The sequence below is a fragment of the Chelonia mydas genome, chromosome 4 (genome assembly GCF_015237465.2).
Source record: "Chelonia mydas isolate rCheMyd1 chromosome 4, rCheMyd1.pri.v2, whole genome shotgun sequence".
NCBI lineage: Eukaryota > Metazoa > Chordata > Testudines > Cheloniidae > Chelonia > Chelonia mydas.
Genome location: NC_057852.1, coordinates 99,914,701 through 100,058,879, shown reverse-complemented (window position 1 = coordinate 100,058,879; position 144,179 = coordinate 99,914,701). Strand labels below are relative to the sequence as shown.

General features: G+C 40.5%; 1 long non-coding RNA gene across 3 annotated transcripts; it reads right to left on the bottom strand.

Annotated features, from left to right (window-relative positions):
- Positions 1 to 82,905: 82,905 nt before the first annotated feature.
- LOC122465367 lies at positions 82,906 to 131,038 on the bottom strand. 3 transcript variants are annotated; one of them, XR_006290160.1, is made up of 5 exons: positions 130,905 to 131,038; positions 128,504 to 129,823; positions 117,817 to 117,908; positions 95,135 to 95,290; positions 82,906 to 83,052 (listed from the first exon to the last, which is right to left on the bottom strand). It is a non-coding gene; the product is annotated as an uncharacterized LOC122465367 (long non-coding RNA). The 3 variants fall into 3 exon arrangements; XR_006290158.1 differs by having other exon boundaries at positions 128,504 to 128,592; positions 130,905 to 131,022; XR_006290159.1 differs by lacking the exon at positions 117,817 to 117,908 and having other exon boundaries at positions 128,504 to 128,592; positions 130,905 to 131,022.
- Between the last annotated feature and the right edge of the window lie 13,141 nt (positions 131,039 to 144,179).

Below are 144,179 nucleotides of genomic sequence, written 5' to 3'. Positions count from 1 at the left end.
ATGATTAACTGAAAGATAAATTCAGGATCTTAAAAACAACATATACTTATCACTAGGCCTAGACATCAATAATGTTATTAGATTTACAGTGTGTAATGATAGCATGCATCTTCTAATTAGCTTCCTACAAAGGCAGTGTGTCTAGAGATTAAAGCAAAGGACCAGGAGTCAAGACATTAGTTCTAGTCCTGGCTTGGTCATTTATTTGCTGTGTGACCCTGGTGTCACATCATCTTTCTCTGCTTCCTATTTGTAACAGGAGAATAATGATATTTATTGTTCAGAGGGAACAACTTAATCATATTTAGCTCTTTATTCACCTTACAAATTTTCCACAAATGCCATGATTTCCAGTAGTTTGCTTTTCAGAATTATTCCACAAATGTTTTATGTGTATATATATATTTCAGCTTACATATTACTTACAAACTGCTTACCCTGCATACTGCTTTGTGTATTCACAATCAGAGCTCTTGTGATTGGATGCAGAGGTCATGTTCCTATTCCCTGATTGCATTAGTATAAGCCTTTGAATCAGATTTCTGGAGAAAACCCAATTACAAATTTCTAATGCACTTTGTCTGAAATATTTGCTTAAAATTCAGTTTCCTGTCAGTAGCATTTGCTACTGTTCGTTTCAGCTAGCATGTTCTCAGGAAGGGCAGAGTTCCCCACTCTGGTGAGGACCAGAACCAAAATAGGTCTTAAATAGGGCTCAGCTGGTTCATAGGCCTTGTGCTAGACCTTTGCACATGAATTTCACCCAAAGGTCACATAAAAAGTCATAGCAGCACAGGCAGACTCACTAATCCCATTACTACTGGCTCTACGTGATGTGAGGGATTTGGAAATACCACAGCAAATGTCAGTTTTCATTTAAAAAAAAAAAAAAGCAAGCTTCTAGCCCGTTTCCTTGAAAAGATAGCTTGAAAATGTAAAAACAATACATAAGTATGTAAACCTAGTATCAGGCTTGAAGGTGAGTCAGTCATTTTGCATTAAAAAAAATAATCGTTCATTGTCCTCCCTTCTATGATTTATGATATGGTCTTAAGGGTCAGTGAACACCAGGAACGCAAGCTCCTTGACCTTTAGCAGGGTCCCATGCGAGTTCACTGCTGTTAGGTACATACTACTCAGGGAGCTGTTGACAGCCTTGATGAAAACTCCCTTCCACCCAGATGCCTGAACCCCACTCAGCTTCTCTTCTGAGGAGACAGGATTACCTCTAGCCACCTGAAGGGGCAAATCAGAAAAAGGCTACCGTGGGAGTGTGTGTCAGAGCAGGTATTATTCTAAACCTGCTCTGACACCAACTCCCATTTTGGACTTGGTTGAGCCATTTAGCTCTTTTGTCTTTCATCCCTCATCTATAAAACAAGTTTTTTTAAAATGTAAAGTAGTGCAAAGGAGTGTTTTTATGGCCAAGTAATTTTTTTTGTAAGGCATTAAAATTCACCACAATGCACAAACAGCCTTTCAACATGCCCAGATCCGAAGCTTATTTTAATAAAAGCCTCATGCAAAACATTAATATACATGGACTCTACTAGCACTACTTCTCCTGCAGCGGGAGACTAGTGGGACCTGAAAATTCCCCTCCTGTACATGCACATGTATGTCCATGTGCGCACACACAGAGTTAATGACGTTTGGCGGGTCCCAAAGAATCATTTCATTAACCTTCCCAAATTCCTCAGACGGGCCTTGTGCGTACTGCAATAATCATGGTAGACACTGTAGTTATGTAGGGATGGTGGGACTATATGCTCACATCTGTCTCTGAAATATACTGATCTTGTAAAGTGATTTGATATCCTTAGATGACAAGTACTTAAGTGAAAAATATTACTTATTAAGTAGCTACTCTAGGTTTTTAATGTGATGTCTTCTGGAATTCCTTGTTCTAAAGTAAGATCATTCCAAATCAGATTGTCCCTGCCTTCTGGTTTTTCTGATACTTCTGCTTGGTATTTTTATATAGTTCTTTCCAAAAATTGCATAAATCAGTGAACCTTCAGAGGAAGGTTCCTTCCTCTCCCCTTCCCCTGCCATTGTCCCTCATCCTTAAACCTTAGCCAGGTAAAAGAAAATATATGGAATGTATCCATTCTGAATTCATGTCTGGTTCCTCTCTTGCTTTGCTGTAGTGCTAGTCTTGAAAATTGTTGTTTAGATTTTAACATATAAAATAATAAATCATGTAATTATAACTTTCAAATTTACAAGATGTATGCTTCCCCTACTAATCTATCGCTAGGTCTTTAAATTATCTAAATTTCTATATCTGATCTCTAAACTCATATCTAATTACATGTTATACTTCCAAGAGTTTCCTATACAATATTACTGTTCTCTATATTTTACTCTATTTGACTCTAGTTATATTTTGAGCTTTCCATTCTAATGTTTGTTTCGGTCATTATTTTTTATACTATCTTCGGATACAAAGTATCCACCAAGTGCTTTCTGACAGCTAAGAGGGAGAAAGAAAAGGCTGCAGCAGTCTCTTTCATATACAGTATAACCTGTCTCATTAGTTAGCTATTGTTGTCATGGAATGCCTTATGTTGGAGAGATGGATTCTGCTTCCACTGTGGTAATCATTCTGCTTTCTTCCAACTATTCACACTTCTTTAGATTGCACCTCTCACTAGCCATTTTTCTAAAATGCATCTTGTGGGTATTTCTCCTATTCTGATCTGAGAACCCTCTTCCATGGACTGCTTAAGCCTAGAATGCCCACCCTCTCCCAATGCACCAAAGGCGCAGTCCTGTAATGGGCCAAATGTTTCTTTTAGGGTGCTGAAGATGCTCAGCAATTTGTAGGAGCTCCTCAGCAACATCTGGATTAGACCCCAAAAGACTATCCTCTCTGTGACAAATTAAAATAATGCTGAATTATATTAGAACAAGTGCTCTGCAGCATTATATTATGGTTCCTATTATGTAACTCAAAAGCTGCATTAGAATAAAAGCCATTATGGATACATAACTGGGAATGAAACTCAAAAGAATTGAAAGCCAAATCTTACAGAAAATTCTGCTTAACAATGGGAATAAGTTGAAATGAAGATTTCTGATACATTTGTTGGCTGCAAAAATCAGAGAAAGAACAGAAATTTTAGGCTCTCTGTTTAGGCTTCTGTCTATGAAATTACAAAAAAAAAAAATCATGAATCTGAATGCAAACTGAAAAAACACAAAAAACATTATATACCCCCAAGAAATGCATGAGTTCTTCACTTGTGTCCAAATACTATCTGATAAAAATAGATCAGTATTAACATCTTAAAGTTTAGTAAACTAGTTTTGTTTTTAGTTTTTATCAGATAATCTATTAGGCCAGGCTTCTTCACAGCATTAATAAAGCAGAGTTTGAGGAGTTGAAGATTAATGTTAACTGAAGCACTGAATATCTGTAGAAGTCACAAATAAAACCCTAGTTAACAATAAATAGATTGAAGCAGCTGCTTTTAAGAATATCATTGATAAACAGATCCTAGAAAGAGCTTTTCAAAATGTTAAGCATTAAGGCAGAAGCTGGACTTTATGAAAGAAGATATTGAACCCCTCAGGAAAAAAAAAGGTAGGGCCTTGCATAGAGGAAAGACTTCAGAAACATTAACAGGATGGCTGAAAACCTCAACATAAATCTCCATGCAGTTGCTTGTGGGAGAGGAAACTACAAATACAAAATTTGTAATGGTAGAACTGAAATGTTTCATAAGGAAAGCCAAGAGGAATTCATCAAGTGCGTGACATTTCTGAAAATTTGAAAAAAATGGGAGCCCAGAACCTACCCTAAAACCCATAGGTGCAGCCACTGGAGAATCCTTTTCTAAACCGCTGAAATTGCTGGCTGTTGGAATGTCCTCTTAGGGCTGTTAGCAGCCTTCAAAATTAGCTGTGTTTAGGGCAGGTCTTCACCACCCGCTGGATCGGCGGGTAGTGATCAGGGATCGATTTATCATGTCTCATCTAGACTCGATAAATCGATCCCCGAACAAGCGCGCCGTAGACTCCGGGACTCCAGCTCGAGAGAGGTGGAAGCAGAGTTGACAGGGGAGCGGCAGCGGTCGACTCGCTGCCGTCCTCACGGCCAGGTAAGTCGACCTAAGATATGCTGACTTCAGCTACACTATTTGCGTAGCTGAAGTTGCGTATCTTAGGTCGACCCCCGCCCCTCAATGTAGACCACACTGAGGACTGAACCAGCACCCAGAGAACCCCAGGATCAAAGAAGCACAAGTCACTGATTTGTGCAAGCACCTTCCAGAGTTAAACATGATATGCAGGACGATGTATACCATTTACTAACTAAAGTGTTAATTTAATCCCATTTACTTGGAATAGGACTACTCGAATGAGTAAGGGGCTACAGAATCAGATCTTTTCTTTGGCATTGTTCAAAAAGATCTGTGAAAAGGGACAAATAAAATACATTATCTAAGTAAAAGCAGACCCAAGTTTAATGTCTCCATTCATTAGCTTGAAGTATTGTATCCTGTACCCTACAGGGGAGCCCATTCATTATTAATAGAGCTTTAAACAAACATGCATTCATGACATCAGTTTGCCTTCCTTAACTACACCTCTGGGCACCCTGTGAATCATTTATGAGGTGGTGAGATGTATGACAATTGAAAAGAATGAAAATTCACTAGAAAGACTCCTAGAAGAAGAGATCTTTATCTAATATACTTTAAATTCTATTAAGGTGTAAAACAAAAAAAGACATCCAGCAGTTCCTCATTTGATGAAATAAAGTAATATATTTTCAACAAAACCAGTCAAATGTTGATAATTTGGGCTTTATTTGGCTTCACTAAGCATTTGCAAACCAGTCCCAATATTCCTTATTATCATACACACACACACACACAGATAGGCTCCAATTTCATTTGGAAGTATTCATTTCTGGTATTATTAGAACTTCAAAATTGTTCCTCTAAGTCACTGGTTGATAGACATCAACATTACACTTGACTGAACCATGAAGTCCAGTTTTAAAGTCTTACATATATGAAAGAGCCATAATATTCATAAGATATCCAGGATTCCCCCAAGATTGGACAAGTTTTAATTTTCAACCAGACTTAGTCACCTAAGATAAGTCTACACTGCAGCGGGGAGCAGGCTGGTGTTCCCCAGAAGTTGCTAAAAATAGTAGCGTGGGTGTTGCAGCACCAGTGGAAACTTGGACTAGCCACCCAAGCTCAGACCCAGGGTGTCAGGGGGGTACAAGCCACCGCCAGTGATGCACCTTTTTAGGGCGCTGACTTGATCTGAGCTAGTGCAAGTCTGCCTACCCAGGCTGGGAGGCATGCTCCCAGCTGCAGTGTAGACATACCCCCAGGGCCCAGTCCTGCAAGATTCTGAGCACTCTCAACTACTACATGAGGTACTGAATGCTCTTAACATCATAGAAAAAAAAGAAAAGGCTCAGTAGAAAAGGCTGTAGCCAGTTACTAATGGATCCTAAACTGCCATTAGGACTATAGTTATGTAGATATAATTTTAAGGCTGGATTAGAAGCGGTACTTACTTGGCTATGAAGGATACACAAAGGCGAACAAGGAACTTTCCACCCCTTCAACTTCTGGGGAACACCAGGACTCCTCCCTCCAGCTCTCTGTCCCTGGTATCAGATGTAAATGGTGTGAGGGAGGCAGCCTTGCTTTCCACCACCATTCCATGGAGCAGGCTAGCACTGCACACCTTACTAGATTGATCACATTCTTTATCCCCTAAGCAGAGCAGTTCCAGAAAGATTGTGCCTGCTTGAGGCACAATTTCTCTAATGCTCCTCCTGGGGGAGGGTGGTTCCACACTACCCCCTATGGAAGGTGGTAGCATCACTGCCACACACTGGCCCAGACATAGAGCTGTAGGTGACAGTGCTCTGAAAGGAAATTATTCCAGTTGTGCAGCCTTTTCTTGATGTTCTCAGAATTCATTAGGAAATTAAACTTTGGAACAAATGCTAACATAGGTTATCAGGAACACAGCATTATCTCTCATGAATTTAATAAAGAGCACCCAAAGTTTCAGAAAGCAGATAGCTATATCCTTCACCTTTCAATAATTCTTATCAAATCTTGAAAGAATATTAAATTCTTTTATGAAGCACTGTATATGTGTCAGCTCAAAGAGAAACATATTGCTCACAATCAAGAAGCTTTTCTTGTGAGGTGTAGTTGTTGCCACACATTATCAGTCACAAAACTAACCTAAACCTTTTAAAAAAATAGTGCCCTGTGCACATAGCAAAGAACTTGTAGATGTTATACATGGAGCTAATCACACTGAGCTTTACAAGACTGTTGTTGCCATACGTGGGCTGGGGAGAAAAATCTCAGAATAGTTCAGAGTCAAAGGACTGGAGCTAGAGGCTCTACCTTTAGGTCACTAGTTCAAATCAAGCTAAGGTTGCTGGTGACTAAAAATAAGTTTTACCATATCATAACTGTAAGTGGTTCTAGGAGTTCAGAATACGAATGTTCTCACAAAGCAGCACCACCACCACATTTGGAATTAATTGAAACCCTCACTGGTGGCCTCTGAAGCAAATGAAACAGCTACTACACATGTGGAGTTCTGGTCCAACATGCAGTCTTCCTCCTCTCAGAGTTTCTTTTCCCAAATCTTTCCCCTAATTTCAGAGGATGCTGTGGCAAAGTTCAAAACTAACTAACAGTTCCCATTCCAACCCCCAAATCACAGACAGATGGAGTTTACTTCATGTCCCTGAACTACAATCCTGGAAGAAAACCCTAGAATGAGGTAGATGTGATATTCTGTGCCCCCAAAAAGACACCCTACACCCCATATTCACCATGGTGATATAATTATATGTTTTGTACAAAGTATGCCTTGTGAGATATTCTAAAAGTCATAATCTGTTGAACATTTATATCCTGTTAGGTTGTATGTGCTATCATTGTATATGAAGTTTGGCTATGTATGCGCTACTGAAACATGTTGTGAGGTTGGGAACACCCACAAGCAGCCTTTCAGGTACAACAATAAAAAGGCCAAACAATGCTGATGGTCTATTGAGGAAATATACACACTCACAAGGATTACCCCAGGAACTATGTACAATAGAAACCTCTCAGACATAGCACTACACAACGGGAACCATTTGACCTTGGTCACAGCAGAAGAGCTTTCCAGCAAGTGGGAAGAAGATATAAAAGGGGGAAGTGACACTCCCCACACAAGAGATCACCAGAAAACACCCAAGGAACAAAGACTAAACTAGAGAAGGGGGGCCCCTAGGCAGGAAAGAGGGAAACCTGCCTGTGTGTACAAAAGCTAACCTTCTTGTACTATCTAACTGGGTGAGACACTGCTTAATTCTGGAAACACCTGAGGAACAAAGACTGAACTGGGGGAAGTGCTGTTCCCATGCAGGAAAGAAGGAAGCCTGTCTGTGTAGAAAACTTTCATGTATTGTTTATACTGTCCAATAGGGTGAGAGAAGACACTGTTTGATTCAAATCCCGTGTAGTACATTAAGCTTAGATTGTGTTTTATTTGCTAAGTAACCTACTTTTATCTGTTTGATATCACTTAAAATCTATCTATCTGTTTTATATTTTACCTACAATAGTGTGGTTTGAGTGTAGTTTGGGAAAAATCTCAGCTCAGTTAAAGATTTTGTGCATATTCCTCTCCACATTGAGGAAGGGAGAAACTGGGTAATAGGGTGGGGAGCATTTTGCTGTAGTCTCTCTATTGTTGGTTCACAAGTGGCTGGCCAGAACCACAAACACAGCTGGGTGTGGTCCCTGCCGGTGGATGTTGGTGTGAGTGCAAGCTTGGAGGGCTTTGCAGCATGCCACAACGTCAGTGTGAGAGGGAACCCTGATTGGTCAGACAGAGGGCTAAGCTGTATCCAGGTTGCACTCTGGGGGATAACTCATCACAATAGTTATGGACCCATAGGCTTCCCCTACCAGCCTTAAAAAGGCCCGTACACTCCCACAGTATAGACACAAACTATACTGTCTCAGACTAGTAACCCTAAGACTGGGTCACCCACATTCAGTAGCCACTATTGAACACATGCCATGATTTTTTATCTCCGGTATTGTATAGAGAGAAACTGAGTCTTACAACTCAATCAGTACTCCATCTTAAACCCATGGAAAAAAATCGTCATCACCAAAACATTTAGTGTGGATGTTACAATCAGTATTTGTTGTAAGAGTACCACCAGTTTTTCCCCTGACTATAACCTCTTTGGTTTTTTTTGGTAGTTTTATTTTCCATATTCCATTATGTTATATACTTTTCATTAGTTTTTCAAAATCAAGTGTTTACAAACTTTGGGCCCTAGGTTTGCCCAGGGACTTGAACTCATATCAATGGATGGAGGGTAGTATATAGCCCTTTATATTTCTCACTTTTAAAAATCATATTTCTTCAGCATAATGGATGAGCTGCAATGATTTGCAAGGAAATAATTTCACCTAGGGGTTTTAGACAGGGTGATATCATCTAACACAAGAACAGAGTTTGATTGGTTTATTATTTCACTGGAACCCTGAGGGGAAATTTCTATTTAACTCACTACTTGTCAACTCTTCTGTTGTTGTTTTTTATAATATATGGATCCAACACTGCTCCTTAAGTCTGGAACTATTTTAAAACTACTAAAACATTTATTAGTTTAATAACAGTGTAAGAAATGATTGAAATGATTAAAACGGTATAAATAATTAAAAATGGAATGTAGACACGCTTAGAGTTGATGTTTAAATTGAGGTCATTTTAACCACAATTCCTAGAATAGTCACATGATCAGACATTGAAGCATTCTAATAAAGATAACCTATCATTCTGATGCCCACTGATAGATTATGGTTTTTTGATGTCACAAAGATGGGCTATGATTTTATTTAAAAAGTCTTACTATAAAATTAAAATTTTGTGTTTTTTTCCTACATCTGACAGAACAAAAATGTGTGAAACAACTTCAGGTAGCTTTGGACAAGGAAATATTCAAAGGCTCCTGGCTAAGTAGTAATTACCTACTGTATCTATATATCATATACCTTAGGTGGGTCAAGTAGTTCTGATTACCTTCTTAACTTAATACCCTGAAAATCTGAGAGGGAATGAGATTTAATAATTTACACAGAAATGCTGCACTCCCTGTTCAGGGTTGTAACTCCCAGGTGAGAAGTTACTGTTTTATTTTTTTGCCATTATGCTGGAGGCTGAACTTCTCTCCAAGTAGCTCAGTTTAGTACTTGACCACCATTTGCAGCCTTCTGGCACATGTGTACCTCAGAATTCCTACAATTTCTTTTGAACAGGGCCCATAACTAGTAGACAGGTTTTAGAAAGGAATCCTCCTCTTCTGTCACACAGAGAGAGTGAGTAGGTCACTATGCTGAAATCTCTACATTTATTCTCATTCTTATTTAAATTACAATTAGTATCTCTGCAGCTGACTGACATGTTAGTGTTTAAACAGCTGTACGTAATTTATTATATAGTGGTTGGTGCTGCATAAACCTTAATAGATGCATGAATGCCTTTTGAAATTCTTTGATTCTTAATATCCCTAAGAGCTTTAAAGTGCTTCCTTTGTTTCCTCTGATGAATGACCTCATGTCTCTCATGCTCAAAATACCTTCAGTAAGCCTCTGCTCCTCCATGAGGCTCACTGCCTATGGTTAGCTCGTATCTCTGACCCAGTTTCTGCCATACCCACCCATGTGGCTATTACTGTAATATTCATTAAAATAGCAAAAGTTGAGGGGGTAACCTTTGTGTTCATAAAGAGACAGGACTCCATTGCAGTGAATGTAAATAGGGATTTGTTGCAGCCACTGGACAGAGACAGACATTTTTAGTTCTGTCTCTTTGGCTCCCAAATAGGCCTTCATAACCATTGGCTTTTGCCCAGAGACTTTAGCATTCTGGGCTCTTCCAGTTCCTTGGCCCATTCTCACTACTTCTGTGCTTTCTTAGCTGGCTGGCAAGGTGGACAGGATTGGTAACTGTGATGCTCTCTCTTCCCTCTCTCTCTCTGTCAGTCAATCATACCCACCTGTATCTCAATTCCTCCTCCAATCTAAGGTTCAGCAAAAATAGTCAGAGGAGAAGAGGGAAGATGGCAGGCAGAAGAAAGGTGGGAATCACATCTACCAACCCAGCCAATAACAGCTTCTCAGCACTACCTGCTGGAGCTCATCATTTTATTTTTGAACTCTTAAAGGTAAAAAAAGTGAAACTTGGTCTGCAAATCAGAAGTGACATGTGGCTCGTCAGGACCTTATCCACGACCCTCAACGTATTGGAGCTGGTCAGGAAATGTATCTGGTTTCCCCATAAAAAAAGTTCTACAAAGATAAACATTTTCAATTTTTATTGACCAAACTGAGAGTCCCATAATGCTTTGAGGTTAGGCAAAAGGGAGAAATACTGTCTGAAAAGCTATGAGACAGATATTGCAATAGCACTTTCTATATAAAAATAGAATTGTACTAAAAGATTAAAAATCAGTTCTCACAAGCAGATATAAACAAAAATGTAAATTGCTTTATTGCTGTAAGTACCAGTATGACTGAAAAAGGGGTTTGTGCATCTAATGTAAGAAAGTAGCTAATAGTATTATATTTAGAGTATTTCATATTCATGCTAAATTTTGTAACTTTAAATTTCACTGAAGTTAAATAGCTGTATTCTCCATACCTATAGAAAGCCTATAGGAACCAGTCAGAAATTAAGACGTATGTTAAGACTTGCAAAATTTGCATGGTATCCATGCTAGGACCTGTTTGACACAAGATGCTTCTCTGTCTAACAATAGATATATGGAGAGACAAGAGAAAGGTCTCTGGTAATCCATAGTTAGCCTATATAATATGCAATATAATTTTATATATAATATGAATCATAGAAGAGTAGGACTGGAAGGGACCTCAACAGGTCATCTTGTCCAGTCCCCTGCACTCAAGGCAGGGGTAAGTAATAACTAGACCATTCCTGACAGGTGTTTGTCTAACCTGTTCTTAAAACAAAAAAAAAAACCCTCCAGTGATACAGATGCCCCAACCTCCCTAGGCAATTTGTTCCAGTGTTTAGCTAACCCACAATTAAGAAGTTTTTCCTAATGTCCAAACTAAACCTCCCTTGCTGCAATTTAAGCCCATTGCTTCTTGGCTTATCCTCAGAGGTTAAAGAGAATAATTTTTCATTCTCCTCGTAACAACCTGTTATGTACTTGAAAACGCTTCTGTCCCCCCTCAGTCTTCTCTTCTCCAAACTAAACAAACTCATTTCCCCCCCGCAATCTCCCCTCATAGGTCATGTTTTCTAGCTCTTTAATCATTTTTGTTGCTGTTCTCTGGACTTTCTCCAATTTGTCCTCATCTTTCCTGAAGTATGGTGCACAGAACTGGACAATACTCCAGTTGAGGCCTAATCAACACAGAGTAGAGCAAAAGAATTACTTCTTGTGTCTTGCTTACAGCGCTCCTGTTAATACATCCCAGAATTATGTTTGCTTTTTTTTTTTTGCAAGTGTTACACAGTTGACTCATATTTAGCTTGTGATCCACTATGACCCACAATATTCCTTTCTGCAGTACTCCTTCTGGATTTAGCACTTCCGTGATTTCCACATTTTGTGATATTGTCTTTCCCCCCGGCTCCCCATACACACAGAGTAATGGGCCTACCTGGTCTTTGGTCTTCCTCTTGTTTCTAGTGTATTTGTAGAACGTTTTCATCTTACCCTTCATGTTTCTAGCTAGTTTAATCTCATTTTGTCCCTTGATCTTTCTAATTTTGTCCCTACATGATTGTGTTAATTTCAATTCATCCTTTGTAATTTGACCTAGTTTCCACTTTTTATAGGACTCTTTTGCGTTTCAGACAACAATATTTCATTACCCCTGCGTTCAATACTAAAGTGATTTGTGATTACCCAACGCCAGCCAAAACTGATCACTTTGGCAACACAGCTCTGTCACCTGGATACTTAGGCAGAGTAGGTGTGTTCATGTCAACACACAGTCTGGTCCTGAAGCCTTTCCCTCCCAGCTCATCACTAGCTGTCAGGGGAGAGCTCATTCAGACCTTGCTTACACTAATAAAAAAACACTGAAATTTTGTGACAAATTTTGAACAAAGCAATATTATTTTAAATTCTATAATTGGTTACAGAAAATATGTAGTATATTTGGGGGGAGGGGGAGTTTAATCCCCCCCAATCTTTGGAAGTTACACAGCCAAAAATTTACCTCATGTTCTGTGATTTTCATCATAATGTTGCATCAATGTCTAGTGTCAAGATATCTCACAATACAAAAAACTTTATATGAAATGTCAAGTCATCACTATGTAACAAGCTTTATTCACTGGGCAAGTGGTGCTGCCACTCTCTGGTTGAGTAGCTCATTTCTTGTATTAAAGAAACCTTTCCAAACACTTTTGTTTCTCATATTCTTCTTTCCAGTTATTCAGAACGGCAACTCCCACAAAAACTGCAAAAATCAGATATTCACAACCCCTTCTCCAACCCCACCTCTGTAAACCTTTCAAATCCTATAAATACCTTCAAAATACTCTTATACCACACCACAAACTCAAACAATTTGAATGTTTCAAAGTTCAAATTTTCCTTCAACTCTGGAGTACTAAAGATTTGTCCTTCTCCCTACCAGAAAGGGGGGGTTAAAAATCCATATATTGTCAGTAACAAGTTTACATTTAGAACTAACTGTTAGTACTATTTCAGTTTCAACCAAGTTGGGCTGCAGGCAGCTCTCCATTCAATGTTGGTTGTCAATAAAACAGAGCAGCAGTCTGCTCTATCTCTTCCTGAACTGGAAGAAACTGTCAATCAGAGTGATTTATCATGTGCATAAGCATCACAAAAAGACTGAATGATTTATGTGGCATCATACATTATACCAGTATTGACTAACAGAAGACTAGATAAGACCCTGATGCTACAGCACAAACTAATGAAACAGAATTGGCCACAAAGAGCCAAATGAAAAAGAATAATCCTGCGTCATTTTCGACTATCACAATTTGAGTTGAAGACAGAGGGAGTGGCTTTACAAGTGGGGAAATAAAATTTACTTATGGAGGAAAATAACCAAGCAATTCTCTGTTCAAACATCTATTGCACGTTCACATAGATTCAGTTCTACCCAATTATTAGTGGCTATGGGTAATAAAGTTTTAAATAATGGTTTTAGGTAATAAAGTTTCCACCATCCACCAGCATTCTGCAAAGATATAGCTTTTTCCCCCCCAAACATTTGTTCTATCTTTTTTACATAAAAAGATACACAGATGACTACAGCTGCTGGTCAGTGATGCAGTATGTTTCCATCAGAACCCTTCCCTTTATATTTATGACAGCACCGGACCTGGTGTTTACCTGCTCCACTGCCTCATGGTAGAATCACACTGGTAGGGAATCCCCTGACCAGTGTGGCTACACTTGAGAAAGGGGATCTCCACCAGGCAACAAGCTTTAGGGGACAGGTAATTCAGCCCTAAAGTGTATTAGCTTTTCATGGGATCTCAGTAGGGTCCAGGGCTCAATAGCACTCCTCAGGGCCCGGGCAGTATTTACCAGTGTGGGACCATTCACTTCCTGACACTGAGCCCCACCTCCTCCTTTCTTCCAGATTCTAATATCACAAGATCTTCCTAAGGCCCCTCTGTGAAGGTGGGGAGCAGGAAAACAGAGCTGTGGAAGTGACTAAATGTAGTCTGATTAGGGAGCCTAACTTTCAGCAGGGAATGGGATCATGGGGGACCCAAACTGTAACTCCTATGAATCACTGTGTAACCCACACACTTTCTGGGAGTGGTGTTTTGTCCTATCTAGTGGCACCGAGACAAAGAGAGAGAGAGACAGAGACAGAGCGTGCCCGCTGCCGAGTGGGGTCTGTCGGTGTTACAACTGCACTATAATTTCAGAATCAAATTATTTCAGATTTCAATTTTCCACCAATATCTAAGTTTTCCCTGGAGGAAAAAATTCAAATCCTTAGAGGCAGGTACTCTGCATGCCAGAGTCCTCCAGGAGGCCTTGTACGTCAGGGAAGAACAACACTTCCTAGAGTTCTCACTGAGTACAGCTGCTGTCTCTCACTCAAAGTACAGCCTGCATGGTGACCCTCCTTAGATTACCACTGTACCTCATTGAGCTGAATGCTCTTCCTCCCTCCTGCTGTTCCTAAAAAGGGTAGTCACATGAATAGCACCAGACAGAAAGAGTCCTGCCATTCAGAGGCAGGCAAAGATCGAAATTTTAATTAGCCCCTTTGCAGGTGATACAGTAGTGGGAAAAGCTTCTTTCTCCTTGTTAAAAGAAAAGGAGTACTTGTGGCACCTTAGACACTAACAAATTTATTTGAGCATAAGCTTTCTTGAGCTTGTGGACAATCTGTCCCTGACAGACAGTCTTCAAACATAATTAGCAGCACACTGTTATTCAAAAAGACCAGTTATTTTACAACTGACTTAAATGTTGGCAGCATTTAAAATGTTCACCTCGAAGTCCAGAACTATTAAGAACAAACTTGGTTTTGAAACAAATTTGAAGTCTTGAGCCCTTTCTTTGGGAAATATGTTGAACTGAGCTCAGTTCTAGGCAAAATTCATCAAGTTTTAACAAACACAGGGTAATTTATGGTAAAAATCATCATTTTGAAAGGACAATGGGTGATACATGATAGTTTGACTGAGTTTTGCTTTGAGGTGATGGTTTGGTTTTTTTTCCAAATTCATATTTCAAAGAAACTTGGGACATGGTAGAGTGAACTCACCTGGATCAAAGACAAACAAAACTGTTCCCACAAGCCCCTGAAGAGCTAAACAGCCAGATTTTTCACAATTGTGTCTTTTAGTAGCAGTATAAATAGTCAGAAAAGAATGGTGCAAGTGAAGAGGAGAATAAAGTTGATATGGAGAACTGTGCCCCTAAAGATAAATAGCAAAAAAAAAAAGTTATTTTATCACTGGCTAGCTGAATACCTCAGAGAGGTTTATTTGTTGGATAAAAAGGGGAAAAGAGAGGGCAAAAAGGAGCTGATAAACTGCTGCATTCAAAAGATAAATGACCACAATGGTCTGACTTCCTTACTTATAAGTTGCTGAGAGCCTTTTTTAAAAAATCTTAATGAAAAATGCTGCTTTACATTTCAGTTTTCAGCCTTGTTTTTAGAAAACCTGTATTTCCCCCTTGAACAATTAACGCTCAGATAGAAGTAAATAGATAACAAGGATTAACTTACCCAAGAAGTTTCTAAAATAAGCCACTTTTTCCTGTAAGGTGCAGTGCTATATATTGTATATTAATTTCTAACATTAAATTTGAATGCAAATTATATTCTTCATAAGGCTCCAATCTAAAAGAGATGTGTGTTTCTGTGCTTATCCTCCCCCCCCCCCCCCCCACAACATTGATTCCCAGGGTGCTGGATCAGAGATGGGGATCCTAGAAAGTGGATATACAGAATAAGAAGCCACCCTCAGAAAAGAACCTTAACTAATTAGAAGTTTAAATGACAAAGGCAAAACAAAATAGAAGTCCACATCTCAGTGCTAGCATTGTTTAGTCATTAATGTAGTAACTTCCATAACAGCACAAGGAGTGACAAGGGAGTTTTTGTTGTCCAGAGCTCCCTTCCTCTCCATTCACACTTAACACCACCAGCCTCCATTGATCATTAGGGTTCATTACAGCAGTGTTTAAACCTGTGAAGAAATATTGCTTTGTTAAAATGATCTAGGTTGACTTTGTACCTTCATTTGGGATTGTTTGACCCGTCCAATCTGATGGATCACTGGGTGCACAAAGCATATAGTAAGTGAATGAAACAGAATAGCCATAGCCATTGTAGACTCTGGTTACTTTATATATAGTAGAGATTCCTTCTCCTCCTGCAACCTTAGTGCACCCTTTCTTTGTAACCACAGGGAGGAAGGGCTACCAGGCCTGCAATGCCTACTCCTGTAACTTGGGCATCTTCATAACTGAGTGAAAACTGAGATTGCACCTCCAGAGTTGGGCAAAGGCCAAGCTAGTGACAGCAATGATAAGAATAGCATTTTTTCCGGCAAAATAGGTAGAGGGTGTATACTACTTAATGGCTATGGGGACAATTCTTCCAATCTTTCTTCAACCGTAAGGGGAGGTTATGGACTATATAATCCCCACAAAGTGGAATGTAGAAATATAAATATAAACCTAGGTCTGATACAGTGCTTTTCATCAGTGCATCTCAAAGTGCTTTACAGATGGGAAAAAGCTATGAGTGGAACCGAGTCCACTTAGAGATTGCATCTGCTACAGCCTTAGCTAAGAACCATGTGGCTTTTAGCTCATGTAGTAGAGGCTCATGCAGTAGAGGCTCATGCGCTAAGCTCCAGAGATCTCAGGTTTGATCCTGCCTGCTGATGACCAGGTTGCCTGAGTTCAGTGCTCTATCCACTAGGAAAACACATTGGAAGTTGCAGGATGGAGAAGACTACTAGGTCTGCGTTCAGAACATAACTGAATATAAGGGAAGGGCAGGGAATAGAAGGAGAGAGGACTTGTGTGCAGAAAGGAATCCAGGTGAGTTTCATCATTTTTATTAAAATTTATTGTTTTCCACCTTTTTTATATTAGCCTTCATCTCAAAATGAAACTCATTAATCTGGACAGTGTGTGATCTGGACCTGCTGATAGGATTCACTGAAATTCAGATGAACCAAACCCAATAGATTTGGGCAGCCCTCCATATGAGCATTATTCTTCGTAATACTGCAACGAGCCACTGCATAGAGACCATGCTGTACATAGCCATGCTCTTAAACAGAAACAGAAACCCCAAGCACAAACAATTCTGTGAAGTTTTTCCATATTTTAAGTGATCATACTCCATATTTACTAGTTTGCTTTTTTATAGAATACACTGCACCACAGATTGGCTATAAAGTTTAACAACTAAAAGGTCAGATTTCCTGACTGAGCATCACAAATTATGAATTGGATAGTTACAGGTTGTAACAATTGGAAGGGAGGAAGGGCTGCCAGGCCTGCAATACCTACCCCCATAATTTGGGCATACATACTTTACAGATCTATTTTGCACTTTTAAAATCAGTCACTATGATTGCTTGGTATTAATAAAGTGTTAGCAAAAGCGTATCTTTGTCTGATCCAAGCTAAGGCCCAGATCTTCAAAGGAATTTAAGCACCAAAAACAATTCAAGTTAGGGGCCTAAATAAATTTGAGGTGCTGGGCCTAAATGACCTGCATCTGCATCTGAAGTAGTGAGGTTTTTACCCACGAAAGCTTATCTTCAAATAAATCTGTTAGTCTTTAAGGTGCCACCGGACTCCTTATTGTTTTTGTGGATACAGACTAATATGGCTACCCCTGATGTTTTATTTACTGTATCATAATGGTCAGCTGATATGGGGAGCCAAATGATAAAGACCAGCATTCTAGCTTTGATAGCCCACAAGGCTTTTCATGGCATCAGCATTATACTATTTGCCTTCAGAATTATTATTGATTAGGAATGAAACTTTAACCAAAACCCCGGATCTGAAGTCCCGAGAACTTTGGTTGGCTTAAAATTCAGACAAGTATCCACATTTTGCTGCTCATGCCAAAAATACTATTATTTTAATCTGATAGCAGTATATTTTTGTAAAATAAATTGCTAGACTACTTCTCCATTAAAGTGCTTGAAATTAGCTCTAAATTAAATACAGTTAAAAAAATTTATTCCCAAGAGGGTAATCCGTGATTGGACTTGTCTATCACAGGTGGTACTGACAGAATACATTTTACCTGGATTCACAATAAATAGGATGCCTATGATCTCTGGATCAAAGGAGGTTTTGATTAAATATAGCGATTCTTGCTCCCATTCTTAACTCTTCACACCTGATTGATGGCTGGAACTGAGTTTTTCCTCCATGACATATTGGCAGATACTTGAGAGAGGGCTTACCTTTCTTGGTGCAATCAGATGGGTATATATACTATATGATGCATTGTATGATTGCAGGGATACAGAATTGTGGACCTCAGTCTTTTCCATCTTTTATATTTAATCAAAAATTAAACATAACTATTTCATTTTCTTCTGTGATTTTAAATGTGCAGCTCAAATATTTGGACTTGCGTCAGATTTGTTTTGCATGGTATATTTTTGCTTTGCAAAAAAACACTTCTGTCAAAAAACCCCCACACAATGACTAAAAAGTGCAAGTCATTTAGCAAAAAAAATGCAGTACATATGACTAATAAAATGCATTCCCAAATGTCTGTACAAAATTGTAACTGTACCTGCAGAGATAACATTTGTATTAGGACTAATATATTACTGTATGCAGCTAAATCAATATAGCATGCTGCTCAGTTGCAGTAGCAGAGTCAGTTACAGTTTATGAAACCCTTAGGAATAAACAGAGTTTTGAATAAGCAGGGGATCAATGCATGGGGTACATTATTATTAAGGTATACAATCAACCTTTGATTAAACAGGATTATCCGCTAACTAGAGGTCAGAAAACAGGAATAAACTGCGCAGCACTAATTACCAGGGTCATCAAGGTATGAAGCAGGATGAATAATACAGATCAGCCAATAAGGAAATTTAAACAAACAAACCAACCATACATCTTGGGCTTTAATGGCCACTGCACTTGATTTAGTAAAATCTTCAGCTGATCAGCACATTCTGCATGAGACTTGAATTTGTTAATTTCGCTTACTCATGTACTATGTGTTTGTGGCTTGAATTCCATTTACTGAGAACATCATGGATATGAGGAATTGCTCTCTCATCTAGCTGCTGCTGCACTCTGAGTGGAAAATGAAAATCGATATCAGTGTCGTGTCCTAGCCTCAAGAAATCATGTGAAATGACTACGCACTGTCATGTGACAAATACTACTAACCTAACTTGCCTTTTCTGAAATGCTTGGGTGTGACTGCCTAACCAAGCAAACAAAGGGACTGGGAAGTGCTGGGCAGATCTCATTCCTCTTCAGTTCAAAGATACAGAGGGCACTTAGCCCTTTGTAAAAAGCACCCAGACATTGCTAGGATCAGGCCCAAACTGGGGTTGTTGTTATATATCTATATATCCTCAGCTACAAGGTTGAGTTTGCAGGGCTAGGGAAAAAAAAAACCCACCTCAGACCACAGACATCTTTATACTAGTACACTGACTACATTATGTAGTCCTTTCTCCAAAAAGCTTACTATCTCTCTTGCAGTTTGTAGAGACCTACAATCACATGGCCTGATCTTGGTTAGGACCAGCAGGTGCTACTGTAATAAACCACCAGTCACTTTTAATAGCAAAACTGCCTTTTTAATTCAAAGTTTCCTACTATCAAAATATGACTATCGTCTTATCACCAAAAATATAGAAAGGGTCTTGATGTCTGGATTATGGTTCTTTCACTCAAGGCAAGACAAGACATCTGCTTAGTTCAAGCCATAAGACTGAGATATAGAAAAGTCAGACAGGAAATTAAAATATCAAGACCTCCTGTCTGTATTGAGAGCTGAATCCTGAGTAGGAATAGAATAGGTTATCTTAAATACGTACAGGGCTGAATCCTCATCAATCGCTGCTCCACTAGGGCTACCCTGCAAGACATTATCCTACTCCATTAAGAATAAAGTGGATTATAATGAATAACTATATTATTGCTAAGTGCCATTGCTATAATGATATATGATATGATACAAGGTATTAAAAAATGAAAAGTATGTGTTGTGTAGGACCACAGCCGGAAATACAAACAAAAAAGAGGAAAACAGAGGGAAGACAAAATGCTGCTTCTTACAAATTTATGGCCTACACACCTCTACTCAGGGAATTTTTGCCACCCCATGGCAGGACTGGTGCTTTTTTCAGCTTGGTCCAGGAAAAAACAAAACAAAACAGTGAATAACTTTTAATTTGTTTTCACTCTAGGTGAAGCAAACAGACCTTAACTTAAAGACTCTTGTAGTTAGTATAGCCTTTCTGCATAAGCGAGGCAGTCAGTTTCCCAGTCAGTTCTTGCTTTCTGGTCTGGTTCCAGGAGCTTCTTGATGTTTCCTCCTGGAACAGGTGAAGAGTTTCCTTTCCTGCTTGGGGGCCCACCCAGATTTCTTTTCATATGCCAGACCCTATGCAGATTAAGCAGCTTGTCCAGGGTGCCCATCTCAATGTGAAATATGAAGACTACATAACGAACCCTCACACCCAGTTTTATAATATCATGGGTTGATCTCACGTATTATTCTTTAGTAAATGTGGCCTGAAGTAAGGAGTGGATTTACCTGCAATAGATGCCTGGGTGTCTTTCCAAATGTTTGCCTTACCGAAGAGGGATATTTTCTGTTTACATCAATCTCAGTAGCATTGTCTTTGTAAAAAGTGTCTCTTCCAAAGAGGATACTGAAGAGGCAGCCAGCTGTGATGTTCCCTGAGCCACAGCTTTCAGGGCACTTCTGGGAATGGTGGCTGCCAAGTGATACACCCTGATTTAGAGGCAGGCTGAATGGGGGGTGGAAAATACTTGACTTACCCACAGGCTCCTGTACATTACCTTGTTTGGGAAAAATCTGTGTCACTAGTATGGTTTCCTATGCCATTTTCCACACAGAAACCAGAAGGAAAACAGATAGGTATGATCCATCTAGCACTGAATGCTATTAATGAAAGTATTGTGCCTTTAAAGGAGTGCTATCCATTATCTACTTTTTAAACTGGATGAAAAATCATGTTGCTATCATCCAATATGTGCCAAACAAAAGGCACAATAAAAATAGCATTGAAATATATGAGCTCTGTGACAGCCATATTAATCACATCTTATAACCTGACCTTTCTACTCGCAGGGACATTCAGTGAGCTGTTACAAGGGGCAGACATTTTCCAGAGTAATAAACCTCTTTAATGTCAGTCATCCACTTAACGGGGAATATCTTCTCTTGACTGAGATTTTTAACTGATGTAAAACAGATCAAATAACTATGATGTTTTTGCTGCTTCTGCTTGCCTGAGAAGTGTTCAAGCCAGTTCCAAAGAGTTTGTACTGGACTGAGAAAAAGTCACAACGAAGGATCCAAATTGGAGGCTATGAGGTCAGATTGGGTCTTCATGCACAGCCCTGAGCAAGTAGCGGTGCATAAGATGCATCACTGCAGTAGCAGCCCTGCAAGGCATTGTGCCTCAGAGAAACCCCTCTGAAGTAGAGTTCCTCCCGCCTCCCCATGTTTCCCTTTTGTTCTCTGATACTTGTAGGACTATCCTGCTGCTAGCCTGTACCTTCAGCAAATTATAAGACTCCCTGCACTAGTTTAACTGTCCTGGCCAGGGTGTTGGGGCACACAGCCCTGGTTCCATCTTTTTTTGCTAACCCATGACCACTGGCTGAGAAGAGGGAGAAAGTGAAACTTTTCTGAATTGTCTGACTGTAGTGGGGATTTACATCAATGAACAGGACATGTATGTTATTATTTGCTGTCAGTTAGTTGGAGAGTTAGATTATCTGCATAGGCTCATGCCCCAGGCAGTTCTTTGGACCCAGATTGCTCAACTGTACATAAACAGACATCATATCTTAGACTGTAGTGGTGCAGCAAAAATATTTTCTCCACATGTCTTGTATTTGTAGCTAGGACTAGCTTGCCTTAATTATATTCAGTTATAATGCAAGGAACCTACAGGCCTGTATTCTTTAAAGACATTAGCTTTAGCAGTTTTAGCATAAGTCTTGAGGCCTATGAACTTTGGCACAGATAAATGGCCCAACAGAAAACCCCAATGATGGGCTCTGTTTAAAGACTTTATAACCAAAGAGGGAGGACATGTTGGGTAAGAGCCCAGCTTGGTTGAGGGAAAGTAAAAGAAGCAATTAAAATATATATATATAAATAAATGGAAAAAAGGGAAAATAGAAAATAGTGAATATAAATTAGAAGTTATGAAGTGTAAGAAATTGATATGGAAAACTAAAGATATCCAGGAAATCCACAGCTGGCAGGACTAAGGATAAAGTTTAAATGTAACTGGGAACAAAAGAATTTATAACAATGGCATCTGACCATTAGTTGATAGAGATACAATTGTTAACAGCGTTGCAGAAAATGCAGAAGCGTTCCACAAATACATAAGTATTTGGACTGAAGCAGTAGGATGTACTCTTATCACATGAGGAAGATGAACTCTTTCAAATTAAAGAGGACGTTAAGCCACATCTGGTTGGCAGAAATATATATTTTAAAATTAGCAGAACCAGATAATTTGCACCAAAGAGTCTGAGACGAGATCTCTGCCTTGCTGACTAAATTTTTAATAAAACTGGGAATACTAAGTTCAAGAAGACTGGTAGTGTGGGTGTGCTTGTGCCAAAATTCAAAAAGAGCAAGTGGGCTGACCGGGGTAATTCTAGGCTAGTTGGCCTGGCATCAATCCTGGGCAAAATAATGGAAAAGCTGATTTGGGATTCAACTGAAAGAATTAAAGAGTAAAAATATCATTGGTGCCAAATATGGTTTATGGGAAACAGATTTTGTAGTCTCATCAAAAAAAATATCAGATTTCAGAAGTTTGGTTGACAGAGGAAACTGAATGGATGTAATATACCTAGAGTTTGGTGAAGCATTTAATTTAGTACCACAAAACATTTGGATTAAAATGTTAGCACTACACAATATCAAAGTACATATTAAATGGATTAAGATTTGGGTAACCGACATCTCCAAAGAGTGGTGGTCAATGGAGAACCATCATTAACTGGGGGTGTTTCTAGTGGGGTTCCGCAGGGATCAATACTAGGCCCAATGCTATTCAGTAATAAATTGCTGGCGATCCCTTGGAGTTAGAAGATGATGGTTTTCCATAAAATGATAGCTGGTGGATCTACAGGTGACTAATGAGACTGATTTGGGATCCACAGATCTTGTTACAATTGGGGTAGACACTTCCCAATTGAAGGGGTGGATCTGGATTGTGCAGTTGGACTGCAGTGTGTTATTTCCTCCTTTGGATCTCAAAGTATCCTGAGCCTTGCCACAAGGTCCTTTTCCATTTTAGTCAGCCAAGGGTTTGGGTTTCCCTTGAGCTTGTTAATACTGCACTTCTTCAGAGAATCATAGGACTGGAAGGGACTGGAGAGGTCATCTAGTCCAGTCCCCTGCACTCCTGGCAGGACTAAGCATCATCTAGACTGTCCCTGACAGTGTTTGTCTTACCTGTTCTTTAAATCTCTAAATATGTACATTCCCCAACCTCCCTAAACAATTTATTCCCTTTATGCTTAACTACTCTGATAGTTAGGAAGTTTCTTAATATCCAACTTAAACCTCCCTTGCTGCAATTTAAACCCATTGCGTCTTGTCCTATCATCAGAGGTTAGGAGGATAAATTTTTATCCCTCCTCCTTGTAACAACCTTTTGTGTACTAGAAAAGGTGTGTCCCCTCGGAGTGTTCTTTTCCAGAAGAAACAAACCCAATTTTTTTCCCCCAATCTTCTCTTAGGTCATGATTTCTAGACCTTTAATTATTTTTGTTCCATGCCTCTGGACATTCTCCAGTTTGTCCACATCTTTCTTGAAATGTGGCACCCAGAACTGGACACATTACTCCAGTTGAGGCCTAATCAGTCCGGAGTAGAGCAGCAGAATTACTCCAGGTCTTGATTACAAAAAACTCCTGCTAATACATCCCTGAATTATGCTAGGTTTTTTGGCAATAGTGTAACACTGTTGACTCGTATTTAGCTTGTGATTCGCTGTGACCCCCACATCCTTTTCTTCAGTACTGCTTCCTAGTCAGTCGTTTCCCATTTTGTACGTTTGCAATTGATTGTTCCTTCCTTCGAGGAGTACTTTGTATTTGTACTTATGCAATTTCATCCTGTTTACTTCAGACCATTTCTCCAGTTTGTCCAGATCATTTTGAATTATAATCCTATCCTTCAAAGCACATGCAACCCCTCCTAACCTGGTATTGTCTTCAAACTTTATAATGGCATAAGGGTACACTTATCTAAATCATGGATGAAGGTACTGAACAGAACTGGACCCAGAATTGACCCCTGTGGGACCCCACTGAACATGCTCTTCCAGGTAGACTGTGAATAAATCTCTGGGAACGGTTTTCCAGCCAGTTATGTACCCACCTTATAGTAGCTCCATCTTGGCTGTATTTCCCTGGTTTATTTAAGAGGGGGTCATGCAAGACAGTATCAAAAGTGTGACTAAAAATCAAGGTATGCCACATTTACCGCTTCCCCTATCCACGTGGCTTGTTACCCTGTCAAAGGTAGGTAGTTAGGGTGGTTTGATATAATTTTTTCTTGACAAATCCATGCTGACTCTTACTTATCACATAATTTGCAAACACCTAGAAGATTGATTGCTTAATTACTTGCTCCATTATCTTTCTGGATATTGAAGTTAAGCTGGTCTGTAATTCCCTGGGTTGTCCTTATTGGTCTTTTAATACATGGGCAAATATAATGCCATTTTCCAGTCCTCATGTTTGCTTTGAAGTGCCTTTTTTTTTTTTTTTTTTTTTTTTGCCTGCCACATACAGTCATAGAATGTCAGGGTTGGAAGGGACCTCAGGAGGTAATCTAGACCAACCCCCTGCTCAAAGCAGGGCCAATCCCCAATTTTTGCCCCAGATCCCTAAATGGCCCCCTCAAGGATTGAACTCACAACCCTGGGTTTAGCACTGAGCTATCCCTCCCCCCACATGTCCATTAGCCATGGCTCAGTTGCAAGAACATGGACCTACTGTGGGAATCTATTTTCTGGCATTTGAAGAACATGAGCAGCCCAACAGAGTTGGTGGTGGATGATCATAGCTTCAGTGCTGAAGGTTTTAGCTTGGGACAGAACACTGATGTTGGTGCATCTGTCATCTCACTTGATTCGGAAGATCTTGTGAGGTCACTGTATATGGTATCGTTTAAGAACTTTGAGGTGTCTACTATACATGACTGGGGCAAGATACAAGAGAGCAGGGGTAACAATGGCCTGGTAAAAGGGAAGCTTGGTTTGATTCTTGATGTCATGATTTTTGAAGACACATTTTGTTAAGAGTCTGAAAGCTGCATTGGCTCATTTAAGCAGTGTTGAATTTCCTCATCAATATCAGCTTTCTGCAACAGATAACTGCTGAGGTAAAGGAAGTGCTCAATGTTCTCCAGGGTCTCTTTATTGATCTGAATTATGGGATCAGAATCCTCATGATTTGGAGCCTGTTGGTGGAGTACTTTAGTTTCCTTGGTGTTGAGTGTGAGGCCGAGTTCGTTGTAGGCCTCAGAGAAAGTGTCAACTGTTTTCAGGAATATTTTCTTTCAAGTGGGTGCACAGGGTTCATATTGAAATTCAATGACTGATTTAGTGATAGTCTTTGGATTGGTAGCGAAAGAGGTTGAAGAGCTTGCCATCCATTCTGTATTGATGTCAGTTCTGGAGGGGAGCTTGTCAGCATTGAGAAGGAGGAGGACAGCAAAGAAGATGGAGAAAAGAAGTCGAGCAATGATATTACCTTGATTAACTCCTGTCTTAACTTGGAAGGGGTCCATTTCGAATCCATTGCTGACGACCATCAGACATGTTGTCGTGGAGGAGTCAGAGGATGGCAACAAATTTCGGTGGGTGTACAAATTTAAGGAGAATTCTCTAGAGCCTCATGATCAATGGAATTGAATGAAAATTAATAGACAAAAAGAATCACTGCCGATAAGTTTGCAGATGACAAAGATTGATGGTGTAGTTAATAACATTGCTTTGTATACTGACCTTTCCTCAATCTTGATTGCTTGGTAAGATGGACACATTTAAACAAAATGAGTTTTAATACAGCCAAATGCAAGGTCATATCTAGGTACAAAGAATGCAGGCCATACCTACAGAGTGGGGGACTGTATCCTGGAAAGCAGTGATCTTGAAAAGAACCTGATGGTCAGTGTTTTATATATCCCACCTCTGTATTCAATCCACAGAGAATGAAAGTCTACTGCAGACGTCGTCAATTTATATTGCCTGGTTCTTTAGCTAAAGGTATAAATAAATACTCATCTTTTCAGCTGTAGAAGTCCCTGGTTCAGTACCCTGTGTGCCAGACAAGATGGGGGGCATAACATACACAATATCCTATGGTAAATGGAAGTTGAATGATCAAATTAAAATGTCTTTTGGTACAAGATGAGTAATCTAGCAAGCCTTTAGAGAATTTTCTTCCATGTAATTCAGCCTTTTGTTCCCTTGGTCAGTCTGTCTAGTACATGATTAAAACACAGTACCAGAAACTATAGTTATGTGCTGTTATACACAGCTGAGAACTCACATTACCAGAGTTTTGTTCCTCTTGCTCTATGCTTTCTCCTTTTCTCTCCCCTGTTTTGTCTTCAGTCAACATGCATTAATTTGACTTTTGTTACAATGTTATCTGCATGCAATCAATGCGAGTTTTTCCCCCCTCTAAAGCACAATTAGAGTCTCATGCATACATAGTAATACATTATATTCAGATATGCACATACATACATGTGAAATGATGTTTTCTATGAGAGAGCAATAATATTAGGACATATATATGAGAGTAAAAAAATCTTGGATAGAGTGGTCACAGCTCTATTAAAATTACTTGAACACAAGTGATATATGTCTTTTATAGAGATGTATAATAAAGACTACCTACCTAAGAACCAGTTTTTGGCATGATGCTATATGTATTTTCAAAAAAAACATGTTACCTGGGTCTACCTAAAGGCAGGCAATACTGGCATATGTGATAATTTAATTAAATTAGACCCCTCAACCTTCATTATACACAAGCCTAAAAAGACATGCTCATGGACTGAAAAAGTCTGAGAAGTAGATTTCAAAATTGTTATCTCAACAGAAATGTAATTACATCTTCTCCAAGTTAAGGATACTATCTAAATCTACAGCATTAATCCAAACATTCTTTTTACCAGACTTCAGCTAAACTGAAGCAGGTCAGGTTTATCTGAGTAAGTTTAAAAAAAGCCATGGAACTTTAATACATCTCTTGGTACAGCCATCTGTGCTCTGTTTGCAAATAAGTCCCTTTATAAAAGCAGCAAGTGTCCCGGTGATATTTCCATCACTTAAATAAACACTCCTGCAATGTACTTTGGAAAAGCTGAACTGACATTTGTTGGCTGCTGTGAAATGCATCATTCTAAACTGAAAGGTCTTTAACAGTTTAGCAACCCATGCTCCCGACCATGAAGGGTAGCAAAGGAGAAATTCTAGTCAAATGTGGTCTAAGTTCATAAGGGTGGCACTGCTTATACAGCATATTTTCTGCCTTCTTGAGCCCATGCAAGCCCCTTTGGCACACATACAATGCACTGAGGGTCCACAGGACTTCAGGGGCCAGGCAGTTTGAGTCAGGAAACAGGTCTGCACTTCAGGAACAGATGGATTTTTGACCAGGAAAAAAAACAAAACAAAATACACTCATTGAGGTTAATGCTGCTTCTTGCAACATTGAGTTGCTATCTACTACTGGAAAGGAAGATATAAAGTTGTGGAACACACCCCCAATGGTATCATGGCTTCTAAGTTAACCAAACAGCCAAAGAAAAGGGGGAGGTTCAGAGACATCATAAAAGGAGTTTCTCTGTGGCTGCCCTAGTACTATAAAGACTAGAAGCAGATTTCCTCAAGGATTCTGCACAGAAAGAGACAAGGCAGCCATGCCCTACCAAGTGACAAATAGCTCCTCAAAGCAAACAATTGATTGGGTTCATATTTTCTGTTAAATTTTCCCTATTAATTTTTCCAAAGAATTTCATCCTTAGAGACTTTAACATTTGGCTAAATAGGATATTAAGCTTGAAGTGTCTTTCGTATACCAAAGGATTGTTTAGCCAGATATTAAACTAAATGGTCAGACTTGTTTAAAAAAGGGAAGACATGCACTCAACCCCATGGGGTAAATTTTCAGAAGGTCTGAGGCATAGCTAGATTTCACAGTCTGTAGCCACCTGCTGCCTCTTGCTTTAAACTTAGGCCTGATCTACATTAGGAAATTAGACCAACGTTAATTGTCATTCCCCTGAGCGACACAGTTAAACTGACCTAACGCCTAGTGTAGTCAGTGTTAGGTTGACAGGATAATTCTTCTTTTGATCTAGTTAGCACCTCTCAGGGAAGTGGAGTACCTACGCCAATGGGAGAACCCCTCCTGTCAGAGTTTGTAGTGTCTTCACTGAAGCACTAGAGTGGTGCAGCTGTAGCTGTTTATGTGTAGACATATCTTTAGATTAAGCTGTTTGGAGCATGGATCATCGCTTTGTTCTGTGTTTGTACAGTGCCTAGCACAGTGGGGTCCTGGTTCATGTGGCTCCTCGGTGCTTTCACAATACAAATAATAGGCAGGCTCCCTGTCTGTGCCCTGTTTTTTGTGCCTGCTGAATGAATTGCCAATACAAATCTGCTCACTGTGCCTCTGACTAACTCAGGGCCATGAAGAATTCCACTGGGCAAAATTCCACCTTTCTGCATCAGTTTTAGTAACTATTAAGAAACTCAGAGTTAAGTCTTAAGAAAGCACTAGAATATGGGACCAGATCTCCAGTTATGGAAAAAAATCCATTTACACCAGCTGAAGATCTAGCCAGTGATGAATATACATGGGAGTGTAAGTGTACCTTGATATTTATGTTCAGTGCTTATTAATGTTCCAGCTCTAACCACTGTATGTAAAGTACACCAGAAGCATGTTAGCGAAGAATCATATGGTGGCTGAAAGGCAGGCAAACAGTCTGACTCAAAGATTTATAATAAGAGCCTACCGAGAAGGAACAATAATTACTGTGAGCATACTAGTTTAACTGTCTTGAAACCTTTTAACTGCAGCTGGAAAGCTGGAATACAGAACAAGATCAAAGGAATTAAAATAAGAAGAGCTGAAAACAAAAAAAATGATAATATGTATGCTGCTGGCATTATTATTTATAACTGATCAGTCACCAAGTATTTCTGGATTATTATAACTAATTAGACCACTTTCACTTAGTGCCCTATTGAAGCTTTGAGAACAAAGGGACTAAGCAAGCAAGAAAGGCACCCTGCACACTTTACTCCTCTCACACCTCAGCCTGCCCTAAATTATCAATTATTAAATCAGTTTGGGAGTCTGTTACATTTCTAACAACTAATGGATGCCACTCAAGCTCTCTTGGCAGAGCAGAATTACCAAAAGTTGTAAAATATATGGGAATAATTAGAACTAAAAAGCTTGAAAGTATGCTTCAATGTAAACTCATTGACAGGGCTCTCTTGAATAAAGCTTCTACAAATATATATATTTACACAATTCTCAATAACTTCAATGAGAGCTGTAAAGGGAAAATGGAGGGCAGGATTTGGGTCTTCTGGGGGAAATTTACTACAACAAAGGATGTTACCCAGTCTTATTTAGTCTCACCTCTCCACACATGAATAGCCACAAGTATTTCTTTGCTGCAATAAACAGGTTGCTATAAAAAATTGTAATGGGACAAAGCAAGAAACTATAGGCTTGATTCACTATCCAGTCTCTCCCAGAGAAAGATGAATCCCAGATTGCAGGTACCTATTGGCAGAAGACTGGCCAGAAAAGAGGTTGCAATAGCAAAAGATTCACAGAAGCCCTGCTCTGCAGTAGCTTTGCCAAGTCTTGTGATATTTGATCTTTCCTTTAGAGCCCCAGTTTGTTGAGTCAGGTGATTGAGTATTAATTCTCACATTTTCTTTTTAATTACATTTCTAGCCCTCATCATTTCAGAGAGAGCTTGTGAATGTGAACCCCAAAGGTTTAAAAACCAGAGGGCAAATAAAACCTAAAGTATCATTGTTACTGGCAGAGATTTTTTTAAAAAAAATAATTTCATGATTTTGGAGCCTGACTAATGATTTTTGAATACTTGAGGTTGGTAATATCAGTGCTAGGATCCTGCAGCCAGCACTGTGGTCCAGAAAGTGGGCAGGGACAACAACATGAGGAGGAAGTAGTGGGAAGGAATTGTATCCTCTGTCCTTACCCAGATGGATAATTTGGCTGGTCGCTAAACTGGAGAGAGAATCCCTGCTCTTCCAGGTTTGCTGTCACCTCTAAACTGCTTGTAGCGGCTTCACCTGTTGGTTCCGTTCTCCCACCATCCTTGCTGCACAGTGGGGTTTAGAGCTGGAGATGCTCAATCCAGCCATGTTCTGCCCCTCTGAAGGATTAAGACTGAGGACAGAAATTTGAAGAGGGGCAGCTGTACTAGTATGTGGCCATCCAATCCCATTTCCCCTTATAGAGACAAGTCTGTGATGCCTCTTTCCTCTCAGATACCATTATGATAGACGGTAACTTGGGACTGGAATCACGAGAAAGGTTGGGTTTCCTCCAGCTACTTGAAATCAAAGGGAAAAGTAAATAGGCTACAAAACCAGGACCAGCAACCCTGCTGGCAACTCTGAAATAAAGCTGCCAGCTGGGAAGGACAGGCTACTCAGATCTAAGCAGCCATCCCCCACATAACAAAGATGGTGGAAGAGGCCCCCTGAATTCTGAACAAGATACTGTGTTATTCAGATTTTGTGATTACTACTGAAGAACTCTGGCTCAGTCCCTCTCCCCTGTACCCCCACTGCCAGAGGGGAATTACTGCAACTCCAGGGAAGGAATAGTCCTGTAGCTCCTTGTGACGGTGTTAGGACTCACCACCGCTGGCGCCTCCCGCTGGCTGCTCTAGGAATTAGCTCTGTCCAGTCATGGAGCACCTTTTTCACATGGTGCCTTGCCCCTCGTCTGCTCTGCTGCTTTGGGGACCCTCATTGGTCCCCGCTTGGCAGCATCCTCTTCCAGACACTGCCCTCCAGCAGTGCCCACTGCTCTGGTCTCACCCCCTTCCGGGGGTTTGGTGTTATTAGCAGTCCACAATCTGCACCTGTTGTAGTGGCCGGCTGCAGTCTCTAAGTCTAGCCCCTTATCCAGGGCCCAGCCACAGCCTGGATTGGGCCACGCTCCTCTTCAGCCCGCTGTAGCACAAGGGGAAGGGGGGGACCCAGGCCCATCCCCTACTCTGGGTCCCGACCTAGGGACCCTCTAGCCGCAGCCTCTCTGCCCTCCTTCTCTCCTCTTGCCCTGCTATTGTCCCTGGGCCACTTCCCCTTCGGTCCTATGCACCTGCCTGGCCTAGGCCAGCAGCCTGGGGTTTTCCTTGGCCGGAGCTCCCCAGCTCCTTCTGGCCTTCCCCAGCACTGCTCTGTCCAAGGTGCTACCTTCCAGCAGAGGAGCCAGTCCTCCTCCCTTGACCACCAGGGAGATACTACCCGCTCCCTTCCTGGGCAGCCTTTATATATGGCTGAGTCTGGCTCTGATTGGCTGTCTCTAACTCAGCCTCTGATTGGCTCCCTAGCAGGCCTCCCTGGCCTGCTGAAGCCCCATCTAGGATAGGAGTGGGGCAGCCACCCCACTACACTCCTGTAGAGGAGAGAGACAGGAAAAAAAAGAGAAAAAACAAATGGACCAGCATTCTTGGAATATTACTCATGGGGGTGAGGAGCTGATTCACATCTGCCTTCCAGACATTCAACACCATATGCCCATTGTGTGGATGCAGAGTCTCTCCAATCCTCCCCACTTCCATAGTGGATGTGATCACACTCAACTTTGAATACAAAGCTGGGCTACATGGAAATAAGGAGCGGCTCCATACTCATTTAGGCGGCGGACAGGATATACTCTGTAGTTTCACATTTTAGTACTGCATGCTTAGGTAATAAGAGGAAAAGTCATTGATTATTTACATAGACTGACCCCGTGAGGACATTGTGACACCCTAGCACGCCAATATTCACCACTGTCATGTAATTAGGATATGTTTTGCACAAAGTATGCCTTGTGAGGTATCATTCCAAAAGTCTTGATCTGCTAGACATTAATATCTCAGTGGATTATATGTGCTATCATTGTATGTGAAGTTATGAAGTTTGGCTATGTATGTGTTACTGAAATTTGTGAAGTTGAAAACACCCACAAGCAACCTTTCAGGTACAACAGTAAAAAGGCCAAAAAATGTTAGTGACTTATTGAGGAAATGCACACAAGCACAAGGATTTACTCCAGTAACTGTGTACAATAGAAACTCTCAGAGGTAGCATTACACAATGGGAACTGTTTGACCCAGGTCACAGCAAAGAGCTTTCCAGCAAATGGGAAGAAGATAATAAAAGGGGGACAATGACATCATGACATCACTCTCCCTAGAACCACACCTGAAAACACCTGAGGAATAAAGACTGAACCAGGGGTGTGGGGAGAGAAGTGATAGAACAATAGAACTTCTCTAAAATAATTCTTGGACCATATCTTTTAAAAATGGTCAGTGATGGAGAATCCACCACAACATTTGGTAAATTGTTCCAGTGGGTACTCTTAGTTAAAAATGTACACCTTATTTTCAGTCTGAATTTGTCTAGCTTCAGCTTCCAGCTAGTATATTATACCTAGTTCTTCAATCTAGCAGAAAAAGTTATCAAATATTTATCCCCCTTGTAAATTGTAATCAAGTCACCCCTTAATCTTCTCTTTGTTAAGCTATATACACACACACTCAAAGAGCTCAATCACTAGAAGAGATGTTTTCTAATTCTTTAATCTTTTTCATGAGTCTCCTGAACCCTCTCCAATTTTTCAACATCCTTTATGAATTGTTGACATCAGAACTAGACACTGTATTCCGGCAGTGGTCACACCAGTGCCAAATACAGAGCTAAAATAACCCATCTACTCCTACTTGAGGTTCTTCTATTTATACATACCAGATTCACATTAGCTCTTTTGGCCATAGCAGCAGAGTAGGAGCTCATGTTCAGCTGATTATCCCCCAAATCTTTTTCAGAGTCACTGCTTCCCAGGCTAGAGTCTCCCATCCTGCAAGTATGGTCTACATTGTTTATGCCCAGATGTAAATGTATACATTTAGCCATATTCAAATGTGTATTGTTTGCTCGTGCCCAGTTTACCAAGCAATCCAGATCACACTATCAGTGGCCAGTCCTCTTCATTATGTACTGCTTTCCCATCTTTTGGGTCTACTGACAACCTTATCAGTGATAATTCTATGTTTTCTTCCAGGTCATTGAATAAAAATGTTAAATAGCATAGGGTCAAGAACCAATCATTGGTACAAAGTTGTTGCGAGTAAAAAGTTTGCCCACATTTAGCCCCCCACCCCCATTTCTGTCCCTCTTGATATAATCATTAAATCTGTGCAGACAAGTTTTCTAGCAAAAAAAGTGAGCTTCCCCAACAAAGCTCCTGCAGGAAAGATAAATTCTTATTAATTTTCAGACAGCTTGTCAAAAACCAGGACCCTGTTTAGACACTACCAAATTCAGTGGGATAGATTTCTCAACATCTGATACCAATCTCCAACACATGATGTCCTTGCGTAGTCTGCTAAATGCAATAGAGTCATTTTCCAAGAACCACAAAGTTTCTCTGTGAATTCAGCAGAATTGTGCAGAAATCCCCACTGCCCCTATCCCCACCCTGAATAGAATTTTGAAATCTTGCACAACTCTTTAAAATCTGTTTGGTCCCAAAATGCCCATCTCCCTGATACAAAATAATTGCCAGTCATATTGCAGATCACAATTTTTGTATAGTATTGGGCGAATATTTTTATTTTTTTGTTCAGTGGACAAACCAAAAAAAGAAAAACCCAAAACAACCCACAAACCAAAAAAAAAAAAAAAAAAAAATCCAAACCCAATTTGGATTGAACCAAGTGATTTTTTTAAAAAGAATTCCTGTCAAAACAGAAAAGTTGGGAGACAAAAATCATTTTGGATCAAACAAAATATTTCTTTATTGGAGTTTATTGAGAGGCTTTTAAATCAAATGTAGAGAAATTCTGAAACTAAGCATCTTTCCCAAATAAAAAATCAAAATGTTTCGTTTCTGAAATGCCAAAATGAGCTATTTTGACATTTCAAATTCTTTCTTTGTAAAAGAGAGACTAGTCACTGAAAACAGCCCAAATTCACAAACGGTTTCCATCACCCCAAATCTGCATTTTCGTGCAAGAACTATTCACCAGATTTCATCTAGCTCTTCTTTGTGTAACCCCTTTTTAATCAATTTCGAACATTTGCTGCAGTTGTCCTCTAATTAGATTCAGTATTTATCTGGTACTGACTTTAAACTGCTACTTCAGAAACTTTTCTGCTACATTTTAGATTTTTGTCACATACTCAGTTAAAAAGCTCTATCATAGGCATCTTTACTTCCAGTTTCAGCAGTTCTGGAAAATAATTTAGCTTTCTTGTCAATATGCTTATTCAGTCAGGGTCATGCGGCATGCCAGTCTAGCCCCAGGAAACCCTCAAATTTATTGAGTTTGAAACTATTTGATCTTCAGTGCTTCTAATGGATTTTTTAATTTAATAAGATAGAGTAGTCAAGGCTCAGGTAAGAGACTCAGGGTTGCTTACTGTGACTTGAAGCACAATTATGAGTCCTATAATACAAGAGAGAAAGCTACAGAAGATAGTAGTTTAGTATTTTAAATATCAACATCAGGAGCCCTTGGATTCATATGCATTATTTACAGGTTTTTGTTGATCTCAGCTGAATTAGCATGCCCTCAAATCCTGTAAAAATAAAACTGAAAATAAAGAGGCGATAAAACAGCCATTGTTCATATTTCTGTCTGAAAGTTAAGTGAACTCTAACGTAACATAGCAATAGGACTGTTTTCATTAAAAAGAGAGACTCCGAGCCTCTTTCCTTCTTGCAGATAGTTTATCAAGATGTCAACAGCAGCACAATTATCACAAGGGTGATCTCACCAAAGCTGATAGAGCTTTTATTAGTGACAAAACAAAAAAATACAGCTTTCTCAAAGTCTTCCCATTATGTTTAATCGCTGCTGCTATACAAGGAAACTATTTGGGCCTTTCATTTCCACACTAGATTCTAGAGTTGCACCAACAACAGCATTTCTGTGAAGTACTAAGAGTTTTATTCCGCCATTTTACACACCGTTCCCCTATGATTGTGCATAATTTAAAATGAGAGCTGAGTCAGATCACTCTCAGTTTGTATCATGCATAATTGTTATTGTGATAACAAAAATTCATGCATGATTAGCAACCCTGAAGTTTGCTTGTTGTGTCAGAATGTATTTAGTAGGCATGTGATTTTCCTTATAGGATTTTACTTCTGCAACTCTTCCGCCAGGTATTGTCAGCAGCAAGAAATGCCAGGTTCAGATATCTAGAGATCCCTCTTAAAACTATTAAAAAAAAAACAAAACAAAAAAACCCACCACTGACTTGAGCCACCCTCAAATTTCTAGGAGCACTAAATATCTTCCCTGAGTGCCCTTAATAGGCAATACTTCCCCATTCACAAACACTGAGTCTGAATATTGAAACAAGGAAAACTTTACTGTGGGAAGGGACCCCAGCAACAATAGAGCTACATGAATGAAAAGTATAACTCGCCATGGTAACTTTGGCAATAGTCCATTAATTCAGTTTCCCCATCTGACTGTGGGCATGTCCAAGAATCTGTGCTTTACCACATCACTTTCCCCTTTCCCATCTACTAGGCCCCCCCTCATGGTTTTGTGCCGGTGGGTAGCATAGTCTCAGAGTCCTGAGGTCCACTTGGGCAGGTATTTCTCCAGGCCCTTGAGAACGGCTGTCTGGTCCTACCCTGATGGTCCACCATCTAACCCAGCTATAGTGATTTCAGCTCTTCAGTTTCAGCTCTGCAGTTTCAATAAAGACCCCTCTGCTTTGCACCCCAGAGAGGATCCGTCTATGCGTCATATCCTGTCAAAGAGTCCTCCCAACAGAGGAGATCCTCAGTAGAGAGGGACCTTGAGCAGGGTCCTTACCAAAAAGTAGGAGCCCTTTCCCCTCTTTCATTTCATTTCCACTAATTCTGCATTTGTTTAGTGTACTGATAGCCCCTAAAGTGTCACTGGAGTAATTCTGATTTACACATTCTCAGAACTGGTCATAACTTTTCAGTCATATCATGTGTACAAACTAGCTTTAGTGTGACATTTCAGTGACAACATAGAAGATCTTCAACAAAACTTAAACACAACACACAGTATTATATTTGTCTTTCATTTGGAAGTTCCTTTGTATATATCTTGAAAATTAAGAGATTTTTTTAGAGCCCGGTGGAGTGTTAAATTGAACACAAAGAGACTGAAAGATTTTCTGCACATTTCAGTGTGACTGTCCTAACCAGTTTATCTGGAACTTTGGACTAGTGACAGAAGATCTAGCCTTTCTGAGCTTTAACCATACCTAAGGTTAACCTTCCTAACATGGCCTTCTCTGGTTTTGCACTCTAGCTCTGGAAATCTTGGAGAGATTTTTGACCTACATTGTCATTCTTATTAGTGTTGAAATGGGGATGGTCTGTCTGAACTACAGCTCTTTTGGATAAAAAACATGAAACTTGGATTAAGTAGTATGTTTCCATACAGGAAACTAATTTAGGCCAGTAGCTCTAGCAATTCTATTGTACATACAGTAAGTACAGCACTCTTTTTTATTTCATAGCACAAGTTAGTAACTGTTTGGTCTTATCCCTAAAAATTAGTCTGCATTGCTAATTGTATTATAGATCTGTACACACCTCCCCCATCCTTGAACATCCTTGAACCCAGAAATGTGCAGAGAACACTCCCCAGGATTCCCAGACTTCATGTGATCTACACCTGTCTCCCAAGTCCTAGAAAGAAACTCCTGGAGGAAACCAATAGGAAATTCTAGCCAGCAGAACAGTGAACAGGCAGCTATGGCACAAATATTTTGACACTGATTACATCAATGACTGACTGTTTAAAAAAAAAAAGTTTTGCTCTGGTTATTCTCTCCCTTGTGCTAATTAGCTTTTTTGGTCCAGCTTTCTCCCATCCCTTCCCACAGGCTCTGTGCCTCACTCCACCTGCCCTCCACACTCCTATCCGTCCATCCTTCTTCTGCCTTCCCCATCCCATTTATAATCCCCTCTTCCCTTAACTTTCAATGACAATCTCTTCCTCTCAACTTTTCTCTGTTTAGCTCATCCCCTCCCAAAAAAAAACCCACCCAAAACTTAAACAAATAAATTGTGGAACTAACGACATCTGGGGCTAGATTCACAAAAAGATTTAGGCACCTAACTGCTACTTTAGGCACCTAAATCCCAGAATCAGGCCCCACTGGGATTCACAAAAACCTGCTCAGATGCCTCCAACATTGTAAGCGCCTAAACTCACTTGGTGCCTACATATTTGCAGTAAAAGTTCCTTACGTACCTATGTTTCTGTCTCTACATATGCATACTCATGTGCACTCTAGACATCTGGAGGCCTAAGCCCCAGCACAGCTCACGAACCAGGGGAAAGATAGATGTTCTTCCACCTAACTCGCCTGTGGGGCCCAATCTACTAGGCATGTTCAGAGGCCGCTTTCTGATTCAGGTCTCTTATGTGAACTCACAAAAGAGATCTGAGCAAGAGGAGGACCTCCTTCATAGCTTTCAGCCCTGAGGTTAAGACACACAAATGAGAGATGCCAGATGCCTGTTCAAATCCCTTCTCCACCTCAGGTGAGACACACTGGCTTGTGTGACTCCCTTTCTGAGGCACGAAGCTCTCCCCATTCATTGTGTAGGGAGCCTAACTACCTAAGTGAGGCTTTACAAATCCCAGTGATTTTCTAGCTGCTTAAAAGTTGGGCATGGTGATGACCAGAGTTACCACATTTCCGTTTCTTTGAAAATCTAGCCCTTGCAGACCCTCATTCTGTTCATTTACTAACATGTTACATTCCCTCCTCTCCCGCTTCAACCCTCCTTCCATCTTTGCGTCTAATTAGTCTCTGCACCAAAGAGAAGAAAATAAAGCCATACTATTGAAGTTCATCCAAAGCCAACAGTTACCTCAGCAAACTTTACGTGTTTCTAATCACTACAACTAATTTGATTAAAATGCTTTAAAGATGCCATTTTTTGGACAAATGAATTTTCTGTAATTTTTCATTTTAATAAGTATTTCACTACAATAATCATATCCCAGAAAATTCAGCTATATCTATTTGTCAATATTATTTTCAAATTTATATACGCAATTATAAATTCTGGATTATTATACTGTAGCTACCTATTCAATATTTTCAGCTCCACAGAATTGCCTGTTTCTGTCTCTTAAGCAATAAAGTTAAAAGGGGAGAAGAGATTTTCTGAAAGTTATTTTGTGAGTTGTAGCTAAGACAGACCTCACATCAGGACCTGTAGAAATGCTGAAACTCTTTATAGTGTAGTTCGCATGCAGACACAGTTGGACAGAACTAAGTCTTAGTTTCCTTTTGGTTGTCTTCTTATGCTTCTGCCCTGAGACTGAAAAAAATCTGCAGGTTTTATGCTCTCCTTGAGGCTTCATAGCTTTCATTACAGGGTCTGAATTTGCTAGCTATTCAACACCTGTATCTAACTTAAAATGAAAGAGTTCTTCCACTTACAAGTTACTGAACCAATACACCCCAGGGAATAGTGTCCCATTATCTTCTCCTGATGTGTAATTACTTCATCATTATTTCAGATGACATCAGGTAATTTCCAAGAGTTCCTTATGCCAAAAGTTCAGATTCAAATGTCTGTACATTATATAAGGACACAGTCTCCATCACCCCTCTCATAGCAAGGGTGCCTCTTCACTGCCCTGCTCTTTATGCTTCCTCTTCCAGGCCCTTTTAAACAGATTCCACATGCTTGTTCATCCAATCCCCACCCTAATTGGGTCAAGGTTTATTCAGACAAATGAACTCAAAAAGCAAAACTCAAAGGTCTGTCTCAGGGCACAGCTCTTACCTCAGAGCCTGGGCAATAGAGAGTGTTCGTTCACATGGTCCTTTTATCCGTTCTCAGGAGATACACCATTCTGGGCTGTAGTGTACAGCTACACTACTCAGAGATAACTCACTTACAGAATTTCTAAAGTCAGCTCCTCCTTCAAGGACTGTTTCAGCTTTCTTATAAGGAACCAGCTGCTTGAGAGTCCCTCCCAGTGCCAGTTGTCTCTGATTGGCTCATTTAGCAAGCCTGCTCCAGGCTATAAGTGTCCTTCAAGCAGCTCTCTTACTCCCTTTGCTCTCTTATAGCTATATAAAATAGTGCCAGTTTTTCCACTTGACCCCATAATGCACATATTCAGGGGGAATCCTTCCTTCCTTTGGAAGCAAGCTGCTTAGTTGACTCTACTCATCTGTTTACTGCAGGAGATGGAAATGGAATTCCGTCTTGATCTATGTTACTTCCTACAGCCTGCCATATTGGTGAAAAGGGATGGCCCTAGGGAAAATCGCACCCTGGGCAAACTTGTATTTTGGCACCCTTGTCCCTGCTGCCTCCCCAGGCTTCCCCCCAGCAAATCACCCCCGCATTGCCCCAAGCACCCTTCCGTAGCCTCTCACCCCAGGCCAACCCACGCTCTGCCTCCTGACCATGACATCCCACAGTGCCCACCCGTAATGCTGACTCTGTTTGTGGAGAAGGGAACCTCACCAGCAGTCAAGATAATTCCTTTCTTCTAGTCTAGGCTGTGCAAATTGGCCAGAGGGGTCACATCAGATCTGTCATACCTTTGAACAGATGAATTCGAGAGCAACAATTTCTGTGGAATTACTTGATTGGTTGGCTACCCCACTTAGTGAGCCTTCTCCAACGTTGGGCACCTGCAAAATGTCCATTTTGTAAATGGTACCCACTGTAAAATAGGTATATTTTATGTTACCAATGTTCAAAGAAATAATGACTAACAAAAGGGAGACAAACTGCAAACTGGGAGAACTAGATGTGCATATCGCATGTTGTCTGGTGGAGGATGGCAGATACAGCAAGGGATCTTTTGAGACTTTTTTTGAGATTGCTTAGAACAAATGCAGAAAACTGGGACACATAAGATACCCTTTTTGAATCCTGGCTCAGCAGAATGAAATGAGTGCAAGATAGTCAAGCCATAATTATGTCAGACTGGGTACTATGGATTGCTCAAGATAATAAAGATGTTCTTAAACCCATAGATTTCCTGAACTTGGCCAACTCAGACCTCATTGACCAAAATTACATTGAGATGGTAAAGAAATGGTCAGATATTTTGAAATCTATGGCAGATATGGTAACATCCCCCAACCTTACTGGGAAAGGAAACAAAAAATTACGGTTGTCAGTGTCAAAGAGGCTGAGCTGCTGTGTCTTGAGGCAGGATAACTGCAGTGGCACAGAATGCTGGCAGAAGTGAGCAGTTTTCATTTACTGGGCATAGAAGGTAAAGGATTTAAATGCTCATTTACTTTGGACCTCTGCAAAAGTATTAGAATAATAGAAGATTAGGGTTGGAAGAGACCTCAGGAGGTCATCTAGTCCAACCCCTGGCTCAAAGGAGGACCAACCCCAACTAAATCATCCCAGCCAGGACTTTGTCAAGCCTGGCCTTAAAAACTTCTAAAGATGGAGATTCCACTGCCTCCCTCGGTAACCCATTCCAGTGCTTCACTTAGTGAAATAGTTTTTTCCTCATATCCAACCTAGACCTCTCCCACTGCAACTTGAGACCATTGCTTCTTGTTCTGTCATCTGCTACAACTGAGAACAGCCTAGCTTCATCCTCTTTGGAACCCCCCTTCAGGTAGTTGAAAGCTGCTATCAAATCCCTGTTAGGATATAGATATTCAGGCCTGTCTGTAAAGGCCTATAATCTAAGAATGTAGGTATATGTTTATCATTTAGCTAGTAATAGAGGTAGACGAGAAAGAATCTGTATAAGCGCCTTCTCTCACTGTGACAGTCTGAGGCCCTGTTCTTAGGCCAATGCCTTTGGCTAAGCAGCAGAGGCAGCCATAAGCTGGGAAGCGTACGGTCACATCCTCACATTCCAAACTAGTCAATATGGGGCTGTTAGGAAGGTGATCCTATCACTTCCAGAGAAAGGGAAGAGCCTAGAAGATGTAAAAGGAAATTTAGGTTGATAGTTTTCTGTCTGGTAAGAACCCACTTATCAATAGACACAGCTGGGAAACCCTTATGTCTTTATAGATGCAGTTGTGAAATCCTCACTTCTGTATTGTTTTGTCATTATAGTTCCCACTTTGCTATTGTTTATTTGCATGGTCTCTGTCTGGTTCTGTGATTGTTTCTGTCTTCTGTAAAATTAATTTTGCTGGGTGTAAACTAATTAAGGTGGTGGGATATAATTGGTTAGCTAATCATGTTACAACAGGTTAGGATTGGTTAGTTAAATTTCAGTAGAATGATTGGTTAAGGTATAGCTAAGAATATTACTATATAAATTAGGGGCAAACAAGAAGTAAGTTAGGATTTGAAAATAAGGAAAAAGGAACTTGGATTTAAGCTTGCTGGAAGTTCACCCCAATAAACATCGAATTGTTTTCACCTTCTGACTTTGGGTATTGTTGCTCTCTGTTCATGCGAGAAGGAACCAGAGAAGTGGGAGAGTGAAGGAATAAGCTCTCTAACAATCCCCCCTCACTCTTCTCTTCTGCAGACTAAATAAGCCCAGTTCCCTCAGCCTCTCCTCATTAGCATGAAAGTACTAATCTGCCATTGAGTAACCAATCTCTGGCAGGAGCAAGCAGACCAAGGGTTTATGGCTGGGCTGGACAGATGTATTGAACCAGCCAGGCACATAAGGGGAATTTATGTTACTCATGCTAGTGAGGTGATCAGCTCTTGACTACAATTATATACTTTAACTAAAGACTAGTACACATATTTCCAAATATCAGTTGGAAAGTATCTAGCTATAAGAGGATCAAAAATGGCAATCCAAGAAGGAGTTAGAAGTGAGATATAGATAGTGAAGGGAGTTATCCTAGGACCAAAGCTAGTCTCCAGGTCCTGAAGCTCAGATGGGATAGAGGACAATGCAAAATTACTACACTGGCTTTAGGCCACACACTGCTCCCTCTTCTCCATGGAGGCTATACAGGGGGCTGGTTTGGGGCAGCAGTAATGTGGCTTAGAGCCACCTTTCTCCATCCTCACCACAGCCTGGCCCTGGGTAATTCCATGTATGTGACACAGCTATTTTGAATTATTTAAATTACCCTAAATTATTACCCTGAAGGGAAAAAAAAAGAAAAGAAAATCTCACTACAGCAGTACAACCTTAACACTATCTGGAAATGTATTTATTTTGGGGTTTTTTTTATGAATTGTTCATCAATTTTCATAAAACAATCTTAAAAATTCCAATATGATGGTAACATTGATAAGAAATTATGCCAGATGATGAGGATTTGAATGATGCTTGCAAATTTTGAAGTCTTCACAAAGTAAAAAAAATCATGGAATTTTTTCCTAGCTCCAGTTTTGTCTTTCTTTATGTCAACAATGGGATGTTATTTCAAAAGTCTTTCCAGTGATAGACACCATTTTTTCACAAAATCAAAAGGTTACAAAATATTCATCCAATTGACCCATCTGATTGACTCAATACCCAAAAGCATTTTATAATATCTATAGAATAAGTGGATCATCAGGATAATAGTGCACCATTTCAGGAACTGATTGGTCATTGTGTCACATGGCTAATTTAGGAGCAATCTGTGAAAGATTTCTCCAAAGGATGAGGTTTCCAATTTTGAACTCTGCTGGTTAAACAGAACTGCTGCTGAGAGTCTTTATGGAGGTTGAGTAAGAAGCAGAGTCCGCTGATACGCCATTTGTTCCAAAAGACCTTGCTCCTGCTGTGAGCATACTTCTAGATTTCATGCATGACTGACCTTGTAGCAGGATCCTGTGGTGGTGTATGAATGTGAGCATTGTGAATCAGATTGTTACCATAACTGTAATCAGTGCATTAAGTGTCCAAGCCTCAAACCTCTGCAAATTTTAGGCAAAACCTGTGGATTTATTCCATACAATATATTTTAAAACATTTTTAAAAGGTAACTGAATCCCTAAGCTTCTTACCGGCTTCTGTTATGAAAGGCAGCAAATGCCCTTGAGCAATATAGCCTACTTAAAATTAAAATAAAATCAGTGGCTGACAATCTCTCAGGTCCCCAGGTAGACAGAAAACTTCCTCTAGATTTTTATCTGAAATATGTTTGTACTGAAAAGTTTTCTCAAAAATCTGTTAATAGATTTAGAGCCTCACCTTGAATGTTTATTTTGTTAAAAGGAGAATTTGACCAAGAATCAGACACTCATCAATGTACTCCATAAACTATGGCCCCTTTCCTGTATTCTTTGGGCTTCCACTGGTTTTTTTGGAAGTTCTGTGTGTGCTAGGAATGCTGATCACAGGTCTGCCCCCTAGTTCTTTCCGAGAAGACCATCTGATAATTGTCAGATCCAGTCAGGCTCCCTCTGCCAGTGGCCCGTCAGATGACTGTGAGGAGAATCCCCAGATGTTTTAGGCCTCTATGGGTCTCAGCAGGCTGCAACACCATTTCCTGTCTCACACATTTCCTGGGCACTTAATTTGTTACCCCTTCATGGAATTGCAGGCCCTCGGTCCTCCTGCCTAGGCCCCCCACGTGCAGCACTGACCCAGAAAATAACCCTGTAGCTTAAACATACCGTCCCCAAGAATCTCATTGAAAATGTGAACTTTCTGGGTTAACTTTCTGAGGACACATGTAGTAGTTGTTAAGCATAATGCACATACATACAAACACACACTTTACTCAAATTCTAACACATTAATGCTCCTTCTTTAATCACATGAGAAAGACATAGCTCCAAACAAAAATATTAAACCCTACATGCATTTTCCTGCCTCTGTTTCCTTCCCATTCCAAATAATTGTTTGGGCTGGGGTCAGGTTCTTCTAGGGCTGTTCCATCTGCTGCAGAGAATAGCTTAGGTTCTAAAACATAGAGCCTTCTCCCCCAGCTCCCCTCCCATCCTCTGATCTTGGCCTGAGCCCTTCCTTCCTTCAAATCCTGCCCAGAATTCCCTGTCTCATCCTCAAGTTTTCCTATGAGGCTTTGTGAGTCTGTTTAGATAATACCCCTACCAACAACTTAGATTCTTTGCTCTGTTTGGTAACTTTCCACTTTCCCTTTCACCAGGGGTGAAAGTAACTTAAAGGACTTACTGGTACTCCGGAGTCCTGAGCAGGGGGCGTGAGGCGTAGCCTCAACCAGAAGAGGAGGGTCCTTTAAATACCTGGTTCCTTTAAATCAAGATTTAAAGGCCTCAGGGCTCTGGCTGCGGCTGGGAGCCCCAAGGCCTTTAAATCACCCTGGGAGCTACCAGCTGCAGAGGCAATGGGAGCCCTGGGGCTAAGGGGCAATTTAAAGGGCCCCAGGCTCCAGCCGCCGCTACTGCAGCGGAGGTCCAGGCCCTTTATCAGCACTGGAGCCCTGCTGCCGCTACCCCAGGGCTCTGGCAGTGGGGCTCGGGTAGTGCTCTAAAGGGCCTGGGGGCTCCGGCCGCTGCGGGGAGCTCTGGGGACACTCGGGGGGGGGGGGGGTGCTTTAAAGGGCCCAGGGTCCGCTGCAGTGGCCAGAGCCCCTGGCCCTTTAAATCAGCGCCGGAGCCCTGCCGCCGCTACGCCGGGACTCCGGCAGTGGGGCTCGGGTTGCGCTTTAAAGGGCCCGGAGGCTCCGGCCGCTGCGGGGAGCCCCGGAGGCTGGGGAGGGCGCTTTAAAGGGCCCAGGGTCCGCTGCAGTGGCCAGAGCCCCTGGCCCTTTAAGTCAGCGCCGGAGCCCTGCCGCCACTACCCCGGGACTCCAGCAGCGAGGCTCGGGTGGCACTTTAAAGGGCCTGGGGCTCCCCGCAGCAGCCGGAGTCCCGGAGCCTTTAAAGCGCGGCTGTTAATTACTTTCTTTTATCCCTGGTCTGGGGAAGATATGCTTTCAGGCATGTAAACCATGGTAGAAATACCGACCTTGAGGTATTCCATGATACAGCAATTTTCATACCAATAATTTCACAATATTATCCAGAATTCATAAGTTGTATAGATCTCCCAAATCATCACAATAATGGTTTCCAGTTCTGGAGAGTTCTTGTGTGGAAACTAATATTCTCACTGCTTTGTATCTGAACTTGTCATTCAATGGGCAAAATATTAGCTGCTTCAGAAGAATTGTTAATCTGACAAAATATGCATGTTTGCTACATTGCAAAAATATAATTATGTTTGTGATAAAAATCATATTTTTTTCTTTTTTCCCCACTACCATTTCTCCCTTTTTGCAAGAAAAACTATAACTGCTCAGCAAAGTTGAGCAGTGGGACCTTTTTATTTTGAGGAGAGCAAAGACTGAAAAATGACAGAGATGTCTCTTCCCATCTGTGGAGAATGTGGGAGTTATCTGTATTATTTTTTTTATAAATATTCCAGGTACCTTTGTCTATATGATTATTTCCATGCTGTTTGTCACATGGGCACAAAGAGATTATTCAATCCAGAGTGTTTTTATACCTCTCCAGGTAGACTGACAATTACTCTAACTCAATTGCTGGAGCGTAACAGACAAATCCACTGCTGAAAGTCCACCTCCTACGGCTGTGGTGAGATGCAGAAACTGGACTGATCAGGTTCAGGGTTCCCAGGACAGACAAAGGAACTTTAAATGGATAAAAGGCTACCGGTGAACTCAGAGGGAGAGACACTAATTGAGGGTGAGACTGAGACAGAAGCAAAGGCTGAACGGGGCAATCTGTGTCATCCATCTCCAGACTGAGAGGTGCTGCAGCCTGGTGACACAGTCAGAGTGGTGGTCAAGCTGTGTGAATAACAGATTTTTCAGTTTTGCTGGCAATTCCCCCAAACTGGGGGGAAATTAGTTTCAGGTCAAACAGAAAATAATTATTTTTTCAGAGTAGCAGCCGTGTGAGTCTGTATCTGCAAAAAGAACAGGAGTACTTGTGGCATCTTAGAGACTAGCCAATTTATTTGAGCATAAGCTTTCGTGAGCTACAGCTCACTTCATCAGCTGCATCCGATGAAGTGAGCTGTAGCTCACGAAAGCTTATGCTCAAATAAACTTGTTAGTCTCTAAGATGCCACAAGTACTCCTTTTCTTTTTAATTATTTTTTGAATTTTTTGACAGATCTTTTTTATGTTTTTGACAGATCCTTTTAATTAATATTTTAGCATTATTGAGAAAAAGTATACGTCTTTACTCACACAATTTCATCCTTGAAGAAATACACATATGGGCCTGTCACGTGGAAGTGGTGCCCACAGACAGACTGAGTGAGTCAAAGGTACAGCTCACCTTGAACCAGGATGCCATCCCATGCTCTTTCAGACATATATAGGAGGAAAGAGACTTCTATTTCTTTAAGGAGACCATCATAACAGGATTATCACACTTCTGACTTAAGCTTCTAATGCGAGACTATCTGGAGCTTCCAAACCTAAAGATTTTTGGAAGCCTGCACCCTTCTATACATAAGTCAGCAGGTGCAACATTCCAGCCCTGTTGTGTCAGAGGTGCAATGAACTGGTCTTCATCTCTCCATTCCTTTTTACTCGACATCTGAGGAGCCCACTTTGCTGGCTCCTATAGCTAGTCAGACTTTTGGCTGATTTTCCTGCTTATTCCTTGGTTTATCTCAGGGTTTTAAAGAAATTTCTGTTTGCATGAACTGCTTTCTTCTGTCAATTTAACAAAAAAATATTATTACATATGATTTCCTGTTTCCTCTCTTGCCATTGGGGTATTTTCCCTGCTGTTTTTAGCTGTTCCTCATATATTTTGCTCTGGTTTTGTCTTTAAAAAACATACTCAGTTCCTAGGGTTGTCTGAGGTACTACGTATTGCGACATTGGCAGTGCAGATGCCAGCTCATGCCAAAGCCCCAGGCCAGTTCACTTGTATTAGTATAGATCAAAGTTATTGCTAAATGTGTAGGAGTGCACTTGGTGTTTAAACGTCATGAAAACTAATGGGATGTTATTTGCACTATTTTCACTTATCTGTATCCCATTATAATGTGATAGCAAACATTTATATTGTATATATACTCACTCTCTGTCATCAAAGGAAAAGCCCATGTGGGTTGTTTTCTGTGAGAAGAAGCTGTAAGTATGGAGTCGTGGAAAGATCCTTCATCTCAGGACTCTTTAGACTTTTACAGGGAAGTGTACCAGATGCGAAGTAGAGATCCCCAAAGACAATCTGGGTACCCTGAAAAGACTTTGGGGAAACTTGCAGTATATTTCATCACTGTCACCATTTGGCATTACAAACTGTGACTCACCTGTGCATATGATTTACCTGTTTTAACCTCTCAATAGCTTTCACTTCCTTTTCTTAGCTAATAAACCTACTTCCCTTACTCAGTTCTACAAAAAGGAGGACAATACAGAGGCTTTGAAATGCCAGCATAGTCTCTCTCTTGTGCCTGGGCATCTAGGGAGGTGTTCGAGAGACCCTTGTGGACCAGAATAGGCCCTCTCCCCTGCACAGCAAGGTGAAGTAATGTAGAAGTGCTGATGCACTGGGTTCAGCTCCCTCCCTTGTGTTCAGGCACTGACAAGAGGGCGGTGAGACAACAAGGTGTCTGCACAGGCGTAGTTTGATGGCTAGATTTGGGGGTGCAGTGTGTGTGTGTGCGCACACAGATGTGCACGTGCTGAAGCCAGTTTCTCGGGCTCACTGGCTCTCTCCCACCACCTGGAGTGGTACCTGTGCTGGGGGGAGGAGGGTGGACCGGCTTAACAGGGGAGTCCGGGGGGGGGTCATGGCCAGGGGTAAGGGGGGGTCACGACCTTGAAAAGGGGACCACTGCCTTAAAGTTGATGAGTCTATGAGAGTGGTGAGACACCACTTTTGTGCATGTGTCAGCTCTTTTCCCTATGCCCAAGCACCTGAGAAAAAGGGATGCATAATAAGGGTGGTGCTCTGTCTCATGATTATTTTCATACTCAGTTATATGTGTATCTTATTGTTTCCTATTTACCCTTAGGAGCTGTTTGGTTTTTGCACCCACTTTCTATCCCAGCAAAGTTCACAAGATACAGTAGCATTGATCAACATCGCAACCTTTCTCTCAAAAAGGAACTCACACATCTGGAAGCAATTCAGCTGTCACACTCCCATGGCAGGTCAGGTCGGGGCATACAGTCTTTAAAGCTCTGTATCTTGGGAATTCTCACAGTCGACTTGAGGCTCAAGAATGAGAATCCCATGACATCTCTCAAGAAGCAGAATTACAAGTAATGTCCCCTCACAGCTGTGCTATTCAATTTTCCTGACTGTTGATAATATTGTCATTAAAGGTATAGATATGCTACACTGGTGCCATCTATATTTTAAAGTTGGGATTTGTAGATAATTGAAAAACTTTTAAAAGGCTCAGTCAATTAGTTTCAAAGCCCCAGATTTCAAAGGTGTTCAAAATGAACTCAAACATCTGACTCTAAATACAATTGTACACTTCATACAATAACACTTCCTAAAAAAGGGGGCGAGGGGCTGTTTTCATTTAGTTTGTCATTATCATTCCTTACATATATGTCTGTGTGCTGGGAGCTCCTGTTTTAAACTAATTAATTCAATACATCTATCTTTAGTTATTTCTCTAGTGAAGCTAAGGATTGTGCTAATGACTCTTCTAGAGCAATGTGCCAGTTTTAAAGTCCATTAACTTTCTTTGACTTTCTGCACACTAACACTCATTATTATATTATTTCCCCTGATCCTGGAAGCCAATTGAAATTCTAACCGTGAAATTTCAGTGATGGAACATAGAGCAATTAAAAACCATCGCACCATACTCATTTCTTTGAATATGAAGGCACAGGCCTGAGATAAGACAGTTACAGGGATTTTTTTTAAAGTTCTCTTTCACACATTTTCAATGACAAATGATCAACATGAGACAAATTTGGTAGCTATGAGACTAAGAGTCTTGAGAAAATGCCTCAATTCTTACAGAACTGATTATTATTTCAAATGTAACTGCAACTGACAGGTGGTTAAAGTTATTTCTTTAACATCTTCCTCAACTCTGAGGGCTGATGGGTAAGATGGCTAAAACATCTTCCTGTCCAATAAACCAATATTCCTGTCATATTTTGTTCCTTGTCCACATATAACAAATGCCAGCTTCCTTTGAAAGATTTTTTGAAGAATGTCACTTGCACTTCAGCTCCTTCAGCACCATTTGTCTCTGAGCATTATGGAGTAGATGCCAACGAGCAGGAAGGATGTTCCAAATCAGCTGACGATTTTCATGTTCAGCTTTAGATTTTGGTAGACTATAAGCTGCCATCCCTATCTTCATAGAAGGAGGGAGAATTTGCCACACAATTCCTTCAGTGTGACTGGAACTTTTTTTGCATAAAGTAGTTCCCATTGTATGAACATTAGGTCTAATCCCACAGATATTGATTGCAATGAGAACTGGGCCAGTTATTCTTAGAGTGTCTATGTGAAATTAGTGAGTAATTTAAATCCAATTCCTGATAAACAAATGTCAGTCAATCAACCGGGGGGCATGGAGAGGGAAGCATAGCAGCACATTCAGCATCAGTTAGTTCTTTTTTGGCAGTCTCAAAAGGATTGAATGGAGATTGAACTATTCTTTCATCCACTGCAGTTGTATCTCCAAAGTAAATTTGAGGCACGTTAATAGAGTAGTGTGGAGTACTGCATTGCAATTGCCCCTTAATGATCGAACCTTGGTCTGGTGTAAATCAGCATTGGCTTCAAACGAGCAAAGCTGATTTACACTAGATGAAGACCTAGCTCTATGTCTCTAGACTGTCAATTTTCCCATGTTCATGAGCATTAATTTTGTTTAAAAATTAGCAATTTTAAAATTTCTCTCCATAGAGTGCAGAGCTGCTAAAATTGATGTTTCCAATTCCAGGGTGGACAGTGACAGCAACACACTAATATGCCAGATGGACTGGCACCTACCAAAATAGTTGCTCCTAATTAAATCCATGGATTACAACTGCCTTGAAATTAAAGGTGGGAAAAAATGTCTTCAATTAGTGTCAGATTTTATTAGATCTGCAAACATGTTGTAACTTCACTTGAAGGCTTGCAAAAATTAAATGTATTACCTTTAAGTTTTTCTATACCCACAGCTCTGTGGTATCTGATACAACTTACAACATAATAAAACACTTTGCTTTTGAAGGGAGCATAAGCAGGACAACTACTCACATTTTGCTTTGTCCTTTAACTTTCCTATTTGATGCTTACCAGTCCATTTCAATCCAAACCCTTTTTCTCTGTTTATAAGGGATCAGGATCTGCCACTCTTAAGTATAAATAACTTTGAGAAAAAAAGTAGGTGAGGTAATATCTTTTATTGGATCAATTTCTCTGAGTAATCCCACTGAGTTGCAACTCATGGAGTAAAGGTGGCAAGGACCATCCAAGACAATGTATGTACAAATTATGTGGCTACCCATGGCAGATTACATTTTATTTTGTCTGCTTCTTTTCTTTGTCATATGTCAAATCAAACATCTGTTTGGGTAGCTGTTTGATTTATTGATTTGAAATGAGGTTTTTTTTAAGATGCCATAATTTGATATTTTTAATATTTTAAAGGTGCAGTGGTTTCCTTTTTTTATGGTAGATACATTAAAGAGTCCCCATCTGATCACAGTGCATAGCTCCCTGAATCTGAAGATCAGCCCCGGCCTTCACACCCTTTAGACTTCCTGGTACCTGTATGTTCAGTAAAGAATATTATGCCAGTGGAGTAACTTAGAACAATCTAGCAGCAGCTCCACGTGGCATTGGATGTGGGATGGGCCCTCAGAATTAGAGAGCTATAATTGGATTGACAATTTTTAAGTAATGCAGAATAAAAAATAAACCCACATCATCTTTAAAAAAAAGGGACCATAATGACCCGCATGCCCGTGTAGGATTTGTGTGGAAGACGGGCGGTTCTTCCCCCTTCGCCAACACCTCTCCCAGCATGTTCATTATGCCACAAAGAAGAGAGCAGACGTTCTGGGTCTGGCAGTGGCAAACATATTCCTACCAGCAGTTCCTCTACACAAAGGGAATTCTCTGCTAAGCATTAGTGGCTGCATTTTGTGCCCTTTATTATACCCCAGTAGCACAAAGGGGCCACAACTTGAGCTTAAGAATTTGGCCCATATAGCTTATTTACCTGCTGGAATATACGGAAACACTTACGGATCTGCTACTGTAGAAGCTCCCAAAAAACCCTGTGCTCAGCAGCAATTTAGAAGGCTTATAGCCAGACAGTTAATCTTATGAGTATATTGTGTACCCTTGCAGTACACGTTAGTAATCAACACAACAATGTGCAATTACTACTATTATTGCTATAGATTATTTGTATTATGGTAGCATCTCAGGATCCAAACTGATATCAGAGCCCCATCGTGCTGGGAGTTATACATAGAAATATAAGAGACAGGCCCTGTCCTAAGGGAGAAAGTAAGTATTATTTTTTACAACTAACATTATTAAATTAGTTAATTGTATCTACTGACTGCTATTTCAAGCTGTGAAAATGCACCCCTCTTTAGATTTGAACAAGGGATCCCTGAGAACTAAAATGAATATCTCTACTACCTGAACAAAAGGAAAATACTGTGAAAATATGTACAGGAGCATTTTACTGGACAGTCAATGTATGGGTGAAGAGGGAAGAGAAGGCTGCACTCCTGAAAGAGGCATCAAATTAGTTCCCCTCAGTGGAACAGGGAAGTTCCAGAGGGCAGAATGGTGCATATGATGTACAGCCGAGCCCTAAATAGCTATTAAATTTTTTATTCTATTCAGGTTAATTCTCGACAAGTCCTTGTTATCAGTGTAATTAGCTACATTGTAACGAGTGTGTGTGTGTGTGTGTGCGCACGCACATATATACACATGTATACCCACACATACATATGGGCCTATGTGATTATTCAATATACATGTTAAACCCTGCTCTTTTCATGAAATAAGGGTCCTCTTTTTCAATAAATATAAATTATGATCTAAAGTGATGTTCTAAATGATAAGAACATGTAATTTCTATGAAAAGTTGATAATGCCAAAAATCTTAGAATGTCATTTTTTTAAATTTCAACACACTTGAAAAATCAAACAGTATCATAATTTCAGTGACTTTTTCATTTTTCAAAATTCACCTGCAGTCACAAGTCAGCAAACAGTTTTAGCTTAAGAGAAGCTAATGCCACCCACGGATTCAAACATATCTGCCTTTACCTGACTTAACTGGCTTAACATTATAAATCAGTTTTAAAAGTCTTCCTGGATGTGAATTCAAGAAGAGCAAATCCAAAACCTAACACCTACTCTTAAAATTAAAATACTACTAGCAAATGAACTATCCGTTCCATAATATATACCGTTTTCATTACTAGAAAAAAGAAACTTCATATATCATACATTTGTAAATACATATTGCCTCACTAAAACTATAGTACATCATACATTCAGAAAAAGAAAAGAAGTTGTACTGATGTAAGAAGGTAATAGACAAAGGCCACATTACTCAAAAGCTTTCCTTAATTTGGTATAAATCCAGAAAAGTCTATTGATATCAGCAGTGCAACTTGAGAGCTTAATTTGGCCTTTTTAAAAAAAAATGCCATTTATGAAGAGATTTGACTAATGAACATTTTCTATTGTATTATAAGTGATTATGTGGAAATATTTTATATTGTTGCCATCTAGCATGAGTGTAAAGCCATCTGAAATCAGTGCTATGTTTTGTTGTCCAAGAATGAATAGAAAAATAAAAATACATAAGAGAAAACATGTCAGCCATCAAATTTTAACCTAGATTGAAACTTGGCACACAGGTGTCTGTAGGGGAACGATTTCCCCCAAAAACCTTTGTAACCAATTTTGCCATATTTATGTTTAGGGATGCATTATAGTAATTTACCAGTTTAATATACTTTTCTTTAAGAGGCAGATAAAGATTGATAGCTCTTCAAAGTATTTCCCATAAACATCATGTCTCTCTTGCCAGGGTTCAGTGTCAGACAGTTGCCTTTTATACAGATGCTTGTCTCAGTCAGACAGAGAAACACAGTTGCTGTGGAGATATTTGTGTAGGAGATGAAGAAGATGAACAGCTGAATATCATGTGTATGCTGCCAGGACTTGAGAACATGACAAGATCAAGATATCACTGGGACAGGACTGATCCTTAGGCAGAACTCAAATTGGCTGAAAATGAAACTACTCCAACCCACCGTTTTGAAGGTCTTCTATAAAGACAGAGATAAATAAAACTGCAGAGTAATCAAATGCTCTATCCCTCCCAATATAATAAATCAATGAATGAAAAATAAATAAAAGGAAGGAACACCTTCCATTTCATATCCCTTCCCCATTGTCATGACTGGAGAAAGATTTGTAGGACTTCTGTCAACAGGATTGTTCACACCACTTGGTCAATTCCACCTCAGAAGAGGAAAAGCTGCCATCTACCCCAAAGTATATCCAATGGTTAACCTAGTCTCAGGAAGACATTCTCAAAAGACCCTGCCAGCTACAAGGTGGTGTCAATTCTCCCTTTTTTTGTGCAAGATAATGGAGAAGCTAGTGAAGAACTTCATCCTAGCACATCTATCCATTGCCAGTATCTTGAACCTCTGCATTCAAGGGTATGGATGACCACTGCCTGTCCATGGATAGGAGTGGGTGTCTATGTTCATCCTCCTGAATATCTACTATATTTGATAGTGTTGCCCAAAGCATATGCCTGTCTTGCTACAGAAATGTAGCAATATTAATGAGAAAGATCTGATATAGCTCCAGTCCTTCTTTTCAGTCAATTACACTTCTGCAAGCATAGCACTCACTTGTGGAGTCCCACAAGGATCAGTCCTGTCCCAGTGATATCTTGATCTTGCCATGTTCTCAGATGCCAGCAGTACATGGACAATATTCAGCTATTCAACTCCTTTATAAATATTATCTCCCAGCAATGGCATTTATTTGCCTGTCCTAGATAAGCACCTGGATGAAAGGCAGCTGTCTGAAGCTGAACCCTGGCACAAGTGAGATCATGTTTATAGGAGACATTCTGAAGACTTATTAGCCGCTATTATCTTGAAATCCACTGAAGGATTCTGACTCCACACTATCAAAGTGATTCACAGCCTATGGGACCTCCTGGATTCTTCATTGTTATTAGCCATAGAGAAACAAGCCCCAAAATAAATTATTTAATCTAGCTACCCTCTGTTTTATTAAACATGATCCTGACCACTGCAATCCATCCTTCATGAGTTCCAGAATAAGCTATTGCAATTCCCTATTACTATGAAAGAGCACTGTAATATTTAAAAAATAGTCATTTAGTTCAGAGTGCAGCAACCCACCTCCTCACCATATTGCGCTTTTCAGTGTCTCTTCATAGACTTGATCTGCAATATCTCAAATCCTCTGAAGATTTAGCCTTGCTTCTCTTCTTTAGCCCTATTCCATGCGCTTCTTTTGGACAGATTTTCTACCACACTATATTTCTGTGTACCAGATAGCGAAGGTCTAGGTGATGGTCTGAATTTCACCTAATAGTGCTTTCCATACCCTTCCTATGGATCCGATTAGATCAGGACAGAGGAGAGACACAGATCTCTCTTTTGTTTTTCTCAATATACCCTCCAAGTCTCAGTCAGTGTTCCGAAGTTGAATCACTGTGTTCTTTTCTCCACGCCTAGCAACTTTTTCCAGCTTGGCCATTTGAAGTAATCTTTTCTGAAACGCAGTTATGTTACTAAAAACCATTAGAATCCCAAAGGATAATTTGAAATGTTATTCCATAATAGCTCACCCAGAGAGAGAGAAAAGTTTGATTTTATATATGTAAATGTATGTCAAATAGTCACATAACACACTAATGCCAAATATCTTGAACTCAGGAGCTGGAGCTTCTGTCATGTCATACTTTCTGTTGACTGAAGATTAGTTTCCATTCAAAGGCAATAAGGGTTGCCTCATTCTGTGACATGCAACTTTCAGATCAGTGAAGTGGAAGAGTCACCACAGCTGGAAATGATATTTCATGTCCAAAAGGCATCATGCAATGTGGTGTGACATGACATGCCCTTTGCTTTACTGACAGGCACCTTTTATGTCACAATCTTTTCATATTTAGGATATGTAACTTCCATTCTGTTGTATTTGCTCACAAAGTGTGCTGAAAATTAAATACAGTGAACTATGTTTTAACTTTTATTAGCAACTTGTTTTGACTATATTTGGATTCCTTCATAAATGAAGTATCCATGTTATAATGATCATTGGTCAAAAATAACAGTGTAAATGGAGGACTGTGATAATTGAATATAAAAATCCAAGGCTCTCTAGGAGGGTGACAAATCCATGCGATGTCTTCATGGAGTAGATTGGCATTTGGGTTCTGAGTTATCTGAAAGGTATTTAAATTCACATGTAGCCAAGCATATCCCTAAAACCTTTACATCTGAGACAGCTCACATCCATTGTTAGTTCTACCATAACCTTGCACTTGAGCAGTACATTCCTGAAATGAGGAGCAGAATATGAAAATCTAGAGTGTGTGGCAAAGGCTTCCTTAGAGAGAGACTTTAAGCACATATATAAAGACATTGGTAGCTGCTGTAAAATATATTTTAGAGGATGAGAAGATCCTGCAAAGCTATAATTTATCACTTAGGCCACCATACGCAACAAACAAACAAACAAACAAACCCACCACACAAACACACATCACTTCACATTTTGATGGTGCACATCTGTAAAACCGAGTTTAGGATGAAACCAGTACAATTTGAAAATAAAGGGCTTGATCCCGCACAGTGCTGAGCATTTTTGCGAGGTGATGTCTCCTCTGTTCCCACTGACTTCAATAGGAAGTGAGGAAATGCCATACTTTCCTGGAGCAAGCCCCTAGTCTCTAAGCCAGGTCTCAAACTGGGGGTTATGACCCTTCAGGGGGTCACGAGGTTATTACTTGGGGGTCGCAAGCTGTCAGCCTCCACCCCAAACCCCATTTGCCTCTAGCATTTATAGTGTTAAATATACAATAATGAGTTTTTAACTTTGAAGGGGGGGGGGTCACACTCATAGGTTTGCTGTTTGAAAGGGATCACCAATACAAAAGTTTGAGAACCACTGCTCTAAGCTACTAAAGTTTGAAGGCTGATTACTGCACACCATGAGGAGCTGTTAAGTACCACAAAAGTAAGGAAAACGATATATGAAAGGCCACTTTACCAAAACCCTGGCCCTATTACTGTAATAGTCCTTGAATAAAATATACATATATTTTACTATATACAAAAGAGCTTCTCAAAAGTGTTCAGATTCCAGGATGATGGCTTGTTTTCCCTACATGGACAGAGAGATTAGACGTTACTTTGAATGACTCCTCCTTGTAGCCATGATGTGCTTAGTGCTGTCCTGTCGTTGGTCTGGTCTGCACACAAAGTTGCACTAGTTTAACAAAAGGTGTGAATGGGTCCAATTGATATTGTTTTAACCTGGCTCATATTGATTTTACTTGCATTGGTTAATTTAAAGGCACAAGCAAATCCAATATAAGCAATTTTAAATGGCTATAAGAGAGTGTGCACACAAGTCTTCATACTGGCTTAACTAAAATCAGTTCTTAAACTGGTTCAACTGCTGTATATAGACAAGGACTTTTGATTTTGATTTACTGGAGCTACCACCTGACAATGATTTTGGAATTCAATAAACTCCTGAGATTTATGGGCAAGACATTTCTATATTTTCCTAACAGTAGTAAAAATTGGCTGTATGTGTTTATGCCATTGAAGTGATTGACTGTGATGGTTCTGAAGGATTCTATCAAGTTAGCTCTCATACATTTCCATAAATGCTTTCTTTTCATTTTAATACCATCATAAACAAAAGAAATTACACTACACAGAATAAACTTCCATGGTTTAACCACTTCCCTTCTGTCCTGTGCTTTTGACAGCACTCTTTGAAATGACCGATTTCACACTGGCATGTTAGTGAGATGCTGGAGGCAAAAGTTTGTATACTGAACTAGATCAGACTATATGAACAAGCTACTCAAAAGTCTACATAGGTGACCAGGAAATCTCTCAAGAAAAGGCTCTCTTACAAAATTTCTAATCATTCCTGCCTCCAGTTTGCCTGAAGTACCAGGACACCAATCCTGTAGTCCTTCTATGTGCAAAACTCTCATTGACTTCACATGCCAGGAGAACAGCATTCATGGCACTGTTTGGACCTCGTTAGAATTAGGAAGTACAGACAATGTGAAAATGAAGGAAAAGAAAGATAACTCAGTATTTGAACATTTTAAACTCATTTCATGCTTGGGACAAAAGTTTATAGAGTTGATTTTTAAATTATTCAGGCCAATTCAGTCACCCATAGTACTGAACATGTTAGACAGCATTAAAATGGTGAGGGCTATGTTGTGCCCTATCCACATGCAAGTGAAGGAGTTCCTTCCCTTTTGCATTTATCTGTGTAGGGAAAGGACACAATCCCAGTGCCTGTACTCCGGGGAGCACAGAGACCACTCCAATCCACTGACTGTAGGGTTTCAAACCAATCAAAATGAGACCTGAGCCCCCCCTAAATGTACAGCAGCCAGTCACAGCAGGGGACCAAGTTACACCATTCTAAGAGATTTTGCAGTGCATCTATTCCCTCCAGTCCCCCAACATACCAGTGAGCTCCATACCATCTCCAGTAAGGGCCTGTGTGTCAGTCACATGACTTGGCCCTTAACATAAACACACAAACCACTAAACATTTTTTATTTTTTTAATTTTCAGCTGAATGTCAGCATGGTTGTGCTATTCCAATATCACTTCTGTGGTTTATTAAAATCATGGTTTTCCAGCCTGTGTGAAGAAAGGCGGGGGGGAGGGGGGATATTCTTTAGCGCAATCTGATTAAAAAGGGGGTGGGGGAAATGATTTCAGTAATGATACTTAAATCTAGGATAAAACTATCAATTATTGAAATTCATTAATTAAGCAAAATATTTGCTAGAAATTGCTATATACTCTCAGTTTGAAGATTTTTCCATCAAAATATAGCCTCATTAAAATTTTACGTGAGACAGTCTGTTTGCAATTTCATTTTGCCGACTAGTTTTGCACTGAGGTTTGGAATTCTTTTTCATTATAATTTTATACCAATTAACTCAGAAAAAAATGTAATTTACAGGTTTGCATAATTGCCCAGAGGTTATGATGTAGCACAAGTTGAGAACAGAAACAGACTTTTTATGCTTAGAAAGAAAGAAAAAAGGCACAAGTTAATTTATCTTTTGCTGTTAATTTTTATAAATGCATTTTTAGAGGTTACATACAGTAAGTTGAAATTGATCAAAAAGTGGTAAATTGTTTCACATTCTACTATTCTGTGCAGCACTTTTAAAGGTCTAACTGATGTAAGCACAGACAACTGAGTTTTAAAGCCATACCATGAGTCAAATATTGGTCTCTAAACAGAGGCGATACTAGCCCATTAGGGGCCACAACCAGGAATATTTTAGGGGGGCCTTCACACACAATACATAATAAAAAGCTAATAGGCAACCCCCTTGAGTTACTCAGGGACCTAAGTAATTGCTTAGTCTGCTGATGCCTAGTGCCAGCCCTGCCTCTACACCAAACCTAATGTACTCGGCTTTGTTGCAACGGGGGATCTGCAGCTATCAGTGGTGAAGGAAGTTCCCACTCCTTTCTCAAGACTGCAGTTGCCTCACACCCCCATATGGTTCTCACTGTGGATCACATAGTCATTCCGCTCAGTTTAGCTCATGGACAACAGCTAAACCAAAACTGCGTGTGATGCTCTGTATCTCGGGAGAACACCTACACCCCCATGTTCATCTTTATAAAACGATTGTGTGGTATCCAATGCAAAATTTGTCATGTTGGGTGTCTTCGGAAGGCTCACAATGCACTGAGCATGGTTGTTATAGTGATGTTATAGTAATTGTTACAGTAATGTTACAGTAAGGTTATAGATTATAATTTCATGTATATAGTTATGAGGCTGAAAATGTATACTCACAGCTTAAAGCAAGCCCATGCAAAAACTCTCCAAGAGCAGAGAGGCAGTTCACACCTCGTCAGGGCATGGATGGGACAACCCAGCCCGGCCTCACAGGAACAATGGACACTAGCTTAGGCAGCAACCAAAGAATCTATTAGACCTCGAGGGAGTCACCCCCTTCCTTTGGGCAGTTTGGGACTGCGATGAGATAATACTCAGCTGACTCTGAAGTGGGGGTGGGCGCAAAGCCAGGAAGAAAGAAAGGTCATGATAAAAGGGAGAAACATTTTGCCATGCTCTCTCTCTTCCATCTACATCTACAGACACCACCACCAAGTGACTGAAATGCTGATCAAAGGGTAGAGCCTGACTGAAAAGTAACCAGCCAGCCTCTGGTGAGAAGCACCTAAGGTTTTAAGGACATTGAAAGTGTTAAGATCAGCTTAGAATGCATTTTGCTTTTATTTCATTTGACCAAATCAGACTTGTTATGTTTTGACTTAAAATCGATCTTTATAGTTTATAAATCTGTTTGTTTATTCTACCTGAAGCAGTGTGTTTGGTTTGCCGTGTGTCAGAGGCTCCCCTTGGGATAACAAGCCTGGTACCTATCCATTTCTTTGTTAAATTGACAAACTTATATGAGCTTGCAGCGTCCAGCAGGCACAACTGGACACTGCAAGATGGAGGTTCCTAGGGTTGTATCTGGGACCGGAGATATTGGCTAGCATCATTCGCTTGCAAGTAGCTGGGAGCAGCTTACATGCCAGACGCTGTGCATGAACAGCCCAGGACTGGGGGTTCTCACAGCAGAGCAGGGTAACGCTGACTCTCAGAGTCAAGGATTGGAGTGGCCTAGCAGATCACTGGTCCAGACAATACCAGAGGGGAACGTTACAGTGGTGCAGTGAACAGGGTGTATGTACAGCTTATCACTCCAAGTGAAGTTCACACTTTAAGCAATGATATTTGTGATTTTAAGTGAGTCTTAAGTGCAGCGGCGAAGAACATGAGGAGGTCACAGTTTTGTTATTTTCTGTTTGCTTATTTTGGGAAAGGGAAATAGGAACAGAAAAGCAGGAAAATGAGTGAAAGCAGTGAAGTTGAAGCTTTTTAGGCTTCAGTCTGCAGAAAACGAGAGGGAGCACTAGAGATTACTACATCTGAAAGAACTGGAGATAAAAGAAAAAAAAGAGGCAGCCAGGGAGGAAGCTGCACACAGAAGGGCCATGGAAGAAAATGAGAAAGAGAGGGAGGAAAGAGAAAGAGAGTGAAAACACTAACTGGAACTGCTAGAGAAACAGAACCAGAACCCCCTGACCCCAACGACGCCCATCGTTCCAAAAAATTTACAAATGGGAACACTTATGACCTGCATACAGTGAGGATGATGATATTGCTGAATATCTGACTGCCTTTGAAAGGCTGTGTGTAATACATGAAATCCCTGATAAGACAATTCCTACCCTGATTGCAAAATTAACTGGTAAAGTTCAAAATGTATTCAATGGAATGCCTATTTAAGATGCTTTAGACTATTGTAAATTTAAAGATACTGTTTTGCGAAGTTTTCAGATTACTCCTGAAATGTATAGAGTTAAATTTAGGAATCTTAAGAGGGATATTGGTATAAGTAATGGGGAGTATGTAAACAAAATGAAATATTTGTTGGGGAAATGGGTGAGGGGCAAAGAGGTGGCAAGTTTTGAGGGAATGTTGGATCTAGATGCTCAAGAGCATTTCCTAAGCATGTGTAAGGCTGATGTAAAGCAGTGTCTATGGGACAAAGATGTAAAGTCTGTGGATGAGATGGCTTTTTTAGCTGATGCCTTCTAACAGAATCAGGCTTCTATTGAGGGCAGGCCACAGAAAGAGGGATTTAAAACTGGTGGGAAGAGAGGATCCCATTTTGTCCCTGGGAAGAGAGAAGGGGGCTGGGAGCCCAAACATTCTCTTACCCAAAAACATTCCTCTACTGGTAACTCCTATCCCAAATCTCCTGTAAAAGCAGAAGAGCCCAGAAGGTTCTATCAGTGTATTTCCACTGATCACCTGAGGAACAAATGCCCTGTGCTAGGAGGAAATAGGCAAACAATAGTTCATGTTAGTTCTGCTGTCCTCAACACAGAACCCCACCCCCACCCCCATCACCACCACCCCCAAGCAATTGAAACCTATCATATTGGCTCTGTGAGGTTAGCCTCTGCAGAACCAGTTATAGAACATGTTAAGGCTGTCCAAATTGATGGCAGGGAATACTTGGGGCAGAGGGATACAGGGGCCCAGATCTCTCTGGTTAAGCAGAGTGTGGTTCCAAAGGCCAGTATGTTGCCTGGCCAAATGGCAGAGATTGTGAGGGTAGGCGAAAGCAGATTTCTCATACCTCTAGCTAAAATCCATGTGGTTTGGGAAGGTTTGGAAAGTGTTTTGACTGTGGGGGTAACGGAACACCTCCTATTCGACCTGCTCCTTGGTAATGATTTTTTCCATATAGCTCAGGTTAAAGTATGTGCCTGCAGCAGGAGGGAGTGTTATGCTGGGACACCCGAGGGAAAGAGTAAGGTCTCAGGAACTGCTGAGAGAATGGGAGAAAGTCTCCTTGATTCTTCTGCAGCTGCGGGAAGCAGTGTCCTTCCAGGTGGGAATGTGGTGGAGACCAACTCCGACACTGCATCTGGAGGCAACACCACATCAGGAAGGGATGGGGGTGTAATGCCTGCCAGAAAGAGAACTGTCCAGGTTGTTAGCTGCCAGCAGGTCACAGCTGAATCAGAGGCAAAAACGGCTCCAGGGAGCATAGAGCAATGTGTCCCAGAGCAGTGTGCACCAGAGAAGGTGCAGGGGATCTCAGAAACCACGGAGGTGGATGAGGATTCCTGTGATACTGTAACACAGGGAAGCAGTGTGCTTCCAGGTGTGGGAGGGGCTGAGACTAGCTCCTTCCCAGCAGAAGGCAACATGCCCTCAGGCCCAGGGGCAGGAAAGGTATTGTCTGTAATTAAGGAAACTGTCCCAGTTGTTATCTGGCAGAGCTTTGCAGCTGAATAAAAGACAGAACCCTTCCTAATGAACACAGAAAATTGTGTCTTCGGAGGGAGCCCAGAGGAGGAAACTGGGGAAGGAATAGTGGGGGTACAGGAATGTCTCCTCACTAGTCACTTGGGGCAGGATGCCCAAGACACTGGGAGGATGGCTGGGTCAGCATCTGTGCACCCAGGCACTCAGCCTGTGACCCAAGTTTTGAGAAGGAACTGTGTAGTCACACAGCTGGCTTCTCAGGGACAGAGAAAAAGCGTACCCCAATCCAGGACCCAATTTTTCAGGATGCTATTCCTGATAAGATTTTGGAAAGTAACTGTATCTTTACATCAAGATGCAACTCCAACACCTGTAACAGTAGAGGAGTTGAGACCAGGAAATTGCCATGTGGTAGTCTGCCAGAATGCAGACGACCCAACTCACAGAGTGGGGGTGCTTTCCCCCAGGCTGGTGAGACACAGAGAGCAGATATGGGAAAGCTGCTGGGAAAGGGTGAATCTGATCAAAGGGTAAATGCTCCTAGCCCAGAGAGCACAGATCACAGCCCTCTAGGGGGCAGGGAAGGACTCAGTGCTGGGAGGGGGAAACACAGGGTAAACCCAAAAGGGGAGTTGGATTTCCTACATATGTAGAGTCCTGGGGTTGGGAGACTGCTCCCCAAAGGGCCAGCCAATGTGCAGAATCCCCCCAGACCCTTAGCTTGCCAGACCCTGAGATATCAAAATGCCAGAAACATGATTAAATTAAGAGCCCACACAAAGGGAAACACTGGAGGGAATGAGAAGCCATTGACTGATAACATGGGAGAGAGTCAAAGGACACCATGGGTAATGAACAAATTAATCTCAAACTACACTAACTGAATAGGGGCGAGATATCATAAAGATACTTGTAAACACCCATGTGTGATAAAAATTTTGGTATTAACGTTAAGTTTTGGGGATAAGAATTTTGACATAGATTTTAAACCTTATGATAATGCTACTTTTCAATTAATACCTGTAAACAGTTTTAAAGCTTATCACAGCAGAGAAACCATAACAAAAAATGGTTTGCTGTGTGTGAATGGGAAAACTGAGGCATGCTGCCTCATGGCCTTAATGGCTGGATGCCAAGAGAACTATAACAACAACCTGCCTTCGAGCTAGTCAGTGACTAACCCTCTTGCAGTAAACTAGTAAGAGGAGAGGTGTGACGCTCTGTAACTCGAGGGAACACTCTACACCCCATGTTCATCTTTATAAAATGATTGTGTGGCAAAGTTTGTCACGTTGGGTGTCCTTGGAAGGCTCATAAGGCACTGAGCATGGTTGTTATAGTGATGTTATAGTAATTGTTACAGTTATGTTATAGTAAGGTTATAGATTATAATTTCACGTATATAGTTATGAGGCTGAAAATGTATACTCATGGCTTAAAGCAAGCGCATGCAAAAACTCTTCAAGAGCAGAGAGGCAATTCACACCTCATCAGGGCATGGATTGGACAAACCCAACCCAGCCTCACAGGAACAATGGACACTAGTTTAGGCAGCAGCCAAAGAATCTGTTAGACCTCGAGGGAGTTTGGGACTGCGATGAGGTAATACTCACCTGACTCTGAAGGGAGGAGGCGGGAGCAAAGCCAGGAGGAAAGAAAGGACATGATAAAAGGGAGAAACATTTTGTCATGCTCTCTCTCTTCCATCTACATCTACAGACACCACCACCAAGTGACTGAAATGCTGATCAAAGGGTAGAGCCTGACTGAAAAGTAACCAGCCAGCCTGTGGTGAGAAGCACCTAAGGTTTTAAGGACATTGAAAGTGTTAAGATCAGCTTAGAATGCATTTTGCTTTTATTTCATTTGACCAAATCGGACTTGTTATGTTTTGACTTATAATCACTTAAAATCAGTCTTTATAGTTTATAAATCTGTTTGTTTATTCTACCTGAAGCAGTACGTTTGGTTTACCCTGTGTCAGAGGCTCCCCTTGGGATAACAAGCCTGGTACTTATCCATTTCTTTGTAAAATTGACAAACTTATATGAGCTTGCACCATCCAGCGGGCACAACTGGACACTGCAAGATGGAGGTTCCTAGGGTTGCGTCTGGGACCAGAGATATTGGCTAGTGTCGTTCACTTGCAGGTAGCTGGGAGCAGCTTACATGCTAGAGGCTGTGCGTGAACAGCCCAGGAGTGGGGGTTCTCACAGCAGAGCAGGGTAAGGCTGGCTCCCAGAGTCAAGGATTGTAGTAGTTTTTTTTTTCCCCCAGACATTAAGAAGATCTACAATATCTGCACCTTTTTCTGACATGAGGCTATTATCTGAAGTGGACGGTCCAGCAATCACTGTTCAAAATTTCGCTGTTCTCTCTATCTTCTGGTCTTTCACATGACAAACTAAGCTTATCATCATTCTCTGCAAAAGTCTTCACATTACTGGTGCATCCATTTGGTGATTTCTTCATCCCAATGAAAAGTTTGTTGTTGTTGTTGTTGGTTTTTCTCCTCAAACTTTTTGGAGAAATCTCTTTTTGCTCTGATGCATAACAGCTGACCAAGCCAAGTCATTCATCCCTATTACGATGTATACTAGGTAGCACTGAAATGCTTAGAACTAGGTTAAACTCTAGAGTACAGGTTATTTGTTCCAGTTTTTCCTCTATCTCCTAATTTTCCCATCTCCAAAAAAAAAAAATGGGGGTAATGTTTACCTATAATAGAGAGATGGTAGAATAGAAGGATGGCCCTGTGGTTACAGTTCAATTCTATTCTGTGCCACAGACCTCCTGTGTAACCTTGAGCAAGTTACTTAGAGCCAGATTTTAACGGTATTTAGATGCCTAAAGATGCAGATGGGCTCCTAATGGGACTTTAAAAGATCCCTAATTCCCAGTGTGTTTAGGTCTCTCAATATTTTTTTAAATCTGGTCCTTCATCTGGTCCTTCACCCTTAGTTCAACACCTTTAAAATGAGGATGACAGAACTTCCCTACCTCACAGAGACGTTGTGAGGATCAATGCTCTGGTTATGGGGGCCAGTTAAGTAACTAAAATAGATGTTAATAGAGTGCTTTGAGACCTATGGATGAAAACCTGCTAGAAAAACTATTCAAGTATTGAGTATATTAAGTAATTGGATAAAACATTTCATACTAATTGTGACAAAATAGGATTAATTTCTGAAATTATACTGGAGGGAAGGAAAGAGAAAAGGCTTTCAGTCACCATATATTCCTAAACAATGGGGAAATACCTTCTCCTGAAACTCTGAATGAGCAACAATAGCTCACAAAAAGAAAAGGAGTACTTGTGGCACCTTAGAGACTAACCAATTTATTTGAGCATGAGCTTTCGTGAGCTACAGCTCACTTCATCGGATGCATACTGTGGAAACTGCAGAAGACATTATATACACAGAGACCATGAAACAATACCTCCTCCCACCCCACTCTCCTGCTGGTAATAGCTTATCTAAAGTGATCATCAAGTTGGGCCATTTCCAGCACAAATCCAGGTTTTCTCACCCTCCGCCCCCCCCCCACCCCCAAACTCACTCTCCTGCTGGTAATAGCCCATCCAAAGTGACCACTCTCCTTACAACGTGCATGAAAATCAAGGTGGGCCATTTCCAGCACAAATACAGGTTTTCTCACCCCCCCCTTGTGTTTTTTTTGGAAAAAAAAAGGGGGGGGGGTGAGAAAACCTGTATTTGTGCTGGAAATGGCCCACCTTGATTTTCATGCACATTGTAGGGAGAGTGGTCACTTTAGATAAGCTATTACCAGCAGGAGAGTGGGGTGGAGGAGGTATTGTTTCATGGTCTCTGTGTATATAATGTCTTCTGCAGTTTCCACAGTATGCATCCGATGAAGTGAGCTGTAGCTCACGAAAGCTCATGCTCAAATAAATTGGTTAGTCTCTAAGGTGCCACAAGTACTCCTTTTCTTTTTGCGAATACAGACTAACACGGCTGTTACTCTGAAACCTGTCAAATAGCTCACAAGTACAGCAACACAACAGAACTATTTGAATACTGGGGCCTGGCTAAGGCCTAAACTAAGAGCAAATAGGCACACAAAGGAAAGGTAACACTGGGTTGGAAATAGGGGGTGTCAACAGGTCTCTAGAGACAAAAGGAAAGGTTATTAACGTGTTTTAAATCAATTTTTATCACCCAGAGAGTCACTGAACCAACAGAAAGTTTGGCCTACTTAGAAGAGACACACACACAAAAAACAGCATGACAGGCTGTCAGGTAGGCTCAGAGGTTCACAGCTTTGCTTCTAAAGGAATGTAAGCTTGTTCTTCTCTTTCTGTAACTGAGTCTAAGACCCTGCCAAGGTAGCATTTGTGCAACGTAAATCTTAGGTGTCCATTTATTTTTGTTTAAACTATTCTCTGTGCTTTTAATCTTCAAATAAACCTTGGTTTTGCTAAGAATTCTGCTGTCCGTTTGGAAATTTCACACAGGTCTTCAGTTTCTGAGGATAACAACTCACAGCCACCCTCACACAGATGGGCCTGCCAAGAACAGGGGACTACAGACCTAAAGACACCTACTTTTCTGGTCAAAAAGGCAAGGTTCAGAGAGAGGATCCTCTACCAGCGAAGCGTGTGGCAGACAGCCAAGGTGGATAACTAATGGGGAGATGATTCAGAGACCAAAATGGAGCAAGACTCACAGTTGCCTTAAAGGGTAGCAGTTGTTTTGATTGTTCTTAGTGCTAGGAAATTATTTTAGGGGACTGGGTGGGAATTGATAAGTTTCCAACATTTGGAACAATTTCCTCTTAGTGGGTAACAAGCTATTTGTGCTCTCAAAGTAGATCACTGTTGTAAATTTTTTAATCATGCTATGTGTCATCACTTAGCAACCAATATAATTTGTTCAAATCAGACTGACTGGTAGTAATTTTTGAGGTCCTGAATATAAATTAGAGAATTATCAATGGCTGCAATGAATACCACACTGATCTACAAAATCCCATTCAGATCCCATATCTGAAGCCAGAAGCAAGCAAAGAGGAGGGATAAGGAGCCTAATGAGCTGGCATTTATGCCTCTGCCAGGGCTTTTAAGTTTAGTCCCTGCTGGAATTCTTTTATTATAGTGGAAGTTATAGGGCTTTGTTGGAAATTCTCTTCTCTCAGCTTTCAGTAATTAAATCAGTCCCAGGGTCTTCTCCCCTGTCCCTCATCCTCATTTAAAATTAGATCTCTCAAATTTTCAGACACAGGAAATTAGCAATTTTGAACAGCTCTATTGCTAGGCTTAATTAAACAAACAATATACTTATGAGACCAACTTCTCTGGACCCAAGAGAAGTCCTCCAGGGCCCTGCTAAAGAAAAGCACTCCCAGTCAGAACAGCAGTTTTGCACATGCATGAGTGCTGTCCTGAACAGGGATAGACAGGAGCACATGCTTAAGTGATTGCCTGAATTGGGACCCAGGAATGCTGCGAATACTTTGACTGAAGATAATAATCCAAGGAGTTGAGATATTTGAGCCAAATTTTGTAACGCAATTTCCATATCTATACTAATTAACAGTGAGTGGGACTTGTGAGGATCTCAGTCTATGTGGAGTGGAAAAGACTGTCCTACCACTGTTCCTAGGGTGCTGTAGGAGGCTTCAATCAGGGACCAACAGTCCTAGTGGTCAGGCCACAGCCAAGCAGTTTCTCCAAGTGTTGAGACAGCTCTTCCAGACAGTCTAGGGAGTGTGGCCTAATGGCCAAGTCACAGTTTACCACCACCACCACCACCCACCGAGTCCTCTAGGATCCTCAGGCAGCCAGGGGAAGGGTACGACCCAGGTCCTTCCTCTCCACCGGGTCCCAGCCCATAGCCCAAGTGGAGGGAGGCTGATCTGGAATGACAGCCAGAAAGGACTGAGTGAGACTTGGCCTACTTCCTACCTTCTCTGTTTTCCTTTCAGTTTGAGGCATGGCCCCAGCCTTCTGCTTGCACACACTCAGTAATTCAGAGCCTCAGCTGGGGGAGGAGGGAGAAAGAAGGCTTCCTCACTCACACTCAGAATTCAGTAGAGTGAATGAGGCAGAGCGATCTACAGAGGAAGGACTGGGTCTGTGAGTGAGACATGGCCAGGAGATTAGGGGTCTGTCCCTGCCGAGTTGGGGAGAAGGGGGCAGGGACAAACCCGTAGCCTCCTGGCCAAGTCTCACTCACAGACCCAGTCCTTCCTCTGTAGATCACTCTGCCTCATCAACTGCAGCCTGTTTGCCTCCCTGCAGCCATTCTCTCCTTCACTCTCCCCCCACCTGCCTGCCAGAGCTCCTTTTAAAGTAGGTCCTCTATAGGGAGCATGCTTGGCAACTGCCAAGGAACAGGACCTTCTTGGCCCAATACTGCTCCATCACTCCTTTAACATTAGGGTGGTGATCTGTAAACCCCACCACAGGAACTTTCACTGATACTGTAGGGGAGGGTTTGTTTCTGAGTAAGGGAGAAGGAAGCAAAGCTCTTGCAAGCAGGGGAGAGCACGAAAAGGGAGTTGAATTAACCTGGCTTACATTCTCTATTTCAGAATTTTAAGGATGGACATAATTTGTTCTTAGAGTTCAAATGTAAAATCACCTGTAGGACTGAAGAAAGGTTTAATTTAGGGCTGTATCAGGCCTTAATTTCCCAAATAGTGCTCATGTAAGAGCAGATATTTCCTTTAGGTCTTATACACTCTGTGGCAATTTAGCTCTAGAATTAGAGGTCAAGTGTACACAACAGCTGGAGGATGGTTTTACTCCCACTGTTGTCATAAGATGGAAGGATACATCGGCTGCTCATTCCCCTGAAAAAAGTTTGAATCGATTTAGACTGGTAATCTGTGGGTTTGTTGTTCTCTGTGATTCACACACTAAAATGCACTTCTGCACATATCTACTCATAGTTAGAAACAATGTCAATATTTTAAATTAGATGCCTGCAACTCACTCTTCTTGCTATATCCCAAAGAGTTCTTCAGGCAGCTTTATTTGTATTTGTGATATCAGCAGGAAAAAAAGAAATGAGATGGAAAACATTAATAAAATAATAGCTCAAGAAGTTTGATCCGGTGATGAACTGTCTACACATAGACAGCTTCCACTCTTTAAGTCTATGTGACAGCTTTAGAATGATGAAATATGTTAAAGAGACAGGAAACAAAAAGAGGGTAATTTCATCCCAGGATATGATTTAAAACTAATCCTGTTTGGTATGTCATCCAAATATGAAGGGTTTTTATTGAATTTTTTTGAATTGGTTCTCTGCTGTGCAGCAAAGAGAGAGCGGAAGACATTCAATAGCAAACAGACAACAGACTGAGAGCTGCTTTTACTGAAAATAATGACACTATTATAGGGTGAAATAAAAAATATAGCTCCAGAAGTTTAGATGATTACACAAACCTTGAATCAAATTCATCCCTGCTGCACTCACTTGTCTTCAGTGGAGATGTGCCAGGGATTAAATTGATCCCTTGCATGGGTTTTCCCTTTCTTTCTCAAAGCCCATCCTAGAGCATCCTTGACATGGTCCTTGACTTCATCCCTTCTCTACTTCCTGTATGAATAATAATCAGCTTTTCCCTCTGTGGTTGAACCTAGTGACTCCCTTTCTCCCCAGGATTTCTCTCTCCTTTCTTGTCTCCAACCTCACTCACCCCAATCCCCAGTAGGCCTCCTATATTTTGTGGTATTCTTCCACATCCATTTTAGGGACTCATCAAGTCTTGTGACCCTACCATAGATTCTGGGAATTTTAGATTTGAAAACAGACAGCCAAGCAGAAATTGCCTGTTATAAAAGATTTCATAATAGGGTGGAAGGGAGAAGTTTTCTGGTTGAAGGCAGCAAAGGAGTACTTAAAAACATTTCAAGCTCAATATAAGATATTCAAAGCCACATGTCCTGCTACCCCTTCCCACATCTCTAATCTGTTCCCCTCACATATTATTTCCTCCCATCTTTGATCCATGAGTAATGCCACCTTCAATACTCTTTTTCAGCTGCTTTTCTCAAGAATGTCTGTGACCAAAAGAGTCCTATTAAAAAGCAGAAAACTACACATACACAAAATCACACAAATTTAATGAAATCCTTCCTCCCATTACCCTTCCTCCAACTAAGAATGAAATATGAAAACCTCTCATTTTGAAGGATTTTAGATTCTGTTGCGAACATTTTAACAACCCTAATTTTAACAGCAGTACTTAATGTTGGGCCAATATTTAAAGCTGACTATTTATTCTCACAGAATGTGTGCACGTGCAAAACCTACATTTGTGCATGCAGTAGGACACACGCAATTGTATATTTTGCACATACAAAGAGCTGTCTGCATATGGAAATATAGAATATTTGGGCAAATTCTGTTGGCTAAATTAGCTCTTAATGTCTATTTTGTAACAGGTTGATTCCACTGGCCTCAATGTCTTCTGGACCAGGCCCTTCACTACAAACAGTGCAGAGCGCTGCAATGGACCTATGTGAACTATGTCTTCCCTGAGGTAATTATATCTTTTTTTTTTTTTTAAACCATGGTAAATTGCTACACTTGCTAAACACATTTTATCATGTTGCAACACTCAGGAATGTACTACATTATTCTTCTGATGTAGCTCATTTTCTAATTAGAAAATTTGCATTCCTACTACTAATTGCCTATTACTATTTTTTTCTTCTAAAGAAGCGACGTTTACAGATGTGCTGCACACAGCAACATACATTTTCTGCGGTGTGCTGATGTTGCAGAGTTATTCTTTCTTTCTTAGCTTAAAACTCCCCGAAAGATAACCAAGTTAGGTAGTTGAGTTGGCAGTAGTAAGCCAGCATACATCAATTCAATTGACCATGAACTCCAGGGCATAAACAAATTGATCAAAGCCGTGATATTTTAGGTTGGGAAGTCTATTGAAGAAGATTAAATTAGACTATTATCCAAGTAAATCACTTGTTTCGCTTCTGTGCTGCTAAGAAAGGTGAATGCTAAAACTCAGAATCAAAGAGAATAACTGAGCAGCTCAGTAGAGATGGCACACCTTAGAGTTTTATTAGCAGAATTTGCACTGACAAATCATTTACATATCATGCTCTTCCCAAACCAACTTAGAAACATCTTCCATACCTACCTTTGTCTGATGTGTCTTTAAGGGCTTCTGGAGTTCACATCAGGATACATGGGCATATCAGTACATATATCAATACTATAGGCATAGTTTTGTATAAGATGTTTTAAATATACTCAAATATATTCTTAATTAATTATTCTAGAAAAATAAAGTGACTGAAAGATTATCAACCATACTTATTTTATACTGAAAATATTTGAGGCCTAAAAGTATGCAGCAAACTCACTACTTAATTTGCCATTACAATTAACATTTTATCTATTTTTCTTAAATCTACTATTTGTTAAAACATTCTATACAGCTATTGCATAGAAGTTTTCTTCAGTAATATTTCTTATAAGAATGACAACTACAGTGTTATTAAGGGCAATTGAAAAAGAGTTTCTTTTTAGCCTCTGTGTATTTGTAAGAGAGATGTTGACACTTCTGAGACATTCAAAACAACAACAAAAAAGTAGATATATGGTAGTCTGGATGGCCCATGAGAATGGTATTGGAGACTCTTGCCTCTATATTATGTCTGATCTTTGTCCAACAGTCAGAAGTTCTCATCTGGTGATAAATGTTGCTGACTGTCCTAGCTGAAACAAGTTGATGGCTTCAGTCTAGTTCTTAGCAAATAGATAACCCTCATCACAAAGCTGGCACCCTCAGTAAGGAAACTTGGAATGAATGGGAATGGATACATAATTATCCGTTCAGCCCTGAAGATGGTTACTCCAGTGTGGTTACTCTGCTGCTACCTTATTAAACCTATTTTTAGGTAAATAGAAGATTTCATACCACAAGCTGTTGATGTTGATTTTCTTTTACCCATTCCAGGGAACTGGTTAGTTAACTGAGTTCTTCATTGTGTCTTTTTTCTCCAATTTCATTTCCCTCTAGATTTTTACTCTCTTTTAAGACCATCCTATTTACAGGCATCTGATCTCTGATAAACTTGCATATTCAGAATGTCACTATTGCTCCCAATAGTAGTGTTCCTAGCATAAACTGGGGTATAGTTTGACAAATGGGTTTTATTATTATTTTACTATATAGCCCAGTCATTCAGAACACTGGATGGGCACGTTTTGAAATATCCAAATAAATGCAATTGTATCAACATGCCAACTCAGGGAGACATTTTGTGATCACAAAATGCCACTTATTAGAATATTATAGCCCCAAACAGTGACATAATTTTAAGATCATTGGAAAACAATACATGTATTTTAAAAGTTATAAATATACTGAGCTGACAACAAAAGGCTGTCTTTCATAATGTCCTGAAAATAATATATTGGCTGACATGGACATTTTAACTTAAGATAATTAAGAATTAGCTCAGTTCTGATTTATAGCTATGCATACACATATGAAAAATGACTAACATCAAGCAGTATGCTTCTATTTTGCCTTTGCAGAAGCATGGACTTGAGCTAAGAGAGCTTTTCCAGCCATGATCTTTTTGGCCTTATCTTCCTCTCACAGAAATCCATGCTAGTTCTTTAAACCATTATTTAAAAGGTTATAATTTTGCCAAGAGGTTTTTAGGACAATCTGATATAAATTGTGCAGCAGATAGCTTATATAAACTTTAAAATATATGAAGACATCTGAAGATTTCTGTTCTGTAAGCAGTAAACGGTATTCATCTGACCTCTCTGAAACGACCTAATCAGGTCCGCAAGGTTTTCAATTAAGATGCCAAGACCCTTACAAAAAAAAGTTACATGCTCTTTCAGAGGCCTTGACTAATCCCAACTATTGCATAAAAGCATATTTCTGTTCATCTTCTCAATCTTTATAATTAAGGTAAAATTACTAGTGTGCAAAATCCTTATCGAAACAATCAGAAGCCTATGTATCGAGGTCAGGCTAACTAGTCCATAGTTCCCCAGCTCCACCTTTTTAACCTTTTTAAAGATGGGTACTATGTTAGGCCTTCTCCAGTCTTCTGGGACCTCACCTGTCATCCAGGAGATTTCAAATCTTATTGCCGGTGGCATTGAGATTTCTTCAGCTAATTCCTTCAGCACATTGGGGTGAACAGCATCAGGTCCTGCTGACTTGAATTCATTCAAATTAGTGAGAAGATCTCTGACATCTCTGATCTGCATCCCTTCCCTTTTATTGTCGATGATAACTTTGCTAGTTGTCCAGTCACATGTTATTTTTTGTGTGAAGACTAAAGCAAAGTAGGCATTAAGCAGCTCCACCTTCTTATCATCTTCTGTTACCAGCTCACCTTTTCTATTGAGCAGCGGACCCATACCATCCCTGGTTTTTCTTTTTTGTCTGAAATATTTGTGGAACCCCTTCTTGTCATCTCTAACAATTCTTGCCAATTGTAATTCATTCTTTGCTTTGGTTATCCTGATTTTGTCCCCACGCATTCGTGCTGTTCCCATTTACACTTTCTTGGTGACATGCCATTCTTTCCATTTCCCTTTTGGTTTTCAGATAGATAAAAAGCTCCTTGAGCAGCTACACTGGTCTCCTGTGACTCTTATAATCTTTCTTCTGCATCAGAATAGCTTGACAGAATAGCTCTGTCTAGTATAACATCTTTTAGGAACTGCCAGCCCCCTTTGACTCCCTTTCTTCCTAATTGACTCTCCATGGGACTTTGCCTGCTATTTCTCTGAGTTGACTGAAATCTGCATTTTTTTTTTGAAGTCCAGTGTCCTTGTTTGCTATTCTCATGCCCTCCTATCCTTGGGATCTTGAATTCTATCAGATTATGATTACTTACTCCCAAACTCCCAACTGCCTTCACATTTGCAATTAATTGGTCAAAACCAGATCCAAAATCGATGACCCCCTAGTTGTTTCCTCAGTTTTCTGAATCAGGGTAATCAGGATGGAATTTTAGAGCCTAATCCAAAGTCCATCAAAGTCAATGGGAGTCACTCATTGAACTAAATGGGCTTCAGATCAGACACTCCTTAGAAACTGGAGTGGAGAAAGTTGTCTCTGATTAGCAAATGCAGAAGATGATGAGAACTTTGCAAAATATTTGAGTCAAAAGGGAACAATTCCTCTAAATTAGGCATTTAATGAGTTTCAGATATATCACCGAAGATTTTTAAAAATAGATGACTAAAGTTCAACTCCAAAATCCTCATTCAGAAGTCAAGAATGAATGGCCTTATTTTCAAAAGTGTTGATCACTCAACAGCATTTCTGAAAGTCAAACTACACACTTAGGCCATGTCTACACTGGCATGCTGAATGGGCACTGCTGCAATCAATGCAGCACCGTCGATTTAGTGGGTCTGCTGAAGATGCAATAAGTCAATGACAGAGCACTCCCCGTTGACTTCAGTACTCCACTTCCCCAAGAGGAGGAAGGTAAGTCAGCAGGAGAGTGTCTCCTGGTGACATAGCACAGTGTAGACAACCCAGTAAGTCAATGTAAGTTACGTCGCTCGGAGGGATGATTCTTTCACCCCCCTGAGCAACATAACTTACCTCAACTTAAATGGCAGTGTAGACCAGGCATAGTTAGGCACCTAAATATGGACTCAGGAGCCTAAGTTTAGCCACCTATTGTGACAGGATGCCCGGGGTGCAGCCTGGGACTGTGGGCCCACTGTGCCCCCTTCATTCTCTCCAGCCTGGGCTGTCTCTCTCAATGCTTTGCTAGTGACCAGCAGCAAACCTCTCCAGGTGCTGTTATCACTCAGCACAACTACATGTGGAGCCCCACAGCCAGGAAGATTGCAGTGCTCCCAGAGCCACTCATTAATCAAACAGAGAAAGGCACCAGAACCAAATCCCCACAGCTCCAGCACTGTACCTCAGGAATCCACCATCTTGCACTGCAGTGCAAATTTATGAATTGGTTCACCACTTCATCAATGGAAAGTGGATATATACCAGCCTTTGGAAAATCTGAGCATATTTGTCCCCACACTTCATACAAACTCAACTGGTAAAGATAAACAGTAAAATAAATTTATTGACAAAAGATAGATTTTAAGTGATAGGGAAAAAGTCAGAATTAGTTACCAAAAGAAATAAAATATAAGCTCACAGTCTAAACTCTCAACCTTATTAGACTGGGCAACAACTACTAGATTAAGCAGTTTTTCTCACCCCACTGGATATTGCAGTTCATAGTACACAGATTTCACCCTTGAAGTCTGGGCCAGTCCCATCAGTAGGAGTCTTCAGAGTATCCTTGTTGCTTGCAGTATAGGTGGGGCAGGAGAAAGCCCCAGCATGTGGCCACTGTGTTTGCTTTATAACCTCAGTCCCATGTGCTTGGGGAGCACAAGTCCAGGCATGTCTGGGGGTATTACTGAGTCCCCAGGCAAAGTTGAGCAATTCCCCTGGTGTGGCCTCATGCAGGTGAGTCATTGACTTGTAGCTCCCTTGCTGAGCAATGGTTGTTGATGGGTTGTTTGACATCCTGCCCGGGTGGTGTTTACTTCCTTGCTTTTCCTTCTGGGGAGCTAATATCTGACTGATTCCCCAACTTACAGCATGTTTTAGTGACAACCATATAACACAATTCTCATAGCTTCATATGCATTAATGATATACAAATGTGGATAGAGAAATGACTTTTCAGCAGATACCTTTCCCTGATAGATGCTTTATATGTAAGATCACAGTTATATGAAAATGAGGAATATGGAGGTTAGAGTACACACCCCCAACACACCTATATTTGAAAATTTTGGCCACAATGCATTTATTTAGAAATGATTCTGGCCCAGTGAAACTTCTAAAGTTGGAATGTTTTTGCTACTTCATTTCAAGTTTGAACCTGGGATCATCATTTACTGGACATCTACTTGTCTAGACTCACAAAGTATATCTTAATTGGCTGTTTCCTTGAGTGGCTGAAAACTGCAGCTCTATACTACAGAATATGCAATGGAGGATCAGACCATTTCTCTTCCATTTGCTTTCGCAAATGTAAAGGCTGCAATTGTTGTGGTCTCTGCCTCTGTCTGAGTTTCTGGTATGTGAAGAAAAAAGAATTTCAGATTTTGAGAAAATCTTCCAGGTAATAGCTTAGTTCATTTTATATTCATATATTTCCATCATTTAGAGCTAACTGCTGTATTATCTTATCCCTGCTTTATGTGCACAGCTCTTCTTACCCTTAACTATGCAACCACAAAAGGCACTTCCACAGTTAGATCATTTTACAAAGGGTTTAGATAGTTTTACAAAGAAATCAGAGGTTTAGTGTCTGGCTGTGTAAACATTCACATTTAGACATTGAAGGTTCCTTACTTTCTGGGAAGTCCTTTATTCACTCACAGTATCTGAGATTTCTGATTAACTCTACAATTTAAGTTTTGCACTGAAACGTTTCCTTGATTAAAGTTTATTTTATTGCATCACACACAGAATGTGGTGTCAGCTATCTAGGAATTCTTGAAAGATACCAATAGTAACCTTCACTATGAAGTACTGCCATCTATAAATCCTTCAGTTATTGATTTAGAATTTGATTTTAGCTTCATATACCAAGAATTTCATGATCGGCTATCACCCAGAAAGAGTAGAGAGACAGCAGAAGCATCAGCAGTAGATCCCACAGTCCAAAAAAGATGAAGGCCACAAAGAAGCATAGTCATAATTTATTATATACAAACTTATTATATTTAATGTATTAAAATTGACTGGACCCATGCCAGTTTCTATTGGAGAAACATAGATTTCCTCAACAAAACAAAGTTTTGAGTGAAATTTGGAGGTAGAAGTTTGAGGTAGAATGGATGGTATTTGGCCAGATTTATCACTGTCAATTAATTCTAATAGACATTCAATTCAATTCCCTGCCCCCCCAGTAGAGAATACATAAACCCAGCCCACTAACTAATAATGAAGTTAGGGATCTCTGGCATATTTTAATGGGATTAACAGAAAGAAACAAGGACTTGGGCCAATGTTATGACACTAAAAAGATGTTCTGGAAAGGTAAACTATCTGACCAGAATGTACTTTGTTAAAAACCTCTCATAAGTGAGACTCAACAAATAGCCTAGATTGTTAGAAAAATTATCTTTTGCCCGACAGCACATTGAAATGAATGGTTCCATAACCACACTGCCAATGGAGTAGAATATCATTAATAGTAAGTAGGAGGGGAAAGATTGTTGTGACCTAGAAGATGGCCAGATAGTTTCAAGAAGACCCAAAGCATTTATGTGGACAACTATTTTGTTCATTGATAAGATTCAAAGAATATTTATCTGAATAGCATGTAATTGCAATTAATTTTATACTTTTACAACTGATTTGGGGCAATTTCCCACTTTTTTCTATTTCTAGTGGAAGGAGAGAGAGATTTTTAATTAAAAACCCTCCAGAAAACTGTTCATATAATTCATATAATTTTAGGAAACTAAAGACAAAAAGAAACAGATTTAAGAGTATTTGAAAAGGGAAAAGTTGTGTTTTTTAGAGCTTGGATCAATTCTCTCCTTCCCATGACGCCAACTTTATTGCTCTCCTTCACTTTATAACTTCTGTTTATACAGAGTCCTCTGAGTGCTAAACTTCTCTTTCTGCAAGTCTGGTTGCTTGTTACAAAGCCTTTTTCTCTCAGTACTTTGACAGCACATCAACCAACAAATCTCACTAGTGACAAACTCAAATGTTTGAAGCACATATCTTGATTCCTCTCACTACCTTAATATATTTCTGATTCAATACAGACTTTACTGTTATTAGCTCATCTTGCCTTTTACTGTCTTCTTTCATCCATCAAGCATAAAATACATGTCACTCCTACAATCATCAAAACTAAAAGTTAAAAAAAGATGAAGATAGCAAAATTAGCTTTGTTTCCCAGACCGTCGATACAGTTTGTTAGTTTATAGCATACTCATTTGCAGCAAGTTGGTCAGTCTTCCATCAAAGATGGTTTATGCTAATTTTATTAACACTATCTGAAAAATAATGAGGCCATGAAAAAGATCAGAAAAATATCAGATGGGCTTCTGCAATCCAGAACCACTACCAGTATGTCTCTTTTCAAAATATTGAAACAGCCATCATAAACACATGCTGTATTTATAAATATAACCTCAAACCACTGTTGTGTTTGACTCCACAACAGGTTGAAGCCTGAATTTCTTGAATAGCATATTTGTTTCCAAGGTACCAACTACCATAGCCTCAAATGAAATAAAACCCTAGGCCAAGATTTTGAAGAGTGAGGAATGATTTTGAGTGCTTCAGTTTTGGGTGTCCAATTGAGAGGCACAACACTTTCAGAAAATCAAGCCACTTTAAGACACCTCACGTTTGGCACCAAAATCACTAGTCACTTTTGCAAATCCTGACTTCAGTATTGCATGTACTAAGGTGCATACACTTGTCTGTATTAAGTGTAGCAGGAGTTTAATGCATTGATATAAAAAAGGCCTGTTTGTCCCATCACACCAATTGCATACCAATGAATCTCCATTTACTTTAACAGTCAAATCCCTGGTTGTGGGCACAAATACAGAATTGATATCAGTGGGACGTTGAATGCTATTACCTAAGAAAGCATATGTCACATTTCTGTAAATCCATATCCAGATGCCTCTTTCACCGTCATTCTCAGAGGTCATTGTGCTGTTATCCTCCAGAGCTGATTTGCCCATATCAAATGCAGAAACAAAATAATGTTATTCTTCTTCAGCGTTTCCACTGACACCATAGCCTATATATAAATCAAAAATTGTTGTTTCAATTATCTTCATAGTTCAGCACTATTCCTTGTGAGATTTACTTTCACTTAGGTATTGTGTTCTTTCATTTTGTTTGTGTTTTAATAACAGAATGAACCAGGTTGCATTTAGGAGGCAGCCATGTTAGCTTTATTCTGCAATGCTTTACTTACACAAGCAAGGAGAGAGTTTTACCACTAAGGTAATAGAACATTGCTTTTGTAATACAGTACTTAAAAATATGTGCAGGAAGTCCTAGAATCAGAGCACCACTGATCTTTTAATTGTCTTTTCTGGAAAGGGAATGTTTGAAACTGCAATGTAATGGGCAAAGTTACCAGAATCACAATATGATTTCTCAAGGAAAGATCTCCATATGCTGTAGGATGGATGGCATTTTAGAGCTCTAATAAGGCCTATCCATAAAGGCTCCACTTGTTTTAAACAGCAGACATGGACAATGGTCAGAATCACTAGTAGTGGATACTAAATGGACCATAGATATTCTTGTCAGAAACCAAGCTTGGGGAAGAGGGCAGAGGATGAAGGACAGTTCACAGAATCTGTGGCTCAAAGACCAAAGGCCAAAAAAGGCCAGCTTACAGAAAATCATTCTTTCTGAAATACAGGACTATAAAGATAGAATCATAGAATATCAGGATTGGAAGGGACCTCAGGAGGTCATCTAGTCCAACCCTCCTGCTCAAAGCAGGACCGATCCCCAATTAAATCATCCCAGCCAGGGCTTTGTCAAGCCTGACCTTAAAAACTTCTAAGGAAGGAGATTCCACCACCTCCCTAGGTAACGCATTCCAGTGTTTCACCACCCCCCTAGTGAAAAAGTTTTTCCTAATATCCAACCTAAATCTCCCCCACTGCAACTTGAGACCATTACTCCTTGTCCTGTCATCCGCTACCACTGAGAATAGTCTAGATCCATCCTCTTTGGAACCCCCTTTCAGGTAGTTGAAAGCATCTATCAAATCTCCCCTCATTCTTCTCTTCTGTAGACTAAAGAATCCCAGTTCCCTCAGCCTCTCCTCGTAAGTCATGTGTTCCAGTCCCCTAATCATTTTTGTTGCCCTCCGCTGGACTCTCTCCAATTTTTCCACATCCTTCTTGTAGTTTGGGGCCCAAAACTGGACACAGTACTCGAGATGCGGCCTCACCAATGTCGAATAGAGGGGAACGATCACATTCCCTCAATCTGCTGGCAATGCCTCTACTTATACATCCCAAAATGCCATTGGCCTTCTTGGCTACAAGGGCACACTGTCGACTCATATCCAGCTTCTCGTCCACTGTAAACCCTAGGTCCTTTTCTGCAGAACTGCTGCCTAGCCATTCGGTCCCTAGTCTGTAGCGGTGCATTGGATTCTTCCATCCTAAGTGCAGGACTCTGCACTTGTCCTTGTTGAACCTCATCAGATTTCTTTTGGCCCAATCCTCCAATTTGTCTAGGTCCCTCTGTATCCTATCTACCACTCCTCCCAGTTTAGTGTCGACTCCTCCCAGTTTAGTGTCCCAGACAGGTGGAGTCCATGCTATGTCTCAATGTTTGAGAGAGGTAATTTAATTGCATTCAGGCTCTCTCAGTAAATAAATCTCTCTCCCTATAAATCCAAACTGAAGTATAGGTCATACATTACGGCACACTGTACATTATTACTCTGATGTGCGGGGGTGGGGGGAAGGAAGAAATATAAAATGATGCATAAAGTATATCTTCCGAACTGTGGAGAATTGTCTTCGAAATTCATCTTTAAGGTAGAGAGATGAAATATAGTTATATTATAACATGGTTTGGGAAACAAAGCTTTGTCTGGGCAGACTAAGATGATAGAAGATGTGCAAAAAAGTTGGAAATATTTGCTGTTTGGAATTTTCACATATAAATAAGCAAAGCCAAAGACCTAGATTTTATAACTACCCATTTGAAAATATAAAATAGTTTAGAGTCATATTTCATGGGAGTCACAAGGGCACATATATATCACTGTGGTAGGAGATTTTGAAGATAGAGAGCTTAGGGAAATCTAATCAAATAAAATAGTACTTTACTTTTGCAAAAAGTTATTTTACTATTTAGTAATATCATTAGGTTCACATTGTAATAGTAATTTTTAAAAAAGAAATTTGAACTGTGTAGTTTCTACAATAAAGCAGGTCATTTTAATGTTGCAGATGGATTTTATGTTCTGCTAGCAACAGTCAAGCTCAACACTCTCTAAGTCCCCATCCAGTAGAGTAATCTACTAGCACAGAGTCTGCTGTCCTACAATGCTCTGTGGGCTCATTTAAGGCAAATTGTATGCCATACACGCAAAGGGGTCCATTCTGGCGGATCACATTTCAGGATTTAGCATAAAATCATTTATGTTAGAAGAGTAGTTTACTATGCCACCTCCAGGGACTTCAGATATTTTGTCGAAGTCTAATCATGTATAGATAATTGTACATTTACCATGGATATGGACATTACTCATGGTTTGTTTTTTTTATATGAGTTTGTAAAGGATTCAAGCAGGGGGAAACAGAAAAGGCCAATTAACAAAACAAACATGTGCCCTTAAAGAAGGTCTCAGGGAAGGGGTAGTCTTAATGTTCATGAAGCCCTGACCTCAGAGCCCTGATTCAGAGGCTCCAGATTTAGGGCAGGTCTACACTACAGGGTTAAGTCGACCTAAGTTACGCAACGAGCTTTCCACATAGATGGAGTCAACATACCTTAGGTCAACTTATTGTGGTGTCTACACCATGCTGGGTCGATGGGAGAAACTCTTCCATTAACTTACCTTATGCTTCTCATTCTGGTGGAGTACCAGAGTCGACAAGAGAGAAATCAGTGGTCGATTTAGCAGGTCTTCACTAGACCTGCTAAATTGACCCCAGCGTATCGATTGCTGCAGTGTTGATCCACAGTAAGTGTAGAAAAGCCCCTAGAGTCAACAACCCAAATCTCTGGGACAAGCTATCCTAGTTGCTTGAATTCTGAGAGCAACCACAACCCATAACAGTCTATATTTAGCTTCTAGTTCCCTCATTGCAGCTTAGCATCCTCTCCCTGTTTAAACAGACCAGTCCCAACTCAGTGCAGGTAGCCTCCTTGATTACACCTAGGCTCGTATGGTTGTAAGCTCCAGCCTGTCTCTTAAAGGGGTAATACACTCTTTCACAGAGGCCCATGTTATCTAATTCATAGTAATGGATCAATCCAATACAAAATTTAAAAACAAAGAAAATGATCCAAATTTCACACAAATTCAGAAAGATACAAAAAAGGGACTTCTAGACCTCCCCTTACAAAAAAAGAGAAGAGATGGGGGTCCATGTGACCAAGAGATGGGATCTACTGATCTTTGCACACTGACTTACCAACCGAGTGAGGAGGGCTTTAAACTAGATTCAAAGGGGCCAGGTGACAAAAGCCCACAGGCAGGTATAAGAAAAGATGATCTTAACAGAGGACAAAATATTGGGGGTGGGGATGGAAAATTATAATAGGGTGATAGTGTAACCCACATGCCTAATAGGGAGATTGCTCTTTAAGAGATCTAGAGAAGAGGGTGAGGAATAAGTTGTGTCTGGACCACTGTGGTTAGCACATAATTAACACTCCATGCCCAGAAGTTTTTGGAATTGGGTGTGGTAGTTTTGAGCATGCTCAATAGCTCCTTTAGACTCCATTGAAGGAAAGTAGTCAGGGCAGCTGCTTTACAAAAGACATGTAACCTGCAGCATGGGTTGGCAGAAACTCCATTACAGGAGCCGAGAACAGGCTGATTTCCCACAACTTTGAAGCATTTTGCAGCATGTTTGTGCCATTGTTAATTTTCCAACAGGGAAGCCCTGGCAGTGTTTGTTATAGAAAGGGGAAATTGGGAGGGAATTTTTTATTCATTTTAATTGTATACTTCAAATGTTATTTGATTGTACCCACTTGTTGTAGTCAAATTGTCTTAACCAGCATGGTTCACCAACTTTTTTCTTAGTGAAATGAGAAAATAGGGAAAGAGTCATCTACATTTTGTTATTCTCAGATTTTTATTTTTGTTGTAACAATGTTATTCATTTATATACTTAATACTGATTGGTTGGTTCATTAGTTAGCTGACTAGCTGAGTGATTTTACAGTCCAGCCGAGAAGGAGAAAGAGTCTGCATGGATTCCAACTGGAAATTTCTGCAAGCAAGAAGAGGGAAGATATTATTGCAGTGCTTTTGACTCAGCCAACTGTATAGAGTAGATGAAGCAAGACTCTAACTGAGACTCAGATGAACTCAACCTCAGCTTTTTGAACTCTGAGTTACTTCTCACTGTGTATCTGTAAAGACTGATCTGTTTAGATCTAATGTATTTCTCGTGTTTATATTTATGTATAATTATAAAGATAATATGTGTGGATTATGGTGTAGCCTTGTTATGTAGTACAAATTAAACTATCGTGTTTATTATTATAAAATTTATAAAGCTGCCACTTAAGAATTAAGTTTATTTTTCTTGTTCTTTTTGGACCTGACTATGGGGAGACTGACCCTGTGCAAATCATGCTTTTTCTATAGGAGTTGTGTTGAAGCACTAAGAGAGTGGTGAAGTAAACTCTAACCTACCCAAAGGTCACAATACAAGCAACAAGAGGAATAACAGTGGAGGAATCTGCTAAACATCTTAGATGTCCTTACACAAATGCAAGGAGTATGGGGAATGAACTAGAAGTATTAGTACGTACGCGGAATTGTGAATAAATTGACATCATAGAGACTTGGTGGGATACAGCTCATGACTGGAATATTGGTATTGAGGCATATAGCTTGTTCAGGAAAGACAGGCAGGGGGGAAGCAAGATGTTGCATTAAACATAATAAATAGATACACTTGTTCAGAGGTCCAGAAGGAGATGAGACAGACCAGTTGAAAGAGGGGGAAATGGAGGTGATGTCATGGTAGGGTTATACTATAGACCACCAAATCAGGAGGAGGAGGTGGATGACTCATTCCTAGAACAAAAACAAATATAAAAAACACAAGACCTGATAGTAAAGGAGAAGTTTAACTACCCAGACATCTGTTGGAAAAATGATACAGCAAAACACAAAATGTCCAGTAAATACTTGGGATGTACTGGAGACAACTTTTTGTTTCAGAAGGTGGAGGAAGTAACCAGGGAGACAGTCCTTTTAGACTTAGTTCTGACCAATAAGAAGGATTTGGTTGTTAATCTCAAGGTTGAAAACAATTTGAGTGGAAGTGATAAAACGGATAGATTTCATTATTCCAAAGAAAGGAAGGAGTGAGAGCAGCAGAATAAGGACAGTGGACTTCAAAAAGACGACTTTAACATCCTCATATAACCTGATAAGTTTCCATGCTAATAAAATCGAAGGGAAAAAAGGAGTTCAGGAGAGCTGGCAGTTTCTCAGAGACAATATTAATGGGTCAACAGCAAACTATCCCAATGCCAGGGAAAGATAAGAAGAATAGTAAGAAGCCAATATGATTCCATCAGGAGCTCTTTAATGATCCAAAAATCAAAAAGGAATCCTACAACTGTGCAAACATGGACAAATTGGTAAGGATGAGTACAAAAGAATAGAATCATAGGACTGGAAGGGACCTCAAGAGATCATCTAGTCCAGTCCCCTGCACTCATGGCAGGACTAAGTATTATCTAGACCATTCCGGACAGGTGTTTGTTTAACCTGCTCTTAAAAATATCCAATAATGGAAATTCCACAACCCCCCTAGCAATTTATTCCAGTGCTTAACCACCCTAACAGGAAGTTTTTTCTGATGTCCAACCTAAACCTCCCTTGCTGCAATTTAAGTCCGTTGCTTCTTGTCTATCCTCAGAGGTTAAGAAGAACAATTTTTCTCCCTCCTCCTTGTAACAACCTTTTATGTATTTGAAAACTGTTATCATAAGCCCGCCCTCATCTTCTCTTTTCAAGACTAAACAAATCCATTTTTTTCAATCTTCCCTCATAGGTCAGGTTTTCTAGACCTTTAATAATTTTTGTTGCTCTTCTCTGGACTTTCTCCAATTTGTCCACATCTTTCCTGCTATATGGCACCCAGAACTGCACACAATACTCCAGCTGAGGCCTCATCAGCGCAGAGTAAGATGGAAGAATTACTTCTCTTGTCGTGCTTACAGCACTCCTGCTAATACATCCCAGAATTATGGTCACTTTTTTGGCAACAGAGTTACACTGTAGACTCATATTTAGCTTATGGTCCACTCTGACCCCCAGATCTCTTTCCACGGTACTCTTTCCGAGGTAGTCATTTCCCATTTTGTATGTTTGCAACTGATTGTTCCTTCCTAAATGGAGTACTTTGCATTTGTCGTTATTGAATTTCATCCTATTTACTTCAGACCATTTCTCCAGTTTGTCCAGATCATTTTGAATTTTAATCCTATTCTCCAAAGCACTTGCAACCCCTCCCAGCTTGGTATCACCTGCAAACTTTATAAGTGTACTCTCTATACCATTGTCTAAATCATAGATGAAGATATTGAACAGAACCAGACCCAGAACTGATCCCTGAAAGACCCCACTCGTTATGCCCTTCCAGCATGACTGTCAACCACTGATAACTACTCTCTGGGAATGTTTTTTTACCCAGTTTTGCAGTAGCTCCATCTAGGTTGCATTTCCCTAGTTTGTTTATGAGAAAGTTATGTGAAACAGTGTCAAAAGCTTTACTAAAGTTGAGATATTTTATTTCTATAACACGTCTACTGCTTTCCTCCATCCACAAGACTTGTTACCCTGTCAAAGAAAGCTATCAGGTTGATTTGACACAATTTGTTCTTGACAAATCCATGCTGACTGGATTATCACCTTATTATCTTCTATATGTTTGCAAATTGATTGCTTAATTATTTGCTCCATTATCTTTCCGGGTATAGAAATTAAGCTGACTGGTCTGTAATTCCCCTGGTTGTCCTTATTTCCTTTTTTATAGATTGGCACTATATTTGCCCTTTTTCCGTCTTCTGGAATCTCTCCCATCTTCCATGATGTTTCAAAGATAATTGCTAATGGCTCAGATATCTCCTCAGTCAGCTTCTTGAGTATTCTAGGATGCATTTCATCAGGCCCTGGTGATTTGAAGACATCTAACTTGTCTAAGTAATTTTTAAATTGTTCTTTTCCTATTTTAGCCTCTAATCCTACCTCATTTTCACTGACATTCACTATGTTAGACGTCCAATCACCACCAACCTTCTTGGCGAAAACCAAAACAAAGAAGTCATTAAGCACCTCTGCAATTTCCACATTTTCTGTTATTGTCCCTCCCTCCCCGCATTGAGTAATGGGCCTACCCTATCCTTGGTCTTCCTCTTGCTTTTAATGTATTTGTAGAATGTTTTCTTGTTACCCTTTATGTGTCTAGCTAGTTTGATCTTGTTTTGTGCCTTAACCTTTCTAATTTTGTCCCGATATACTTGTGTTATTTGCTTATATTCATCCTTTGTAATTTGACCTAGTTTCCACTTCCTGTAGGACTCTTTTTTGATTTTTAGATCATTGAAGATCTGCTGGTTAAACCAGGGTGGTCTCTTGCCATACTTCCTATCTTTCCTACGCAGTGGGATAGTTTGCTCTTGTGCCATTAATAAGAAGTAGGTAGGCACAAAATCAGAAAGGCTAAGGCACAAAATTAATTAGACCTTGCCACAGACACAAAAGGCAATAAGAAGAGGTTCTTTAAATGTATTAGGAGCAAGAGAAAGAAAAAGGAAAGTGTAGGTCCTGTAGCCAGTGATTTTAGTTTATTGTTCTTTTATTGTGTGGTTATAACTGACTAACATGTTATGTCATATATAATCAATGTATGCTAAATAGAGTTAAATTGTAGGATTATAAAAGTATAAGATTGATTAGTAGTTAAAGGGAATAATCATGTGTTAGACATGAGTAAGCCAAGCTGAAACGCAAGAACTTGTAGGCTGAGGCCTGCAAGATATTAGCTTAGCTATTTTAGGCCTTGAGGACAAGAAATGATGACATAAGCCAATGACTAAGAAATATCCTGATGCCCTAAGATTATGGGGAAAAGGTACCAACTGGTAATATTGTAAAAAATAACCCGGAAGATTAATATTAGATCATAAAAATACTGTAAAGGTGCATCTGTCTCTGACATGTGTCTTAACCACAGGATACAGGTTGTGTGTCAATGCGAATGAGAATAAAGTGAAATTACACAGTCTATATAAAATTGGGATTTCTTAGGTTTCTAGGGGACACAGACCGAAAGAGAGAAGAGGGTTGACGCTTTTATGGACATACGCAAAATGTAGTTATAGACAGAATCACATTATAAAAAGGGGATGCCCAGAACAGGAAAATTGAGCTCCCTATGGAGAACTCCAGTAGGAGCCATCCCTCTACTGATGATCAAGCCATGAGAGACTCATCAGATCCTAACACTATTGTTAAGGATGTGAGTATAAATATATTTGTATCTTGTGCATATGTCTGTACAGAATCTCTATATGCTTGAGTAATCATAACTTTAACCGTAACTTTAAATAAAACGTGTACAAGAGACTAGACCTTGTACTTGTGAATGTATGTGTGGTCACTACCCTTGGTCTTTATGTGTTCCTAGAGACTCTAAATCTGAAGAACGTAGCAAAGGTGACTTTCACTCTGTTAAGCTTGAAAATGTAGTCGCCAGAGCCAAACCCACGGTGGTGTAATACCACATTGCAAATTTCACTTTAAAATAAAATAAAAGGCTACAGTCCCCTACGTGGCAGGAAAGGATAATTAATAATGGATGACATCAAGAAGGTGGAGGTATTTTAATGCCTATTTTGCTTCAGTCTTCGCTTAAAAGGTTAATTGTGACCAGATACTCAACACAATTAATATTTACAATAAGAGAGAAGGAACATAAGCTAAAACAGGGAGTTATATGTATTCAGGTTAGCAGGGTCAGATGAAATTCATGCTAAGGTACATAAGGAATTAACTTAAGCAATCTCTGAACAATTAGCAATTATCTTTGAGAATTCATAGAGGATGGGTGATATCCAGATGGCGGGAGAAGGCCAATTATGGTACATTTCTTTAAAGAGGGGAACTAAGAGGACTTGAGGGATTACAGTCCAGTCAGACAAACTTTGAGAAATATACTGGAAAAAAATATTTAAAATCAGTTTGTAAGCACCTGTAGGAAAATAGGATGATAAGTAATATCCAGCATATATTTGTAAAGAACAAATCTTGCCAAACCAACCTAATTTCCTTCTTTGACAGGAGTAGTGGCTAGGGAAAACTATAAACATGCTATATCTTGATTTAGTAATACTTTTGACACAGTCCTACATGACATACTCATTAGCAAAGTAGGGAAATGTGATCTAGAGGAAACTACTACAAGGTGGTGTAAAACCAGTGGCGAGACCGTGCTCAAAGAGTAGTTATCAATGGTTTTCTGTCAAACAGTGAGGCAGGACCCCAAAATCTAATTTACAAAAGAGAACGATTAGCATAAGATTTTTATTTAGTCACCATGACTCATTAAAAACAAAACAACAACAACAACAACAACATGGAGGATGAAATCCTGCTCCCATTGAAGTCAATGGCAAAACTTTCACTGACTTCAGACGACCAAGGAATTCACCCGACATTTGTATTTTCACCCACCTTTTAGGTGGGGTTTGTCCACTCAGCTACTAGCATACAAATTACTTGAAAATCATTTAGAATGGTTTCCAATTAAATGTTATTAATGTGTGTTGAATGGCCTCACTAGCCAGGCCAAGAGGTGAAGTCAGCATATCATTAGTTTTAAATTTACTTATTTCTTCATTGGACCCATAATGTCCAACATTGTTCAGATAACTGGCTCACTCCAATGTACCATACTGGTGGTGTGACACCCATCACAGAACTGTGCTGGAGCCTGGAGATTAAGTATGAAGAGCAAGTGCTTTCTTATTTCTGAAGATTGTGAAATTTTGTAATGTTAACATAAAACTTGTTTAAAACTTAAATACTATGTGACTTGCATTTGTACCAGCTTGGTCGTCCTCATAAGCTGGCCAGACTACAGGTGGGAAGTTTCCCTGGACAACACAAATGTTGCGAGCAACGGTACTTCAGTAGGTGGCACACAATCATCACTAAAACAATGTTGCTACCATGGTGCTGGCATATACTTTTCTGATTTAGGTACAGTCTTTTGAATGAAATGTAAAATCAATGTCCTGACCACTTTCGTTAATTAAAGATCCCGTGGTAATTTTTGTAATAGTAAGGAGCAATGTCTTGACTCATTGTTTTACACATCTAAATATATATGTACACACAGACATATACATAAGAGGCACATGTCATACTTCTAAAAGTAACATATATGAAAATCAAATGTAATCAGATATCCCCTATTCATGAAGAGCATGTAACGGTCTTGAAATGTGGGAGTTCACTCGGTGAGAGACAGAAAGAATCAGAATGCTGCTGCTGTTATTGTAGTTGTTTCAATGAATGGCCTGAAACTCATTTTCTAATGACGGTGCAAATATTCATCACATTTGCAAAGATTTAAATTATTCGCTCTCATGCATATTTATATATGCATATGTGCTCTGGAACTCATTAAAACAGTTCACAAAAGATTTAGTAACAAGCATCATTCTTCCAGCATTGTTTTTGAAACGTATTTGCAAAGGCCTCAATTCAGCAAGGTACTCATGCACCTACCTTAAAGCACAGAAGCAGTCCTATTGATTTTCCATTGACCTTAATGGTCTAATTCACATGCGCTAGTTATGTTCTTAAGTACCTTGCTGAACTGGAGCCTTGCAAAATAAGGGTTCAGTTCCACCATATGATAGAATCAAGCTTATCACTCAAAAAAGTAGATGCATTATAACAGTAATAAACTTGTATAATCTCCTGCGTTTCTGGGATAGATACGCCTGCAGATTTGGTTGCACAGAGGGTTTCCCAACCTAAACTGCTTCTTAATATAATTCCTGTCTAATTCCAATGGCAATATATGGACTTTTGCCATAGACGTGCTGAATGTTTGCAATGAAAAATGAAGATTTCACATTTATGTAGAATTCAGTAGAATGGTCTGATCTAAGGAAAACAACAGTATCCTCTGTCTTGTTGCTTATTTTGCTCAGAGTGGGTTTTTTAAATCCTAGTATTTGAAATGTCATTATTTTTATTTATATCAATTTCTACTTTGGGCTCTATCCAAAGTGAGGGGTGGTGCAGAAGCCTAAGCTTTCCCCATTCTAAGAGAAACAGCAGAGGGCAATGCAGTTGCTCCAGGAAAGTAATTTGCAATACCTTTATCAAGGGGCAACGTAATCCCTCTACCTCCTTGGCTGTTACTGGAGGGAGGCATCTAACGTGAAACCTCTGCCCTTCCTAATGCACTGAGGAGACCTTACGGAACACATGCAAAGAAGAAATCCTTAGTTCCCGCATCTTGCCTAGTAAAGGTGCGATCTAGCCCTATGTGAGCAAGGAGAGCAGGATTCGATCTCATTTTGTACAGTGAGACGTGGTGTGTTGTGTATCAGATGCGTGACGAAACTGCAGTTATTTTTGAACATTACTACCTGGCACTGCTCTACACAGATTTGTTATGCACAGTAAGGAGACTCTTATACATAAAATATTAACAAATACTCCAATGTTTTCTCTATAGAAACTGAAAGGGAAATAGCACTATTTAGATGATAGCCAGAGTTAGGATAATCAAAAAGTAAATGCACTATTTGCAATCACAGCTTGATTAAAATATTAAAGGTCACAAAGTAGGCAGTTATTTTCCTTCCTAAGAATAACTTTGGTATGGAGAAATGCACTGTCCTCCCACCAGGCAGACCGACCTCTGCTATTTGAACAAAAAAAGTCTCTATATTTTTAAGAGGTTATGTAGATCACATCAAATCCAGCTATAAAATAATTAAGATCTCAGATATTACAGTTGGATTAAATTCTCATCTTGATCAAACCAATTGCCACCTTTAAAAAACAATGGAAAAATCTTATGTCCAGACACCAAATTGGACAGTGAAATGCTGCACCTAGTTTCTCAAATGGGCACTCAGACATTCATAAAGCCCACTTTCCATGCACAGTGCTAATTTGAATAACTAAATATTCGATTTGGGGACTCAATTTTTCTTCCTGGCAAGTTTTCATGACCAAAGAAATTCAGCTAAGAATCTAACATTTTTAATACCTAACCAAAATAAAATTCTGAAGCTCTAGAGGTTTTTTGAGGGGGATTTAGTGAAAATTTCAGATGGCAAGGATTAGAAAAATGTTTGTTTTTTTTTTAAATTATACTCTGTGGGTGAAATCCTGGCCCCATTGAAGTCAATGGGAGTTCTGTCATTGACTTCAATGCTGACAGGATCTCACCCTGTGACCTGAGGACACCGATGAAAAACAGATGAGTGCTTCAAACATAAGAATATCAGAACTAGGTTCATTAGAAACTACTCCTGCTATCCTTCTGACATTCCTTCTCCTTTGTACTGGACCCTGAACCTAAGATAAGAGGATGTACACTTAAGCAATTCTATTGGTTAATTCTAGATACAGCACTGCAGCCACATGGGTATTAGAGAATATTTTACCATGGATAATTTGCTTTTGCAGAAGCTTTAGAGAGAGGTATTTTTAACATTAGCAGTGCCACAACAAAGATGAAAAACTGTTCTCACAGTTCATTAAAAATTAGCATTTTCTATGGTTATGGTGATCACTGATACATTATTGCATTGTTCTCAATTGATACTCCTTTAAAAAATAAATTTATACTGTACTGCTTGTAGACGTAGGAAAGATTTTATATTCCCTTCTTTCTGCTCAAATGCAGCATAACGTAGACAGATACTTTGAGGAGTACAGTAACAGTTTCTTGCTCTTTATTCGTAAATCTTAGTAACATCTTGTTATGGGTTCCCAGTTTTATATAGATGATCATCCAGATTTACAGAATTATATTTGGGAATTCAGAGGCTTGACTGCAGTTATTAATCAGGCTTCCTTTGTGCCTTCTGAAAAATTATCTAAGGTTGACAGTATTCAAACGCTACATAAGACAGAAAGAACTAGAGACCATAATACATAATTGTTCAGACTGAATTAATAGGCTATACATATATCTGTTATTTTAGACTTATTAAACATAAATGGTAAACTAATTATCAATAATTAGTCTACTTTACAGATGAAAGGTTGAAGAAATTCTGCAGCAACTCCATTACTTGGCCAAACTTAGGTCACTTTTCATGGGGATGGCAGAAGACAGACACTTCCCTGACAGCAGGGTGAGAACCCTGCCAAATTTCAAGTCCCTGCTCCAAAACATGGAGGTACTAGTCCTTATCGACAGTTATAAGAATTTTTTAAGAAGATCAAAGCAATATATTTTTCCCAACTTTGTTCTGTTTTTGATGTCATTTTCCAAAAAATAAAATTCAACCTGAGGCAGACACCCGGTATGGAAAATTTTAGCATAAATAGTTAAAGTTTGGCAAAATTATAAGCCATGGGAAACAGGATCTTATAATGGAACGTGATGGGCAGTTTTAACTATAGGCATCACTACCTGTGCTGCCTATAATTATGTAAATTAGCTAAAATAGAGCTTAATTTTAAAAAAATGCATCATAGGAAAAAAATACAATTAAGTTACCAAAGTTTATGTATTTGGTTTGCACATTTGCTAAATTAAAAACTACTAGCATTTCTATTTTCTCCTTTTAAAGTTGAAAAAGTCTGTCCATAGGTATCTCTCATTCTCTTTTCTTGTTGAAATTTATGTATGAAGATTTCAAAGGGCAAGGTTTTTGATCCTTCCTGTGAATTGCTGAGCACCTTTAACACCCAGTGAAGTCAGCGGGAGTTAAAGATGCCAAGAATCTGAGACTCACACACCAATAAGAGAGATAAATAATGGATTTTGACCCAGCTCTTACATTTCTTTCTGAGGGTGCAGAGGACACATGACGGAGTAGATTGTTTGCTTCAGTAGCATGTGTGAGGCATACATCTGGTCAGGGTTTTTTTTTTTGTCAAAAATGAAAAGGATAAAAATCAAAACAAAACATTTTGAAATTATTGACACGTTTTGACTGACCTAATCCAATTAAAAAAAAAAAGATTTTATTTTTGGTTTGTGAAAGTTTTCAACTTTTTCCCATCTTAAATGGGGTGGGGGGGGGAGTTTTGAAATTTCAAAAATTCTTGTGGGATAGGAAAAGCATTTCCCACCCAATTCTAGAGGGGAGACAGGATGCAAGATAAAAATTCAGGCCATATATGCTTTCTGCACACCATGAACCCTAGCTAAAGGGAGGCTCCCAACTGTAGCCCAGTGGGCTAGCTTATCTTTATTATATTACTGTTTTACATTATATTCTGCTTGTATTATATTCAGCAGAAATGCCAGGAACCTATAGGCCTCTATCCTGTAAGACATTAGCTTTAGCATAGGCTTGAGGCCTATGAATTGTGAACAGATAAACTTTAAACAGATAAACTGCCCAATGAAAAAATTCAAGTATTGGGGAACCAAAAATAGAGTGTTTAAGGGGAAGCTCTGACCACAGGTACATGATCCAACCACAAGAGTGTCATGGCAATGAATCGATGTATATAACAGGAACATGAGCTATATCTGCAGATACCTAAGCACAAGGAGGTTATGGTATCAAATTGACATATCTGATAATAAGTTGAGATAATTGATATACTAACCTATAGAAAGAAAGACCTCCAACATTAGTAAGGTGAGGAAATGCACATAAGGAAAAAGGGAAAATCCCCTACTGAATATGCATCAAACATAGTGGCTTCAGCATAACAAAAAAAGTTACATTCCCAGCCTAGGGACAGTAGGAGAAGGAGATGTAGTCCTTTAGGAGGTGCCAGAAAAATGGCCACTGGTGATGCGGGAGAAGGTGATGGTGATGAGGAAGATAATGGCTAACATTTCAGGTTGTTCTACAAGGAATGGTGTGAGTATGTTGATGGGAAGATGTACATTCTGTAGTGTCTCTATCTACCTTACTGAGTTGTGATATTTGTGACTGTGCTAAATGTATTAATAATCTATGTGTAAATATAGAGGAGTTCCTATAGGGTGGCTGTTGCAACTATATACATCGGGGTTCCCAACTATATAACAATTTGAATAGTACTGGGCATGATCATGGGCCAAGAACCTGTCAACCCCCAAAATGATAACTGGTGATTCTTAAGTAATCTAATCTATCTGTAAAATCTATAGATTGGGCTACACAACATAGCCACATGTAGCAGCAGATCGACATGCAATGGGTGGGCCCAGGTGATCTTTGGTCCTTTGCCCCGTGCACTAGGTGCATGCAGGTCTTGGAGGATCCTACTCCAGACTTTAGGATACATAGCAGCTGCAGAAATACACTGCTCTCACTTCACTGTCTGGGTGCAGGATTCCTCCACCACCTTTCTTCGACAAGTTCATTACTATTGAACTGAATTACTTGGGTTGGATGCTAGGGAAAAACCTAAATAATTAATATCCTTTGTGCTTTCATTAGTTTCTGTTTAAGTGGATTAAAGGCTAGATTCAAAAGTAACTGAAGAAACTGAAAAGACTCCCATTGATTTCAATGGGCTTTGGAACAGGCCCTTGTAGTGGAAGGAGCGAGCCTGAGACATGAGGCCTGGTATAAGGGCCTAAGGCCGAAACAAAAGTCAGGCCCTGCTACTATAAAGCAAAGTTAGCAAAACTCGGGCCTTGTTACAAAGCAGATGCTTGCTTGCAGGTTCACTATCCAGAACATGAACTTGGAAAGAACATGCTGGTGTTGCAAAAACACAAATATTCCTAACACATGCTAGGCACTGACACTTGCATAAACACATTCCAGGAGGGTGGTCCCAGAACACCCAGATACAGAATTATGGTATAAACACATTCCCTGAAGATGATACAGAGACATACTGACCCCTCCTAAAGGTAATGTCTGGATAACAGAGTGATGGATAGAGGTGTTTTGATTGAACCAACATGTACAAGCTAAAGGGTGGTAACTAACCAAGTCAGAGGAGCAATACATATCTTGCTTGTATCAATGTATAAAAGAAGGGTCACAGAGGGGCGATTTTTTTCTGGCCGAGCGGGGGAGCAGAAAGTGCCATTATTCCCTGAGCTGGTCCATTGTCATGGGCATACATGTATTAAGTATAACTGTAAAGTATAAGGCACTAATACGTACTTTGTCAGCAATAATCATGGCCGAGAGCCTTCACTACTGAACTGAGTCTATGGTCTTCTTGGGCAGTTCGACTGAAGTCTGCTGTATGGACTATCTGGCAAGAGCCAGTGCAGCACGTGTAGAGAACACGCACACAGCCAACAATTGAAAACAGCCCTAAAAATGCAAAACAATATATAAGTGTGAAAATACTTATTATTGCTATTCATATACCATTCTTTTGGACTATCTTGCATAAGACATATAATTTGGAAAACCACTAATCACATTATTTTTACAAACATAACCACTGTACTTAGAATAAAAGCATGATTTTGTTTAAATAATGCTTCACTTCATGTTATTTACTTTTCAGAGGTAATATTTGCATAGTCATTTTGAATGTTCAAATAATATTTCTTATTTTAAAAATCAAACAGATGAAAGGCACTGTGTTTTAGTTTTGAAGTACTCTAACATCATCTTTTCCTTCTGCCTTTAATAAATGGATGTCAAAATACGTGACACAAGCAAAAAAAACTTTAATGCAAATAACTAGGTAGCAAGATTCCTGGTGACTGTAGAATGAGCAAAGAAAAACTTCTAAATAATACTCTGCAACAATTTAAACAGAAACCTGAATTATGGTGCTGCTATTCTCAAAGGAACAGCCTACTCATAGAATCTCAGGGCTGGAAAGGACCTCAGGAGATCATCTAGTCCAACCCCCTGCTCAAAGCAGGACCAATCCCCAATTTTTGCCCCAGATCCCTAAATGGCACCCTCAAGGATTGAACACTCAACCCTGGATTTAGCAGGCCAATGCTCAAACCACTGAGCTATCCCTCCCCCCTTACTTATACAATTGCAATTCCTTCAGAAAAAACAAATGACTTAGTGTTGTCTTTGTTGTTAACAAAGACAACCTCTTCCTCCAGCCTATTTAAATACAAATAATATACACAAAGATAAATAAGATTTCACACACACACACACCCCTCCACCAGAAGACAACACCATCATCCGCTGTTTAAGGCTATGGAATACTGTTGAAAGAAACAACATAACTGATCAGAACTTTTGGAATCTTTCTAACTAAAACACTGACTAATTAGAGTGTATTCAAAATACTGTGCAGTACATGTATTAGGAAAAGAGCCAGGATAAGGAGGGTGAAATGTTAAGCTTTTAAGTTTTTTTTTTTCTGAATAGTTTGTTATAATCAATTGTTCCCTTCATGTATCCACTCAGTTGGGAACATGAACCAAAATAAGTTCTCTTCTCAATATCAAGTTAAAATAGTGAAACCTTTAGGCTGGAGGGGCAAAATTCGTATCTGTAGCCAGCTTTTCAATATCCCAAAGATCCAGGGTGTTTAGAGCACCCCACTATTGCTTTGCAATATAACAGGAAGAAAGGGAGGTGTGAAGTTCAGCTCTAGGTTCAAAGTCTTTGCCATAGAAACCATAGGTGTTTTACATTAACTTCCAGCTTTAGAAATATGCACAGAGACTTGTGTGCTTAGAAAAACTGAGACAACTTAAATCTTTGAAGTAGTGTTTTCAAAGCATCTAAATGTAAATGGCAAAGTAGTTTTCCTCCAGAATTCTTCTTTATTTTTCTTACTGTTACATGCAATTTTGCTATATGATTTTGATTTTCTGTAACTTTTTCTTTCACCTATATACAACACAGCTTGTTCAACCTCATTTTATCTTTACTTACAAAGGAAACCTACTGTGTGACAAAAAGCTGCTCTATAGCAACAACAAATAGGCCATTTGTGGTTATTACAGACTCAGAAGGATTCTCACCACAATGACATTTATTTTCAGCAGAATCTTCTTTTGATGAGGGCTTCACTGTGCACTGACATTTACTAAAAGACAGGATGCATTTTTTAAATTGAATGAAAATGATATAATCAACGACCATCTTGAAAAGATGGTTGCCTCATTAGAAAGACAATGGTTAAAACACATTGGAAAATACTGATGTAATTGTTACACTTTTAAAATGATCCTCCCATACTCTTGGATAAGAAAGACAGAGATACAGCATCTCAGCACAGCATGCTATGAATAGAACTTTGTGAAACCACCGCAAAGGAATGCCAAAGCAGTCAGTGCTCACCCTGCTTTTAGTTTTAGATTCCAAGGCCAGAAGTAACCATTGTGATCATCTGGGCAGACATCCTGGATAATACAGGCCATAGAACTTCCCCCAGAATAATTCCTAGACCATATACTTTAGAAAAACATCCAATCTGGATTTAAATATTGTTAGCGATGGAGAATCTACCACAACCCTTGTTAAGTTTCTCACTATAGCAACCTGGATGGAACTTGGAGAGGCACAGGTTGGAGGAAGGAAGCATTTGCAGGAGGCTCCAGGACCTAAGTCTATGTACAAATGGCATAAGTGGAAACTGCAGTTGCAGCATCTCTGTAAATACTTCTCTAAAATAACCAGTTTAATTTTAGAAATGTGAACTCTTTTTGTGATATTATCTACCACATGGTACATCAAACACTCACAACTCTGAAACTCAGGTTAGGTTTGTCAAAAGGCTTGCAAAGATTCCTAAACCTTTTGATTAATCTGAACTGAGTTTCAGGTAATCTTGGACTATGTTTCAAATGCACGTGACCCATTTTATGATTTCATGTGGAAACAGTGTGAAACTGTGCGGTTTTAAATGGTTGAGGCTAATAAAGGAGGCCATCATGGTAGTTTAAGGATGAATTTCAATTTGAGTTGGTTTGAACCCCAAATACAAACTGAAACTTCTTAGAGTGGAAGTTGCAATTTATCCCTTACAGCAAATTTTAATTGGGGAATGAAGGGAGGAATTCATCCTGAATCAGGATAAAGAATCACAAAATCCAGATTTTTCATTGGAGGAAAAATTCTGAACAATCCAATTTTTGGAGAACCAAAACAGAACTTTTTGGCTTCATGCTGGCTGTCTGGATCATCAAACAGCCACTTCCCATACTGCCCCACTCCCCAGGCAGCCAGCTATCTGGGAAGTTGGGCAGCCCAGGGAGGCAGCTTCCCAGACATTATGGGGACCTAGGTGGGAAGGAGACTAGGCAGGCTGGCCGGCCAGCCCAGTTTCCATCGAAGTTTTGACCAAATCAGCATGTTCCACCGGAAATTTTTTTTACTAGCTCTGGTAGTAACACACATGAACCAAAACTTTAAAAGGTTGATTAAAAGCTTATGGAAAAATGAAACCAAGTTTTGCACAGCTATAGATCATAAATCAGCTAAAAATACTTTCTAATCCTTTCTAAGCCTGGAAGGTTTGCAGTGTTCTCCTTAGAACTATTTTATGCTAATACACTTGTAGCCAAAGGTACAGTCTTCTGCAGCAGCAGTGGAAACTACAAGCATTGGATTAAACTGCTGCATGTTGGGAAAACTTCCTGGTTCCTGCAAGGACGTAACCCTCTACCCTCCCAGCAGGAAGCCTGAGACAAGCAGAGAGGAGGCTGCTGATCTGTAATCCTGTTCTGTTTCCTTACAGAATAAAAGCTTTGTTCCTCATGGGGGATAGATGGGGCTTGTCTGAATGAGTCTGGTGTGTCTGAGGTGACTAGACACTGGCATACAGCTAGGGTTGCCAATTTTCTACTCACACAAAACCGAACACCCTTGCCCCGCCACCACCCCTCCTCCGAGGACGCCCCCCTTCCTCTGTTGTTCACTCTCCCCACCTTCACTCACTCATTTTCACCAGGCTGGGTTGGGGGTTGGGATGCAGGAAGGGGTGAGGGTTCTAGTTGAGCTTGTGGACTCTGGGGTGGGTCCAGGGATGAGGGATTTTGGGGTGCAGGAGGGGGCTCTGGGTTCAGGCTGAGGGATTTGGAGTGCAGGAGGGGGCTCCAGGCTAGGGCAGGGGGTTAGGGTGTGGGAGGGGGTACAGGCTCTGGGTGCAGGTTCAGGGAGGGGGCTCCAGGCTGGAGCAGGGGTTTGGGGAGGGGGTTCAGGCTCCAGCTGGGGGTGCGGGCTCTGGTGTGGGGCTGGGGATGAGGTATTTGGGGTGCAGGAGGGGGCTCTAGGCTCAGGGATTCTGAGTGCAGGAGGGGGCTCCAGGCTAGGGCAGAGGGGTGAGGGTTCTGGCTGGGAGTGCAGGCTCTGGGGTGGGGCTAGGGATGAGGGGTTTGGAGGGTGGGAGGGGGTTCAGGCCTGGGGCAGGGGCGAGGGAGGGGGTCGGGCTCTGGGCAACGCTTACCTCAGGCAGCTTCCAGAAGCAGTAGCATGTCCCCCCTCCGGCTCTTACACGGAAGTGTGGCCAGGCAGCTCTACATGCTGCCCATGCTGCATGCAGTTCCTGGCCAATGGGAGCTGTGAAGCTAGCACTTGGGGTGGGGCAGCAAGCGGAGCCCCCTGGCTGTCCCTATGGCTAGGAGCTGGAGGGGGGAACATGATGCTGCTTCCGGGAGCTGCACGGACCCATGGCAAGCAGGGAGCCTGCCTTAGCCCCACTGTGCCGCCGAGCTGACTTTTAACGGTCCGGTCAGGGAACTGTCTGGAGCCACCAGGGTCTCTTTTCAAACAGGCATTCCAGTCAAAAACCGTACACCTGGCAACCCTACATACATCACAGAGCATAGTGAAAAACCTTAGGCTCTGTGCTCCTAAGTTATGGAAAGAACCACAAGGCAAACCTAACTTATCTTGAACAACCTCATACTGGGATAGTGAATGGGAAGAAGGGTTAGACATTATTTTATTAAATTGCATTTTTGTGGCAGGTAGGGACACTGCTCATGGGCAGGCCAATCGTGCTAGGTGCCTGTACAAACACAGACCAAGTACACAGTCCACTGCCTCAGAGGCTTATACTTACGCTCTGAGTATACAACAAGAAACAACAGATAGATACAGAGAGATGGGAGAGGAAACAAGCTGCACAGGGGTCATTAGTGGAGGTTACTGCAGGAAAGCAGTAATAACAGCAAACAGTGATTTCTTAGGGAAAAAACAGAAGGATTAACTGAATCAAATGTGTGAGCCCAGGAAAATTATATTTGATGTTTTTAACACAGGTCAGTGGAGAAGGGGAGCCTCACAATATTTGTGAGCCATTGTAACAGGGTGTAGCAGCACCCCCTTTATTGCTGCCTCTGCTCCATTCCAAAAAAACCTCGGGCTCAACAATCACCAATGCAGTTTATTTACAGCGTGCAATCCCACCACCTTTTCACCATACACAGCTTTCCATATACACCTTAAGGACGTCTCTACCTCTGCACCCAGGAGGGAAGAGCTAACACTCTCTGCCTTCCCCCCTGGGTTTCCTACCTCTGGGCCTGTATGTATCCCCAGGCTAATTAGACTGGCAGCTGTTTCCCTTTTGCCAGTCAGGTGCAGGTTTCTCTAGCCAGCTCCAATTTACCTGCATTAATTGGAGCTGGTGTGACAGAGGGCTGGCTCAGGCGACCCTGCCCAGCACCCTGTTGCACCATCTTTGAGGAGAACTGGGTTATCCACGTATGCATTTTGAGGTTTAAATAAGCAAACAAACAAAATACTGGGCCTGATTTACAAGGAGTCATACATAATTGTTCATACAAATCTGATAGTTGCATGGACAAATTGTTAGATCCCTACAACCAAAGTTATTATAAATTATTTTATAGTTGGGTAAACTTAGACACAGAGTAAGCAAGGGATCTTTTCTGAAATTCATCACAATGACTTGTTATCACTCCAATGGAAAAATGAACAAGAAGATAGGCACTTCTTCTGATCAAGTGTAAATCAAAACACATCATTTTGCTTGTAAAATCAACTGAGCTACAATATATGCTCAAGAAGAACAACTGTTTTGCAGGATACAATATAGGGGTACACACTGCCATGTATCTGAATGTTGCAATGGGCCATAGATTCAGAACAGAATATTACTATGGCAGACTGAAAACAGTCTGCTTAAGAGGCCTGATCCCATGCCCTGTGAATTTTTGACCAGGCTCTAGGTCACCACTGAAGTTCATACAACTATAGAAGTGGACGGTGGGAAAACCTGAGGTTCTATATAATCAGGTTTAGAAATCCATGAAAACAGTTCCTAAATGTGGCATAATGCTCAACTCTGGATAGTTCTGCACCAAAATGGGAATAATGGAATGGTCTGATATGGATTAAGTAAGATCCTTGATACAGGATTCTTAATGAAGAAACAGCAGGAGGACAGAGAGATGTAGTCTTCTGTTTCCAGAAAGAGATTGTAATGCACTTTGTCCTGAAGAAGAGCTCAGTGTAGCTCAAAACTTCTCTCTTCCAACAACAGAATTTGGTCCAATGAGAAATATTATCTCACCCACTTTGTCTCTCTCATTTCCTGGCTACCACAACATTGCAAACAACTTTTTAAACAAATGTTTACTGAAAGTACAGTGGCAAGACATCCAATTCACTCCACAGTTGAAAAGCAGAGTTATTTAGAAAACGAAGAACATGTATATAAAACTTTAAAAAACAATAACAATTCCGCTGAGCAATTTTCTTATTTAAATGCTGTGAAGCACATTTTTGCTGGTAAATTTGATGAAATGCTATTTCTTAAGTATTAAAAATGAAATAGAATTGGATCCTGAGGCAACTAGCTTATTTCCATTCACTCTTAGATATTTTGTAACCCTGCTTAATCATGAGTATCCAGCTTCAACAACATCATCATTTTTATATATTATTCCAATTTTATTTCAGCATAATTTCATCATAATCAATTTGTGTGAAAAATATGATCCATTTATTATATGAAATAGTTTGTTGCAGGGGGAGAAGCACTTACAGAAAAATAAATGAATAAATACTGTATCAGCAGAAAGGCAGGGACTGAAGTTTTAATTTCCGTAGTTCTCGTTATAGGTAAATTAGTTTTCATAGCTGTAGCTTAATGAGTGTAAAAGGCTTGATTCGCCTCTCTTTTACACCAATATGAGAAGAGAAATCAGGCCTTGATACTCTAAAACACTAGTGATTTGAGTAAGTAAATAGTCAGTAAGTATGTGTAGCCTTACGGTGGGAGTGAGATAACCTCTTAATGTTTTCCTTTCCCTACCCCCCCCCCCCCGCTCAAATCTCCTTAGGGTAATGAGACGCAATAGTGTTGGGGAGTAGAGCTGTGCAAACCTGTCCATGTTTGTAATGAAAAGGGTTTGCAAATTGCAGTGTGAGAAGCAAACATCAATTCACATAGTTTTTCAGGCTTAGAAGTTCAAATGCTGAAGAAGTTATAGTTCTAATGTACCTGGTTGTGGCACAGTACCATCTTGTGGACACTGCAGATTATATATATGTGCAGGGGTGCAGAGGCAGGAGACATACACAGTAAAACAGTGATTCTAGTTTCATCCACTATACTGATGATCTAACACCTAGATAAAGCCATTTACCTTACCCCTAAAACTCCCTGCTTCTTTGAAAATACAAGCGTTTTCCCTGTAACTGAATCTCACTGAAAATTCATAGGAAATGTTCAGGCTTGACAGGTTCATGCCTGTTTACCCAGACCCACTCGAACAGGAAATGGATCTGGGCCTCAGTTCAGACAACACGTTTTCCCTTTTTAAATTGCATACCTGCAAACATCTTCAGGGGAAAAGGCAATAAATATCAATTTGCATAAATCTGCATGGATTTGGGGAAATTCACATACATTAAATTTAATCAGACCTTGTATAGACTAGGGATTTTCCCTAATTACTGCTAACCCTATAACCGTACTAGTAAATTTCTTAGTGCAGACAGGCAAAGGTTCTAGTTCTGATGCAACAATAAATTTCCTCTTTTAAAACCGTGTTGGTTATTATGGAACTGATATGGCAAGTAATACTTACTCATGTATGTGCAATATAAGAATTTCAGAACCAATGCTATAGGTCTGATTCAACCCCCATTGAAGCAAATGTAAATATTGTTATTGGCTTTAGTGAAATTGGGTAAGGGTATTGACCTCCAGTCAATACATCAGGAGTTTGGTTAATGCCCCAATTATCTTATCACAAACCCCATCTACTTAAAACTCCACTCATGGGATGAGCTAATCTCAGTGGTAGCCAAGAGGTGGGTAGCTGTCCTCCATTAGTCAGTTCAGAATAACTGCTCTTCTAGGTCCATGCTCCAAAGTGGCACTACTTGGTCCAGTTCTGTGATTTCAGCTCTGCTTCCTCTGGCAGATTCCTCCACACAGGACATGGAATTTCCTTTTGATGAACTCAAAGCAAAAAAAGACCCTTGGAAGATGGAATCTCATCTCCAAGACAGAACCCTTCTGGCCTTTGTTGAACCAAACTTTGTTACCCCACCAAAGTCCATTACTAATAAACCAGGGTGATCCCTCACTCAGGTCTTATCCTGTACAATTCCTGTGCCCTTTCACTAGTACTGTACTGATAATTACCTATTTTCACATTTACTCATCAAAATGTAAATTCCAACCAAAAACACCCCCCGCAAACAGTAGGTGGAAACAACTTAAGTCATGTACTTCCTCCCAGTAGAGGAATCAGAGAGCTCTATCCCTCTAGGCCACCTAGCCCTGGGACTTACATCCTAATTTTCAAAAGTGCACCTTGTCCAAGGGTCGAGGCACATCTTCAATAAATTAAAAAAAAAAAAAATACAAAGAAAATGCAGGTTGACCCAATGACAATACAAGACTGTCAGTCTAGTTACCTCCGCTCAAATTGCTTCCTTAGAAAAATTCTTGGAAAACAGTTTTTACAATTGTTCCTGAAAGTAAATAATTTCTGTCTTTATTGTCTAGGTTCCACCTTTGAGAACACCCCAAGCCCTCACACAAGCACATCTAGGGATATTATTATTTTTAGAATGATTTTTATTGTGGTAACACCTAGGAGACTCAGTCAGGGATGAAGAGCCCATAGTGCACTAAACAAACATATAACAAAAAGATGGCCACTACCCCAAAGAGGTCACAATCTAAGTATAAAACAAGGAGCCAGTTGGATACAACAGAGAAGGGAGACATTAACAATGAATTTACAAATAAATCCCAATAGCAGAGGGGTAAAACAAGAATACAGAAGTCAACTCCAAGCTGTGAAAGACCCAAATCATAAAACATTATAAGTCAGAATCAACACGATGTAGACAAACTGGAAGGTAGTTCTAAGTAAAATTTCTGTAAAATTCTAAGTAAATAGTAACTACATTACATTCAGAAACGTCAGCTTGTGTGGAATGTGGCTACCCATTTACTCATGGCTGTCAGAGAAGCTCTTAAGCCACTACCTTCCCTGTCTCTGGTAGAGGAGGCATGTCTGAGGGGAAAGGACATGGCCAGGGTGCTACTACATTTGACTAATCTCTGGCTGCCAGAATGACCCCTTGGAGTTGTGGGTAGCTGGTCATACTAGAGCTGTCCACAGGCTGGTCTCAGGATTGATGAGGCAAAGGTTATTTGAGCCATCTTTATCCACATGCCTCTCTAGTTTTACACGTACTAGTTTGACCAGACTAGCTATGATTTTTTTTTTCAGAAGAGACATTGGAAAACTTCATGTCTGTGACTGCACTCTACAGTCTATTACTTGACAGAAAATGCAAGTATGCAAATTAAAAAGTCATGAGTATGACAGTGCACAAGTAGAGTAAAAGGACTTTAAAGGAGAAGAAATATATCAACAAGGAGTGTTCTGAATTATAGGGGGCAATTAGACAAGGGAGATAAAAGGACTTGTCAAACACTGCAAACTGTTCTTAGCTACAGTTTTATCATTGTGCCAACATGGAGTGCTGAAGAAACAGCAAACAAAACAGGATCTCTTCAATAACTGTGATATTTAATGTGACTACTGGATTCACAACATCACGAGATGCCCGTTGAAACAAAGACAAATTCTCTTTGAAAATGCTTCTTGCATCAGCAACATGTTGGAGATTCCCTGTGGATTTCTTAATAGACTGAGCAGTCTACCCAAGCACATAATGTTACTCAACTCCACTACCATGGGATTATCTCAGTTATGGATTTATACCACCCTCTGATGTTTGGTGATTTAGCCACTATTAATGAATTATTGTAATAGACCAGGGCATAGGCGTTCTGGCCTAGTAGTCACAGCTGGGCTGATGTCCACAAATCAAGGATGGCCACAAGGTGGTAGTTAATGAGCAGGGATTGGAGTAAGAACTGAAGCTGGCATCAATAAACAAGAGTCAGGATCAGAGTCAGACAAGGGTTGGCAACCAGTTACCAGGCTGCAATGAAGAGCCACGAGTCAGGGTCAGAGTCCAGGTAGGGTCAGAGACTAGAGATCAGAAGGCAAGGTGCAATCTGGAGTTGGAGCAGATCAGATGTCTGTGTTGTTGCCCTGTGACAACTTCTTGGGGCACCATCCAGGGTTAATTAGTATGCTTGGCCAATCAGAGGGCCACAGGGTGCTGTCACTGTGGAACCTTTGGGCAGTACTTCCTGTGTTTTTAATCTCCACAGTACTCTCTGCAGGCCCTCTCAGTGGTGATATGGGAATGTCAGTTGTCCAAGGCTCTGCAGCCCAAGAGTTTAAGTCCCGCAAATCCTTATGTTACCCCCCAACCTCCTACATGGTTGGTGCCAGGCCTAGTTTGTCCAGATGGTTTTGACAAAACCTTTTTACTGGAGCATGGACATGGGCAGCAGGTTCTCAGGAGCACTCTTCAGGAGCTTCCCAGTCAACGAAGTAGGACAGTCTCCCCCTCTGCAGTTTAGAGTTGAGGATAGCATGGATGAGATATTCCTCATGCCCTGGGACTAGGACTGGGGGGGGTGGAGAGGCTCTCCCTTGAGCCAGCTGAAGACAAAATGAAGGGGTCTAACAGGGGTTAAAATAGAGTTTCTCTTGTGAGTGGAGAGCCCCTCCACTCTCCTATGCAAAATCCAGCTCCAAGATGGAGTTTTTGAGTCACATGGGCAAGTCTCCGTTTTTACACGCAGCAGCCATTGCCCACATGCTATCTTGAATATGTCTCCAGTAAGACTTCTTATGTGGATTGGAGTCTTCCAAGATCCATTGTTCATTAAGTGTTTCTTGATTGGGCACTTAATTTGCACATTCCTTTCTCAAGAAGCTGACCAATGCTTTACTAAGGCTACTTAAAATCAAGCAAGTACACAGCCAATATTCATAACTTCGAGTACAAAAATGACACATGCATACAAATAGGATGAATATATTCAGTAGATCATAACCTTTACAGAGATATGTTACATGGCATATGTAGCATGAAACGTATTCTAGTTATGTCATATATACATTCATAAGCATCTTGGGGTGCAACATCACACCTCTGTGTAAGGCTTCAGAATAAATTCATGGAAAACAGGATATATCTCAAGGAATCAGGGGAGCTGCAATTTGAAGATGATGGGATGATTTGCTGACACTTCTGGAATGATTCAAGGAACTGGTGGGCTAGCTTGCAGGATGACTTCCAGAGGTCCCTTCCAACCCTCATATTCTATGATGAGATCCCATTGTGCATGGAGCATTGCATTCTGATTCTGGCTTTTAGTGGTGTAGGCTGTTACATCACCTACTGGGCTAATGGATTGCCTCCTAAAGGAGATTCGATTAGATCAATCAGATCTTGGTGTACTGCAGTACTAAAGAATTTATGAGGTTTTAGAAGACAGGATGGTTCTTGATTAGGCTCCTTGACCTCTTGGTAATATTCCTTCTTTCTGTATAAGGCATCGGCTTTCCCATTCTTACTTCCTGGGCAACAGGTGATGATGAAAATTGATCTAGAGAAGACTAATGCCCACTTGAGTTGTCTTTGGGTTCAAGGGTCGCTCAAGGCTTAGGCAGATATTCAAGGTTCTTATTGTCAGAAAAGTTTTGCACCGGGTGTTGGGCTCCCTTGAGGTGATGGCAGCCCTCTTTGATGGATTATTTAATCACGAGTAGTTCTAATATTTCATAATTCTATTCAGCTGGGGTGAGTTTTTGAGAGTAATACGCACAGGAGCGCAATACTTACTCTCTCAAAGGTGCAGCTTAGAGCATGACCCCAATGGATACATTGGATGTGTCAGCTTTTATTATGAAAGCCTGGGCCAGGACTGTATGTGCTAGAATGGAAGCAATGATGAAAGGAGCCTTGAGCTGTTCAAAGGAGTGGTGAGCTTTAGGCATCCAAACAAATTTGATGGCCTTTTGGAGGAGGTTTGTCATGGAGCTCACGAAAGCCCACGAAACACTGTATCTCTCAGGGGGAACTGTGCACTGCCCAGTTGTGGATGGCCTCAATCTTCTGGGGGTCCATCTCAATGTCTTCTGGGGAAAGGATATAACCCAAAAAGTCTGTGGAGACCAGTCAATTTCACATTCAGGCTGTGCTTCCATGGTCTTTCTAGAACAGATGTGGTAACAATGCTGCTCAGCATTATCTGAAAACACAAGACTATCATCGAGATAGCTGACTACATACTGGTTCAGGATGTCCCTAAGTATATCATTCACAAAGTGTGGAAAGGTTGCACGAGTGTTGGTCAGAGTGAATGGCATTACTAAATATCTGAATTGCCCATAGTGGCGTTGAAAGGCAGCCTTCAATTCATCTCCTGCCCTAATGCACACTAGGTTGTAAGTCCCCCAGAGGTTCCATTTGGTGAAATTTCTGGCAGAACACACATGATGTAGTAACTCAGAGATTAAGGGTAGGGGATTCCCATTTCATACTCTCATCTGGTTTAGAGTCCAATAGTCTGTGCAGAGGCTATTTGTTTCTTAACAAAAAGGACCAGAGCCCCCTGCTGGGGAGCTGGAGTGCTAGATGAAGCCGTTGGCCAGGTTTTCTTGTATGTACACACAAAGGGCTGCCAGTTCTGACTTGGACATTGCATAGATCCATCTATATGGGACTTTTGCCCTGGGTTGTAGGTCTATGGGGCAGTCACAGTCCTGACGCAGAGGTAGCAGATCTACATTTTTCTTTTCAAAAACGCTTGCATAATCCCAATACTTATCAGGGAACTGGGGAATCAGGCTTGGAAGTGGTTCCTTCTGGCTAGCTGCCACCATGTGGGGTTCCTCCACAGTCATTGTAGCTTCTGATGGGCTGTGGCAGCACTGAGACCAGAAAGTTAGGACTGACTGCAGTCAGGCAGACCCTTTGGCAATATTCAGAGGGAAGTTGATCAATCCTCTGTCACCAGGAGATGCAAGGGTTGTGCTACTCCATTCAGGCAATGCCAATAATTAAGGGGAAGTGTAGTGAAAGGATTGAAATGAATTGTAGCACTTACTGATGACCCTGAAGTATGGCCTCCAGGGTTACTGTTTCCTGCATCACTGGCACCAAGGACAGGAGTGACCCAACTATCATCTTTATGAGAACAAATAGAGGGGGAGTTGTAGCATATGAGTGGCTTTAGAGGCTATGAAATTATTAGCAGCCCTGGAATCGATCAGGGCCCACTGAGGGGGAAATCAACTTGGCCCCATCTGTGGTATGTAACTGTATTTGTTTTTGGAAGTTTGGGAGGGCCCACATGTCCTGGGTCAGGTTTCCTTCAAGGGCTGGGGGCTAGTTTTGGAGGATAGTGCCCTGGTGGTGCCCAGGCTAGCTCCCCCATATGGACTGGGCTTACTCATTTCCCTATTCCTTGCTGGTAAAGGTCTGTGCACCCCGCAATAAAAGCACAGGTTATTATGCCATCGCCATTTCTTTTCTTCCAGGGGCAAGTGTCAGTAGCCCTGATCAACCTGCATCCATTGCTGGTTGGGCACTGGGGTTTTCAGCGTGAGGTGTGGGTGAAGTGGTGGCATGGTGCCCCTCCTCTCCTCCTTTTGCTCATGGAGTCAATCATCGATATGGAGTGAGAGAGAGGCTAATACAAGCATTAAAGCAGGTCGGGCTATCAGCACAGGCTAGGTCATTCTTTACCTCCTCTCTAAGTCCACACCAGAATTGGTGCAATTGGGCCCCCTTGTTCCACTCAATGCTGGCACTGGGCAGGGTATGGTGCAGTTAACCCTCACCCTTGCTCGAGCCTTCATAGTGCAACTTCTGTGAAGTGAGCACAATAAGGATCATCAAAAAATTGTGGAAAACACTTGCAGGAAGGCATTCCAAGCCATTAACACTGGACTTTCCTGCTCCAGCAAGGGGCCGGGGGCCAGTCCAGTGCTTTTCCAGCTAGCAAACTGATCACTAGTTCCACCCTGGCCTGGTTGGTGGGATGCATTCAAGAACAGAGATGGAAAAGGAGACAGCATTGGTTCCCATCAAAATATTTGCTTAGAAGTACTGCAGGACCCTGTTCAGAAGGCACTGGGCCAAACCCAAGCATGGAGCTTAGACCTCTCTTCCTGGGAATGGTGCTAGCTACTCATGGACGGTCTGATTTTCTGTTAGGAGCTGTGCCATATAGGACCACAGCACATGGTTCTTTTGGAGTTGAATGACACACTGGTCCTGCAGATCTGGTACCCCACTAGAGTTCAGTGGGTAGTGGTAGACTGACACCTTTCAAATCCCTGCTAAGGGGCTTCCATAGAGGGGATCGAAAGTGGGTCTGGGCAAATGGTAAGGAACCAGGGCAAAGGCAGTCTGGCCTAATGGCACAACTGGGCTGCTGTCCACAAGTCAAGGACACCTACAAGGTGGTAGTCAATGAGCAGGGATTGGAGTAATTGCTAGAGCCAGGACCAATAAGCTAGAGTCAGGCCAGGGTCAGAGACTGGAAATCTGAGATAGTACCAGGTTGGAATCAGAAAGCAGGGTCAGAGTCAGGCTGGCACTGGAGACTGAAGATGGGGCTGGGGGGGGGGGGGGGGGGAGTGCAGTCTGGAGCAGCAGCAGGCTAGAATCTGTGTGGTTACCGAGACAAGTTCCTGGGCCACCCTCCAGGGTTAAAAAGTGTGCTTGGCCAATGAGAGGCAGAGGGTGCCATTGCTCAGGACCATTTGGGTAATACTTTCCTGTGTCACCTACTTCTACAGTGCTCCTTTGATATGGCACTGCATGGCCTCCCAGGTGCAAAGTGGGAATGTTGTCTATTTTTGACTCTGCAGACTTGGGTTCTAGTCCTATGGATCCATACTATTATGGCTGTGTGAATATCTCTGATATAGCTAAAGGCAAATAAAATCTGCACCATGCTGCTGTTTGAGTATCTCTATTAAGGACATATGCTGGAAAGTGAAGTTTAGTAACTTATCAACTGTGTAGTTTCCTGTAAATTACAGGCTGTAGGTGATAGTGTAGTAAGAACCACCGGCATATCGATTTCTAAACAAGCTACTGCAATAGCCTCACCTTTCATGAACACATTACTTGGGTAAAGGTGGAAATAAATGCTCTTCAACATACGCAACCTTTTCCCACTACTTGTGCAGAAGAATAATTATAATCCCAAAGAAGAATTCACAACAACAGGTTCCATGACTGTTCAGTAGATGAGGGTGACTTGTATGTCCAAGAATCTGAAATATTAACATTAAAATATATTTTAAACCCCTTAATGACTAAAAAGGCCAATTTATTTTTTTTTGGGGGGGGGGGGGGAGGGAAGGATGAGTAATATTTTTTCATATTGCACATAGTGAACCAAGAAAGAATTTCCAACATTAGATACATTGAGGGAGCAATATACAATATATTAAAAGATAGATGAATCTCAGAAATAAGGTTTCTGAATTATACCGCAGATCTCTGCCTTTTTTATCATCAGAGGAGAATTAACCCCGAGAATAGTTTGCCAAGTGCCTTAACCAAAAGTATCCATACAATTTATGTCTCTATCATGACCAAATTCTTTCAATTACATGAGGGTTATTTGGAACCTAGCAACCTCTCCAATGGACTATTCCCATTTTATTCTTCTTATCCCAACAGATGACAGGTAGTTGCTGAAATTGATATATTTTATGAGGTTCATAATACGCTCTTCAAATTGCTGTGCAACTTCTAATCTGCCTCTCCTTTCAAGGGTCCTAAGAAAGGTTAATACCCTGTATGATAAGTAGTACCACTGTAGCCATGAGCTAGAGTATAGAAGTTACAGATTTAGTCCACAAAACTGAGCTTCTGCAATCCTGTCATTGGCTTCACTTTGGATCAGATAACCATTTGAGGGCAAGATTGTGTCAGACTTACTCATGTTGAATAGTTTCTTACTCTGAGAATCGTCACATTGATACTCACAAAGTAAGGTACTACTCATTGTAAGTAAGCCTCAAAGGTTCAACACACAAAAGTACCAATTGACCACACTTCTGAGTGATCACTGTGCTTGAGAGCAACCCCAAAGAACTAAAAGTATATTTTGAGGAAATGTTCGGAACTGTGGTTCTTATCTTTTACTTTGGTTTTCAGTGTATTTCCTCATTTTCCTGCTATATTACTTTGTAGTCACATTATCTATTTGTAAGTTTTGAAATGTGACACTACAGTAATGTCATCTTCATTAGGTGATTTTCTAATGGTCTGCTAGGACTGTTTTTAGGGCTACCTTGCATTAGCGTTGTAAAGCAGCTGCAGTGCAGCCAAGAATCAGGAACACGGTGCTAAGGGGGACTGAGTTTTCTAAGTACACAGGATTATAGATTATGAACATGATTAGAACCACAGATGGAGAGATTTCAAAACCTAATTTAGAAGAAGAATAAAACAGGAAATTACAGAAGTATATGAAATATATAATATATAAACCAAATTTAGGAAAGCATGTCAATTCAGGACAGCACTTAAGTGTATATTAAAGTGATGTAAGTATGTGCACAAATTCTATTAACATGAATCAAATATAATTACTGGCTCACAGACAAAGTAAATAGGGTGATATTATTTATGCTTTCAAATAATACATGAACAAGAGGACACCCAACAAAATGAAATACCTCCCTTTTAAGAAAAAACAAATTTATAACTAACCTGTGGAGCTCCTTGCCACAAAACACAGTTAAGCTTAGTAGGATTCAGAAAGGAATTAAACATGTATAGCAAAGTAATACATGCCTTACACTTACCATAAAAGACTAAAATGGAACATCAGAGAGAAAAGTAGCATAATTTGATGTGATAATGCCATACCTGGCACAGTGATGTGGATTGATATTTTAAAATAGCCACAAATCCACTGTTGCAGTGAGTTCTGAACTGCTTTTACACAGGTTGAAAGAGAAAGACAAGAAGTAAATCTGTTCCACACACCGACCATGGAGCACCCCAAGATTTCTGGGACTAGAATATTTTCCAGCTCCATTTGGGCTAGCTCCACTTCAGATTGCATCTACCATTTAAGCCCTCTGATGCAGTCAGAAAAATCAATCATAGGTTAACTCCAACTTTTTGTAATTGAATGTTAAATAAAGCCTCAAACTATTTTGCTTGGACTTTCAGTGAGATTTAGGTTTCTCTGTACATAAGTCAGATTTGAAAATGTGACTTAGGCACTACTGAAAATCTGACCCATTTTGCAGAAACGCTTGCGGATGTGGGTGTTGTTCAAAAGATTCTCCAATACCATGAACAACTGTTACATACTGAGAAACAGTTGAGCATGGTGATTTTGATATTTATAAACCTTCTAATACAATGAAGAATGTATCTTTTCCCCCATAGTAAAGCTTATGTAAAGAAACTGCTATAAATGGTACATTTGATGATTTTCACTACAAAGACAAAAAAAAGCATATTTCATTTCTTGAAAAGGTTAGCAAACTATTTTGTAAAATGGTTTCCTTGGGGCTCTCCGGAACAACTGGGCCAATTCTATGTAGAAACAACACACAGAAGATATAAGGGGACCAGACTCCTTTGAACCAGCAGCTGTGTAACCTGCGGCTCTCCATAACAAGCAGACCAATTCCATGTGGAAACAGAATGAGCACAAGATATAAAAAGATCAAAATTGTTTGAACCAGCAGCTGTGCTACCTGCAGCAGTTAATCTTTCCTGGCAATCTGTTGAGACACACATTCCTCAGGCTAAGAGGACTAAGAGGCTTTTGCTGACTGCTGTTCCTCTGAGAGAAGCCTAGTCCAATTCTCCTTCATATTATTGAACACTTAAACTGTGGACTGAAATATATTGGGAAAAAAAGTAACTTTTGTTTGGCATTGTATGAAACTGGAAGGACATTTCTGATTAGGTGCTTTGGATAAGACTATATCCCAGGTTCCCTTCTTAACCTGAACCTAGCTCAACTAATGGCAAGATATTTTGCTACCAAGAAAGTAAGTCTTATTTGTTAATATGTATATAAAATGATGATGATGGGTGGAAAAAAAAAATACTGAAACCTGGCAATCTTAGCTGTAGCTGACTAAAATATCTGCTGAGAAAGGAGAAATAGGGTTTCAGGTAATTATCGAGTTAGAATTGCAGTTTCTTTTCTCTTAAAAAGAATGTCTATATTGTTCCTATTTAAAGTTCAATTCATCCGTTATTCTCTATGGACAAGTCATCTCAGAACAATATATACTATTGTGTTTCAGAAACCTCTATTATTCTTTCTAAGATGATTGCAGCTTCTTTCATTTCTACCCACATTCTCTCGCACACACAACTACTGTCATCTTTTACAGAATTGGAACATAGTGGGAGCTTAGTAGCACCGCTGAACAGTTTCCATTATATTTTCACATATGCACTATTTTGCAAAACAAATTTTTGGGATTTAAATGTTCCATGCTTCTTGGTCATAGCCCAAAGGTGACTTTTGGGAAGGGGCGGGGGGAGAAGGGGAATTTGATCATAATCTCTTCAACCACTTTTGAAAAATGGACCCCTTTTTCTATTCTAAAAATATTTTAATTGCACTTAAATTGTAAAAATGGATGGCGTTTGCAACATGAAAGTTGGCATAGCCTGTAACTAGTGAGAGAGTTTGCAGGGTTGAATGAAGAAGTGAAGTTTTAAAGGCTGAGGCCCTGATCCACACAGGGACCTAGGCATTGCAGCACTCAGCTGCAGAAAATCACAGGAAAACCACTGTGATCCACAAAGCCTGAGTTAGGCACCTAGGTTCCTCTACCCCAAATGGAGAGAGAGAGGCACCATAGCAAGCAATCCACAAAAACCAGCATGCTTGGCAGGGAGCTGCCTAAACTGGCCAATGGGAGATGCCAACAGAGGTGTGTGCTGAGCCCCCTCTGTCATGGAGATAGGTGCCCACATCTGAGCTGTGCCTAGGTCTGCTTGCTGATCCACAAATGGGAATCCCTCTCCTGGACTCAGGCAGCTTAGGTGCCTAAGCTTTTTCTTGCAGAAATGAGTTAATTACTGCCTTGCTCCGCACACAAAACTGTCTGGAGGAGAAGTACTGCTGATGGTGCCCACCTTATAACCTTTAGCTCAGTGCTTAGAGCACTTGCTGGGATGTGGGATACCCAGATTCAATTTTCCACCCCCTGCCAAAGGGGAAGAGAGAATTTGAACAGGTATCTCCCAGGAGCATCATTTCAGGTTTTAACAGGGGAGGACAACTTTCAGAGGTCCAGGTGCCACATAGGTCCCTGGAGGCTCATTAAAGATAAAAATCAGTCTATTTCAGGACCATTTTTTTAAAAATATTTTCAAACAGTATAGATTTTCTATGACCAAATTACCATCCCTGACCCCCCTGCTTTTGTTGTCAGCAGGATTTGAACTTAGAGCATGAGGTTCTACTGCTTGAGCCAACAGATTAATTCCTTTAGCTATTTGCTTTAGAGAGTTCTTATTTTTTCATGTGGAGCAGCCACTAGCAGAGGACAGAGACACACTGAGCTAGACAGAAGCAGAGACACTGCATTATGTAGGTTTCAGAGTGGTAGCCATGTTGGTCTGTATCAGCAAAAAGAACGAGGAGTACTTGTGGCACCTTAGAGACTAACAAATTTATTTGAGCATAAGCTTTTGTGGGCTAAAACCCACTTCATCAGATGCATGCAGTGGAAAATACAACAGATAGATGATACACTCCATGAAAAAAAATGGGTGTTGCCATACACACTATAATGAGAGTGATCAATTAAGGTGGGCTATTATCAGCAGGAGAAAAAAAAGCTTTTGTAGTGATAATCAGGATGGCTCATTACAAAAGGGTTTTTTTCTCCTGCTGATAATAGCTCACCTTAATTGATCACTCTCATTACAGTTGGTATGGCAACACCCATTTTTCACCTTCTCTGTGTATATATATATCTTCCTACTGAATTTTCCACTGCATGCATCTGATGAAGTGGGTTTTAGCCCACGAAAGCTTATGCCCAAATAAATGAGTCAGTCTCTAAGGTGCCACAAGTACTCCTCGTTCTTTTTGCATTATGTAGGTTACAGAACATTGGCAGATTAAGAATTGCCTCACTGACCCATTGGCCTGCCACTGGGTAGCCCGGTGTGTCAGAGATCCCATTGACACCCATCCACTGCCTCTCCCAGGACTACTAAGGGTGGAGTTGCATATATAGCCTCTCCTTCCCAATGATGTGGAGCCCTGCTCTGTCCCACACATCAGGATCCAGCCATAGATTGGTCAGCAGACTATTATAACTACAGCTTTTGTCAAGGTTTTTTGTGTGACCATATTTGTAACAATTCGGGCTGGCTTCATTATCAGTGTCCCAAAAGTTTTCATGGAGATGGACTTTGTTGGGAGTTTATAAAGATGGATTAAAAAATATTAAAAAAAAACCTCTGACTCCTGACCCTCGGACACTTTGCCACTCCTCTGACACTGCAGGAGCAAGAGGCTGGACACATCTCACGCCGATCCTCCTGGGGAAGCTGGCATGGGCTAAGCCACAGCCTGTCTGCAATAAGAAGGGGAGATGGGAGGGGAAAAGGTGCCGAGCAGCTTCCAGGCAACAGTGGCCAGAGCACTGTAGAGCCAGAGCACTGGGGTGGCCGAGGGGCAAGATCATCACCTTCCCTACTGCAGAAGCCCCCCACCCCACCCTCCACAGTTCCATACCTTTCTGTCCCTCTCACTGACCTTCTCCACACTCTAGAGAACACTGCCACACCCATACAAGCTGGGGACTACCAGGGCAGCTGCCACTGCTGGCGTTAGAGGGGGGCTGGGTCTCTTCCTGCCTTGCTCCGACGCCAGTCAACGCACATGGTAAGCATCAAATGGCCCCTGGTGTCTCCCACCTCTCAGGAGGGTGCTCTAATCACTGAACAATGGGATATTCTGCGTTGGGGTTTCCTCAGTTACTCCAGTTGAAGCTGTTCCACTGGGGATAAATAAGTGTGATTGGAGCCAGAGGGACTGGACTGGACCCTGGGTCTTCCACTTCAGCTGGGCGCCCAAATCACTGGACTACAGAGTCATTCTCTCTCTCTATCCTCCGCCCCCTTTCCCTCAGCCCAGTAACTATTTAAGTATTTATCCACTGGGTCAGAGACAGATCAGATTGACCCCTGCACACAGGATAGGCAAGCAAATGCCTATCTTCCCTTGGTTCATGAATTGCTGTGGGGCTTAGGTGAGAGAGAGGTGTCTGGATGTCTCGCACGAGGCATCAAAATACATGCCCACTTGTATAAACATAGTTGCAGAGAAACTTTTACCCTGAAAACATAGGTGAATGACTGAGTTTAGGTGCCTACAAGGCTTGGCAAGAATTTTGTGGATTGCAGTGGAGCCTAAAACTGGACTAAACCCCAGACTTGGTCACATATGTATCTTTGTGGATCAGTGGTGAGTTTACTAATTTTCAGAAGGTGTGATAAATCCCTGAGAGGATGTTGAAGGGCAGAGCCCAAAGTGGATACAACCATATCCATGTGTTTTAATTACATTTTAAGCTACATGAGGAAAGAATAAATACATTTCAATGTGTGAGAATGTGAACAGTTAGAATGAAAAGCTTTTCAACCCATTCTTATCACCTTGCCAATTAAGCTTTACATATACCAATTAAAAGTTATGGGACTGTCAGTGACAAAAACTGCACATTTGCCCTCAAGAAGATTGTTAATGATTCAAAGCCATTTCTGCTTTCCCAGGAAATTCACTATTAGGTCTAATTACAAGTAACCACAGCAACCTTTTGGGGACTCTTTCTACTTAATAAGCAAGATGTGACACCACAGAAATATTACTGAATCTTGTAACATATAAAATGCCAACAGAATACCTTATGTAATCCACCAAACCATCCTTCTTACAAGAGACACTACATTTGTTCACCATACAGTCCATTTTAGGAAAACAAATTCCAGCCTCTGAGGCTCTCCTCTTCCATGTTTCCCCCTGTTCCTTCCTCTCCCCATTCTTTCCTCAGTATTCACCTCCATTCTCATTCACTCCCATCTGCCTTCTCCTCATCCACTTCCACTCTCACCCGCAGTCAGAGTTGCTTTCCCTCTCCCTCCTCCTTTCTTCACAGTCCCCCACCCCAAAACACACTCCATTGCACCTTTGCTTTTCTGTCCCTCTATTTTCTCCCAACAATTCTGCTTTCCTTCTCCCTCCCCTAAAACTCTCCCTTCTCCATCAAACTCTCCCTTTTTCTCCACAAATAAATTTTCCCTATCAAAAAAGCAATCCTCCCCCACTCTGAAGTCAGCCCGTCAGATCAGCTCAGTCTGTCCCTCCCACACCACCAATTCATCCCACACCTATGCAGAGTCCACAGAAATCATCAGCCCCTCTTTCTAGCCATGGATAGAAGACACCACTGGGAATATCTTCCCTCTCACCCCCAAGCCTGCTGGGGTAATAATCACTTATCTTCACTTACCCCAGTCCTCAGGTGCAGAGTTGTCTTGTCTGCACATAATTAGGCTTGGAAAGGGTTGACAGTTATGGATTCCCCAAGGATTCTTTTCATGCCTGGAGATGGGTGAGAGATTTTCCACCTTCATTCACACATCAGGTCTGAGCTAGGGGTCCAGAGCTTCCTGATTTTCACATTTCCCTCACTCACAGGTGAAAGAATTGGGGCAGGAGATAGTCAGGTACTTATCTTTTCCTGCCTATTTAGAGACTGGAGTGTATGCCACGTCTATGCTTCCCTCAATTTTTCTGCTCTCAGACTGCAAGCGCTGAGGGAGTAGGACAGGGACAGATAAGAACTTCTGCTTTTTGGAGGCTTCACACCCTCTTGGCTGCTGGTGGATGGCTTATTGAGCTGCTTTCACTGCTTTCCTGCTCCCTGACCCACCTCAGGTGGCAGAGGTAGTTGGTCAGTGTAAGGCTGATATCTTCCGAGGAAGCTCTCTGGAACAGGGGAGGCAGTCATTTGGCAGCAACCAGTTTGTGGGTAGGGGACTATGGACGTTCTCCTCCTTGGTTTATGCCAGGCAGCAGTGACTGCATGTGATTCCTGCATACGTCACCAGACATGGCTGCTGAGGCCACCAACTTCACATGATAGGCCAGGGGAGTGTCATCTGCAGCTAAGCGTTCCATACAGCCCTAGATCCAGTTCTGTAAGGAATTGGGGGTGCGGTGGAGGGGGAATCAGTGGACTGAATATTAGGATCAGAGTGCCACTAGAGCTAATGCAGAGAGAGAGAGAGCCCCAGGCACAAAGTTTCCAGTCTTGAACCCAGGTGTGGCAATTGCTATCTTGGCTGCCGCATCAAAGACTGACCCAGGGACCTCCAGAGCTAAAAGTATGAGTTGCTATAGCTTGAGCTAAACAGCCAGCCTCAGCATGCTCACATCTTCTTGGATCAGGTGCAGAGATGGACATGTAACAGACAAACCAGGGGGCTACACAGGCACATTAAGTACCTCAAGTTGTGGTACTTACATGTGATTAACTACCAGAAATCAATATTTAATAGCAAGCTAAATTTGCAGACATAAATCCTTTATTTCTGATTAACTCTGCATCAGTAAACTCACCTTTCACAATATGTCAATCTCACAGGGGCCCTCTGTTATGCACTTTTACGGTCACTTCACCAATACAAATAGTGCAAAATCTTACTTCTTTGCTTTCCTAGAAATTTCTCAAGAGGTATAAACACACATCTTACATTGTTACTACACATACAAAAAGAAAATCATGGTAGTAACTAGCACCTCTCATCAAGAGTGTTTAGAAGATGAGTTCAGGACCTCTAAAAACACTCACAGGAAACAATAAATGTGCATAGGAGGAGTGAACAGCAAACAAGTCAACCTCATTGAAATTAGCAATGAGGATACTGCCACAATTTCAGGGTAACTGCACCAGTGTCCTCCACTCCATTGTCTTCTCCAGGATTTCCCAGGCAGGTCTCAGGTCTTCAACCATCTCCTGTCTCTGGGCAGAGACCTATGTCCCACTGCCTTCTGAACACACAGGCTGCACAGCTCCCTGATTTACACTGATATCCCCCGCAAGCCAGTCCGCTGAACGGCTAGCATCTGTGCTTCGCTTTTTCTTCAAGGGCTATGACAGGCGTGATTTACCCATAATCCCAACTGCTCTTTCTAAGCAAACACATTTATTCTTAATGAAAAAAACCAAAAGCAAACCGATTTAAACACACACTAAATATACCAGCAATCATCATTAGCCTTATAGGTAAATTTGGAAGGATTAGATTTTTTTTATGAATAAATGCCCATTTGACCACAAAAATAAACCAATGAAAATATATTTGTATTTATAATAAAAATGTAGAGACAGGCAAAGAAAAGTGCTTCTTGACGACTTATTAGTGTGTGAATGTAAGAGATTTACTTGGAATATTGTGACATGTACTGTTGACAAATTGTGTTTTAACACTTATATGGCTTTAATTTTTTGAATCTCAAGGTCAACTGTCATTAAATAATTATTGTTTGACACCCTCCACCCCATGATTTCCCACAACTGAAAATATAAATTTTTATTTTTATCAAAGTGCTTAAAATCCATAGTTTTGTGTAACTGAAAATTTAAATCAATAAAAATTGAAAAATGCTTAATAGACCAATATCATCTGTCCAAATTCTATAAAAATATAAACATTAATTCTTCCAAGCCTACTTATGGAGCCTTAGTAGGCCAAAGTCTTTCCAATCCTTCCACAAGCATTTGGATAGAAGGTCCTGTCTGTTTGCTGGATCAGAAAGAAGGCCCTGTGTTAGTTCAAACTGAGCCTTTTTATACCACAAGACCTTTCTTTGTTTGATTCTCTGGAAAACCCAGTTTCAAGCAGTATATGCAAACACCACACGGGTAACACTTCTCTGGAGTTATTTACAATCTCAGGGGTATTCACCCTATTTTTAATTCCTGTAGGAGCTGTGGTAATCATACATAAATGTATGAATGGTTTAACACAATGGCCCCCAAAAGATACTAGATGGGGTTTCAATACTGTCAAAGTTGCAACATCTGTTATAGATTCTTGCATTTGGGAAAGCTGTCCTCAGTTAAGGAACTTAGGGGATGGTGCAAAGGTGGTATCCCTTGCCCTTTAATCTGATGACATCTGGGGTCTGTTTAACCCTAAGATTGCTCTACATTATGCTAACTGGATAACAACCAACTACAAGGCCATTACAAAGCCAGGTTTTGCTAGAGGAGAAAGCCTAAACATGCTGAAGAAGAATGTTGAAGAATGTCAGATCCTTCTGGTCCCACGAGTGAAGGAAGACAGAAGGCAGAAGATTCTGGAGGTTATAGGGTTTGAGTTTTGTGGAACATTGGTCCATCTTTTATAGTTTGGATGGCCTTCATGTCAGTAGAAGGGAAATGAATCTCCTCAAGGACAGACTGGCTAGAGTAAGCAGGAGGGGATTAAACTAATAACAAAAAGGGGAAGGTAAAAAGGGGGAAGATATCTCAATTTTGGGCTGAAAACATCAATCAAGAAATCAAAGAATATGAAAAGAAGATTTTCCTGAATTGCCTATACAACAGTGCAAGGAGCCTGGGTAAGAAACAAGAGGAATTGGTTAATGCTTATTTATGAGCATACATTTGATGTAGTTGGTATTATTGAAACCTTGTGGGATGAGTCACATGATCAGAATGTTAAAATCAATGGTTACAACCTATTTAGGAATGATCAAGTGGCCAAAGCGGAGGCAGGAGTGGTACTCTGTGTCAAAAATGGCATTACCTGTTTCCAGATTACTCATAATTTGGAAGAAAATGATCTTGAATGCTTATAGATCTGTGTCCTAATGGATAAAGCACAAGACGGAGCATTGGTTGGTGTCTTCTACAGATTGCCAAATCACATTAAGAGACATGATGACTGATTCCATATCCACCTGTCTATAATGTGTAGGGGAAAAAAGTTGTGTGATCATCAGAGACTTTGATTTGAGTGACATATGCTGGAGATCTCAGGCTGCCAGTACTAGAACATCCTTGGAATTTCTAAATATTGTAGATGACAATTTCCTAACTCAAAAAGTGTTGCATCCAACAAAGGGGAATTCTATATTAGACCTCATCTTGACAGATAAAGAGGAATGGATCACAGAACTAAAAAATGATAGTTTAAGTACAAGTGAATACATTTATAATATACAAACCGAATAAAGTCCAGATGAGTAATATATACACTTGACGCTTTAAAAGGGACAATTTCACAAAGCTGAAAACTATGAGCCAAATCAGCAGGAAGGAAGAATTTAGTCAGAAAAATGTAAATAACTGGGAATTGTTTCAGAACACTTTACTAGGAGCCAAAAATATAACTTAATTTATGGAATTATGGGTAAGGCCTTATTGGTTAAAAAAAATTACCTAGGTTAGATGAGAAGCAAAGGCACCTATGAAAAATATATACAGTGGAAGAAACCAGAAGTTGAATATAACTCAAAAGCTAGGAATTTATAAACTTGTTAAGGGAAGCAAGTGACAAGGAGAAATCTATGGCCAGCAGAGTTAAGAACAATAAGAAAGATTTTTAAGTATATTAGGAACAAAGAGAATCCTAACAATGGTATTGGTCCATTACTAAATGAAAATGGTAAAATTATCAGTAATAACGTAGAAAAGAAGTGTTCAATAAATATTTCTACTCTGCATTTGGGGAAAAAGCCAGATGATGTAATTATATCATATGATACATTCTTTCCATTCCATAGCATCTCAGTAGGATGTTAAACAGCAGCTACCAAAGTTAGCAAAAAGAAAAGGAATACTTGTGGCACCTTAGAGACTAACCAATTTATTTGAGCATAAGCTTTCGTGAGCTACAGCTGCATCCGATGAAGTGAGCTGTAGCTCACGAAAGCTTATGCTCAAATAAATTGGTTAGTCTCTAAGGTGCCACAAGTCCTCCTTTTCTTTTTGCGAATACAGACTAACACGACTGTTACTCTGAAACCTACCAAAGTTAGGTATTTTTAAATCAGAAGGACCAAATAGCTCTTTTAAAACTCTTGGATGCAAGCTGAACTCCCTGGACGATTAATGTTGATTTTCAGTAAGTCTTGGCTCCACGCTGTGCCAATATTTAGAGAGGGTAAGTAGGATGACCCAGATAATTATCGGCATTGAATCCAGGCAAGATAGTTGAGTGGTTGATATGGGGCTCAAGTAAGGAAGAATTAATCCAGATAATATCATTAAGGCCAATAAATATGGGTTTATTGGAAATTGATCCTCTCAAACTAACTGGATATCTTTTTTGATGAAGATATTACAAGTTTGGTTCATACAGGAAATAGTGTTGATGTAATATACTTAGGCTTCTGTAAGGCATTTGACTTGGTACTACATAATATTTTGATTTTTTTTAAAAAAAGGAAGTATCTAAAAATAAAATGGCACACATTAAATTGATTAAAAGCTGACTGACAGGTCTCCAAATGCAATTGTTAAGGGGAAGCCATCATTGAGCAAGTATGTTTCTAGTGGGGTCCCACAGGGATCGGTTCTTAGCCTTATGCTATTTAACATTTTATCAAGGCCGTGGAAGAAAACATAAAATAATCACTGATAAAGTTTGCAGAGGACACAAAAATTGAGGGAGTGGTAAGTAATGAAGAGAACAAGTCACTGATACAGAGAGATATGGATATTTTGGTAAGATGGGCACAAAAAATTATTTGTTTTAATACTGATAAATGTAAATGTATATATCTAGGGACAAAGAATATAGGCCATACTTACAGAATGGAAGCCTCTACCCTGGAAAGCAGTGATTCAAAGAGATTTGTGGGGAGGTGGATAATAAGCTGAACATGAATGCTTAAGTGCAAGTGCTAATGCAATCTTTGGGCACATAAACAAAGGAATTTCAACCAGGAGTAGAGTGTAGAAAGGTTATTTTACCTCTGTATTTGGCATTGGTACAACTGCTGCTGGAATATTGTGTCCAGTTCTGATGTCCACAATTCAAGAAGGATATTGATAAATTGGAGAGTGTTCTGAGAAGTGCCATGAGAATGAATAAAGGATTAGAAAACATGCTTTCAGTGACAGACTCAAGGAGCTCAATCTATTTAGTTTAACAAAGTGAAGGTTAAGGGGTGACTTAATAGTCTGCAAGTATCTACATCAGGAAAAAATATTTGATAATGGGCTCTTCAATCTAGCAGAGAAAGGTATAACAAGATCCAATGGCTGGACAAATTCAGACTTAGAAATAAGGTGTACATTTTTAACATTCAGGTATTAATCATTGGAACAATTTAGTATTTCTTCAAATGAAATTAAGGGGGGAGATTTTTTCTAAACAATATGTTCTAGGGATTTTTATGGGGAAGTTCTATGGCCTGTTTTATACAGGTAGTCAGATTAGAGGATCACAGAAATCCTTCTGGCCTTGGAATCTAGGAATGCCCTCTATGCTAGTGGGAGCCAGGAAGAAGCAGTATAGAAATGGCTATGCTAACTTTATGTCATTTGGGCAAACTTACAATTTCAAAACACCGTGCAATCACCAAGACCCTGAATACATATTCTAAATGTCCAGGAGGGCTCTGTGTCTTTAGACTCAGTGTGTCTTTATATTTCAGTGATGACACACTTGTACTGTTCCTTTCTGAAGCTGCCCTAGGTCTTGTTGCCTTATGTATATATATATTTTTTTATATTCTCTATAAGTTGTCAGAACTCCATTTAAGAAAACTGACCCCCTCACAAATCTCATGTCCACTAAAGAAATATTATGCCACACACAAATCAATTTTAAGGAAAGGCACAAATGAACCAACCTGTCCCAAGCTTCTTCACAAGCTTGGGACAGATCCTCAGCTGGTATAAAGTGACATGCTTACATCACCTGAGGATATGTTCACTCTTGTTAAGCAGAAAATATAAAGTTGGTTTCTTTGACTTCAGGAAACATTCAGTATATACTTCTTTTTACCATGAATATCTGGTTTGGGTTGCATGCAACCCATGATCCCGTCACATCTCTCATGTCCCTGGAAAATGTGTGAGAGACTGTTTTTCCAGGAAACAAACATTTAAACTAATATGTCACAAGAGACCACATTTGTCTAATTGTTAGGGTACAGAACTGGAACCAGAAAGTCTTGTAGTTAGACATTAACAGTGACTTTTTAGAAAGCTTTGTATAAATCACTTAGCTTCTGGGGCAATTAATCCCTGGTGCAATGTCACTGAATTCCATTGACAGACATCTGTGAAATAAGGGCTTTAATATTTTCTTATGTACCATATTTGAAGATTTCTAAACTTCGTGTTCTAATAATTAGAGTACTCATAGAGGTATGGAATACTACTACAAGTTAGCATTTTTTCTGGTAGGAATGGCAGAAATACAGAGCATATAAGTTAAGTAAAATGAATGCTCTACAAAAGGGGATGAATTCTTCTAACAAAGAGAAAAAAATGCTGCTGTCAATAAACCCAAATGGCAAGGAGGTTGTGAATAAGACATTTAACATGCCATTGTCTTTGATAGGTGGAGAAGGGAATACACTTTGGAATAGAATGAGCAATGCTGACCCCCCTTCAATCCAAGTGTCTTCCGGTTGACCATTTCTGTTGCACAGCTACTTCAGATGATAAGACTAAAGCCAGGCAGGGATGAAATGGCAAAGAAGGTAAACTACCCCAAGCAACATCACTTAAGATCAAAAGAAAATATATTTTTGGAGAAGGAAATTAACACTCAGCTTTTGTGCAAACACAGTAGTTACAGAAAAAAACCTGAACAGAAATGAGAGGTCCTTGAGCAGGCCTTGGAGATATTTATTTTAACATAAGGAAGATTTTGTTGAAGTACATGTGTGTTTAGGTCTACTGCAATAAGGAATATCATTCCCAACTATGTTCTAAATAAATGCTCTTTGCATTTGCCTTGCTGCAGTCTCTGGGCAAGCTGATTGCAATCGGACTTAAGGGTTCTCAGAACCTCCTCAGGCTCTTTGTGATCAGCCTCAGACCCGTTTACACTTTCTGAAATGGAACTAGCCACTATGCTCAAGTCAAATCTTATTTCTGGCCTGAATTCAAAGCCAGAAAGATGCCTTCTGTACCTCTTCTGCAGCTTTTCCACAGTCATCCATTTTTCTCTTTATGCACAATGCCAAGTGTGCTCAACATTCTCTGTGCATAATACATTGGGATTTTACAAAGCTCTAATTTTTTGTTTTTGGATCAGACATCAAACCAGCATTTAGATGAAACATTAAACATTTTCCTAAGATTAAGCATTTATCATGCTTATGGAGTTCACTGCCCTTGGGAATGGAGGCTGGACTATTCTGAAGTCACCTGGTGTTTTTCATCTTCAATAAATAAATGTTATCAAGGTAGCTTTTCAAGGTTACCAAGTGAGAAGAAAGGCTGATTTATTCAAAACAAAAGTAAGCACTCATGCTCCAGAGGGAGCTCAGACCCATTAAGAACTTTAGACTTCAGTTTTTAAAAATATATGTATACATGAAGTAAATATTTGCATCACTGCATTTTTAAAAAATTTTTCACTGTACTATCATTTGGAATATACCATTGGAAGTGAGTAAAATCTATTCAAACAGATTTTGGGAGAAAAATTAGGTAAACTTTTGTACGGAAAAAAGTGTATAAACTGTTCAGAGATTTGTTGCTGACAGTTATGCTCAATAAACTCAATTATATATTAAGCATATTTACTATAATATATATTTCCAAGCTATCGATATAGTGAGCAGGAAACTAAATAAGTAGTTAAACATAGATTTGCTACCTCCTAGCATAGTTTGGCTAGAGAAAGCACTTCAGGTCACTATTTAAGGAGAACAGGTTACATTTTGGTTACTAAAAAATTAAACTGATAAATGTAAATGTATTTTGTGTAAGTGAAACTGAAGGTGCAAATTTTGGGCAAGTACGTGACAAACTGGAATGTTCCCGAACATTGTACATATATTAGGTTCATTACGTTTTTGTAAAGAATAAATCACATGTACTCTATCACTCAGCATTCAGTACGTATATGATATGAATATCACAAGATATCTTTAACTAACTGTATACCAGAGGCCTAGACAAATGTGGATCAAATAAGAATCGTGATTGGCAAAGCTGATGAGTCCACTTTAATCTTATAACCTTCCAAGTTCTTCCCCCTGCTACCATTTTTCTCTTTTCTTTAGACTTATATTTCCTTCCTTTGGGTGTTTGGGGAATGTGATGAGAACCAACAATTAATGCAGCTTGGTCCTAACTTCTTCTAGATACTTCTTTTCACGCTCTCACACAGCAATTACAATCCCCACTCTCTCTCTCCTGAAGTTGGTGCCATGTATTGACAGACTCTACAGACTCAGAGGAACCTTTCATGGCAAGATTAGTTTTTATAGATGCCCCTGAAGGTACAAAATAAGTTGCTATCACTAAGGATGGCTGAATCTGTCAGAATCAAATAAAAGCCAACCTGAATCTTTGCCCAAACTCTTCTCTGAATCAGGCAGAGCAGGGACTTAAACCAGGGACTTAAACCAGTCCTACTTCTTGTTCAGCCAGTCACTCAGACAAACAAGTCTGTTTACATTTGCAGGAGATGCTGCTTCCCCCTTCTTGTTTAAAATGTCACCTGAAAGTGAGAACAGATGTTTGCATGGTACAGTTGTAGCCAGCATTGCAAGATATTTATATGCCAGACGTGCTAAAGATTCATATATCCCTTCATCTTCAACCACCATTCCAGAAGACATGCATTCATGCTGATGATGGGTTCTGCTCAATAACAATCCAAAGCAGTGCAGACCAATGTATGTTCACTTTCATCATCTGAGTCGGATGCCACCAGCAGAAGGCTGATTTTGTTTTTTGATGGTTCAGGTTCTGTAGTTTTCACATTGGAGTGTTGCTCTTTTAAGACTTCTGAAAGCATGCTCCACACCTTCTCCCTCTCAGATTTTGGAAGGCAGTTCAGATTCTTAAACTTGGTTTGAGTGCTGTAGCTATTTTTAGAAATCTCACATTGGTATCTTCTTTGCATTTTGTCAAATCTGTAGTGAAAGTGTTCTTAAAATGAAGAACATGTGCTGGGTCATCATCTGAGACTCCTATAACACAAAATACATGGCAGAATGTGGGTAAAACAGAGCAGGAGGTATAATACTCTCCCCCAAGGAGTTCAGTCAAAATTAAATTAATGAACTATTTTTTTTAAATGAGCACCATCAGCATGGAAGCATGACCTTTGGAATGGTAGCCGAAGCATGAAGAGGCATACAAATGTTTAGCATATCTGGTACATAAATACCTTGCAACGCCAGCTACAAAAGTGCCATGCGAACACCTGTTCTCACTTTCAGGTGACATTGTAAATAAGAAGCAGACAGCATTATCTCCCGTAAATGTAAACAAACTTGTTTGTCATAGTGATTGGCTGAATAAGAAGTTGGACTGAGTGGACTTGTAGGCACTAAAGTTTTAGATTTTGTTTTGGTTTTGAGTGGTTATGTAAAAAAAAAAAAAAAAAAAAACCACACACAACACACACACACACTTGTAAGTTGTACTTTCACGATGAAGAGATTGCATTATGGTACTTGTATGAGGTGAATTGAAAAATACTATTTCTTTTGTCATTTTTACAGTGCAAATATTTGTAATAAAATATGAAGTGAGCACTGTACACTTTGTATTCTGTGTTGTAACTGAAATTAATGTTTGAAAATGTAGAAAAAAATCCAAAAATAGTTAAACAATATAATACCAATTGAAATTTAACAGTGTGATTAATCGTGATTTATTTTTTGCATTAATTGTGTGAGTTAACTATGATTAATTGATAACTCTAGTATAAAAACATGTCCCTGAACAGCAGTCCATATTGTATTTATTCATTTACGTGCTGTGTCCCACCCCACTTTCTTTTGTTTTGTTTTTTTTTGCAGACAACCTGTGTCAATGGGCCTTGTCTGCAATGAGTAGGAAAGCCCACTAGCCAGGAGAAGAGACGACTGAAAGAGATGTAGTTATAATACTAAAATACATACAAAGCCTTTCTAGAACACTGTCCATTCTTTTAGTGAAAGTTTTGAATTGACCTATCTTTTGAAAATAACGAACTTACTTTGCATTGCTGACACTCTAAGGTGCCACAAGGACTCCTCGTTGTTTTATCTTTGATACTGTGTGTTTGGTATTTCCTTCTAGGTTTCTCTGAAACAGGGAGAACAAAAGCTCTGAGAGGCAGCGAATCACTCAGTCAATGTTATACTGCCCAAGTGTTTTAATTCAATATGGCTGATGCTTGTTCAGTTTTATTATGTTGTGCATTTGAGTTACCCTTTGTACTGAGCCATCTCATAGTGAAAGAAGTAGCTCCTCATGCCAGTATGGATGAGTTTTATACCCAACTTCGCAATTATATTTTTTCAACCTCCTCAGTTGCATGCTGAGCTGTCTGTTAATCATGTGATTATGTGATTGCTACTGCTCAACACACAAGCTAATACAACCTCTTACAATATTCAGTGTACAGTAATGTTCCTTTTTTCCCCCCAGTGGTAGGACAGGAAAACACACCATGTCCAAGCATTTGAGTGTGAGCTATTGTCTCTCCCTTCTCATGAAGGCCTTTAAGAGTCTTCATTCTATTGCAAAATGTACCATTAAAAATCTTCCTGTAGGGTTCAAGCCACTGCTGCTCCATATATTGACAGTCAAGATTACTGCAGTAGAATTCCAGCTCAAACTGCCCCGGAGATGGCTAGTACCATATCCATGATGTTTTCATACTTATGGAGATGAGCACAGTATAGGCTTTTCAAAAGTCCTCAGCACCGTCTAATTATGCTCCCATTGAAATAATAGCACTTAAATCATTAACCTCAGTAGACCAGAGATCAACACTGAACACTTTTTAAAATCTCACCCTATATAAAAAGATAATGTGTAAATTTCAACAGGTCCATAGGAAGTTCTAGAGATGGTCAGACATGAGCCTGTTGCACATCAGAACAAAGTGCTGTTGGTATTATCCCCAGACCAACACTAGAGGTTTCTTTATCTTTTTTTGGACCAGTTCCCACATTTATCTAAGTCACTATTGGCCACTTTACTGCAAGATCATTAGCAATAATAACAGCATCTAATCTGGTTTTCAGTACATTGATTTAAGCATGTTAACTTCCTTTTATTGTGCAAGCTATTATCCTCCCAAATCATTCCTTGCAGCTGGTGATGACTGATTTGGAAGGCATTATTTAAACTGAAATAATATTATCCTGTCATATACTGAATTCTTCTTTCTTAATAAAGCTATAAAACATTCAGTAGTTCAGCATCAGCAGCTTTATATTTTGAAAGAGACCATACTGCTCTGTAGTGCTGGATGTGGAGCTGTAATAGCAGGATCTGTTCACATATTCTCCATGCTGGTGTCCTAATCCTAAAAAAAAATGATATCATCTCCAAATATGTAGGTAGTGTTTAAGAGTGCAAATGATCTCTTTCACATTTGGTTGAAAAACTTTCTAAAACTAATTGTTTAGATAAATGTTCTGCCTGAATACCTTCCGCTGTATTTTTCTGTTTAAGTGCTATGTGTTAAAGATCTCTCAGAATGTGGCTAATCACTGGCTAGCTCATAATTTGAATCATCTGTTTCTATAAGAAAAAGTATTTGAATTGGTGATATGTATCTTTCCTTTCAGTTGTTTTTCAGGCAGTGGTAGTGCTGGTCCTGTAAACAAAGACCATTTTCTCACTTGTGTTCTAGAGTATATCTGGACATGTTTAAAAAATTATGCTAGCTGCTTTGGTCTCCTGGGATTCTCTTACAAAATGGCAGTGTTGTGCCATGTTCCTTTTGTGTCTCAAAGTTGCAATCTCCATTTTAAACTATGAATAATTTCATTAGACATTGGAACTGGAAGTGTCTCACTTTTGTTTCTCAGTCCCTTTGGAGCACATACTTTATTATTGATTATCATTTAGATGGCAGTAGCACCTACAGGCCTCAAACAGGTTGGCCTAGCACAATGGCACATTGCACAAACTTAATAAATAATAGTCCCTGCTTGTAAAGGCACTACCTCTAAAGCACCTCCAAGTTTCTGGGTGTGATACCATAGTCCTTTTCTCACCCCTGGGGGCCTTTGCAGGCAGCTGGCTGATCTTCACTAGCTTAGCCCTCTGGCCAAGTCAAAGTCTGACTGAACCCCTTCTGGAGTATTAAAGGGTCCAATAAACAAACAGTCTATTTGCCCTTGCTAGTGTCTTCAACCCCAGCTCTTGACCCTTTACATTTATCTTTTTGTTTGGGCTTTCAAATAAAGCCCTGTCCCCTTCTCAGGGGTCTGTCACTTTACCTGTGGCCAACAGGGGAACCCAGGTCCACTCACCACTCTGAGTTCCAATCCAGGGACCCTACAGACAGCAGCCACTGCTTACTTCAATCTGCTTACTTCAATCTGTCACTACTATTTCCCTGGGCCTCTTCTACAGAGCCTTTTAATCTCCAGCCCTACCTCAGAGCCGCCATCCTCAGGTCTTCTCCAAGCTATGTAAGGTCAGCTCACCACAAGCCTGTCTGTCTAATTGTCAGGCTCCTTTGGCTGCAGAGGAGCAGCTTTCTTCACTCCTCTGGTCCCAGCCAGGAACTGAACTACTAAGGCCAGGCAACTCCTTTTATCTGGACTAGCAAGGCACTGATTGGCTGTTGCCAGCCCCTCTAGCCCTTGGAGGACCAGTTCTCTATAGTTTCCAAAATGGCTGCTCCAGAAACTTCTTTATAGGCAAACATAGAGGACCTACCTTCGCTGCTATTTTCCTCTCAGCTCTCTGCTTCTTAGGACAGGGTGTAGTAGAACCCCAGGGCCCACAATAGGGAGCCACAGAGGCCACATACACCACATCACACACTCAAAGAGCTTACACTCAAAAAGGCAAGACATTACAGGTTGATGAGCCAAACAAGCAGGCCCGATCGAGTGCAGAGGAGATAGGGCAAACATAATAGCATATGTACAATTCTTAGGACGTCAGTAGGAGAGCTGGTCGGTAATCTTTTGACAAAATGTATTCTTGCCAATCTCCAATAGCTCATACCCAAAAAATATTTTGGAAAAAGTTTTAAAATTGTAAAAATATCCTATTTTGATATTTCAGAACTGAAAGATTTTTTGTGGAGTGTTAATTGAAACAACTCTTTGGTTCAAAATTGTAGTAAATTTAGACTAAAAAGATTTTAAAAGAAAAATATCAAAATTGAAAAGAGAGTGTTGGGGGCAAGTGTGCCCCGTTTCCTCTTTGGGGTGGGGTGGGGTAATTACCTCCCCGCAGTCAGTCCTTACAACCACCCTTTGTCATGGGGTGGTGGGAACTTATAGTAAAAGTCAATATGGTCACTCTATCTCTCAGGGTTGTATGTCCCAATGGCCAGAGTCAGGATGATGACCCCTTCCCACAGGGCCATGGGGTCCAATGACCCAAATAAAAATGGCTTTCCGGTTTAGGCAGGGTGTCCCACCAAGTGGTCAGTGTCAGTGTGGCCACCTAGCTCAGTAAGGCAATATGGCCTAATGACCAGAGTCAGTAGAGCTGCCATCTCTCGGGGCTGCTCTCAGGGCTGTGTGGGTCAATGGACAGATTTGGTAGGGTCGCCGTCTCTCAGGGCCACATGGCCTAACAGTCAGAGTCAGGGTGGCCACTTAGCTCAGTAAGGCTGTGTTGCCTAGTAGCAAGAGTCAGTTGGGCAACCCCCTCTCTCAGGGCTGAATGGCCCAATGGCCAGAATCAGTCTAACTGCCCACTTCAGTAGAGCTGTAAGGCCTAGTGGACAGAGTCAGTATAACCTCCCAAATCAGAAGGGCTGTATGACCTAACAGTCAGATTCAGTAGAGCAGCCCTTTCTCAGGGCTACGTGGCCTCGTAGCCAGAGTCAGTATCACTGCCCCTTCCATGGGATTGCATGGCCTACTGGCAAGTACGTCTGCCACCAGGTCATCAGGGAATCTTCCCAAAACACCCTGACTCCCCTCGGCACCACAACTAGTCTCCCCGAGTTACTTCCTACCCGGTACGTGATGCCAGGGTCCCAGTGTCTCCATCGGCTCTGGGCTCCTCAGCCAGGGTGGCTCCCAACAGCTCTGTCAAGCCTTGGGTGTTCTTCAGTCTCAGTGTCCCTGGTTCCCGCCATCTGGGGCTTCTGCTATTCCACAGCTGGAGCTCACAGCATGCATTCTCTCTCTTCAGCAGCCAGCCCTGACTGAGCTGAGCTGCTCCCTTTTATACCCAGTCTCCAGCTGGAGCATGCCCAGCAGGGCTGTGGGGGCATGGCCTCTTCAGCCCAGAGAGTGGAGTTAACCTTCACAGTATCAGTACAGGACAAGTGCACTCCATCACAGAGACATTTCAAAATTATCATAATAAGATGTTTCAATTGAGCTAAACTGATTTTTTCCCCAGATTTTTGGTTTGCAACATTTGAGATTTTGACTTTTCATCCTGATTTAGGATGGGAACATTTTTTGACATCTCAAAATTTTTAACGGGATGGGAAGTCAATTTCCCACTGAGCTGTCGACGGCAGTGATCACAATTCATCACCTACTAGTTGTTTCCACGTATGTATGTATGTATTGTGGAAGACATGAGTTTGGAGGTGTCAAGGTTCCTCCCCAACTCTGAACGCTAGGGTACAGATGTGGGGACCTGCATGAAAACCTCCTAAGCTTATCTTTACCAGCTTAGGTCAAAACTTCCCCAAGGTACAAAATATTCCACCCTTTGTCCTTGGATTGGCCGCTACCACCACCAAACAAATACTGGTTACTGGCGAAGAGCTGTTTGGAAACGTCTTTCCCCCCCAAATACTTCCCAAAACCTTGCACCCCACTTCCTGGACAAGGTTTGGTAAAAAGCCTCACCAATTTGCATAGGTGACCACAGACCCAAACCCTTGGATCTGAGAACAATGAAAAAGCATTCAGTTTTCTTACAAGAAGACTTTTAATAGAAATAGGAGTAAATAGAAGTAAAGAAATCCCCTCTGTAAAATCAGGATGGTATATACCTTACAGGGTAATTAGATTCAAAACATAGAGAATCCCTCTAGGCAAAACCTTAAGTTACAAAAAAGATACACAGACAGAAATAGTTATTCTATTCAGCACAATTCTTTTCTCAGCCATTTAAAGAAATCATAATCTAACATATACCTAGCTAGATTACTTACTAAAAGTTCTAAGACTCCATTCCTGGTCTATCCCCGGCAAAAGCAGCATATAGACAGACAGAGACCCTTTGTTTCTCTCCCTCCTCCCAGCTTTTGAAAGTATCTTGTCTCCTCATTGGTCATTTTGGTCAGGTGCCAGCAAGGTTACCTTTAGCTTCTTAACCCTTTACAGGTGAGAGGAGTTTTCCTCTGGCCAGGAGGGATTTTAAAGGGGTTTACCCTTCCCTTTATATTTATGACAGGAGGAGAGACTTGGAGGAGCACTGGGTGATGGTTTCAGAGCTATTGACTGGGAGCTGCCCCCATACATAAGCAGTGGCATGGAGAAAGTACTTTTGGAGAAGCATGGAACTGGGTGATCAAGGCTGTCACCAGTCCCTGGAGTGAAGCGGGGAGTTGACCTTGCAATAAGATAATAAGTTGGATAGGAAGGATGAGGCTCAACTGTGGATGGGTTTGAAAGCAAAGAATATAAAGTTTGTATTTGATGCACTGGAAGAGAAGATACCAATGGAGAGATTAAAAAAATGGGGATGGGTGATGTAGTTGGAGTGACCAATGAGTTAGATGATCTAAACCGTCATGTTTTGAATGGACTTGATAATTCCACAGAATAAGAAATTGTTTGTGGGAGATACTATGAAAATCTATTATTGTTTTAAGAAACTATTGTCTTTCTAATGTCTAGTGATTATTGTAAGTTACAAAGGTAGAATACAACACAATTGCTCCATTTTGCATTGCTGCTGTAATACTTCAAGGTTAAGAGCAGCTTTTACTTGTAGAACCATCAGGTTAAAAAGCCACATTGTCAACAGAGAAAAATATTTACAAAGGCACCCAAGGTCTGGAAGCCTGGCTATACCCCCTATATTATATCTTGGGGATTTAGCCACACAGCTTCTTTTAATTTAAATAGGAGCTGAGTAGCCAAAATCTGTGCAGGTCTTTGAAAATGTGTTTTTTCTTGATAGCCTTCAGAGGCTGATTTGAATGATGATGGGCTCAATGTACATTTTCTACTGAAGCAGATTATTATTTTTTTCTAGATGAGGAGTTCTGAGGGAGCAACAGACACGACAAGACATTAACATACCTGCTGTCCGTTGCCCAGGAAGGACAGTGTGGATCAGCATACAGTTGAGTATGTTCAAGTGTAAAGGCTGTTGCCAATTTCTGTTACTTTTTGTTTTAAGATCATTTCAGCTACTTTACTAATCAAAAGTATGTTGGTTTGTTTTGTGAAACTCTGATGAACACAAATCTGACCTAAATTTTGACATATACAGCATTTTGGAACAAATGTTCCTGTTAGAGCAGGTGACGACAAATTTAATTTCTAATACTGCACTATACATTGTAACTAAATAAGATACCCGACAACAAATGCATTATGTTAAGGGAAGAATGTGTCAATTTCACTTGATGGAATTAATTTTTAACTGTACTTATAGATGGGGGAATCCTCTTAAATACATTCACAACATTTACTCATTCTAAAATTTGCCTTTTTGAAATAAACGGGTGAAAATCTATAGTTGTCTAGTTGGATAATGAAGACCTGTGGATGTAAGGAACAACCTTAAATTCTGCCTCATGAAAATTTAGTAAGTTCCAGGCAGCGATAAACCATTGAAAACATCTTCCTTGAAACACAGGATTGTTACCTGGAGTGCAGGTTTTTCCTGTCTTCACAGTTCCAATAAGACTCACACAGAGATGTCACCAGCAAAATATGGGATGTGAAAATGTGCACCTGAAGGTCTAATTTTGATTATAAATCCTTTATTATTGATGAAAGGAAAAAAACACAGCTTCACTTTTAGGTCCTAGGTTGAGTTTTCAGGTCTTTCAGTTAGAAAATCATATTTTATTTATAAAATGAGCTCATTTGGTCTGTAAACCACTCACAGACAATTTTCAGAGTAGCAGCCATGTTAGTCTGTATTCACAAAAAGAAAAGGAGTACTTGTGGCACCTTAGAGACTAACATATTTATCTGAGCATGAGCTTTCGTGAGCTACAGCTCACTTCATCGGATACATTTAATATCAAATCCCAAAATATCTTTTTTTAAAGTCGGTTTTCAAAGTGCAACTAACTTTGCTCTTGGGCCTGATCCTACAAACCCCTTATTTACCCAGGTAGTTCTAGTAAAGCCAATGGGACTACTCCCATGAGTAAAGTTACTTGTGTGAGTAAGGGTCTGCAGGATTGGATCACTGGGTTCCAATAGCAAGCCCTAAGGTTTGGGGAACCAACTGTGAGACTGTCCTCTGTGGTCAAACTCTGAAAGCCCATTCTATTTAGAAACAATTTTAGCTGTACAGTTTACTATAAAATATGTTTTCAGGAAAGATGGGGTCCTACTTGGATGCAAGTGTCACTAGTAATAAAACAGAGGAAAGAAATTTTTGACTTGCTACATTCCAATTGGCTTAGAAAAGAGTTAGACATGGAGAAGGGATGCTATTTAATTGTGCAAAAAGCGTTTCTATGTATATAGATTTTTACAGGGAGTAAGAGCAATGAATGGATCTTTGCCTGAATCCAAGAAAGGGGAATACTATTTCTATTTAAACTAGAAGAGCTCTCATTGTCAAAACTACTAGTGATCCCTTATCCCTGGGAGAATTGAATTGGTTTCATTCACAGAAACTGCTCTGTGGTTTTCCAGTTCATCCAGCTGAACAATGAGGAATAGATAGAATTTTTGAAAGGCAAATTTAAAGGTGGACAATATCTGATTATTACTCAGGGTCATATTTTAAAGCCATTTGGGTGCCTAGTCGGATTTTAAAGTGTTTAAAAATATGGCTTTAGTGCCACTTTATGTAGTTTCACATACCATTAAGTGCAGTGTAAAATATTATAAAAGAGATCCATATTGTAAATGTACGATATTTGAAGGGCATTTTTCACCTCTCCTCAAGATGTTTCTGTATAATTTTCCTATTACAAAACTCTAAGGGGTTGATCCAGTGCTAAGTGAAGTCATAGGAAAGACTCCAATTGAGTTTAATGGTCTTTGGATCTGGCCCTAACAACAAATGTTTTATTGTAAATTGGAATTTACATAATCTGGAAATGCAAAAATAAAAGAAAGTGGGCATGGTATACCCCAAAGTGGATTCATTAATTTCATTACATTAATGGCCATCTCTACACTACAAAGTTAAGTAGACTTTATGTAAGTCGACATTGAGCCTCCGATTTAAGCAAGTCTATCTTACATGTCCACACTACGCTCTTTGTGTCAGCGGAGTGCGTCCTCACTAGCAGGGTTTGCATCGATGCATGGAGCACTGCGGGTAGCTATGCCACAGTGCACATAGCCAAGTAGAATTTTGGGTTGGGCTTCCAATGCTTTATGGAACCATTGCAAGCCCTGCAAACATTGGCGTGAGTGGTTATGGGAACATGGTGTTAGCCTCCCATGATGCACCTATCTACCTACCTACCTACCGTGAAATCAACCACAAACAAATCAACCAACCCTTTTTCATGCCTTTTTTCATAAGCCTGGGTTACCCACACTGATGCCATAGCTTGGGAAACATGGACCCCGTTCAGCTGCAAACTGTTGTTGTGAGCATTACAAACACCTCGTACCCCATCCTGTACTATTTACACAGCCAATACAGGAGCCGCTGCGCGGAACAATGTGATGACACACAAGCAGCCTTGCTGGAAGACATAGAGCGGAGCAATTAGCAGTTGCTGGCGACACCTTGACATATTTGAGCGCCATTGTCACACATCACCTTGACACACTTGAGTGCTGTTTCTGGCCCGGGAAACAAGCACTGACTGTTGGGACCGCATAGTAATGCGGTCATGGGATGGCAAGCAGTGGCTGCAGAACTTTTGAATGTATAAGGCCACTTTCCAGGAACTGTGTGAAGAGCTTTCCCCAGCACTGAAGCACAGAAATACTAAAATGAGAGCTGCTCTGACAGTGGAGAAGTGAGTGGTGATAGTGGTGTGGAAACAGCGGGGCATCAATTTGGAGTGGGTAAATCTACTGTGGGATATGTTTTGATCTAAATTTGCAGGGCCATTAGCAGACTTCTGCTAAGGAGGGTAGTGATTCTGGGCAATGTGCAGGACAAAGTGGATGGTTTTGCCACAATGGGGTTGTCTAGCTGCAGTGGGGCAATAGACAGAATGCATATCCCTATCTTGGTACCAGACCACTTTGCCAAAGAGTATATAAACCAAAAGATGTTGCAATGGTGTTGCAAGTGCTGGTGGATCACAGGGGCCATGAGGTATGCATCTTTAGGAACAAAAGTCTGTTCCATAAGCTGCAAGCAGGGACTTTCTTTCCAGATTGCAAAATAACCATTGGCATTTCAACATCACCAATTGTGATCCTGGGAGACCCAGCTTACCCTTTGGTCCCATGGCTCATGAAGCCATACAATGGCAGCCTGGACAGTAATAAAGACCGGTTCCACCATAGGCTTAGCAAGTGCAGAACAGTCTTTGTATGAAATGGAATGTGTCTTTGTATGTTTAAAAGATCGCGGGTGTGGTTTGCTTACTAGGTTAGACCTCAGTGAAAGCAATATCCCAATGTTTATTTCTGCCTGCTGCATGCTCCATAATACTGTGGAACAAAGGAAGAAAAGTTTCCACCAGGGGATGGGGTTGAGGCAGATCACTTGCCAGCCAATTTTGAGCAGCCAGATACCAGGGCAATAAGAGCACATCAAGGGGCTCTGCATCTCTGTGAGGCTTTGCAAACCAGTTTTAGCAATGAGCCAGAGTAAAGTGTGTTGTTCCTTACCAAACTGTCCCCGCTATTGCATTTTCTCCCCTGTAAACTCCGCACACCCCCAACCCCTGTGTGTTGAATGAATAAAGAGCCTTTTCTCCTCAATCCATTAAGTTTTATTATGTACACAAACACAGAGAAACAGCAAAGAAAAGAAAGATAATCTGGGGAAAAAGTACTGATAACACCATGGCAGGAGAAACAAGGAAAGCTTGCTTATAGATGCACTGCAATAACAATCAGCAGTGTGGGAATGTGCGCCTTCTGGTCCTTGTACCCTCCGCTGATGTTGAGTGCAAGGGATACCAAACTCCGCCCCCTCACGTCCGCCTCATAGGACATTTTGGGGAGGAGGATATAGAATTGGGCGATGATGAAGCAGGTTCAGCATAGGCTGCAGAGGGACCCTAGCATCCAGCTGCCTTTCCTGAACCTCAACCATATGCCTCAACATGTCTGATTGCTCCTTCATAATCTGCAGCATCTCTTCCTGCGTGGCATGCTCTTGTTCCCTGCATGCTCTCCTGTCCTCCCTATCCATGTCCAGGTTCTCGGACAGTGTAATCCTCCATGCTCTGAGCTCCATCTTGTTACCCTTAGAGGCATGCATTAACTCATTGAACATGTCCTCCTGAGTCTTCTTTTTCTGCCTTTCACTCTGGGAAAGTCTCTGTCCCGATGTGGCGGATGCGCTGATGGACAAGGTTTCAGCTTCAAGGAATGCAGTGCACAAGGGTAGCACTGACAATGCATACATTGTTTCTGATGCAAGGTTAATTTTTTTAAATAAAAAATACACCCCTCACTGCAAGCCACAATGTAATCACAACCACTAGCTATTGCAAGTGTCTGTTTGCTGCTCCAGCCATGGTAAGGCCACGAGGCATGGGGCGAGAGGTCTTGTGCTGCTGCTTTTTTGAAGACATCCTTGGGATCACAGCTTGGAATTGAGAAAAGCCCCCTTTCTCCTAGCAACCTGGAGGGTGCTTGATGACAGGCACCAGCGTAAAGCCCTCCAGATAGTGTGTTTTTTACAAAAGCAGCAGTGGGTCGGGAGGGAAGGGAGACAGGGAGACATCCCCCCCTTTTTTTCCCCAATGCTGCTTGCATACATGGTGATCCCTTCCAACCACAACATGTTTCGGAAAGTGTGGTTGTATGACCCATAATTCACCAAACGGGGGGGGGGGGGGGCAGGGGGTGGATTACTTGTTGAACTGTTTGCAGTTTAAGGGCGAGCACAGAAAACTTTACCCATTTTCCGTAGGTGACCCTATGCGATATCACTCTCCTGAGGGTAACAGAGGCAGCAAGGGAGCAGATGCTGCAAGTGTCTGGGTACAGACCTGGTCCTTATGCTGCAATGCTGTGTGCTGCAATGATGCCAGCAGAGTTAATACAGGAGTGGCGTGGGAAAGTGTCTTACCACGGTGGACGAAATAAGGCAGCCCTTCCCAGAAACCTTCAGCAAAGGATTGCAGAGTACCTCCATGAAAGCTTCCTAGAGATCTCCATGAAGGATTCCTGGGCCATCCCCATGCACATAAGCAGTCTTTTTCAGAGAGCACCCTCTGCATAGCTGGAGTGGCCAACGACACCCACTATGCCTACTTTTTTGTTCAGATTAAACATAAAAAATAATAGCATATAACCCCTACAGTTTGACTGGAAATGTGTTCTCACCAAAGGTGCCTTCCTGGGCATCATGCTCTGCTGCCAACTGGTTCTGTGAAGGGATGGGCTTCTGGGTTAAAAATAGTTTTTGACTGTTGGAGAGAATGGATCCTCTGCTTTCCTGCCTCACATTCTCCTCCTCCTTCTCTTCCTCATCAACAATGTCCTCTTCACTGTTGCTCAAGGTCGCCCGGGCACCCCTGGGAGGTGATCCACAAAGAATTTTGGGGTAGTGATGGGGTCGCCGCCAAGAATCACATGCAGCTCCTCATAAAAGCAGCATGTCTATAGAGCAGTACCAGAACCACTGTTTGCCTCCTTTGTCTTCTGGTATGCTTGCCGAAGCTCCTTTATTTTCATGCAGCACTGCTGTGTGTCTCCAGTGTAGCCCTTCTCCCCCGTGCCCTGTGCAATTTTGTCATAGATGTCAGCGTTTCTTCTGCTGGATTGGAGCTCTGCCTGCACAGACTCTTCTCCCCACACAGCAATAAGATCCACCACCTTCTGTGTACTCCATGCTGGAGCATGTTTGCGGCTTTGAATCTCCATGATCAGCTGTGCCGGCAAGCTTTCCATGCTGATCAAACAGGAAATGAAAATTCAAAAGTTCCTGGGCTTTTAATAGGGGAGTGGCTGTTTCCTATGTACCTGGCTGATGTGCAGTAGAGTTGATAGTGCTCTCCAGAGCAATCACAGTGGAGCACTGTGGGACACCTCCTGGTGGCCAATTCATTTGAATTACACAATGCAGTGTCTACACTATCCCCATGTCTACTTGTGGATGTCGAATGAAGCGTTATGCCTCTCACAGAGGTGGAGTACAGAAGTCAACTTTACAGGCAACTTAGGTCAGCGGAAGGGACTCGGTAGTGTAGACACATACATTACATCGACTTAACGCAGCTTATGTAGACCTAAGTTTGTAATGTAGACCAGGCCATTGACTGTTACTAAAACGATTGTTACCATTTCTAGTTGCAACCTGTCATTATATAATACCTTAATCAGTGGTCTGACTCAATATTATGGCTCAGATTTGAAGTCTCAGAGATTGCCCTTCAATTATTTGTGCTTTTAGACCAATAGACTTTAATTTTGTGTGCTTTCACATTGTCAAAGTTAGTATTACATTCTCTTCTTTTGCTTAATGCTGTCATTTTTAGTAGTTATTTTTTCCTGTCAAAATTATCAGCAAGCCTTGAGTTCTGGCCTACAAACCACCTTTCTTGCAGTTTTCTTCCCAGAAGAAATGGCAAGTGAAACAATTCTTAGTTTCATCTTTAGTGAAAATTCAGCTTGGATTTTTTATTTTTGTATTTTGAGGGGTTAAGAATCATGGCATGAAACTTTCAACTCGCATTCCACATGTTAAAAAAAAATGAACACTGGTTACTAACATCTAAATCTTTTAGTAGATCAAATAGGCACTTTGTCCTTTATACATGCAAACAAGGACCACATTATATCAAAGGGACCCAATGTATCCAGAGTAGATCATGTGAAGGACTGCCTTTTTCCAATCCTTTCCATTGCTATTTGTTGCACAGTGGGAGTTCTGAGGAAAGTACAGTGTTTTTAATGTTCAAGACATTTTAAATCACATTTTTCACCAACGATAAACATTTTATCTCGAAGCTTAAAATTCAGCAAAAGAAAAAGTTGGCAGGTCTAAGTGAATCAGTCCAGATTATTTCCCCCCAGCCCAAACAACCAATTCCTCTGCAGTAGCATTTTTCATAGGAATACAGTCTAACTCTAGTAATTTTGCCTGAGTAGGGATGGCTGTGATATAAAAATAGATTTTCTTAAAAAGTAACCCCATTTAGGACCTGATGTAAAGCCTATAAAAGTCAATGTGAGTTTTCCTCACTGACTTCGATAGGATTGCAATCAGATCAATTCACTTCAACCTCAGTGAGTGTTCGACTCCAACAACCTAATAGGATCAAGCCTGTAATGAGTACTTCAGATGTACTCATGTGAATAATCAAGTGAATAGTAATACATAAACAGAGTGTAGAGTGCAAGGTTTGACCATTATGCTAAGCTCAAATTGTGGTAATAATGATGGATTTTTGATATCCGGAAAGATATTTGTTAAAATCCTATTTGTTGTTGTTTACCCAATTACGCCAAATGACCAGTCAGAAAACAGGGTGCTTGCTCTGGTATAAGAATTTAAAGAGAATTTTAAAAATGATGACTTTGAGCATAGAGACCATAAACATGCCCAAAGAAGTCATTTTGGAAGAAATGAATAATTTGGGATAGACAGAATTGACAGCTAGAAGTACAAATATATGTTTTAAATAAAAATGAATATTGAATAGTGATGTCTTAAAAGAAAGTGACATTTGAAGATCCTCTCTCATGTCTCATTATTCTATTCAAATTCATCCATCAACCAAAGCTGCACATCCTATAGAATGTATTCTATTTTATTGCTCTCCGTGTCATTCAGGGTTAACCCCCGTACTACAGACATAATGGTTTGTCACAAATTTTCTCAGCATTTAACTTTTCGATCTGCCTATATGTTTTATTTTTCTCCCCATACTCAGTGTGTCTCCTTTACTTCACATCAGCACCTTTCAATGTTTGAAACTTAAATGGTGAAAGTTAAAGAGCATGGAAACCATAAAAATAGGTTTGAAGCCTAAGCTGTTACTACATGCTTTGAAGATTCCTCATAGGTGCCCATCTAGCAAGCCTCTAGAAAGTCACTGAAAAGGCAATCCTGCCTAGCTCTCATCTACTAACAAAATAATATCTTTTCCTTTCTGAAGTCGCAGAGGAAAGTCAAAATTATACTTGACGGGGGAGATAGAAAAGAAATACATATGCCATGAGTAAGGAAACAAAATAATAAACAGCTGAGTTTTGTCTAAACAGGTACTGTAGGAGGCCAGCTGTTCAACCACACATGGATTTTCAGAATAATTTGTCCTTGTGTATGTTTTCCTTCTTCTGACAAAGATGAATTCTGTATTACAAACAGCATACAAATTAAATTCATATTTAAACATTAAGAGAAAATGAAAATCTAATTGAAAACATCACTTTTATTCAAGTACACAATACAATTAGGTAAAATATAAACTGTAAAGGAGCCTATGATGGATGTGGCACTCTTCTGTAATATTTATAAATACTGTATGTTGACCTGGTTATTGGGATATTTATTGTATGAATGTGTTGGCTATAAGGAAAACAAGCAGGAAGTGAAAGAATGACTAAAGATAAGCCATCCCTCAGCACACGCTTGAGGGCTCCTAAGGGGCAATGCCCAAACTGTTGGCTTTCAAGATTTTACCTCCTCAGTCAACCTATAAAACGAGTTTGTCCAGAAGGGCCAAAGCTCGGGAATTCAGGAAATCAAAAGAACTGAGGCATGTTTAAAAAGGAACACGCCCAAGAGAGGGGGAATTGTTCAGTGGAACTGAGATACAGACAGCCACCGAGTGTGTACAAAGAAGTTAGGCCTGTCAAGGTTACCGTCAGGGCATGGTAAGCCTTTAGGCAAGATGGATATGTAGCCTGATTTAAAATATTTTTTCTTTAATTTCTTTGTTCCCACTACAAAATAAACAAACAATGCTTTGACTTTAAGAAGGCTGGTTTTTCACTGGATATCACTGGTCACAAATCGCAGAGTTCAGTCAGACCTGCTGGGTAAGCATGGTTAATATGCAGTGTACTGTAGCCCAGGGCCTGGTCTAAGAGTGGAAAAATTGTGGAATTCCACCCCGGGAACAGTAAAAGCATGAGGCCTGACACCTGACAGGGTACATTCAGAGACACCCAAAGGAACATACGTGCAGCTGGTCCTGTAACAGTGACAGTGCCCCAAATAAAACTTTGACAAGTTTCAGAGTAGCAGCCGTGTTAGTCTGTATCCGCAAAAAGAACAGGAGTACCTGTGGCACCGTAGAGACTAACAAATTTATTAGAGCATAAGCTTTCGTGATCTACAGCTCACTTCATTGGATGCATAGAATGGAACATATAGTAAGATTAAGATATATAGATATATATACACACATACAGATAAGTTGGAAGTTACCATACAAACTGTGAGAGGCTAATTAGTTTAAATGAGCTATTATCAGCAGG